At 44.5% G+C, this 144,179-nt stretch overlaps 2 protein-coding genes across 2 annotated transcripts; one reads left to right on the top strand and one right to left on the bottom strand.

Annotated features, from left to right (window-relative positions):
* The first annotated feature begins 41,357 nt into the window (after nucleotides 1–41,357).
* On the top strand, nucleotides 41,358–95,009 carry SCRG1 (stimulator of chondrogenesis 1). The gene is made up of 3 exons (XM_088448153.1): nucleotides 41,358–41,417; nucleotides 89,359–89,633; nucleotides 94,513–95,009. The coding sequence occupies exons 2-3, from the start codon at nucleotides 89,398–89,400 to the stop codon at nucleotides 94,565–94,567; spliced, it is 291 nt and encodes a 96-aa protein (XP_088304279.1). The 5' UTR covers nucleotides 41,358–41,417; nucleotides 89,359–89,397; the 3' UTR covers nucleotides 94,568–95,009.
* A 5,159-nt stretch (nucleotides 95,010–100,168) lies between these two features.
* On the bottom strand, nucleotides 100,169–116,710 carry SAP30 (Sin3A associated protein 30). Its single transcript, XM_088448466.1, has 4 exons — nucleotides 116,264–116,710; nucleotides 107,560–107,685; nucleotides 104,443–104,541; nucleotides 100,169–101,314 (listed from the first exon to the last, which is right to left on the bottom strand). Exons 1-4 carry the CDS (start codon nucleotides 116,516–116,518, stop codon nucleotides 101,192–101,194), a joined length of 603 nt encoding a protein of 200 aa, XP_088304592.1. The 5' UTR covers nucleotides 116,519–116,710; the 3' UTR covers nucleotides 100,169–101,191.
* Nucleotides 116,711–144,179: the final 27,469 nt, after the last annotated feature.

The raw sequence follows: 144,179 nt of genomic DNA, 5'->3' as shown, positions 1-144,179 counted from the left end.
TGTACATTGTCATTAAAATAATGCTCTGCAATTCTATAGATGCTTAGTGTATCAGATTGAATCATGAAAGAGATGTCAATAATTGTGGGCAATTCTTTTAAGCTTGACCAGATGTCAAATTGGTGTTTCACTTTGGTACAGTGAGTTGACTCATCATACACACCCCCAGTGGGTCTCTTGGAAAAGGTCAGTTTTTTCCTGGCAGCAGCATTTTCAGGAGAAATTGAAGCAGGAGACTTTGACGTGTCATGTGCCATTTGAGCTGACAACTTGCTGGCAAGTAGCTCTTTGCATCTCTTAAAATCTTTGTCAGTCAGATAGAAAGACATTACATGCAACTTATACCTAGAATCAAGCATGGTTGCCAAAATGTAGTGATCCAATTGCAAGATCTTGACAACCCTTTGGTCCCGGCTAAGCACATAAAGAAGTTGGTATATAAGTCCAAACAATTTAGTGGAATCACTTTGTTTAATCTCCTCCTTCAGTTTCTCTGCTTTTCCAGTAGTTTTATTAAGGGAATCACCTGACTCAAGCTGGCAGTGTCTGAACTCACTTCATAGGTTACTACTTCAAATGGTTTCAGTAGCTTGCATAAAACAGAGAATATTCTCCAGTATGCTGGAGAATATTCCCCCTCACATTCCCCCTCATCTCCCTATGTAATTGCTTGTGTAGGTTTGGATGTCTTATTACTGTTTCATCCATTTGTTCACTACCTCTTGGGCAGTATCTCCTGCATGCCCCTATAATTAAAAAAAAAAATCTAAACCACCAGGTTTATTGTTTGGGGAAAACATGGGACCTGTTCAAATTCACCCAGTTTTAATGCTCTCATAATGTTACTTGCATATTCAAAAATGACAAATCCTGAGGAGAGTCCTAGTGGGGTAAGCTAATTTGCTATGACATCCCTGAGTTTTTCTAACAGGTTGACACTTGTATCCCTCTTAGTGAAGCCATTGATACAGAGAGTAGCCTGCTTGTGAATGAGCTGGCTTTGTATGTTATTTAATACTACTGCTGCTGAAGGCGATACATCCATCCAGTGGGCTGTCGCAGTCATGTAATCTTTAGTTTGTGCTTGTCCACATATATGTGGTTAAATGGATATTGGGTACAATTGCATTTTCGAGGAGAAAAACTAGTTTTTTGTAACATCCTGGTACAAGTGGGATTCTGGTCTCTGGGTCTTGACAAAGGGTCATGTGGACCTGAAACGTCGACAAGCTTTCAATTGTTAATATGTGAGTCAATAAATCTTTAGCTTTTTTCATCTTTTCATGAAGAAGACTGGTGAGTGCTCTCTTTCTATATATGTTTCTATGTGGCTTGCTCTAAATTAGTTCAGCAGTTGTGCCTGAGACTACGAACCCCAGCAGCATGAACATTCATTATTTGTGAGTGCCACCTGTATGTCTGATATATATATATATATATATATATATATATATATATATATATATATATTATATACATAGATTATATATATTTATTTATGCTCTTGCAATTAATTACTGCAATATATAGGATTTCATTATTATCTTTATTGTTTTTCATATCCTGCAAACAATACATTCCTGTCAATAACTCAGAGGTCTGAAATTGAAATTTTCTTGAAAAATGTCCATATTCTTCCATAGATTTTTAGGTGCTGATTTCAATAAAAATACTAAAAAAAAAATGCCATCAAGTCCCATATTTCCACCAAATTAAATTGCATTTAATTAGCAAATAATTTGTCTATTCTTACATATAAACTTATTATTTTAATTTTAGCACCATTGTTTCCATAATATATTATAATTTTACAAATGTACAATAAAATACAAATATTTTTTGGTACAAAAGAAGTCATGAGGGTCGGTAAGTCTCATAAAGCTTAACTTCAAGGATCACTGATGGATCATATGTGGTGATCTTAAAGTACTTTCCATGTTCCTTGGACAGAAACAAGGATATACTAGGTACCCATGCTTTTTGTGCAATAGTACAGCCAAGCGAACAGTCAACACTGGATCAAAAAACAATGGACAAGCAAGGCTGATTTAAAACTTGGATACAAAAGTGTTATCTGAGAAAGTTTGGTTGATAACAAAAAATCCTTCCTAACCACTCTTCATCTCAAACTAGGACTTATGAAACAGTTTGTTAAAGCATTACTCCGGGAGTGTCAGATGTCAAACTGAAAAAAATGAATTTCTGTTGGATCAGACATTTGAATGCTCCTAACAGACAATAAGTTTAAAAATAAAGAAAACTCTTGAAAACTGTTGAAAAACAGGCTTTGTAAAGAAGCTCATTGGACGCTTCAAAGATACCAATTGCAAGCAAATAGTTAAAACTAAGCTAGAAAATCCTCCTGAAAATTTTAAAGTGGTTTGTGATGATCAAGGAGAAAGATTTCACCAACACATAAAGGACATGGAACAACGATACTAGGGAAGATGGAACATTAGCATGATGGGAGACTACTGTTGGATGCTGCACAGAGACCTGAAAGCAAGCAAAAAAAGGGGAAAAATGCAAATGCACACTCTAACAATGCTAAACCTAATAATAATTCTGCTAAATTGCATCAAAGAGGTTCTTAGCATAATAATGGCCATAATTATGGGCCTGCCCACCGCTTCCAGGTGACCTCTATCAGGCAGGTCCCTAACACTCCTATGGAACAAGTACTGGACACGGGACCCCCCAGGCCAACCCAGCACACACCCCCATGGCATCACACTAGTGTGAGATTACAAGTGATAGTTAGAGAAATATAAAGAAACTCCTATGTGTGAAGTCTTACATGAGTAAGAGGTTAAAATTAAAAGTGTAAGAAGTGCTACATACCTGTATTTAAAAGACAAACTAAAGAAGTGAAAAAAAAGTGTACATTATGATGCCACTAAACAGTCCAGCCACACCAGCCCAGAGAGCCCCGCACCCCAGACCCAGTCCCAAAACTAACACACAGCATATATTTAGTAGGTCTTACCCTCATTGTGCCTTATTAGATGTGCAAGGACTCCTTGCTAATTAAAAACACCCAGGAACAGGTGGGAGGGGTGCTAATCAGGGTAGAAGGAGTCTCGTCCTTCCAGTGTACATACATACACATAACACAGAATGCATAGGGGTAGGGCCAAGATTGCACACCCTAAGCACAATGTGAGGTGCTACCTGCCTAGACTTGTAGTGCTGCAAGCCAAAAAAGGGGAAAAAATGCAAGTGCACACAATGCTAAACCTAATATATATAATTATGGGCCTGCCCACCGCGTCATTATTATGTTAAGAACCTCTTTGATGAAATTTAGCAGAATTATTATTAGGTTTAGCATTGTTAGAGTGTGCACTTGCATTTTTTTTCCCCTTTTTTGGCTTGCAGCACTACAAGTCTCAGCAGGTAGCACCTCACATTGTGCTTAGGGTGTGCAATCTAGGGCCTCTCCGCTATGAAGTCCTGAAAGCAGTGTGTAGATGAAAAACTACCAAACAAAGTTTTGAAGGGAAAAGTAAACAACAGTAGAAAGGATTTCTATACTGTATGTAAGTAACATTTTTAAATGGAATCAGTATGATTTACCGCTTCAAATCCCAACAGCGGAAGCTTTTTAAATCAGCCACCAAATACCTTTGTAATCAGCCAGAGAGATTGTATTATCCAATAGTATTAACCAGTTTCAATTCCCTTTCTCTCCTCCGCCTCAGTTCTCACTTTCTTTCACAATTCTCAGCTACCCCTCCCATATCAGTATTTAACTAACCTTGGGGACAGTAAGCAATGTGGATTGTTGCAGCTCTTCTTCACCGACAGCGTAACATCATTACGTCACTTGGGCAATGTTTAAGGCGACCCAGAGGAGGTGACTCTGTAGTATGTTCCCTGGTTACAGCTGAGGAAATACGTAAGCTGTAAGTACAGAAAGATAGAGATTCCGCACAACCTATAGGAACTTAGACAAATGTGAATAGTGAACCAAATATACTATACATAGAGTAAGACAATTCTTATGTTTCATATATGTTTATGGTGCACCTGAGAGTCAGGAGAATCAGATTTATATACTACAAGAGGAAGAAAGAAGACTCTTTTGTAGTGTACTATTAAACATTTAATGAATAATTTAATATGTATACAAAATGTTTAATAAATATAGTTACAAATTTGTTTATTTACACATATGCATCTTGTGACAAAGGTTCAAATGTATTTACAATAGAAGAAAGAAAGGAAAGTGACAAGTGTTGTGGCTACTAGTAGTGCAATTATACGGTTGTACTGGTACAGTCAGGCTATATTGTAATCAGGGAACTGATCTCCAGGGCTGGGTAAGTGATGCTAGCGCTCAGAATCCTGGCATCCCAACAGGGTTAGGATACTGCCACCTGTCAGTAAGTATCTTAACCCTACCGCTGCCCCTAAACCTAACCCTCCTGCAGTTTACACCTAACCCTCCCCCTAGTGCCTAACCCTAACCATAACGTTAACCCTCCGCCTAACCCCACTACTTACCGCCGGGATGCGGCATCCCAACCACCAGGATTTCAACCACATCCCGATCTCCATGTAGGAACCTGTTGTAACAGTATTAATTCCAGTTGTACTCCGAAACATTATTGTCTAAATATGCAGTATCCTAAATTGAATGAAGTAGTGTCTTTAAATAGATATTCGATTAGGGTTACATATTATCCAGCAAAAGGTTCGGTATGATGTTACGATGTTAGTAGGAAACATTAGTGTATCATAGACAATGTAATAAGATTCTAATGCCGAAACAGTTGCTAATCTTTTACTATTTGTCAGCTTATTTTCATCAAAGACTTCAGACAGTATACAATTTCACGTGCTCTTATAAATAAAACAAAGTAACACAGCAGTTGCAGAGATAATTAAGCAGCTCAGATTTAAACAAGTAATATTGTTACTTAGATAAGTGACGTTTATATAGCAGATTGCTTCAGAGTATCATGTAAATATCAACAAAAATCATTGCAGATATCAGTTAGTTGAGTGAATTCTCAAATATAATAGACCACGCGTAAAAAATATGTATTACATAACTGGGTATTGAATATAAACAAAGTATCAGTCATACCAATATGTATATGGCTGAGTATTAGAATTGTTAGTTTTGCATATAAGTTGGGTGAGAGTGTGTAAATAGAATAGAGATCAGGGTTAGTGCAGGAGCCCCCTGTTTCTACTGCCCCCCTGTGTACCTGGGGCAGTGACAAGGTTGGCCAGAGCACGCAGTTGTGGATCTGCTTTTGGGAAATGCCTGAAACAGTATCCTGCTAGCATAGCTAGAGCAGGTTTTCTGCTCTTCAGGGTACCAATGAGAGTCCTCCCAGAAAACAAGAGACACAGTAGTCAACCGCACTATGTACCACGATGAGAGGTGAGATGTACCGTATCGCGGATGTGATGCTTAGTACATCCGCCCTATGTGTTGAAATACCGTATTTCCAAAAGTATAACCCAATTTCAGCACCTGTGGTCTGATACGTGCACAGACCGGAACCACTTGTAGTAAAGACAAGCGTTTCACCCCATGGTCAGCTTGATCACTTCAGACCCATAAAGAAGATTAATTGCCCCGTTCTTTATGCATGGCTGGAGAAACTAATCAGTGGCAGAGAGTGTGATTGACATTTCAGGAACCAATGAATGGTGTATTTTATGGTTCTTATGTAATTTATGGTTGAAAGCCAATCAATGTGGTCATTTCCGTGAATGGCAGGTATGTGCTTAAATTAGACTCCAGTGTGTAGTATAGATGGAAAGCATGATACTCTGCTTCAGATTGAAAGTGAGTGTTGGGGGTATGTTTATTAAAATGTGGGTTTATAGAAGTGGAGATGTTGCCCATAGCAACCAATCAGATTCTACTTAAGATTTAACTAGCACCTTCTAGAAGATAATAGCTAGAATCTGATAAGTTGCTATGGGCAAGATCTACACTTCTATAAACCTGCACTTTAGTAAATATATGCCTTGGTGTGTGGTTGCTATGCAGTCTTGCGTTGTAAGTCAGACATTGCAGTGAATGTTTTACTAAGTATTCTGAAGAGTGATACATATTTAACAAACAGTAGACCTGATTCAGACCCACTCGCAAGCGCTAGGCACTCATGAGCGGGTCGATGTTTGGCCACTGCGCATGTGCACGCCAGAGCCGGCTCCGACGTGCGCATGCGCGAGACCCGGCTAGCGACGGGTGCTCTATCGCTATGAGTCTCGCACCAAAGCGGGGCAGCTGTTGATTTTGATTGATAGCTTGCCCCGTTTTGGAGGCGGGCCGGGGGGGTGGCTGAGTGAGTGACAGGAGAAGCCGTTTGTAGTTGGTAACGGGCTGGCCATTAAAAACGGGGGAGTGGGGGTGCAAATGCAGGCGTGCCTGAGCATCTCAATGGTGTTTTAGAGGTGTGCATAATTATGAGACAGCATCATAGTACACATCACCTGGCTGGTTTTTACACTGAAGTGCTCGCAGTGCTTGTGGCAGGGTATGGTCAACCTCAAGCGCTGCAATAGCATCTGATGTACCGATGGTTGCACACATTTCCTGGATATGACATGCACAAGTGGGTGTCTTAAAACAGGCTGGTGGGTATTGGCATACACTATGTGATCGCTCTCTAAGGAATACTGGGCATGCTAATGAAATGCTGTGCGGGAGCATTGCCTACGCAATTTGCATACACATCATGCGAGCGGCTCTGAATCAGGCCCTCAGTTCTAAGGCTGAATTTAATGGCACCTGTCATATGAATCCAGGTAATGCTAAATGTTGCTGCCGTAACCCCAAACATAGGAGGAAGTGGTATCATATAGGGAGAGATCTGAAATGGGTAATTGGATAATTCATTCTGTAAATGGCACCCTTAGATATGCTGTATTATTAGGTTCCATTAGTATACAAAGTATAACTGGGAATAAATGTTCCAGTCAAGGGATAAAGTTAATTTAGTTCCAGAGCAGCATTTGAGGAGCCTTTGTAACCTATAGTTAGAAGCCAATCAATGTGGGCTTGCCCAGTGCTCCAGAAGCAGCTGGGCAGCCTCCAGGCTCCCCTAGCACAGTGTGGATGATGCTTGCATGTGCGAGTCATCCGTCACCGCAATGCAGCTCTGTTTGGTGACACCATACAAGGGAGTGACACCAAAATAGCAGAACAGCTCTGTGTGCCCGGTGTGGCCCGCATCCCCCTTAGTGATGTCACTGGTTAGAATCTTTGGCTATCCACTTCACCATTGTTGTCTGATCTATGTGTATAGTTCTCAGCACATCAGTGTATGGACATTGGTGGAATAAAAGTGGGCACTGAAGTACTTAATATCACAGATAATATTATTTTCATCCTGGCAAAGTCTTTAAAATATGACATCACCCAATCTCTGCAGTATACTGTACAATTTGCAGAATTATCAGGTTTTATCTCTGAAGCTCTCAAACTCCCCTTACCCAGGCACATGGAGAAACTGCTGTCATTGAGCTTCCAATTCAACTGGCAACCTAAGTACATCAATTATTTGTGCACTGGCATATTACAATTTCTGTCCAAGCTATACTAGGTCAATATCTATCTTCTTCTAAATAAACTCTGCACTGAAGTCCTGATTCAGCACGGATCGCTATTCTGCTTATACGCACGCAATGCAGTTGCTAATATCAGTGGTGATATGCAAATGTTTGCATTCACAATGCAATCTCAGCCTAGCATAAGGACGCCCAGGGCCATAGAGAGGCACGCCGGGCCCAGGTAAAGAGGGGGCATGGCCTAATCTCGGGAGGCATGGCCACGCCCCGTTGAGGGGAAAAAAACACTTTTGCATGCTGCATAGCGCTGTGAGCCCCTCAGACCGGCGCAAAGCCAGGGGGGTGCGATCAGTGTGATCGCTCCACCCCTCAGGCATAGTAGATTGCTGTGGCTGCTGCTTCGTAGCCGCGAGCAATCTCCCACTGCATCCCAGCATGGCTGCTGTGAGGGAAAGAGGAGGGAGGGGGGTGGCGCCGGCCCCTGCTGGGCCCTTCTGGAAGCCCGGGTAAAATGTACCCATTCCCCCTCCTTTCGGCACCCCTGAGTATGCCCACTACCCCTTACTCACATCCATACACTTGGGCAACATAGAGAAACAACTGGTAACATCGAGTAACAGCGGACCCATATGTACAGTTAAGGCAGGTCAGACCTCACTCAGGAATTGCTCATTTCAGTGTACGCTATGAGGCCTCAGGCTGCGTATGGTATTGCAGTGACTAACGCACGCCCCTGCAACGCCTTCCCAACCACTGACATGTCTGTGTTCACCTGACCACCACCCATCACCACCCCCAAATGGTACTTCCTGTCAATCACTCTGCAATGCGTCTGCATACACACTGCACTCTCATTCCCGATCGCAATGGCTAGTACGCGCACTGTGATGCATATGCATGAGCAGATTGGGAAAATCTAAGCACTTGCGATCCTTGCTGAATCAGGCCCTGAATTTCAACAATACAATCAAATCTGCTGTCTTGGTTATTGCAAATAATTGCAATAATACTGACCCTTCTAACACAACTATTCTTGACTCAAGCTCTACTCAACATAATTTTGACACAACCTGGATGTAATGGTTGAAAAGCTGCAGCATGATTGCTATAATAAAACTTTCAACTAGACATTCTAGTCATCTTGAGAGTGAGAGTACTGATATAGCAGGGCCGAAACTAGGATTTTTGTCACCCGGGGCAAGACATTAAATTGGTGCCCCCCTGGTGATTCCCCCATAGTAATGCCCCCTGCAGCAGTGCCCCTATAGTAATGCCCCCTGAGGTAATACCCATATAGTAATGCCCCTGGAGTAGTGCCCCTATAGTAATGCCCCTGTAGTAGTGCCCCTATAGTAATGAACCTATAGTAGTGCCCATATGGTAATGCCCTCATAGCAATGTCCTTGTAGTAGTGCCCATATAGTAATGTCCACAATGCAGAAGTCACATATAATAATACAGCATAGCAATTACTTATTTCTACAATGAGGCCGCCAGCTCCGAGGGGAAGAGCTCCCGCAGGAATCCCTCCAGCAACGTCCGGCTCTCCGCCCAATCCCACAGTTCCCCGACCAGCAGGACCCGCTGTGGACCTCCGAACTGCTCCAGCACCTCCCGGAAGCGGCTCTTCGTGCAATCCCAAGCCATAGCACTCACCGCGGGAACATGCCAGCAGCAGCGCTCCTATATAGCTGTCCAGCACAGGCTCACGCCGCCACATCCCATAAGACACCCGAGAACACACCCACACCTCAGTCACCGTTACACCCCCGGAGAACACACACCCATCTGTCACCTTCACCCAGGCAGCGCACATACCGCTCCCCGCATGTATTGCTATAGTAGGAGCATTGGTCCTCCATATCCTGATGTCACAGGCAGCTGGAGGACACTGGCGGTGGGTGCAACGGCGCACCCGGTGCATGTGCACCGCCAGCCCCCCCCTAGTTGCGGCTCTGGATATAGACTGCATAGCAGATATGCAACTACTATTAAAGACTCAGAAAATTCCACCAAATAAAAGCAAACTCATGCCAATATTTACCAATGCAGACTTACCCCAGGTCAGAGGCATCAGCGGGTCTGGTGACACCCGTTGTGCGCTCTGGATATCCCACGCACCGGAGACATGCCCAGCCAAAAAGGGGGGAATGGCCTCGCGGGGGATCCTGATAATCTCACGGTTAGTTCTAAAGTGAAGTGGTGTACAGGACCTCTGATGTCATAACAATGTGACTCACGACAACAGGGGGAGGAGCAAGGTTCAGAACAGGGGGCCAAAAGTGTACCTTCATGGGCTTGCTTCGTTCACCACGCTTCTACACGCAGTCACATGGTTGTGACGTCAGAGGTCCTTTCTCCAATTTGGATCTAGGAATGACCAGCAGAGGGGTTTCTGTATCTTAGGCCTGGATGTCCCTCATTCGCAAAGGACCGCTCTTACTGAGAGAGCGGTACTTTGCGCATTCCTTCATGCACACCAGCGCTACCAATGCTGGCATGCATGCGAAGAGCGGCGGGATGTATCGCATCCCGAATGCGATGCATCATACATATCGCCCAGGATCCGGGTGCTGCAGAAGAATGTCACACTGCAGCACTTGGCTCCTGTCCCTTCAGAAGAGGCGGCATTTTGGTGTCACCCCCTCCGTGTGGCCCGCACCCTCCTCATGATGCCACTCCCCAAATTAGAAATTTCACCTTTTCACTGGTAGATTTCTAACAACACCCTTAATGGAGGACAATTATTTGACCTTGTAACCATCTAAATAGTACAATACTTTCAAAAATCAATATATATGCTTCCAGCCGAATGATACAGATTTAATCAAATCTCTATTGTCATCTGCAACTTCCAGCAGCTGGATCTGTGCAATATATAAGTTTCATTATATATTCATTCATACTCTTATACAAATTCCTGAAGTCATCTGTGACAGTGTTGACATTTATAATGTTGACACCAGAAGATCGAAATTCATTATGTCGACCTGAAAATATTGACATTGACAGAATGTCAACTTTGCAAAAATGTAAACATTTGCATTATGCTTAGAGTTAGCGCTAGAGTTAGGGTTACTATTAGGGTTACCGTTATGGTTAGCATCAGGATTAGGATTATTAAAAATACATTGTCGACATTACACTCATATCGACACTGATTCATGGTTTTTGCTTTTAACACATGCTAGCAATAATGGTAGATAATAATGTCCTTTCTCTTATTTGTACACATAATTCAAAGATGTAAGAGGTTTTACTTTAATGTATTTTTATGTGAATCATTTATCAATTGCTGTGGTTCTTCACTGTGATATCCAGGGGGTAACAGAAACATTTTCTGTAATGGCTGGGTGGACATCTAATTAGATATATAGAGAAAGCAGTGTTCTAGGGAACTCCAGCCCTATATATCACAATAGGACTCTGATAACAAAGTGAAAAAGTATTTCCCTGTTAAAGAAAGCATATGTGGACTATTCATTTATTGTCAATTTCATTTTTTAATGTGATATGTTAGATATATATGTACAATTAATTCTATTCTTTAATAACTTTTTATTAAATCTTGTTTTTAGCACTTTTATTGCTTCTATATATAGCAGCGCCTAAACATTTTATGTAATAGCAATTATATTCATTACAAATGTTTTTCTTTGCGAATGTTGGTGGTACAAATAATGCAAATGGCCTGCCAGGGTGTACCCAGGTGTAAAATTATTGAGAACCACTGATCGATTGCATGATAACTGGAAAAGGTAATTTGGTGTAATAATGCTGGTCTGCACTAGGTGGAGACAAATCTTAACTTTCAAGGACTGAAAGTTTAGCTTTCGAGGACTGCTCCAGAAAGAGATCATGTGCTATAAGACATACAATTACAGTACATTAATAAAAAGTTCAACTAAATATTTTAAATGCTTCTTACAAATGAAGGGCTGCAAAACCTATTTTTCTTCTGCTGTGATGTGCTCTCAGCTGTGATGAGTCTCATATGCTCTCTGCTCCAGGGCTGGATTAAGGGCCACTTGGGCCTGGGGCTGAAAATGTTCAAGGGCCTATACTGAGAAAGGGAGGAGCTGTAACCAGTGATGTGTGGGTATGGCCATAAACACATGGTTGTGTACACCATCTATACGATCAGAACCACCGTCCCCCTAAATACATCAAAATGAAAAAAAAAAAACAATTTATTTAGTAAACTATAAAAACTATTTTAATATTTATGTGGTAAGGCAGGAATTGGTATGTAATGCCGGCGGCTGTTTAGCCGCCGGATCAAATACCGGCAGCAGCAGCCTGATGAGTCGGAGGTACTCTAACCCTCCCCTCCCCCTACTCTAACCCTCCCTTAGTGGTGCCTAACCCTAATCTCTCCCCGGAGACAGTGAGGCGGAGTAACAGTGCATGATCATTTGTATCTAAAGGGGCTCAGCTTGCAATATCCCCTGGAAACGGTCCATTTTGCTTCTATTTTGAGTCTCCCGTGAGGATTTAGATTAGCACGATGAACTTCGAATCTGGAGTCCCCAGTATGCTGTGTGAAGTATTTGTTGGACTGACTTGCGGTAGAACTACTGAGCCCAGCAACACCGGGTATCTGCTACCATTTCACTGCTGTGTCATTTGTGTTAGACTGTGCTGGAGGTGTTAGTTTGGAGTAGAATGTAACTAATCTTCTGTAACCATTAACTACAGCGTTTACCATCTGCTGCAAGTATTGTGCTGGAGGAAGTTGGCAAAGTAGAGCTTGTAACCGTTATGCTTACTGTGCTGGAGGATATGGAGGAGTCTAAATAAAGTTTTCAATGTTCCTGCATCATGAGATGGTTTGGCGCCCAACATTTCTTTATTGCACTGTACCAGTTGTCCATATGTGTTCCCTCCATCAGGTACTTTATGCTAAGCACCCGTGTATTCGGGGCCCTGCTGGTCATGGATGCCATACCCACGCCAGTGGCAAACGCAGGATTTCTAGAGGGGGGTTTCCAAATGCTTGATTTTAGAGCAAGTGTGGCCAGTCCATGAAGAGGGTATAATTAGCACTTATCCAGCTTTAATATGCATCATACAAAGTATATTGTGTTGCATAATTCCAGCATATACAGGATCAATGATCACAGTAAGCCATTAGATGCAGCAGTAGGGCCATCCTGTATGAGCAGAATGTTTTTTTCAGATGTGGGCACCGTTCCAGAGCATTGGAGCAAGTCTGGGAGTCTGGGGGAGCAGCAGAAGAACCTAGCACTGCCCTGGACATATATGTACATATCAGTCTCCTTATGTACTGGATAGTGTATTATTATACAGTATTAATAATTAACCCTATTGATGGTCTATAGCAGTGCACCCCTAACAGTGGATGTTTTCCACATCTCCTAGTTGATGCACAGGTATATGTATTACTGGCTGACACATTTGAAAAGATCCACAGGTGGTGCTTATCATTTCATTTGTGATACTGAGAAGAACATGCAGCACTAGTAATATTGTATTATATTACTATTTCTATTGTGGTCATGGTGTGTGCTGGGGAGAGGGGTTTCCAGGCAGACGGAAACCACCCCTGCGTTTACCTATGCACGCCATAGCCGGAACATAGGAGAGTCACCGCAAAGGTGTGAGAGACAGTACATTCAGGTACTCCGAGTAAGTGTACCACAGTACTAGTAGGGTTTCACAGTAGAAATATCAGAATCTTATATTGCTACTTGTGCAGATGTTTTTTTGTTACACTGATTCCACTTGTCAGTGCAAAAGTGAATCAGATCTGTTATGCCTAAAACCAGTTTATATGCTTATTAAAAGTCTAGATTTTATATTACTTACATGTAAAGTTGCAGTTCTCAACAATACAGTATATGTTTATGCAAAATGGGTATTGCAAAGAAATGTACGTTATGTTAAAATACTAATGGTTTCTTTTAATGGACATGCTTGCTTGCTTGCTTTGCTAATAAATTATTATAGCAAAAGACTTTGGCCCTCATTCAGAGCCGTACGCTCTGAGCAGAGCGCACGCTCTGAATGAGGGCCGCCCTCCATAAAAATGGAGCGTCCTCCTGGACGCTCGTATAGCTGTGGGTCACCACCCACAGCCTATATGAGCGTGCAGTTTGATGGCCACGATGGTCGTGACCATCGCGACCATCGAAACTGCAAGCCGGAGACTGCGGTTGAGGTTTTCAACCGCAAGCCCCGGAGTGATTTTGGCTCTATCAGAGCCAAAATCACTCCCACTGACATCACTAGTGATGTCAGTGGGCCGGCTTCTGACGGGAGGCGTTCCCGTGGGAACGCCCCCGTCAGGGAGGCACGCCCCCGGCACGCCCACCAAAGGGGGAGTGCTGTCAATCAACATCGACAGCACGCCCCCTTTGATCAGACACAACGAGCGAAGGACTTTCCTTCGCTCGTCGCGTCTGGCGCATGCGCACGATGGAGCTCCCTCCGTCGTGCGCATGCTCAGTGCAGACCATCGACCCACTTGCGAGCGGACAGCCGCTTGCGAGTGGGTCTGAATCAGGGCCTTTGTGCAATTCTTACTGGCTCCTTCAGTGCGGGACTGTGCTTAAAGCTAAAGCCATGAACTGTATGCTAATCTCTATTTTTCTTAAATGCTGGACTATGCTTAAGCTAAAGCCGACAAACTGCATGCTAATCCCTGTTCTTTTTCTCTATAAAAGCTGGACTGACTTTGGGCCTGATTCAGCAAGGAACTCACGCTAGCAGACGCACGCACCCAGCCGCAGCGAGAATATGCTAATCAATGCATACGCATGGAGACAGCAGCACAAGAAGCAGACACCCAGCAAAACATAAAGTCGGCCACCCATGCCGTGATTGACAGCATAAACATTGGGAACTTCGAGTGCCATCGAAGCTGCATGTAAGCTAAGGGTAGACCTGACCCTGCCGCAGGACTTGAGAGCTTACTGCACGCAGTGAGGCGCCCGAGTGTGTGCGGCACCGCTGAGATTAATTTAAGCACGCCCCTGTAACGGCACAGGCACACCTGCGTTCGGCCGACCACCCCCGTCGCCACCCACAAATGGCACTTCCTATCAATCAACATCGAAGGTCTCTGCGGGCTCCCTGCGTACTCTGACAGAGCCCTCACCAAACTCAGCAACCTGTTTGCGCACGCTCAGTGCGATGCATACGCATGTGCAGAGCAAAAACAATGGCCAGGTGCGTGCGTTCTCTCCTGTGTGTTCCTTGCTGAATCAGGCCCTTTGTGCAAAACTAAAGCCACATATCTGTATGAAAACCCATATTTTCACTGTAACACTGTACGGTGTGTTTCTTTTAATTATAGCCAGAAGTGTACTTGCTGTACTGAAACGAGGTGTTTTAAAAAAAAATGGTTGTTGTGTTGCAATGTACCAAAGTACAGTTGTTATGGGTCAGAGCTTTCCTTCTCATAATAAAATTGCATTGTACTCTAATAGAGATGTCTGTCATTGTGTCTGATAAATAGGGAAACACATGTCACCCAGCTTGCCTCTCTATTTGAACCTGGGAGCTGATTCAGACCCGGTCTCTAAGAAGCAGCGTTCGCTCGTAGTTGCCGATGGTTCGCATTGTGCACATGTGTTTACATCTTAGTGTGCATGCGCAAACGCCACGGCAAAAGATCGGGGAGCGTTCGCTCGCCAAGCAAAGACAGCCCACCAGAGTGAGTGACAGGAGAAGCCGTTTGTGGGTGGTAAAAGGGGCTGGCAACGAGAAATGGGGGAGTGTAGATGTGAACGCAGGCGTAACTGACCAAAATAAAACAGTTTCAGAGGCGTGCATAATTATCAGGCATCGTCATAGTACATGTCCTCTGGTTGTATTTCACACTGAAGTGATCGCAGTGCTTGCAGAAGGATATAGTCAACCTCAAGCGCTGCGATCGCATCCGATGGTGCTCGATGTACCAATGTTTTCATGCACTTCCAGGAGATGACGTGCACAAGTGGGCGTCTTAAGAATGGCTTGTGGGCGTCTGCATACACAAAGTGATCGCACGCCAAATCATAATGAGCGTGCTAATGCCTTGCCGTGCGATCGCCTGCCTTGCTGGGCGTGCGCTGGATTTACATATGCAGGGTACGAGTCAACGCTTCTTAGCGTCCGAGTCTGAATCAGCTCCCTGGTCCTTAGTAAAAATGGGACCTTACAAGTATCAAATGGATTTGTTCCACCAGCTAGGATTGACGCTACCCAGAAAAGTGGTGAACTAGTGGTGTTTGCCAAGGACCCCTGCAAGGGGTTTGGGCTTCACTGCTACCGGTATGCAAATCCCAGCGCTTTGTGTAAGGGCCTGATTCAGCAAGGATCGCCATTGCAAAACTGCACGCAGGCAGCTTTGCAATTGCGATCCTTGTAATAATGCAAATGCAGCAGGAGGTGTATGACACCCCGTTGCATTTGCGATCCCAGCAATGCAACTGAGGTAACAGGCTGGGATCACCATTGTGACCATTGGTAGACGATGGTCACGATTGTGAGCGGCGCCGGCGCCGGGCAGTTGATTAAGCCTCAGCTTACTCAGACCTTCTCAAAGGTAAGTAGCGTGGTTAGGGGGAGGGTTAGCATTAGGGGTTAGGCACTAAGGGGAGAGGGTTAGGTTTAGGGTGCGAGGAGGGGGAGGTTAGGTTCATGCACTAGGTGGGAGGTTAGAATCAGGCACTGGGGAAGGAGGGTTAGGGGAGGGTTAGGATACCTACCAAAAGGTGTTGGAATCCTAACCCTGTCGGGGTGCCAGTGTCGGGATTCTGACTGCCGGGATCCTGAGCACCGACATCCAGTATCCATCCCGACAAGAGCAGAGTTCAGGATTGTGGAAGGGTGTATAAAATAGTTAAGCGACCATGGATCAGAAACACAAGTCTTGGATGTGGTACCAAAGTAGCGGACCGAAGAATCGTGGGAACAAGCCAAAGGTCAAAACCAATCATTCTGCCAGAGGGCCTCGTAAGCGGCCGCTCGTTCGCTCCAAGCGATGTTCGCACAACTGCGCATGCATATGGGTCGTAATGCGCATGCGCCTACCAGTCAGTGCGATCGGAAATCGAGCGTTCGCCAAATAGCGAGTGCCTGCTAATTTGAGTGACAGGATGAGGCGTTTGTGGGTGGTAACGGGATGGTGCTTGAAAATGGGGAGTGGAGATCCGAACGCAGGCGTGCCAAACGGTCAAAATGGGCGTTTTAAGGGTGTGCATAATTAACAAAGCAGCGTCATCGGCCACGTCACTTGGTTGTCTCTTAGCCTGAACTGTTCGCATGATTGCGTTAGGAAAAATCTACCACAAGCACTGCGAGCAGTTCAGATGCCTTTCGATGTACTCGATTAATCAAATAAATAGCGGAGATGACGTATAATGCGAGCGGCCAGGGGGCGTCTTTACAGAATAGCGAGCGCATGTTTCGTTCGCTCGTTCAGACATAGAGGCGTCAACAGACTGCAAAGAGCCAGCGCTCAATTTATATAGGCGGCCCCTTTTTCTGAACGAGCGAGCGCAAATAGCGTCCGGCTCTGAATCAGGCCCAGAGTGTTTTAAATTGGCTGGGACATTTACATTTAAGGGGAAGTGAACGTCCTTATGTGGGGCTGCGTTCGCAATGTGAATGCAAACATTTAAATAGCACCGCTGATATTAGCAACTACGTTGCATGCGTATAAGAAGAATAACGATCCTTGCTGAATCAGGTCCAGTGACATGACCAAGAGATCTGCTTCCTGTCTGCCATACCACAGCGTTGAGATAGGCATGGTTGTTGGATGTTACTGGTTGATAAGGTTCATAGGTTAGAGAATCAGATTTATGTTTGCTAACCTCTGAAAAAGTGAGATGTGTCAGTTCTAGTCCTGTTTGGCTGGGCTGAACTGGTCACATAATAACTTTGGGTCGTGTTTATCTGTAGAAAAGTGCCACAGAGAACATGTCTGCTCCAAATCATAGGATTTGCTTCTATAAAGAGTTGCACAATAACTTGGCCATGTGTCTCATCTTCCTGTGTGACTTTAATGGGATGTGCACTCTTGTGCCTAGTACTGAGATGCCACTATTTACCAATGTGTCTGGGGCACTGGGTTTCAGTGCTTATTTGGTCGGGATTGGTGTGCTGAGCCTTGGTCTCATGAGTGGTGTAAGCAGGGTTTGTCAGCCAATTTGCTTCTGTTGGCATTGTATATGATAGTTACTGTTATTGAGTTGTGGTCCTCTTGATTCATGACCAGAATATTGATTTCTGGTGGGGGTCGTACAGGTCATCAACAACTATTTCTCTTATGGCATTGTTCTTAATGTGTCATCTGGTTTTGCATTGCCTGCATTCTCTGTAATATTGACTTTCAGATGCAGCATGTCTCTGACGTAGATATGGTATTAATGATGCTTTGTTACACTTCCAGTGGCCGCATTTTAGAGAACTGGTGCCTTCAGCTAGGCCAGTTGGCTCAATCATCCCTTCTAATATTTGGCAGATTAGCAGATTATCAGGCCGGCATTAAAGGATTGGCTCCATTAACCTTGGGATCCTATTCGACTGTTTGGTGAGACTGGAAGCTTTCCATTTCAGATTTGGATCACACAGTTGAGTCTCTTAAGCAGAGCATGTTGTTCTTTGTTTTGGGACTGCTGCTTGTAGTGCAAGTATAAGGATGCAATGTCCTCCTCATAATTTTCTTTTCCAAGTTATATGGCTGTCTAGGCCTGACAAAATCTTGTTTTTCTTCCCAGGGCTTTGAAGGCTGGGCCAGTGATTCAGTGACTCTTAAGAGCTTTGAACATGACACTTGACCAAGTTGCTTCTGATGCTTTAGAGGTGTCTTTGTTCAGCATTGCCTTTACCTTGGCCTTTCAGGTTGAGGTATTAATTACTACCAAAGGGGTCCACATCCACAGGCCTTCTTTTCTGAAGAAGAGTGGCTTGTGGGGTACTTGTTTATTTACTATTGAACCTCTTCTCTAATGGGGCAAGCCCATCCATTGGTTTGGGGTTTGCATTGGGTTTTGCTGTCTCATTTGTTTCTGCTGCTACTAGTTGGGGGCCACTGGGAGCTTAGTGGTGCATTTAGGGTAAATAACTTGTTGTAGAGATTTAATGCTGACTTCATTCTCACTACTAAGGCAGATCTGGCTGTTGTGTAGGGTTTGTAGATGTTTGGTCTGACATTGTTCTTCAGGTTACGGCGCCCCCATAGAGTGGCAGTGAATGATTGGTGGAAATAGCAGGTTAATTATGCTATTGGTACTTTCCAACTACATTTCTGCCTGAAGGTTGTTTTGTTTCAGCCTCACAGGGCCCATTTATCTGATGTAGGCTTGTGTTGTATTAGGGACAGTTATTTTAATTTCTATAATTGGTTAGTGTAGGAGACTTGGGTAACGGGCTGCAGTTTCAATTTAACCTGACTTTTGGTTGGAAAGTCAGTTTCTAATTTTGAAGTAAGGCAAGATGTCCGGCTCTTGAGAAAGAACCTGGGTGCGTCCTTGTGGACTGTCCAATCTGGACCTCAAGGGGGATTGGAGTGTCCCCACAGTCCGGGTTGCATCAGAGACATACAGTATATTCACGCCGTTTGTAGTATTTTCAGTGGACTGTCATATGAATCGGTTTACCCTAAGCAGGGTATACCTCAAATTACCACGCTTGGCAAATCTTCAAAAATCGGTACTAACGTTAAGCTGTACATATATGAAAATCTACATTTACATTCATGGGTCACAGCTAAAATACACTTATACCCACTTTAAATATTGTTGTGGTTCTTCAGTGCATCTTATACAGTATACACACTTCAGCCTTAACATTAAAATCTCTGAGAGGTTAAGTGAATAACATTTATTTTCTCATTACAATGGCACCTGTCAAGGGCTGGGATATATTAGGTAGCAAGTGAATACTCAGTTCTTGTAGTTGATGTGTTGGAAGCAGGAACAATGGGCAAGCATAAGGATCTGAGCGACTTTGACAAGGGCCAAATTATGATGGCTAGATGACTGGGTCGAGCATCTCCAAAATGGCAGGTCTTATGGGGTGTTTCCAGTATGCAATGGTTAGTATTTACCAAAAGTGGTCTATAGAAGAACAACCAATAAAACAGCAACAGGGTCATGGGTACCTAATCTCAGATGTGCGTGAGGAGTGAAGGCAAGCTCATCTGGTCCCATCTCACAAAATTACTACTGTCCCATAAATTTCTGAAGAAATTAATGCTCGCTATGACAGAAATGTGTCAGAACACACAGTGCATTGCAGCTTCCCATGTATGTCCATATGCTTCGTAACCCCAGATTGGTCTTACTCTGGCTCACTGCTGAAAGCACCTACAATAAGTATACAAGTGTCAAAACTGGACCATGGAGCAATGGATGCAGAATGCCTGATCTGATGAATCATGTTTTCTTTTACATCATGTGGCCGTCCAGGTGCATTCTCCTGAGGAAGAGATGGCACCAGGATGCACTATGGGAAGAAGGCAAGCCGGCGGAGACAGTGTGATGCACTGGGCAATGTGCTACTGTGAAACTTTGATTCTGGCATTCATGTGGATGTTATTTTGACACGTTCCACCTACCTAAACATTGTTGCAGGCCAAGTATATCCCTTCATAGTACCGGAATTCCTTGAAGGCAGAGGCCTCATTCAGCAGGATAATGCATCCTGCCACTGATAGGGTTTGTAGGGATATTTATCCAAAAACTCAGTCCAGCAACAGCCTAGAAAGCTGGGATGTAGCAAAGTAGTGGCCTGTGAGCTAAAAAACGAGATGCGGCCTTTGGGCTGAGTAGCAGTTTTTGGACTGAGTAGTAGTCTTGAGGGCTGGAACGCTTGGCTAGATGCGGCCTTTGGGCTGTGTAGCAGCCTTGAGGGCTAGTAAACTTGGCTAGATGTGGCCTTTGGGCCGAGTAGCAGCCTTTGGGCTGTGTAGCAGCCTTGAGGGCTGGTAAACTTGGCTTGATGCGGCCTGTGGACCGAACAACAGCCTTTGGGCTGTGTAGCAGTCTTGAGGGCTGATAGACTTCGCTAAATGCCGCCCAGATGACACTAGCGGCAGTACACATGTGTGCGTAATTAGGACGCTAAGTTGCGCTAAGTGCCGCCGGGATGACACTAGTGGCAGTACTCACAATCACGTATGCTGGAGTGCACCCTGATCAGCCAGGTTGACACAAGCCGCTGGACGCTGGGTTGCGCACTCTGGGCACTGGATGACACAAATGGCAGAGAACAGGAATGCGGACCATGCCACCTGGATTACACAAACGGCAGGAGCAATAAAGCTGACTAGATACTGGGAACTCGACTTGATTACAGGAGACAAATGCCAGAACCGGAAACACGTGACACGCTATCACCGGCATCGGGGAAGCGTTCAAACCAGAAGGATATAGATGCAGGAGCCAATCCGGATAACTACCAGAATGATGGACAGGAGGTAGGAGAAGTTTCAGCTAATGCTCGCCTGGCGTTCTTCTCGCCCTGCACCCTGCATTCGCAGTGCGGCAGCTTGTGACAGCCACACTGCAAACATTGTTCAGGAATGGTTTTAGGTACACGACAAAAACATCAAGGTGTTTACTTGGCCTCTAAATTCCCCATATCTCAATCCGATCGAGCATCTGTGGGATGTGCTGGGAAAACAAGTGTGACCCATGGAGGCTCCACCTTGCAACTTACAGAACTTAAATGATCTGCTGCGTCTTGGTGCCAGATACCAAAGGTCACCTTTAGAGTTCTTGTAGAGTCTATGCATCTACAGGCAGAGCTGTTTTGAAGAGGAGCTACACAATATTAGGCAGGTGGTTTTAATGTTATGGGTGATGGGTATACATTTGTTCACTGAGTTTGGAAAGTGGGTTTCTACAGTGCATGCTTTCTATCAGTGTATACCTCAAAATGAAATACAGCTACTATCACATTTGGCTCACTGGCTCTGCAGTAAGAATAAATAGTAGCAAGTCTTCACTGATAATGGTAGCACTGGTGACAACACATATGTTCTTTTAGCTAGGTGTCCAATGATTACATGCTCTATGTAGGAAGTGCCAGCAGCATTCACTTTATCAGCCCTAGAGTGACAAGAACTCAGTGTTTACACTTCAAAACAACCATGACAAAAAACAGACCACACCTATACAGACAGAACTGGCAAATATATCAACTCTTTCAGAACATTTTATTGTTAATTAATTCTTATTTGCTGTCAAATTACACCTCACTGTACAGATAATATTTATTATTCACATAATTCCCTGCCAAATTATAATTTACAGTCTATATTCTCTACAACAAATTTCTTCTCTGGCACAGACACTGTTTTGGATCTCAGAGAAGATTCACAACTGAATAATACCAGGAACATGAAGCTCAGGAGAGTATAGTGAATTGGTTGATCAAGAGTCAATTGATAATACAGTAGATACTTAAAGAGTTAAATTGATAAGAGTTGATTGATGTGAGGACAAAATGGCTCCTAGTTGAAATGTACTTGGCTAGTTGCATTCTTGAGGACTGGTATGCACTTGGCTAGTTGCAGCCTGAATAGCTGGTATGCATTTGGCTAGTTGCAGTCTTAAGGACTGGTATGCACTTCGCTAGTTGCAGCCTGAATAGCTGGTATGCACTTGGCTAGTTGCAGTCTTGAGGACTGGTATGCACTTGGCTAGTTGCAGCCTGAATTGCTGGTATGCACTGAGTGATATCAGGAATTTCTGTAAAAGTTACTGGTTGCTTGAATATACAGACAAGGAACTGCAACTGAAATTGAGGAGTTGTAAATAGGAGATAGTGCACATAGCACTGAATAGTAGTGCAGACAGCTGGGTGTTATTAGCTGATTGGCAACACAGACAAAGAGAGGCCGCCGAGAGTGCTGGAATGAATGAACAAAAGTTCACAATACTGAAATGCAGCTGATACTGCTTTAATGTACTTGCTAGAAATCCACACAGACACTGAGTTGTGTCAGGTACTGCTCTGCTGTTACTTACAGGTAAATCACACACATGCTGGGAAGCAGAAGCCACTGCTTAGATGTAACTTGCAGGGATATCACAGAAACTGAACACTAGGAGCTGGAACACACAAAAGAATAACTTCTCACTGGAACCAGAAGCTACAACAAACACTATAGCCGGCATGGAGTGAAGGTGTGGAAGCCGTGCTGGGATCAAATGTCTGATCCCAGCATCGGCACAGAAGCAGGGGCAGACAATAGAGATGCGTTCCCTGCGGGACACATTGGCGGCCGGCACTGGGATGCTGTTTCTGCTCTCATTGACGGGTAAGCACACGTGGTGATTACCTTGTGAAGGGACCGCCTGGTCCCTTCCACCAGCGCTGGTGGTAAAGTGGAGGTGGTGGAAACTGGGCTCTGGGCGCGGGCTAACCGGAGCTCGCTGCCCGGAAGCCTTGAAGCGGCATTGGGTCTGACGGGTGTTTGGCTCTGGCCATGAGCCAAACACGGCTTGCGGTCCAGCAGCCAATAGGAGGCAGACGCGATGAGCCAATTGTGGCTCGCCGAGTCATAGCCCCACCCACTCGCGGCATCTTGTATTAGATGCCGCTGAGCGGGAAAAGGCAGTTTGACGGTGGAGGGGAGGACTGAAGACCTCCCGAAGCAGGAGAGGTGCGTCTTGGCAACAATTCCAGCGGCCGCGGAAGAGGCCAGAAGGCGCCACGATCAAGAGAGAAGATTGACGGCGGTTGGATGAAGAGAGGAAGAGGTGGCGCCGCTGGCCAGGACGGGCCAGCGGCAGAAAAAAGAAGCTGGGAACCGGAGAAGTGCTGCAGTGGTGGGAAGCAAAAGAGCTAACGAAGCTACCTACTGCAGCCTCTCCCAACGTACTGGTAAGTGGCCTTGGGCCACTGGTATTTAACTCCTCCCTAAACCACCAGGACTGTCGGACACTAGGCCGTGGGACACAATCAGGCATTAGGCCTGTGGGCAAATAGGCGGGCACAAGGCCCGAGCGCAGTAGCTGGCATTAGGCCCTATAGGTCACTAATGGAGAAAGTAGGCAGACAGCCTGCCCAAGCCACCCAAATTATATAAGGTGGTCTGGGTATTAGCCCCATGCCACTAGGTGAGCTCCACAGTTAGGCACGCCCGTAGGTCTGACCCTCCAATAAAGTGGATCTGGGCACTAGGCCCAGATCACTGAAAGTATGCCCCACAGTCAGGCAGGCCCATAGGCCTGAGGCCTCAAAAGTAATAAAGGGATTCTGGGCATTAGGCCCAAGTCTCTCCTATGCCCTGTATTAGGCAAAAAAAAGCCTAAGCCACTGGTGAGTTGCTGTACAGCGCTCACCCTCAATGGAACCCCTGTGGAGAGCTGTCAGTCTCCCACTAAGAAAATAAGTATTTCCCAGTCACCAAGAAGAGGAGCTGGCCAGCTCTGGATAGGCAGGATTAAAAGTGACAGTACTCTGGTTATTAATCCGTGGTCACTTTTGTATGCTTTAACTGTCCTTGAATTGTATTGTGTGTTGCTGTGCAGAGTAGATTGGTGTAGCCCTATTACCAACTGTTGCATTTGCAGATTGTGTTACACCACACACATAGTTTGTTACAGAGCCGTAACTAGACTTTTTGGTGCCCTATGCCAGAAAGAGCATTGGCGCCCCCCTCATTTTTCAAAGGGACATAATGCACCCAAAAAAGGGCCATGACTTCATGGGGAAGGGCCTGGGAAGAGATAGGAGAAGCCAGGAGATGCTGGGGATGAAATAAGAGGAAGCTACAAGCAAGAATAGTAATAAACAGAAATTTGACAGGCCCCAAACATCGCACCCTGACCTGTGGTGCCCTGTGCGATGGCACCGGCCGCACTTCCCTAGCTACGGTCCTGGTTTGTTAGGCCCGTGAGTTAGGGCCAATAGTAATGTAGATAGGTGTATTAGTGTCTGACACACTGTTAGAGCAGGAAAGGGCTCTGCATGGCATATTAGTCTCTCCTCTACAGGGACCTGTGTGTGGGATCAAGCAGGACAAAGAACAAGAGTACCTCTGTTGAGAACCTGTGTGTCTGTCTGTATTTACTGTCTGTTCGTCTCTGCCTATCCTCCTTTCTTCTGGGTGGACAGTGGACCTTGCATCCCGGTGCAAGGTCGAGTTTTCACCTGGTGCGCAAGCACCTATAGAATGAAGGGTCCTAATATGATGAGGAGCACCCGGGCTGAAAGTTGAACCTACATCATTCAGACCGAGACCGGAACAAGCAGAATGTGAAGTCTCTCCAACCTTAAAAGGCTGGAATACTCTCCCAAAATTCCCTAGTCAAGGGTAGAAGTATTTTGTAACAGGACCCCAATCATAACCTTGAACTTTGTTTTAAGTTACCCCTTTTGCCCGCAGCTGAGGGAACTGAAGCTGCAGATGGCTGGGTACAGGAACTGAGGTCATGGGCATTAGAAGTCATACACTTGCTATCACCTCTCAGTTGGCGAATGAGACAGTCCTTAATAAAATGGTCAGCCACAATATAAACAGAGACGAAAGTCTCGGCGTCACTGACGTTCTGCCTCAGTAAGCTTAGGGCGTGGGTAACTATGATGCCTCACTTTATTTTGCATGAGAGTTGTTTTGGGTAAATCAGGGGCAACAGTGGAAAACTTGGAGGATATTTGAAAACATTTTGGGAGAAGACTTTGAAGTTGCTCTAAAAGTTGGTAGAGAACATTTAGTTGTACAGGGTTACACTCAGGAAGAAATTCTTTGATAAGAGTCGATGATACTCAAGACTGGAGCTCTGGAGAAATAGACACTAGAGGTTTTACTGGTGGAACTTGAGATGAGACTGGAGTCAAAGTAGCAAGAACAGAATTAATTAATTTTAGTTGAGTAGAAACTTCTTGCAACTGTTGTCCCATGAGTCACTAGGCTGCTTCTTGCACACCCATATGAAGGAGTAGGTCTTGAAAAACTGCTTCACCCTGACACCCGGTGGCTTGCATGTTTTGGGCTGTTCAAACTGTCATGATCCGGTATAAGGAATTCCTCAGTTGGATGACTAGGAGCCGTTGGGTTAGGGTGGCTAGGGAGCAACAGATGGGATGCTAGCAACAATGTCCTCCTGAAAGGTCAAACCCAGGTGTTGGTTAGACCTAACCAGAGGCGCGAGTCAAACCCACTTGGTGGTCTTCACAAGTGACCCCTCCTATTGGAATTTGGGTTTTGCTGCACCGAGTGAGCAGGTCGCGGCCCCCTGGTTAGGTACCTGGGAGTGATGAGGACCAGGAGCTGACACTATAAGTTAAATGACTAGGGGACTGCATATGCAGTGTAACGATATGGAATGTATACATGGAGAATGGTACTAGGAGTCAGTAGACAGATGTTGTACTGAGTACACACACTGGTGATCCAATGGAAGGATAGACACTGGAGAATGGCACTAGGAGTCAGTATACGGATGCTGTACTGAGCACACACGCTGGTGGTCCAGATGCAGGATAGACACAGGAGAATGGCACTAGGAGTCAGTATACAGATGCTGTACTGAGTACACTCACTGGTGATCCAGATGCAGGATAGACACAGGAGAATGACACTACGAGTCAGTAAACGGATGTTGCTTAATGCTGAAGTTGTTTCACTAAAGTTAACACTCAGACAAGTACTGAGGAAATCGCTAGAAAAGTCAGATGCTGATTAGTGCTGAAGTTGTTTCACTGGAGTTTAGCACAGAGACAGGTGCTAAAATATTCACAGGAGAACCAGACCCTGTATAGTGCTGAAGTTTAACTGGAGTTTCAGCACAGAGACAACTACAGAAAAAATCACTGGTGAAGTCACAGGGAATCCAGACAGGAAAGAACGTGGAACCTGGAAAGTTGCAACAGCTAGTAATTACAGTCACTGGAAAAGCGAAGTTGAACAGCCACTTCCTGTTCCTGGAGGCAGACTAAATACCCTAAGGTAGCGATCCATTGGCGGATAGTGTCAGATAACACCAAACAATGCTACCATTGGGTGGAGGGCCGATCAGGTGATGTAGACTGTCATGGCTGCATCCATGATGGTAACTGCAGGAACTGAATCACGGAGCAACACATGGATGTCCTAACAGACCCCAGGCATAATCCTCAGTGCATCACTCGCTGTAGCACCTGGTGTCTGACCACTGGAGAGGTCAGGGGAAGCCAACGCTGAGGTAAGTAATGGCCGATCCCTGGCCACATCCTAACAATCATATTGTTAGGACAGCAAAGAAATGGCTTTATATTGAGTGTGCCAAACACTCATTTTAATAATAGAAGATAATGCATAGTGAGATTGAGGTGTACACAGTTGCAAATTTAAGGCCCATTAAATAACTATAAATATGTCCTGGAAATGCTGTCAGCTCCGCTTCAATGAAGAGTTGAGAAGAGGGTCTCAATTTCTAGTTTGAAAAGCTCAAAACAGTGGGAACTGAGAAATGAATGGTTTGTGCAGCTTGGAACACACAGAGGGCCTGATTCAGCAAACAACACAAAGGAAAGAATGCACGCACGCACTTGGCCAATGTTTTTGTGCAGCGCATGCATATGCCTCGCACTGCGTCTGTGCAAACTAGCCAGTGCGATCGGGTAAGCATACGCAGACTACACACAGCGTGCACGCAGACCCCTTCCGATATTGGTTGACAGGAAGTGACGTTTGTGGGTGGTGACGGGGCTGATAGGGTGAACGCAGGCGTGCCTGTGCGTTGGGACACCGTTTTAGGGGCGTCCATAATTAAGCCAGTGTGGCAATGGATGCAGTGATGAGACTCCATGCACACAGGAAGTTGCCAAGATCCTGAGCGAGGTCTGGTCAACCACTATTATGCAAATGTGGTCGATGATTGTCGATGTTACTGATGTTTACGCTTTCTTGCGTACTGATCAGGCTATGAGTAAAGGGAGATGGGCAGCTTAATATAGGGCTGGGCGTCTGCATATTGTGCTGCTGTCTCTGTACATATGCATTGATTAGCATATCCTCGCAGCAGACGGGTGCGTGCGTTCTCTCCTTTGCGTTCCTTGCTGAATCAGGACTGGATACAGCTGGTCCAGCATGTGCCAGTATCAGTTGCCTTCTTGATAATCTGAAGGGATAACTTAATGGACTGTGCAAAGTACAGGTCATAGAAATATCTTTAGATTCAAAAAATATGGGATCCCTGTAATTGTCTGTGTACAATACAGCTGTCACCTATTTTCTGGAAAAGATTACTGCAAAACAGCACTTTTCTACTACTTAGAGAAGAGATCAGCAGGACTATTTAATGTAAGTACAGTCCAAAATACATTTAAAATGACACTGCGTGATACAAAGTAAGTTTTCAAGGTAAAAGAAAGCACGTGGTGCTGGTTCACAGTCTTTATCCTGGTAAAAGCCTGGATACTTTTCTGACAAATTCCCTGGCTCACTGCCACCAATAAATATACTTGTGCCTGAAAATAAGGATGGAGGCTGCTTGACATTACTGCCAAAATGTATTAGGGACAAACGTGTAATTAAACTTCAAGTAGGTTTTAATTTATAGCGGTGGTGAAAGAATCAAGTAGCAGCGTAAAATCATAGTCTGACATGTTGAACATTTCCTAATTATTGCAGCCCATTTTAAGCTAATACACGTTTACTTGTGTCTACATAATATACTGTAAATATATATTCTAAGACATTTAGGAACCTTTTTACATTCAGTAACTGCCAGTATAAATTTTGTATAAGTAGTCTTTTAATATTAAGTTATAATGTAATGAAGAAGAAAAAAAATAAAGGAAAGAATTGGCAGATTACCACAATAAATAATATGAAAGTACATTTTCTGTAATTAGCTGTTTCTTGGAAAGTGTCCTCATGCAATACTTGTTTTACGCATAATAACACTTTAATACTAGAATCATTTGTACAGTGGTGTCAGAGGGTTGCTTTTAACTGTAGCGTTTTTCTACCATTAGCTGAGCACCAGTAATCTGGCTCTATTAATAAGAGCACTTTTCCACGTGGAAACATTTTACTATTAAAAGTCCCTTTATTATACCACCAATGTTATTAAGAAGACAACAATTCAGGATATCATACATCTATTTCTGATTATTGCTTATTTCCGGAATCGGTATGTAATGCCGGCTGTCGGGATGCCTCCTGTCAATGTACCGACAGTGGCATCTCGATGCTGGTATCCGGACAAGGATCGGGTAAGTATACTTACCCTTCTCCCGCTAACCCTAACCCTTCCTTTTTGTAGCGTAACCATAACCCTCCCTGCTAGTGCCTAAATCTAACCCTCACCCCTTAGTGAATAACCCTAACCCTCCCCTTGGGGGTGCATAACCTTAACCTCCCCCCAAAAAACCTAACGCTAACCCCGCTATGCTACCTAAACCTAACACCCCCCCTCACACACAGCTAACACTAAGGGCGCCCCCCGACTTACCTCGTTCAGGCTGGTGTTCTTCTGTATTCCGGCGTCAGGATTAAGATAGGTGTCGGTATTTCGATGCCTATCTTAAGTCCCTTGTCGGGTTTCCTCCGTCGGGATTTAGACCAGCGGCATCGTAGCTATCGGTCTCATAATCCCCTTATTTCCACATAAGGCTATAAAAAGGCGCATTATACAAATTACAGCCAATGGGAAATGTTACTCCGCGTCACATGATAGAGCCTTATATTACAAAACACTGTATAATCTATTCTTGTGTGATATATTAACCACAGTTCCCACTGTCTTCTACGTGATAATATTCTGCTTCGAGAACAATATTGTTATCCAAGAAGCAAAAAGTTCATATATAAAGTTATTGGGATGTAGTCAGCATCCCGGCGTGAGGGATGCCGACAGCCAAAATGCCGGTGCCGAAATCTCGACAGCGTCGGGATCCCATCACCCGAATCCCGACCGCCGGCATCCTGAAAGTAAGTATCGGGGTTTAGGGGGAGGGTTAGGGTACAGGGTTAGGGTTAGGCATTAGGGGGAGGGTTAGATTAGGGTTGCAGGGAGGGGGAGGTTAGGTTTAGACACTCAGGGGAGAGGTTAGGTTTAGGCATCGGGTAGGGAGTGTTAAGTTTAAGGTGCGGGGAGGGTGAGGTTAGGTATAGGCACTAGGGGGGAAGGTTAGGGTTAGGCACCAGGGAGGGAAGGTTATGGGTAGGGGTAAGGGTTAGATTTATCTTGTTCCTTATGGGTGTCGGGATTCTGACCAGCGGCACCCCGAACCGCCGGGATCTTATACCCAATCCAAAGTTATTATATGTGTAACCCACGCCTATTTCAGGACTGGAGGAAAATGGGGGAGGATGGATACAGACTACCAGGGTAGGTTGGCTGTCCCTGGGTATTTTTACATCATTCCTCCAGCAGCTTGGCTGATGTTAGGACAGCTGGAGAGAAAAGTATGGTTAGATCCCCCCTCCTGGAGTACCAGATGATCCAGAATCCAGTAAGTGTATCCAGAGCCTGTGTGTTTACAGTGAATGTATCCTAATGTATGGAGGCGTGGAGGGCGGTGGCCACGCGGGGGGGTAATGAATAGACACTGGCAGCCTTGGAAGGGAATGGGGGCCAGAAAGGACACCGGCATCCGCAGAGGGAAGGGGGGCCGGGAACACACCGGTGGCAGCAGCAGGGGGAGGGGGGTGTCTGGATGAACTGCCACAGGTGGATGGGGGGCCAGACAACAGTGGTCGTGAGGGGGAAGGGGGGCTGGACACCAACGGCCGTGTGGTGGAAGGGGGGCCGAGCAGTGAGGTAAACCTTATAGATACCTCTGTGGTAATGGGGAAAATTATCACTTTTATGAAAAGCTGACTCCGCAAAAAGAACAGCTTTTTGGAAGTGATACTTTTGTTACTGAGACATGATGAATGCCTCCAACAGATTTTTTAAATTCGCAGAGTTTAAAACATAATTATGTCATGATGAATAGGCCCATTAAAGAGAACAAGGTAAAAAAAACTTATTGTGAGTTGTAATACTGAAATATCCAGATGTGCATCATTCACAAACTATGTAACTGGGTATTGAGAAAATAAAGAAGTCATGTAGATTCCATTTCACATGCCAGACAACATTTCAATCTTTCTTACCATACATCTCTTGTATCTTCTGGCTGCGGCTGTGCCCGGCTCCTCAGCCTGACATTGCATCAATGCCTGGCTCCTCAGTATGACAGCATAGTTATGATGTTACAGGTACTTTGTCTAAAAAAAACCCTTTATTCATTGTACTAGGCAGCTGCCGACAAGCGCCTGCGGCTGCCTGGCCCTGTGCATCTACACTGGGTAGAAGCCGGGGACATACGTCCGGGCAGTCCCATCCTGATTCTACCCCCTGGCTGTCTGATGTCACCCCCACCCCCCTGGGCTGGTGCCCATGGCGAGTGCCATCCTGGCCAAGGGGTAGATATTATTAACAGTTTTTAGTAACAGTTTCTTATATAGCGCAGCATATTCCTTTGCACTTTACAATTGACAACATTAATAGAACAAAACTGGGTAATAACAGACAGATATGTAGGTAGGAAGACCCTGCTCGCAAGTTTACAATATATAAATATGCCTCTGCTTGCTCTATCCTACTCTATTGCCAAATCTGAATTAGGCCCTATGTACAGCAACATCTTCACTGCCCTGCTGAGCAGCCCAGCAGTCCAATCTGAAGGGAGTATCCTTTAGAGAATTAACCAACTACCAACCTCAACACAACACCTGAAGTGTCAGTAGATTGAAGAGGCGGCTATACTGGCAAATACCTTTGTGACCCCACTTGGTCAACGACACTCTATGGCAGCAGGATACTCCAGCCAGTGAAGACCTGGGAAGCTCACACCACCAATCCCGAGCTGTAAGAAGCAGCAATGACTTCCTGGTAAGATCACTGAACTACTATGTACTGCTCAATTATCCAGTTCCATCGGGTCAGTTGCAATCAGCTCTCTCCAATTATCTACAGCCTGGAGTTACCCTTTGCAGAGACTGGATAAAGATCCTCTACAGCACATAGTGCCTCCTACCATCTGTGGACTTGGGACTCATTGTGATTCATCCTACCTAATGATGTATAACATCCATTTCACTAATATCTGTCTACTGCATTTTGATTTCAAAATGTATTTGTAATCCTACATTGTCACACACAACACTATGGGCTCTATTTACTACAATCCGCATATTGAATGCAGATTGTAGAGTGATATTATCGACTGAATTCACAATGTGAATTCAGGCAATATTACAGGGATTTACTACAAATCCCTTGCAGGGACAGAGCTTGCGATAAAGCTCTGTTCCTGCGAATCCCCTCCGCACACTAGTCACGGTATTTTTGCAAAAAATAACGTGACAAAGTGCCCGCTCACGCGCCGACCGGCCGCCGCTGCTACCCCCCGGTGCTAAGCCCGCCCCCCCCCCGTGATCGTGAACCTCCCTGCAACCCCCCTTCCCTTAATAGCACTTACCTGCATGATCCGGGCCTCCGGTGATGTCCTCCTTGCGTTCGGTCAGGTGATATCCCATACTGCACTGGGACCCGATCACCTGATGACCGGGCCACAGTGCACTATGGGAGACCAGCTGACCGGAGGGAGGACATCACCTGTAGCCCCGATCACTGATCCCTGGAGTCAGGTAAGTAAAAAAAAATGTTAACAATTTTTTTTCTTTTTTTTACAGTAATCAGCTTGCGGTCTGTTTAGACCACACAGCTGATTACTGGGACTGACTCTTGGCTCTGCTCTCCCCTTTAGAGCGCAGTAGGAGTACGGTAACCGAGGGAGACCCTGGATAACGCCACCTCCAGGTGGTGTTATTATCACAGGGCCTCCCTATGTATTTTTTTCACAATTTACTTTTAGTAACTTTGGTCGGATCACATTTCCCATTACAATTATGTGATACTTAGGGGTTGGAGTAGAATTTTATGAATTCTACTCCAATTGCCCTGTAATAACTATAGATGATACTAAAATAATGTGAAAAGGGTGTGAAAACACCCTTTTTCACGTTATTTTAGTAAAAATAATGTTAATAAATAGAGCCCTATCACACAGAGCCAATCCTAAGCAATTTGATGCCCTAGGCAAGATTTTTGTTGGTGCTCCCTAGCACAGTGTTTCCCAACCTCGGTCCTTAAGGCATACTAACAGTCCAGGTTTTAGTGATATCCATGATTGAGCACAGATGGTTAAATCAAAATAACTGAGGTACTAATTAAGACACTTGTGCTCAACTATGGCTATCCTTAAAACCTGGACTGTTAGTGTGCATTGAGGACCATATTTGGGAACCTCTGCCCTAGCAGATAATCCCACCACCAAATTTTGTGTTTATACACAGACACCAAAAATAACACATTGGTTTACGGCTTATTTTTTTATTGTTAAAGAAACACGGGCCAAACGCACAAAATATACAACTATCCAGACACCCCCCTTAGTTACGGCCTGCGGCACAGAGGTGAATGGCGTAAAATGAATCAGTCAGACTCATTATACTGCTGCCCTTCAGTACGGCAGGGCCCAGCTCGGTGCAACTGCTGCACCGTAGCTAGTTTAGTCTCTGACTCAACATCCCTCTCCATGTCTCATAGCACAGCACCCATCACCCAGCAGCACAAATCACAGATACAGCCAACAACACCTATCACCCCTCTCCCACACAGCAATTCTCATCCAGCACCACTCACCCAGCACAGCACCTCCCATACAGAACCCCTCTGCCCTCTCCCAGAACAACACCCCTCACCCAGCAACACAGATCGCAGCCACACCCAACACCCATCACCAATCAAACCCTCATCAGCCCAGCACCCCTAACAGTAGTCAGCTACTCCACATACTGAGCTGACTTTAATCAAAACATTTTTATAACACTGTCATTTACTTTTATAACTAGCTGGCTGCCTATGCGTCTGCACCTGCTGTTTTGCAGCTCCGGCTAAATCCTCCCCACTGTTGTTTGTGAGGGTGGCTTTGTGGGGGTGGTGCTGGCAGGCTGCAGGGAGTAGTGCAGGTTCAGCCTGCTAGACTCCACAAAGGCCCATGGAAGGAGAATCTGCTGCGGCTGGGAATTCACTCCATTTTTCTTCATGCCCAGTGCCCACTGCCCCCACTGTGCAGAGTCTGCTACTCTGCTCCAGCCTCCCTGGTCCTGCTTGCTTCTGCAGCGGTAGGCCACTGTTGCTGGCTGTGAGCTGTCTACTGCAGCTACTGGCCAATTGGAGCTGAAGAGCTCCGATTGTGGCCACCTAACCACTATCAGAGCTCTGCCTGTCCAGGTGCCCTGCCCCCGCAACCACCGCCAGTTGTTCCACCGCTACCTGTCTACTCACTGTTTGCTGCTGCCGGGTCCAGTTAGCGCTCAATTGATAGCTTTGATAGGGCCCGGCAGCAGCAAACAGTGGATGCTGCGCAGTGGCAGTAACAGCTGCCCCAACCAGCAACAGGTGCTCTGTGCCTCAGTGCCTGCCCTAAACCTCCGCCAGGCCCAGGTGGGCCCCCCTAGGCATTTGCTTAGTTTGCCTATGCCTGACTCTGCTATCACCACACACAACTACAGCACTATCCTTAACATCTATCCACCTATACATCCAATACCCATTGCAGACACCTGCATCTTACCAGCCCCCTATACTCCCACATACACCCAGTTACTTCCATCCAGACAGTCTTTAGTCCAACAAACCCCACGCAGTTCACATGACCCTGTGAGCCACACCACAATTTCCCACAGTACCCCTCCCCAACCTTCCTCACCCCTAATCACTACACGGTCATCTACTCAGACAACCAGATGCCCCACCCACTCAGGAACATATAAACCCCCCCCACCCACACACACACTCCAATGAAGATGCCCCAAACACACATCCCTACACATAATGAGCACTGGGCACACTTTTATACCCTCTACACCTAACTAGTACACTTACAAATATATGGCCTGATTCAGAGGTGAATGCAGGACCGGCAGCAGAAATCATGGAATCTGGTACACCCATGCAGGGCCGTAACTAGGGTAGTGTGGCCGGTGCCATCGCACAAGGCACCACAGGTCAGGGGGCGCTGTTTGGGTAAAATATCTGTTTATTATCATTCTTGCTTGTAGCTTCCTCTTATTTCATCCCCAGCATCTACTGGCCTCTCCTATCTCTTCCCTGGCCCTTCCCCATGAAGCCATGGCCCTTTTTGGGTGCATTATGTCCCTTTGAAAAATGAGGGGGGTACCAATGCTCTTTCTGGCACAGGGCACCAAAAAGTCTAGTTACGGCTCTGCACCCATGATTTTAGGCACCCCAATTCCCAAGTCCTCAGCAGGTACAGGTCAGTCGCTTGTGAGTCTTCCTTACCTATATGGCGTTTCTCTGCAACGGGGGAACTTCTGAAGAAATTGTTCCTCCCTGGGCAGATAGTGACTTCAGTCAGTATTCACTATTCACGTAGGAGATCACATGGTGTGGAAGATGCATGTTTGCATAGCAATGTAACCAATGTCATCATCATATAACAGACGTTCAATAAGATAATATATAGTAAGAGAAGTTTTGGTGCAAGCAAAATGTGAGTTTACCTGATCCAAAAAATTATTATTATTAAACTGTATTTCCAAATTTAGTACCATTTGTATCAGTAATGTTTCTTTAGATATAATTTGTGCCTTGATGAAGATTACTGTCCCTGAAATTTTTCCTTATAATCATCCTGCCAGTTGTGGATGATCTCCAGCCACTTCTTCTCAGTTCTATTCAGCCTCATTCAGCTTGTGTCTCTTCAGCTTCATTCCCCTGTGTTTCTGAGGCTTGGGCCACCCAGTATCTCTCCAGCTCCTTTGTGTCTCTCCAGCTCCAGCCCCAGTCCCTGTGTCTATCCAACCTCTCATTGTCTCTCCAGCTCCTGCCAGTCCCAATCTGTTTCTATAGCCCCCGTATTTCTCCAGTGCCCTTCTGTCTCACCTGCTTCTTTTGCTCCCTGCAGTGTTTCTCCAGCCCCACAGTGTCTCTCCAGCCATCCAGTGATTCTCCAGTTTCAGACAGTCCCCTTCTGTCTCTCCTACCCCCAGTGTCTCTCTAGCCCCCTTCTGTCTCTCCAGCCCATTCTGTCTCAACAGCTCCAGTCATTGCCCTTCTGTATCTTCAGCCCCCCATTGTCTCTCCAGCTCCATCCTCCTGTCTCTCCAGCTCCCTAATGTCTCCAGTCAGCCCCCTTCTGTCTCTCCTTCCTCCCAGTGACTCCCCAGCTATCTTCCATCTCTCCAGCTCCCTTCTGTCTCTTCAACACTCTTCTGTCTCTTCAGCACCCATTTGTCTCTCTAGCCTCCCAGTGTCTTTCCAGTTCCAGGCCCGCATCCATCTGGCTCCAGCCCACAGACACTTACACTACCTTCTTCTATGTCTTCTGGCTGCTCCTCTTCATGCCATGGCTCCTCTGCCTTTCAAAAGTTCAGCGCGGTGTGACATTGTGATGTCATGCGCACTGTGCAGGAATAAAGAAATAACTTTATTGTCCTAGCCGCCAGTGATGCCGGAAGATCAAGTGACAGCAACTTAGTCTTAGAACTTTTGTACACAAGGGAAGGACTTTGTAGTGGCATATGCAAAAAGTTGCAGGCGGGTGACCACCAATAGGTGCAGCTGTGGGCACTTCTTCATCCACCTCTGAATCAGTCCCATATTTTCTATTTCTTAGTCCACCACCTTCATTATCTGCATTCAACCCCTCCCCTCCACCCACCACACCCATGAGTAAAAAAAAATCAGTAACATGTCCTAGATTTTCTGAATGCATGAGACGCTGTACCATACATCACTACAAAGTATGTACATTGGAGGAAGTTGGCCACAGGTCCTCTTACATTCAGCTGCTCCCCTTTCATGGTCCAAATCTCTGGCAACTCTGCTCTCTGCACTGCAAGTTGTTGTTGGTGATGTTGAGAGGGCATCCAGGCTCCTCTCAATTTGGTAGCTCAGTCTCGGCTGTCATGTCCCAGATCTTCCTTTCCAGCTCGGACTTCCAGAAGTGGTTATTCAGCAGCCGTAAGTCCAGCTTCAAGGTGGTGTCAGTCTGGCTGTCACATGCAGGTCCTAACGTCTAACTGTATACATTTATGGTGACCTTGTCCGATCAGTATCAGTCAGTGGATACCTGGTACATGGATGTCATTTTCAAGCAACAGCTGCCAGGCTGGACATGTTGTAGTCTAGGAGCAGCAGGTGACAAACAGGTGGGCAATGATGGTTATGCCCTGCAGGCGCCTTCCACCCTAGGCAGTGGGCCCTCTCACACCATTTTTGTTACATCGCTGAACTACAACAGGCAACAGATATGCAAATATGTTACTATTGTACATGATCATTTGTTCACTGGACTGATTTATGTATAGAATTACCAATACAGGTTATTGGACAGCGTTTACACATAAAACTGAGAGTCCAAATAAATATTTTTAATCATTTAACTGGCTAATATTGTTTCCAAAAACCGCTCAGAAATTTTCACTTTTTCATGATTAAACTAGGTCAAAAATATATATTTATAACTTATCCAAGACAATTTTATTAAAAAAACATAATTAATTTTTTTTTTACACTTCATTAATATCGATTTTCAAATATCGGTCATTGATATATCAGACTATTGATATATCGGAACATCACAACGTCATGACTTTGCAGTTCCCAGAGGAGCAGAAGCTGGGTTTACACTGGGGACATAGGCAAAACTAGACATTTGGTAATGGGTGGCCTCAGTTCCAACCTCTCACCAGAACTTATGTCACATTCAGTGTTGCAAATAAAATGGAAGTGTATGTGTGTGCTGTAGGCGCGCGTCCAAAAAATAGGCGTGGTGTCACAATGGGTGTAGTCACTTGAAATGTGGGGTGTCATCATGACACTCCACCCACTCCACAATAGTGCCTCTAACTCACATTACACCACACAGTAGTACCCCTTATTCACATTATGCCACATAACTCCACACAGTAGTACCCTTATTGCACATTATGCCACACAGTAATGCCCCTTATTCACATTATGCCACACAGTAGTACCCTTATTTCACATTATGCCACACAGTAATGCCCCTTATTCACATTATGCCACACAGTAGTACCCTTATTTCACATTATGCCACACAGTAGTACACTTTATTCACATTATGCAATGCAGCAGTACCTTTATTGTACATTATGCCACACAGCAGTAGCCTTACTGCTCATTATGCCCACACAGTAGTACCTTATTGCGCATTATGCCACGCACTAGTACCATTATTGCACATTATGCCACACACTTGTTCCCCTTATTCACATTATGCCACACAGCAGTATCCTTATTGCACATTATGTCACACAGCAGTACCCTTATTGCACATTATGCCACCCAGCAGTACCCTTATTGCACATTATGCCACACAGCAGTACCCTTATTGCACATTATGCCACACAGTAGAACCCTTGATTCACATTATGCCACACAGCAGTACCCTTATTGCACATTATGCCACACAGTAGTACCCTTATTGCACATTACGCCACACAGTAGTTCCCCTTATTCACATCATGCCACACATTAGATCCCCTTATTCACTTTACGCCACACATTAGTTCTCCTTATTCACTTTATGCCACACATAGTTCACCTTATTCATTTTATGCCGCACATGGTTCACCTTATTCATTTTATCCCACACATTAGTATCCTTTATTCACTTTGTCACACAGTATTACCTCATCCACATTATGACACAGTAATGCCCCTTATTCACATTATGCCAGCCACAGTACAGCCTTACTCACGTATTAATCTTCTTTCCTCCGATAAGCCCCACCCCCTTTTTCCTCTCTCCAGCCCCTTTGGTTCCTGGGAAAAGAAACCCTGGCTCCCCATTGGTCGAAGATGGCCATCTTTAAATAGTCTTCTATGGGGAAGCCATTTTCTGTTAGCCCGTGCTACTCAGAAACAACTTTCCTGGCTGGCAGCCATGGGGTTACAGCAGCACAGAACGTCCAGGGAGCAGGTGAATGGGCAGCGGAAGCTAATCTGTGGTCCGGTGCACCCCCAGACCAACCTTTAGTTTCGCCTATGACTGGGGAGGCTGATGGCTGGTTCATTTACATTTCCCCTTGGGCTGCTTCTCTCTGCAGCCACCGTGTAGGGGCTCCTGCCCGATCAGCAGAGGTTGGCAGCACAGCATACTCTGGGGGAGGGTCCAGGGATGTAGTGGGGCTGGGAGGTCCCTCTGCCATTGGTGGCTGCTGGAAGATTATCTTCCAGCAGCCACCCAGTGTGCGTTTCTGAATGGTCACATCGTTTGTGACCAGGTCAGGTAACACAGCCTGGCGTGGTTGCAAATGATGCAAACATGCCATGCAAGTGGTTAAAACAGGGTTTTTTTCTAGGATATACTCAATAGTTGATTATTTAATTAGCAAAAACTCCATATGTATGGCACTTATATACATGTAGGGTATGTAGTTATGAGACCAGCGGACGCATGGCCACCAAGTCTCAATACCGATAGTGTAATCCCGGCAAGGGATCTAACATAGGTGTCGAAGTACCGATGCCTATGTTTATCGATAAAGCCAGAACTCCGACAAGACACCAGACCAATTGTCCAATGTCAGGATTAAGTATCCACATAGCCGGGGATGGGGGGGTTAGCTTTAGGGACCCCCCGGGGGGATTTAGGGTTAGGCACCCCCCTGGGGAGGGTTAGGCTAGGGGGGGTTAGGTTTAGGTACTAAGGGGGAGGCCAGGGTTAGCATCCCCTCAGGAGGTTAGGTTTAGTATGCGGGGAGGGGCGGTTAGGTCTAGGCACTAACAGGGGGAGGTTAGGGTTAGGCACCCCTAAAGGTGGGAGAGGGTTAGGAATAGTAAACGTACCTCCGCTGCCGGCATCGGGGTTTGAACTGTCGGGCTCACGTCCGGTGGTCAAACATACTGATTCCACATGTAGGGTCTCTCACCTGAAAGCATTTGCATTGAAATACTCATGCTTCTTCCTGAGAAGATTGTGTACACTGGTGGTGGTACAGTATACTTACGGGCAAACAGCGGGGCACTGCAGGCTTTTAGGTGGCGAGCCTCCTGGTCCGACCTGACTTCACTGTGGAGTAAAGACACGCAGAGATGCCGCATATGTGCAGAGGTCAGACCTCTGTTAGCTGAGCGCTGGTAGGTCCTAGCAAATGCCGACTCTGTAGTACCTCCAAAAGAATTCACCCTATACAACATATCTTTGGGTGCCCGCACAATATTAAAATACTTTCCTGTAATTGCTCACATCTGAGGTGATACAGACTTTTGCTACAACGCTAATATTGCTGCAATTACAACAGATCTCCATGCTGCATCTGTCTCCTCCACTAAATGTTACCATTACACAATCCATCCATATTGGCTCCTGTTGCACCAGGGTTCTTCCCTCACACATCTGTATGCTGTGACTAAGTATGCTAAGAAGAGGGCCTGACTGCTCGTCACATCATATGTCATGTGACTACCGGTGCAGTGCTGACTGCATAACACTTAGCAAACTGTAAATCACAAATAGTGTCTTGTAGAAAAAGATAATTCATAAATAGCACTACCATGTGTCTTCTCAGTAAATGAGTGAGATTTATGTTAACTTAAAACATTTTTTTTTTCATGAGATTGCAACTATAAGAAATTGAGAAAAAGACAGATTTGTGGCCCTCATTCAGATGCGGTCGCAAGAAGCGATCGCTCTCTCTGAATGAGGGCGGCCGCTAGTTTGTTCAAGTGCGGCCTGCTGGTCGCTAGCTAAGCTGTGGGTTACCACCCACAGCTTAGCGACCGACCAGGGTGATGGTCGGGATGGTCTAGACCATTGCGACCATCAGGGCTTGCGACGAGACCCTAAGGTTGGGTCTCGGCAGCTGCAAGCCCCAGGGAGCTTTCTGCTCTGATCGAGCAGGAAGCTCCCCACTGACATCACTGCTGATGTCAGTGGGGCCACCCATAAAACGGCAGGTGTTCGCTTGGGAACACCTCCGTTTATGTAGCCACCCCCCCCGCCCCAACTACAAAACGGGGCGAGCTGTCGATCACCATCGACAGCCGTCCCTTTTGTAGTGAGCTCCAGAGCAAGAGAGTTTCTCTCTCGCTCCGGGGCTTACGCACTTGCAGTGCGGCCGCTGCGCATGTGCAGGGAATAAACATCGACCCGGTTGCGAGCGCTCAGCGTTTGCAACCGGGTCTGAATGAGACCCTATATGCTTAGAAATAGATCATATAAATGGTAAGTTTTCAAAAGTGCTCTGCTATATTACTATTTTTATTTTCAACTGTACAGTACTGAGTAGGAAGAAGCTATATAAAGAACTGATTATTATTATTATTATTATTAATATTATTTCCATTTATAATACCCACAAGTGTGCATAAAAATGAAACCCTTCTTGAAATTAAACTATATTCCCATTTTTATACAATTAATTGCAATTGCAAATACTTTGTCCTTTGGCAAGAGAACAGCTATAATTTCACATCATATGATAATTTCAGTAATTGTTCCTATGTATGTTTAATCTAATAAAATATTCTAGTAGCACTTTATTCTGCCTGTGACTGAAATACTCTCACTGTATAAAGAAGGCCTGTGCTTAGTTCTGGAAATGAAATAATCATTGATGTCCTAAGGATTGGAGGTGGTTGAAGCAGGCTGTTATTCCCAGTTACCGCTGGCCAACACTGGCAGCAAAGAAGAAGTTGACACTGTTACAGAAACAAAGCTACATTTATGCTCCTCTCTTGCAGTCAGCCCACTCCCCCTGTCCCAGAGCTTCTCTCTGGCCCCTCTAGTAGTACTGTACCTCATTCTACACATACTGGAGCAAGCACAGATCTATTGAGCGCTCTGAAGGACGTATAGGAATTTTACAGAAGAAACAGGTAATTTTTCTATTCTTAAATGCTAACAATTCTTTATCCCATTAGATGTATAAGCACAATATAGCAGTTAAAGGGGAAAGTAATTGATATATTTATAGCACTGGAAAGCAGATGACAGTAGAGTGCTCACCTGTCTTACCTGTCATATGGGGGGAAATGTAATAGGATGCGATATTTCTGTGAGCTGAAAGGCCTGATTCTGAGTTGTATGCTATTCTCATCATTGCTGCATCAATGATGAGAATATATTCTAATTCTGCAGAAGGCATCTGAGGACAAAAGACGCCTACTGACAGCATTGCAGATCCGAGTGCTGGATCCAAAGATTCAGCATCGGATCACCATCGGGACCATCGGCCATCTGAGTACTCAGAATTACTGCCATAACTGCTAAGCCGGGGCAAGGAAATCTGCATCGGAAGGCACAGAACCTGGCCTAGGCACTCCCAGAATACAGGGGTGATACACCGCCATTTCCGGGAATGCTGGCTACTCCCACCCATTCTCCATCCCCAAACATGACACGCTGCGGCTTAGGGGCACTCCGAGCATACTCGCAGATAGAGACTCTAACAATTGGACTTGTATGCAAACCATGGTTTATGTATAAGTCTGAATCAGGCCCTAAATTCATTAGAACCTGTGGTGAGTTTTATCTTAAACCGAATGTAATATTCAGCAAGTTTGAGGCTGACCCACCAAGCTTCTGGCCAATGTGTGACTGGTTATGAAGCCAAGCATCGCCAGCATTCCAGTGTGTTTCCAGTATGTTCCCTGGAAATACGTTAATAATTAAAAGTAAAAAAAAGTATAGGGTCCCTCCTCTAACCATAACCAGCACTAATGCTCTTGCCTAGTCTGGTATTAGAAAAATTGAAGGATAAAGAGCCGAGGGTCCCTCCAATATTTTCATTGCCAGCAATAGGCTTGATCAGTCAGGGATAGAGTAATCATAGTCATGTCACATGCAATGCTGCTGGTATTATCTGGACTGAGAAGACTCAGGGCCTGATTCAGAGCCGGACGCTATTTGCGCTCGCTCGTTCAGAGAAAGGGGCCGGATATTTAAATAGAGCGCTCGCTCTTTGCGGTCTGTTGACGCCTCTATGTCTGAACGAGCGAACGAAACATGCGCTCGCTATTTTTTAAAATACGCCCCCTGGCCGCTCGCATCATATGTCATCTCCACTATTTATTAAATTAATCGAGTACATCGAAAGGCATATGAACTGCTCGCAGTGCTTGTGGTAGCATTTTCCTACCGCAATCATGCGAGCAGTTCAGGCTAAAAGACAACCAAGTGACGTGGTCGATGACGCTGCTTTGTTAATTATGCACACCCTTAAAACGCCCGTTTTGACCGTTTGGCACGCCTGCGTTCGGATCACCACTCCCCACAGGTGTTTTCAAGCACCTTCCCCTGTTACCACCCACAAACGCCTCATTCTGTCACTCAAATTAGCAGGCATTCACTATTTTGCGAGCACAGAATTTCCGACCGCAATGACTGGTTCGCACATGCGTATTACAACCCATACGCATGCGCAGTTGTGCGAACATCGCTCGGAGCGAACGAGCGGCCGCTTACGAGCGGCTCTGAATCAGGCCCTCAGTTCACACAAAGGGGTAAATTTACTAAGATTCGAGTTTGGTCGACTTAGCAATCTCTGGAGAGTGTGGGCATTTTTTTCCTCTCGCAAATTTACTAATGACAAACTCGAGAGAGAAATCTCCTTTGCTACGGGAAAATACTGGAGAGTTAGCAAACTCTCTTCACTACACCATCGACTAAACTCAAGTAACTTTTCACTAGTGAAGATAGAATTCGGGAATTTAACAAGAGGAGAGTTTATAAACTCTCATGAAAACAGACAACACTCCTGTAAAAATTTGTGGAATCAATTCACCTGCCTGTGAGCTTCAAGATTGGCAGATACATACACAGATCTGTGTGATCCATATATGTTTCTGCCTGTAAAGAGTAAAAAAAGGTTGCATTTTCTTTTTTTAAATGACGTAGGGTCCCCCCCTGCTCAGCCAGTCCCGGTTCCTAAAATTACAGGGTACAAAATGAGTAGGGCTCCCTTGTAATTTAGGAACCAGCACCTGGCTGCAGGGCCAGTGCTGGTTTTAAATATAGGGGGAGAAAATGCGTAGGGGTCCCCCTATATTTAAAACCAGCACCGGACCCAAGCCGACCTGGGTGTAATGCCACAGACAGGAGACTGTATCACCAGGGATCAATGGCCAAAGCATTCGCACCCCAAGCCGGTAAGCCGGGGATCTCAAGGGAGGTTGGGACCCCCCAAGAAGGGGTCCCCCCTCTCCCGAAACAACAGGCTTGTGCTGAAGCCCGGGGCTCTTCCCCGCATCCCTGGGCTGTGGGTACGGGGGTAATAATGTGTTAAATAGTTATAAACTATTGTATTTTACAGGGGAACTACAGGTGCCAGCATGCCTGCCCTTTTGAACTTGTGGAACTCAAAGTGCCAACAGGCGGCCAGCACCGGTACCCCCACTGTAAAATAAATAGTTAAAAAAAGAAAGAACACAAACATCGTCTAAAGTAAAACTTTATTACACACCTACCTACCTCGCTCACACATACTTACCTGTGCCAGCTGGTTGGTCTACTTCTCCCATGTAGAATCTGTTTGGAGTACCTGGAATTAAGATCCTATACTCACCTCCATCCTCTTACTGTTCTCCGTAGCATCCAGGGGACTTGGCAACATAACAAACTGAGTAACATACCAATACTTCATGAATGCCAGCTGATGGGCCTCCTCGGGAAATCCAATGGCCCGCCAGCCAATCAGAGGCCGCTTCACATGTAGCGGCCGCTCATTGGCTGGGATCCACGTGTAACCAGCCAATGAGCACCTGACTGCAAGTGTGATGTGTGGACTTGTCCCATTGTTAACATACATTAAATTTCCAATGGCACTTTGATAAGGAACTCCTCTCATTTCCTCCATATCTGCCTCTGAAGTTGGACATAGCTGTGGGTATTTTTGTACTTTTGTCAGTTGGTGCACTGATGCATCTGCCATTCCAAATTTATTGAGCATCACCTCAATGTTCCCTTGTTGGTCAATAGTAACAGTCCCAGCATTAAAATTTTCTCTTGATTCTCAGTTCTAATAGTTGGTATGCTGGTCCAAGATCTTTTAGTTTGAACTTGTTACCTAGCAACAATTTGACTTTGGCTAGTTGGCTTTCCTGCCCTGCAATCAAATCATCTATGTACACAATTATGATGAACTAGTCTTTTTTCTTCCACTTGTAGTATAGGCAGTGATCAGTTTGAGAATATACAAAGTCACTTTTCAATAATACACTGTCAAGTTTGAAGGACCAACAGCAGCCACATTATTTTAGCCCACACAATGATTTCTTTAGTAAGTATACTTTTCCCTTGGAAATGCAGTTACATTGTAATGTTCTGGTGGCTCCATGTAAATCTCTTTAGCTAGTTCACTGATTAAGAAGGTTGAATCAAAGTCAAGTTGGTACAGCAGAAAATCATACAGATATACAGTAGTAATGGCCATCAGTAATGTATCGTACCTTGCAACACGTGAGAAGATCTCCCTGTAGTCAACGCCAGATTTCTGGGTTTAAAACTTGGCAACAAGTCAGACTTTGTTGCAAGCAAGATATCCATCTGTGTTTAGGATCTTACAGAAGACCCACATATTTTTTACTGTTTTATGGTTCCTCGACCTGTCCACAATGGTAGACATATCATTGTCGTTTAAGGCTGTAAGCTCTTTGTCTATTGCTGATTTATACTTTTGCCAGTCGCTGCTTGACTTAGCTTCTTGTATGGCTTGAGGTTCACACAGGAACATAACTAGGTATTTAAATGTCCCATAGCAAAAGTTTGTATGTGCCCCTATGTCCCACAATCTGTATCCTTTGCTTTGTTGACAATACTCAAGCATAACACATGAGACAGAATTGGGATCTAACTTGTGTCTTTTTTCTTATGAGCATATGCTTTACATCCAAATACATAGAGATGATTGACATGTGGCTCTTTACTGGACCTCACTTCCAATGATGTTTTATTTTTGACTGCCACTGTAGGTGCTCGGTTCTTGAGATATAGCACAGTAAGGATTGTTTCTGCCCTGAATCTTTTATCCAAATCTGCATCACTTAACATAGTCCATGTTTTCTCAACAGTTGTTCTTTTTGCCCCATCATTTACGCCATTTTCCTCAGGTGTGTAGGCAACTGTTAATTGATGTTGGACACCATTTCTCTTTAGAAAAGTAGCAACATCTCTGTTTTCATATTCTCCATGGGTATCAGACCTTAGCACTTTTATTTTAGGTCTGTCTAGATTTCTACTAGACTCTTATATTCTGCAACTTTACTGGTAACTTCACTTTTACTTTTCAGGAAGTATATGTGCATCATCCTTGTAGCATCATCTATGAGTGTTATGGGGTAATGGTTCCCACTCACTTACTCTACCCCCAAAGATCCACACACATCCATGTGCACTAGTTTCAATGTTGCTTTAGCTATGGGCACTGACTTTGGTAAGGGGTAGCATGTTTGTGTACCCATCACGCAAGTTACACATTCTAGTCTTTTCGAGTTGTTCACTGACATCCCTTTCACCATGCTGTATAGAAGCTACTGTATATAGTCATATCCTAGGTGACCCTGGGCCTGATTCAGACCCCCTCGCGAGCGCAGGACGCTCGCAAGCGGGTCGATGGTGCCCTACTGCGCATGCGCACGACGGAGGGAGCTCCGTCGTGCGCATGCGCGAGACCCGGCTAGCGACGGGCCCTCCATCGCTCCGGGTCTTGCACCAAAGGGGGCGTGCTGTCAATGTTGATTGACAGCACGCCCCCTTTGGTGGGCGTGCCGGGGGCGTTGCTGCCAGACGGAGGCATTCCCATGGGAACGCCTACCGTCTGAAGCCGGCCCAACTGACATCAGTAGTGATGTCAGTGGGAGTGATTTTGGCTCTGATAGAGCCAAAATCACTGGAGGGCTTTCGGCAGCGAGACCCTACCGCAGGGTCTCCGTCGCAAGCCCGATGGTCGCGATGGTCTTGACCATCGCGACCATCATCATGGACGCTTGCTATAGCTGTGGGTGGTCACCCACAGCTATGCGAGCGTCCAAGAGGCCGCTCCATTTCATGTAGGAGGGCCCTGATTCAGAGCGAGCGCTCTGGTCAGAGCGTTCGGCTCTGAATCAGGCCCCCAGTCTGTTATGTCATAGTTCCATAGACTGATTGGAATCTGAAGCCACCATCACACAACACTTCTCAGTGTCTAGGACATACAGTTGTTGGCACGGGGTTGCCATTGCAATTAGAGTCCCTCTCTAATTGTATACAACACACTGACCCTCTGAAAATTAGACCTTGTATCGCTTTTTCTCAAGTACACTGATGGCAATCAGCTTGGTTCCTAGATCTGGCACATATAGTACATCTTCTATGCTTGTGACAACTGTTTCGAGTTTATTTCTCAAGCACACAGTAATTGTCCCAACTTTCATGGCATTTAGACTTGATCTCCGATCCCCTGACATTTACAGAATCACATGACCTTGGTGACTTGAACTAACTTTTATTGCAGCTGAAGTGTCTCGTAGCTCCTGAGTCCATGTATAGTACCAACAATCTGTGCTGTGATTGTCAGCTACATGCTTGTATGATAAAACACCACTTGGTTCACTCACTTTACACTTCTGAGGCCTTACATCCCATTTTGTGACCCTGAAATTGCTTGTAAATGGGCCTTTTAGTTTTAATGTCCTTTAACAATAGAATGGGAATCTCAGTATTGATCTCAACAGGTATGCATTCTTGAAACTGCAGTAGCTTAGCCCATATAAAGTCTGTTGATAGCTTGGTAGCGCATGACTCCAAAGCTTCTACTAAGAAATCATGCTCTGGTGTAAGGTTTTGAAGCATCACCATTGCAACCAACTCAATATCATCTTAGATGCCTGCTGATGTCAATTGCTGAGATATAGACAGTATCCTATCTATATATCCAGTCATATTATTGCATGCTGTTGTATAGACTATGCCTCAGGTTGATATATCTCATTAGACCTTTGTTTTCATAAGTAATTTGCAACACTATCCACATTTCATGTGCTGTCACCTATTTATGAATTATGGAATATACATGCTGTTCTACAGCTAGACCTATTGTTCCCATGGCTCTATCAACATCATCAGTATTGGGATTATCACAGGGATCACTAGTAACTTTTCATAATTTTTCCCATTTTAATTGCATGTATGAGGTGTGGCTATTAAATAACAAGACTGTACTTGTAAAAAATTAACCATACTGCGTGAATTTAAAGGAAGTGGGGGAACACTGACCTTGGACTATCCCAAAATGGATTTGCAAGTTTCACCTCTCTCACACAGATAGTTTGCTTTCACACAGCGTTCAAAGAAGTTTTGTTTTTCTTGTGTGTCATAAAAATGTTTAGTTCAAAACTAGAGCAAAGTGATAACAAAATTTTTAGCAAAATTGAACAAAACGCCCACCCCCAAATTTTTCCATATGCTAACTGGGGCTTATGGATCAGATTGTATGTCATGTGCATGTGTGTTTGAGTCGCATAAAACATTTAGTGAAAGTCATGAGGATGTCGAACATGATAAACATCCTGGGAAGGTTTTGCACATCAAAGACAAATGAAAATGTGTGGGAAAAAAAGGGAAAATTGTTTGAATCGATATTTTTTAACAATTTCAAGAGGATTCACATTTTTTAAGGTTATTACCTGTGATGAAACATGAATTTTCCAGTATGAGACAAAACACCAGTCCATGCACTGGAAAACACCATCATCACCAAGAATGAAGAAAGCATCTCAAAGCAAATTCAAAGCCATGTTAATATTAAGGGTGTTATTTGGAAGCCTGGGTAACAGAAGGCGCAACAGTGAATCAACATTACTAAAAAAACGTTCTAGCAACTTTGTGGGAAATAATCTGAAAAAATAGGAAAACGTTGTGGAAAAATGCTTTCATCCTCTGGGCGGCATGCAAGACACATTGCATTTTGAATGCGATGCATGCTGCCACTCATTGCAAGCATAATGGTGTTTTACTAATGCCGTATGCTTGAAGAAAAACACAAAGGACAGCTTTCCCGGTAAGAGCTGGTCTTTGCAATAGAAGGATTTCAGGGTTTAGGACCCTGGAGTCCTTCTGTGCATGTGTCGAGTGATGTATGCATCGCAGGGGGGGGTGCTGGGAGGGATCCGATTGGATCCTTCTCAGGGGAAAATTAGAATAGAACCCCATAGGCTTCTATTGGGTAATGCCATGTAAAGATGGCATTGGAATATATCACATTCCAGAGATTGGTGCATATGCTGTAAGCAGCCAAACCTCTGGAAACTTCATTTTCAGAGGTTTGTCCACAGAATATGCCTTGATGCATCCCACTCTCCATTAGGACAATGCAATAGCCCACACAGCTCTCTGGGAAGCAGTTTGTGGCCGAAAAACAGATTGCAGCGCTAGAACACCCTCCATACTCGCAAGAACTGTGTGACTTCTTTCTTTTCCCTAAAGTCAAATCAGTACTCAGCGGAACCCATTTTACTGAGGTAAAGAAGAAAACGATTGACTTGTTGAGATACAGAAAATGAGCTACAGCAAGGCTTTGACCAATAGAAAATAATAATACAGCGGTATGTGGAAACATATGATGAGTACATAGAAGGGAAATGGAGTTAAAATTTACTTAATATAATTAAACAAAAATTATAGCATCAGACTCGTTATTTAATTGCCACAAATCGTATATAGTGAATTTCCATGTAGCGTAAGTCTCTGATCCCACTAAATTGGCAAAGTTTATGCTTTCTTCTACACTGTACATTTACACCCTAACTTGTAAATAAAGTTTTTTTCTTATCTCACTCAGATCCTTTCATTTTGTGACTCTGTAGCTCAGTTTTTGGTATTCTTAATCAGCTCACACTGATGGCCTGAGAGCCTTGTGGCCTGGGCCCATAACCTATTGGCAGATCCTATAGTTGGTACAGGTGGCAGCGGTGTAAGATGTACGTTAATCCACATGGTAGATTTTCTCAACCAGGTTTTAAATATATTAACCAGGCAGAACAGGTTTACAGTATGACACAGGGTTAATGTAGCAGGTATGAGCACTGTATGTAATGTATATACCAGATCCAGCCAGGAATGTGTAGGGGAGAGCAGGTGGTGTGCGACAGGCAGGAGCACAAGCTTGTGTCTGTATATACGGTGATGGTAGTGAAGTATGCATGCTGGCTCTGTACATATATAGTGTTATAGTGGTGGTGGTGCTTTGGAACTATTTGGGTTCACTGGCCTCTGTAACGCAGTCTCAACTGAGGTATCACTGGAGACTCTCAGGGACACGTATTACTAGCATGGAGGATGGAGCTGAAGACGCGCAGACACGCCATGCATTCGTAGTAGCGGACAAGGTCATGTCTTCGACATTTCGGGGGTCCTAGTACTCGGACGTTAAGACAGCACAGGCCGCTCTCTCCTACCAGTACCACCAGAACTAAGGAATAACTTAGGATGCTCCAGGCGGCTCTATGGCAGCTTTCCGCTGGGATCAGGGAGAATTTGAACATCCTTAGTGTGCTCCAGGCTGCCCAGTGGACGGTGCTTCAGGGCCCAGGTATGAGCTCAGTGCTTGGAGCATCCTAAGGACCCCTCAATGGTGGGAGCCAAAAGGTTATTAAAGTTTACCCTGCGGCTCCCACCATTGACTACAATGGAGGGAGCCGTTCATTGGCTGAGAGACGGGAGATGACCTCTCTCAGCCAATGAACGCTTAGCAGCGGGGTTTCCATGGTGATACCCCGCCGCTAAGCTCTCATTCGGGAAGTACCGTTCTATAGAACGGTACTAAGTTCGTGGATCGCGTTTTCGTTTTGTTTTTTTGCCAAGTCCGGGGTTGCCTACTTTGGAACGAAGAGGACAGAACCTCGCATAGGAGATGGTGAGTATGTTTTTTTTTCACAGGTCCCCTATGGATACTTTACCGGACAAGTGGACCGATGCTACAGGTTACATAGGTGAGTATGTGTACATGTGTGTGTGTGTGTATGTATGTTTAATAAACTTATACTGTCACGGTGTGTGTGTCCTGTGTTTTTTTAAACATTTTTTTTTCAGGTGAACTACAGGTACTAGTGGGCCCTTAATGCCCTGCATGCTGGTACTTGTGTTCTCCAAGTACCAGCATACGGGGCAGGCTAGCTGGGACTTGCAGTTCTACTTGTAAAGACAATGATTGATATTCTTTATTTACACCAAACCACACAATCAACCCGCCACCCACCGCCACCAGGGGTGGAGGGGATAGCCCCGGGCTATCAGCCTGGGCCTGGGGTGCCCTGGAGAGGGTGACCCCTTTATTGGGGGGGTCCCCAGCTCTCCAGGGATCCCCGGCCTGGGCTGACTAGCGGTCAGGGCTGATGCTGCGGCTGGGGGGCCCGGTGAAAGGGCTCCCCTGGCTGTGGCATCAGCCCCCCGCTAGAAAAAGTCCAGTGCTGGTTCTGGAACATACAGGGGAACCCTACTAATTTTTTTCCCCTGCATTTCCAGAACCAGGACCGGATCAGAGCCCAGAGCTGGTTGCGCAGAATACGGGGGACCCCTACGTCGTTTGTCCCCCGTATTTCGGCAACCAGCGCTGGTTCTGACTAGCCCGGTGCTGGTTGTGCTTAAGTACAGGGGACCCCTACGTCGTTTGTCCCCTGTATTTAAGCACACCCAGCACTGGGTCACTAATGCCCGGGGCTGGTTGCTCTTTTTTGGGGGGGGCACGCCATTTTTTTCTTTTTTTACACGTTTTTTTTTTTTACCACAACAGCACAGATGGGTCTCACGGACCCGTCAGTGCTCTGTGTCAATGACACAGATGCAAGTAGCACGGATCTCCTGGTCCATGCGTGCATCTGTGTCATTGAAATACACAGCAGCACAGACGGGTCTCACTGACCCATCTGTGCTCTGTGTCACTGTCAGTCACACAGATGCATGTAGCACGGATCTCACGAGTCCGTGCTACATGCAAATGAGCACCATAATGCTGATTGGCTGAGAGCCGTGACAGACGGCTCTGTCAGCCAATCAGCACTTTGCCCATTAAAGGCAAAGGCATTTTTTTTAAAATGGCCGCTCGAGGCAAAACCTCGAGATCCGACAGCAGATCTCGAGGTTTTGCCTCGGGAGAGGGATTCGGGGCAGACAGGGAGATCCGAGCTTGGGCTCGGATCGCACCGGATCCCCGAAGTTCGGGTGGGTTCGGTTCTCAGGGAACCGAACCCGCTCATCCCTACTTATAACACACAGAAAATGAACCTCTTACAGCACCAGCAGAGAAATCACTCCCCATCTCTGCTGGTATAAACGTTGTTAGCTGTCACTTTGTGTGTCTGTGAGTGGCTGCTGCTGCTGGGCCAGGGCTGCACACTGATTGGCTCTCACAGTCTCAGAGAGACAATCAGAGCTAGCAGAGAGAGGATGGAGGGACAGGTCTGAGGCAGTCAGAGGCATTGAGAGACAGCCTCCAACGTTCCCAACAGCATGAGCCAGAAAGGTTATCAGAGACAGAGGCACAGCACACAGCAGCCATGGGAGGCATAGCTTATAGTATTTAAAGAAAAGAAGCCACCATCGAAAAACCATTGAATAATTACCATTCGAATGCAGCAAACATCAGAAAGCTGCCATTGAATGCTAAAAACACTAACATTGGAAGAAAAACATCGATGGACGGCAAACATCGACCATCAATGTCCATCCCTACTTCTGTCTTTCTATACAAATCCACAGTTTACAAGCCAAGATTGTAAAATTTTACATACGAGCGTATTAAAACACGGCCGAGGCAAATAAAAAAATGTGAAATTGAAATTAACTTCTGTTAATTTTTAATGAATTAAAAACCTCAATTTCTGCTGTACACTCATTGTGGGGCCTCACAGCATATGGATAGGGCCTCGGAGTGAGCCTTTTGTGTTGTCATGTTTTGTCATGATCTTAATGTTTATTATCAAAGAGAGCTTTAGCAGGCTTTTCCAGCATTCTCAGCTGTCTGACTATACCAAATTACACATTCACTTCTTTCTTCAAACTCTGTCAAAATGATGACTTTGCAAGGACCCTGCTGTACTGTGAGCTGCCAACATATTACACATGGAATGCTTCTCGAAAAGTTTTTAAGCGCAGAAAACAGGGAATCGCTGTAAATGGTATCAGAGCAACAGAAGCTGTTGGCCGTGTTTACACTGTACATACGACAAAGAAGGCTTCTACCTCCCAAGTTTGTTTTACACCATTACAGGTCCTACTTCCTTCGAAGTCCTTAGGACTGTTGATGGGGAAGTGTGTCATACTTTTCGTGAGGCCTGCCTAAAGAGAGCTTTGTTGGAGGATGATGTCTAAACAAACATTCTTAAAATCCCGGGCAACGCCAGGTACTCCAGCTAGTCATTAATAAATGGGGACCTATATCTCACTACCTCCCTCTCTCTCTCTCCCTTTCTCCCCCTCTCTATCTTTCTGTCTCCCTCCCTCCTTCTCTCTCTAACGCCCAACTCAAAATCCTGCGTTTGCCCCTGGCAGTGTAGTAGATCATGTCCGCTACGCTGCCGGCAGGTGGTTCCCAGCAGTGTTGCGGACATGAAGTAGTATGCTGCGACCTTGCCAGTCAGTGGAGAGACCAGAGACAAGGTAAGAGGCATAGGAGTCGAAGCGTGAGGCCGTGGTAATATTATTGATGAAGCCCCCACAACTTAGTTGCCCCGGGGCCCCCACAAGCCTTAATCCAGCCCTGCCAATCGGATACCTCCCAGCACCCCCTGCGCATACGCAGAAGGGCACCAGAGGGGCTTCTGGGTCATAGACCCAGAAGTCCCTCCATCGCAAAAGGCCACTCTTACCAAGAGAGCTGTCCTTTGTAGTGTTCATCATGCATTCCGGCGTTACCAACACCAGCATGCATGTGAAGAGCAGTGGGATGCATCCCGAATGCGTCATGCATCCCACCCAAAATGTGTTGACTCACGTGATGTATTGATAAATGAGCACACAGTCCTAAGACGTTGACTTATGGTACACTGAGTCTGTTGTGAATTTTGTGAGTCACTGAGTGTCGTCCATTATTACTTGGACTACATACCACCAGCAAAAGGCACCAGGGTAAGGTGCAAAGCTATTAGAAGTGCCGGTCAAAACAGGATTTTATATATATAACTCACCCTACCCCCGGGCCCCCTAGACATACAGTACCACCCAGCCCAGGGACATAGACTACCCACCACCAACACCCCCCACCCATCCCCGACCCCAGGGATGTACACTGCTCACCTTATATTTTTCTTGTGTAGGCCAAAGTGTTCTTATTTTTTTCCTGCAGGGGCCAATGTGTTTTATTGATTTCTGTAGTGGCCAATGTGTTGTTTTTTTCCAGTGGGGACCAATATATATATTTTTTCTGTAGTGGCCAATGTGTTTTTTTTTTCTTGTTTTTTTTTTTCCTAGTGTTTTTTTTTCCCTTGTTGTTTTTTTATTCTTGTTTGTTGGAGGATGATGTGTAAACAAACATTCTTAAAATCACTGGCAATGCCGGGTACTCCAGCTAGTCATTAATAAATGGGGACCTATATCTCACTACCTCCCTCTCTCTCTCCCTCCCTTTCTCCCCCCTCTCTATCTTTCTGTCTCCCTCCCTCCTTCTCTCTCTAACGCCCAACTCAAAATCCTGTGTTTGCCCCTGGCAGTGTAGTAGATCATGTCCGCTACGCTGCCGGCAGTTGGTTCCCAGCAGTGTTGCGGACCCTGAAGTAGTATGCTGCGACCTTGCCAGTCAGTGGAGAGACCAGAGACAAAGTAAGGGGCATAGTAGTTGAAGCGTGAGGCCGTGGTAATATTTTTGATGGAGCCCCCACAACTTAGTTGCCCCGGGGCTCCCACAAGCCTTAATCCAGCCCTGCCAATCAGATACCTCCCAGCACCCCCTGCGCATATGCAGAAGGGCACCAGAGGGGCTTCTGGGTCATAGACCCGGAAGTCCCTCCATCGCAAAGGGCCACTCTTGCCAAGAGAGCTGTCCTTTGCGGTGTTTATCATGCATTCCGGCGTTACCAACACCAGCATGCATGCGAAGAGCAGTGGGATGTGTCATGCATCCCACCCAAAATGTGTTGACTCATGTGATGTATTGATAAATGAGCACACAGCCCTAAGACATTGACTTATGATACACTGAGTCTGTTGTGAATTTTGTGAGTCACTGAGTGTCGTCCATTATTACTTGGACTACATACCACTAGCAAAAGGCACCAGGGCAAGGTGCAAAGCTATTAGGAGTGCCAGTCAACACAGGATTTTATATATATAACTCACCCTACCCCCGGGCCCCCTAGACATACAGTACCACCCAGCCCAGGGACGTAGACTACCCACCACCAACACCCCCCACCCGTCACCGACCCCAGGGATTTACACTGCTCACCCTATTTTTTTCTTGTGTAGGCCAAAGTGTTCTTATTTTTTTCCTGCAGAGGCCAATGTGTTTTATTGATTTCTGTAGTGGCCAATGTGTTGTTTTTTTTCCAGTGGGGACCAATATATTTTTTTTTTCTGTAGTGGCCAATGTGTTTTTTTTTCTTGCTGGGACTAATGGGTTTTATTGTTTTCTTTAGGAGCCAATGTGTTGTTTTTTTATGGGGGCCAATATGTTTTATTTTTCCTGTGGTGGCTAATGTGTTTTATTTTTTCCTATTGGGGATAATGTGTTTTTTTTTCAGTGAGAACCAATGTGTTTTATCTTTTTCTTGTGCACTGTTTCTCATCTGTGCATGTGTCTGAGTTACATTGTGCATACGTCCCGATGGTGTTCGTACAGAGGAGTTCATTCAGACCTGCTCGCTAAGATGCATACTCTCACTGCTGCTGGTGTGTGTATGCATTGTGCGCATGCGTATGCATCGCAGTGTGCATGCCCATACCTTAGCGAACGTTCACAATGCATTCGCTCGTTGCACATAGACAGCCCAGCAGAGTGAGTGACAGGAGAAGCCATTTGTAGGTGGTAACAGGGGCTGGCCATTAAAAACGGGGAAGTGGAGGTGCAAACGCAGGCGTGCCTGAGCATCTCAATGGTGTTTTAGAGGTGTGCATAATTATTAGACAGTATCATAGTTCACGTCACCTGGCTTGTTTTTACACTGAAGTGCTCGCAGTGCTTGCGGCAGGGTATGGTCAACCTCAAGTACTGTGATAGCATCTGATGTACCGATGGTTGCATACACATCCTGGACATGACGTGCACAAGTGGGTGTCTTAAACCAGGCTGGTGCGTGTCTGCATACACTATGTGAGCGCTCTGTAAGAAATACTGGGCGTGCTAATGCATTGCAGTGCCTACACAATTTGCATACACATCGTGTGAGCGATGGCATCTAGCGAGTGGCTTTGAATCAGGCCCAGAGTTGAGGTACGAATTCAGATGAATGCACCAAGAAGTGTACTAGAAATGTGTTGGGTGTTCCTGGGCGGTTACAGAGTGTTGGTCTTAGAGACACTGAATTGCTCACATTGGAGGCCATACTCAGATGGATGATCTGCACCTAGCATAGGGCTGGTGAAGTTCTAATGGTGTGACTGATGGTGGCGTCTAAAGACGCATAGAGCTCTCCTACCTCCTGTGCCTGGCATATTAATTATTCTAATAGGTCATTATTTACTGAAGCCATATGCTATTGTTCTAATGCCTTATTTATAATAGTAGTTATTTTGTTATAAGGATTATCCCCAGTCTATTGACTGAAGTGAAGGCATGATTTATATCTACTGCTAGATGTTTGGTATGTGCTGACTGTTTACTTAAGCCATTTATTACTAGCTTTCCCTTGGATGGCCAATGGGGGTTTTTCCCTAATTAGTGCACACACTTGCCTACGTCTTTGTATAAGTATCATAATATCATCTGGAAGCCTTGGCTGGAGGGTACAGTTTTTAAAGTGCAGGCTTTTTTAAATGCACAACTGTAGCGTTAGACTTGCGTTAAACCGAAGATAAGCAGTAGGAGGATAAATTCCATCAATCAACATACCACTGCTGCCTACATATTCAGGACTGTTACACCTTGACTCCCTGCGCAGTCACGTCAAGAAAACAACACTTCTACTGCTACTAATAATGCTGGCCTTCTGAGGGTTACATACATCTCAATGCATACTTTGCCCTTGTCAGTTTGCTTCTTTCCACTTGGAAATACTGTCTTTTATCTTAGCTCTCTTGCCTAGCCTCACATCCTCTATCTGCTTACAGTCTACATTATTATTCACATTAGATCCCCACTTTTAATCCACTCAATAACAAACTTGGTAATCTGCATACATACAGTATTTACCAACTCTGTTCTTTCACTTGTATTTCTGCAAATCTCTTGCATTCATATTTCATTTATATTTCCAATTTTCAACCCTTTAGTTTACTTAACAACACCATGGTTTTCTTCAACTCCCTCCTTCACTCAGTCTCTACCTAATCTTCTGTTCAGCCCCCTACTTCCATCTTTATCCTTTCCCCCTTATCTCTTTACCTCCTCCTCCCCTTCTCCCCCCTCCTCTGTATGCCTACTCTCCTCTCCTCTCCTCTCCCATTACTCCACTTTCATCCTGTTCTAGCACCCTTTTGTGCTAGAACCACTAATCCCTCCTCCTACTCACCTCACCCTGTCACTTCACCCCACTGCCATCCACATCTCTCTCCCTGCCAATCTCCTACAGGTTCCCTTTGTAGCTCAGGTGCCTGCACCATCACTAAACTCTATTCATATCGGTCCCCCAAATTAATCTCTCCTCCACGTTACAGCAACCCAGATAATCTAATGCGCATCTGCCCCACAATCACTATCTCTCTATCCTGTGCCCTCTGGAATGCCAGGTCAGTCTGTAATAAACTGGTCCCCACCCATGACCTATTCATCTCCAACTCCCTATATCTCCTAGCCATTACTGAAACAAGGATTTCACCCTCTGACACCACTTCTCCTGCTGCTCTCTCCTCTGGGGGCCTCATCTTCTCCCACACCCCCCGGCCTGGGGGTCACCATGGTGGTGGTGTTGGGGTCCTTCTATCTGCCAATTACTCCTACCAGCTAATACCCTCTGAACCATCCCTTACATTCCCCAAATTTGAGGTTCATGCTATACGCCTCTTCCAACCAGTAAACCTTAGAGTAGCTGTCATTTACTGTCCCCCTGGTCCTCCCCCCAAATTCCTTGACAACTTCGCTTCCTGGCTCCCTCACTTTCTCTCCTCAGATCTTCCCTCCATTATCCTAGGTGATTTTAATATTCCTATTGACAGTCCCACAGAATCCTCTGCCGCTAAACTCCTTACCCTCATCTCTTCCTTTGGTCATCACCTTCCCATGTGAGTGGGCACTCACTTGACCATTGTGATATCTCTGATTACTCCAATTCCCCATTCCCCTCTCTGCTGGACTCCCTTCTTTCTCCTATCCATTCTCTCTCCTGTCCTGAACAAGCCACTTCCCTGTACAATGTCTCCCTTACTTCTGCTCTTGACTCTGTTGCTCCGGCAATAACTACTCACCCTCGCAGATCCACACAACCCTGGCATTCCAAATGCACCAGATACCTGCAGAAGTGTTCAAGAATTCCTGAGCGCCAGTGGAGGAAATCGCGTTCTATGGCTGACTTCCTCCATTTCAAATTTATTCTCTCATCCTACAGTGCTGCTCTGTTCCTCTCCAAACAATCATATTTCAAGAACCTCATCTCCTCCCAGTCCGCAAACCCCCGGCATCTCTTTGCCACTTTCAACTCCCTCCTCTGCCCTTCTCCTCCTTGCCTCCCCTCCTTGCTCTCTACCCTTGACTTTGCCACCTACTTTACATCTAAAATTTACTCCATACATGAGGACATCTTATCCCATCAGACCCTCAGCACTCCTGCCCCTCCTTTCCCTGACCACCCCTCCCCTTCTGTCTCACCACCTCTGGCATCCTTCTCCCCTGTTTATGGAGAGGAAGTCAAGGCCCTCATCCGGTCCTCCTCTCCTTCCACCTCCCCCCTTGACCCTATCCCTTCCCATCTCCTGTTACCTGTCTCCCTCTGCCTGTTCCCATCTTGCCCACCTCCTCAATCTCGCCCTATCATCTGGCACTGTCCCTTCTGCATTCAAACATGCTCTTGTCTCCCCCATTCTTAAAAAACCTACCCTGGATCCTAACATACTCTCCAACTACCGACCCATCTCCCTTTTGCTTCCAAACTCCTTGAGTGTATTGTTTACAACCGCCTTACCACCTTTCTTTCTTCCCACTCCCTCCTTGACTTATTTCAATCTGGCTTCCATTCTCTCCAGACCACTGAAACTGCCCTCACAAAAGTCAGCAATGACCTCCTTGCTGCCAAATCCAAATGCCACTACTCTCTGCTAATTCTCCTTGACCTCTCTGCTGCATTTGACACTGTAGACCACCTTATCCTCCTGCAAATCCTTCACTCTCTTGGTTTCCATGGCACTGCCCTCTCCTGGCTGTCCTCCTACCTCTCTGATCATTCCTTCTCTTCTTCTCTCAGGACTCCTCTTCCCCCCCACTTCCACTAACAGTAGGAGTTCCCCAAGGTTCTCTTCTTGGACCTCTCCTTTTCTCCCTATATACGTCCTCACTAGGTGAACTCATTAACTCTTTTGACCTCCAATATCATCTCTATGCTGATGATACTCAAATTTACCTTTCCACCCCTGATCTCTCCCCCTTGCTTCTTACCCGTATCTCCAACTGTCTCTCTGCTATCTCTTCATGGATGTCCAGCGCTTTCTTAAACTTAACATGTATAAGACTGAGATGATCATATTCTCACCCTCTTCCATTACCTCACTTCTCACAATTTCTTTATCTATTGATGGCACAACAATCTCCTCTGTCCCCAAAGTGCGCTGTCTTGGACAGCGCACCTAGACTCTTCTCTCTCCTTTAAACCACACATTCAGCACCTCTCACAGTCCTGCCGCTTCCGCCTAAAAAATATTTCCAAGATTAGACCCTTCCTCACCCAGGATGCCACTAAAACCCTCATCCACTCACTGGTCATCTCCAGATTGGACTACTGTAACCTTCTCCTAGCTGGCCTCACAGTCTCCCACCTCTCTCCACTACAATCAGTCCTCAATGCTGCTGCTCGGCTCATCTTCCTCTCCAGATGTTCTACATCTACTTCCCTCTCCTTCATGCCCTACACTGGCTCCCATTCCCTTTCAGATGCCAATTCAAGGTTCTTACACTCGCCTACAAAGCCCTCACTAAATCCTCTCCCGCATACATTTCTGACCTTCTCTCCCTTCACACTCCCGCCCGTCCACTTCGCTCAACAAATGCATGCCGCCTCTCTTGCCAAATGATTACTTCCTCCCACTCCCGCCTCCAAGATTTTGCCCGTGCTGCTCCCTACCTTTGGAACTCTCTCTCTCACCCTATCAGACTCTCCACCGCACTGCATATCTTCAAACGGGCTCTCAAGACCCACTACTTCATCAAGGCCTTCCAGCTCTCATCCTAACCCACATAATATTCTCTCCTCCCTATCTTTCTCTTCTATGTCACGCCTGTCTGTCTGCCCCTCCCCTTTAGAATGTAAGCTCTCACGAGCAGGGACCTCTTCCTTCATGTGCTTCTCCTTACACTTTCTTCTACTCCTTACTCCTCATAAGGGCACCTAACAAGTCTCTGCCAACTCCCTGCTGTGAGTTGTGAGTGTATTGTGAGTGTTTTAATCACTATTGCAGCAATGTATATAATGTCCTTCACTGTACTGTAAGTTACTTGTTTTTTTTTGTTCACTTATTAGTTTTATGTACTATGTAAGGTGCTGCAGAACACTTGTGGTGCCATACAAAAAAAAGATAATAATAACAATAATAATATTAATAATAATAAAAGCGTGATTGCAGGTTCTGTAGACACTGTCAGTGGGCTTCTCAGTTCTTGCATGTTTGGAAACATATGTATACAAGAAAAGATCATTAGCCTAAAGACGCAACTGCAGCAAAATATGCAAGGAAGGCTGCAACTGTGTCCTACTCAGAATCAAGGCCCTATGAGGAGAGATCCCATCCCCTCAATAGTCCCCACCCCCATTAGGTTTGCGTCTATAAATTTTCCGGGCTGATTTTCCATCCCAATCCCCCCGTGACCACCGGCAATGCACTGGTCAAGCCAGTGCTTGGTCTCATCTCCCCACCACACCCGCAGGGTATTAGCGCTGATGTGTGCTTGTTTGCAAGAGGATCACCCCCGTGCACCAGTCCCCGGTCTGCTCTCTAGTTCCCATAGCTCCACCTCTTCCTTTCAGAGACGAAGAGCAGGGCTGTAAAGCTGAGAAGTCAGACTTCACTAGTAAGTAGTCCAGTAGAAGTAATAAAAACATTGTATATTGTGTGTGATCAGTTAGCAAACTTTGGGATGTGTAGTTTTCTACAATTGCACAACAAGAGTACTACAGCAGCATAGGGGTCTGCTGCAGTGCAGAACATAAAATACAGTAATAATAATAATAATAATAATAAAAAAATCTATTTAGCTGCCAGCTTTGCTGAGGAGGTGGGGGAATACTGAGTCTGCCCATCAATTAAGGATGTCTATGGGATAGACATCCTTGTTGTACTCAATTGAGGCAGGTGGATGGAAAACTTATAAGATGTTGCACTCTCACCTAGCTGGTAGGGAAGAGGGTAATGGGAGGGGGGGACTGAAGTTTTGCCTAGGGTGCCAGGAAACCTTGCAGCGGCCCTGTATACAGTATATATACACTGTATATACAGTCAGGTCCATAAACATTGGGACATTGACAGAATTTTCAGATTTTGGCCTCTATTCACCACCACAATGGTTTTGAGATGAAACAAACAAGATGTGCTTTAACTGCAGACTTTCAGATTTAATTTGAGGGTAATTACATCCAAATCGGGTGAACGGTGTAGGAATTACAACAGTTTCAATATGTGCCTCCCACTTTTTAAGGGGCCAAAAGTAATGGGACTATCAACTCAAAAGCTATTTCATGGACAGGTGTGGGCTATTCCCTCGTTATTTCAGTATCAATTAAGCAGGTAAAAGGTCTGGAGTTGATTCTAGGTGTGACAATTGCATTTGGAATCAGTTGCTGTCGACTCTCAATATGAGATCCAAAGAGCTGTCACTATCAGTGAAGCAAGTCATCATCAGGGCCGCAACTAGGGGGGGGGCTGAGGGGTCATGTGCACTGGGCGCCTCACTGATGTCCACTCTGGTGCCACAAGTATCAGTAGCGGTAGGCCCGGCTCTTCCTCTGCTGTGCACACCGCTACCATAACACATGGCAGCAGGCAGCTTGCTGCTGCTGTTCCCCCTCCCCTGTCTCCTGCAGTCTCTCTTGGGACTCAGGGTTCGCAAAATACGCGCTACAGGAAGTAGGGGTCCCAGTTTCTAAAACTCAGCGGGTCCTAGAGGACCCGCTATGTGTGCAATGTGCAGTGCCACAGCAGCCAATCATCACCGCCGGCGGCGTCTCCTAAACCAATCGCCGCCGGCAGATTCTCATCAGCCTATTGCTGCTGGAAGTGTCTCCTCCTCCGCTGGACACAGACCGGCTGGCTGGAGACATGAGAACTACAGCTCCCAGAATCCCCGTGTCCTCCGGCGCCTTCTGCCGCTATCACTCCCCGCTACCTCGGACTCTCCCTGTGCCTATTCTCTACTAAACCTCCCACCCCTGCTCCGTGGCTCCCCCCCTCCCCGCGGAATTCCACCTCCTGCAGACTGGCAGCACATCCTGTAGGGGCAGGTGAGTCATGATGCATACACACTGTTACATTAGTAACAGCGTGTATGCTTATAGTTAAGTTCTGCTGCACATGTGAGGAGAGCCGGGGGACAGGACACGTACATACTGCGCAGGCACTGATCACAAGAGCTGGCAATCTATCTCCCTGTGCCAGCTCTTGTGGTCAGTGCCTGCACAGTATGTACGTGTCCTGTGTATATGTGTGCAGGAAGTGGCTCTGTACATTACGGGGGATCATGCCCTGGTGCCCCCGAGGGTATGGAAGAGGGGTGATAGTGGCTCCAGGCAGGGTGGGTAAATTGGAAGGGGTGCACCCCGTGTTTTACTTCCCCCCCCCTCCCACGTGTGTATGTAGGGGACAGCGCTCAGTGATTGCTGAGTATGTGCAGTGCTGACCCCTGGGGGTTCTTTCTGTTTACTGCAGTAGGGGGCATTAGTCCCATGCCCTTGGCACTTATTCTGGTCTGAGGATTAAAGATTATATGGAATATATTTATCGCAGGGAAATAATCCCACCATAGGGCATCTGGATTATTCATATAAAGCATTTTCTTCAGAGCAATAAATATGATGCTGTCATTCCTCTGAGACACCTATACCTGCTGTGAGCTACAGAGCTAGCACTCCATTCTCCAGCTGCCTCTGTATTTAGTGTCCTTAGTCAGTGCTCAATACAAAGGTGTCCTGGTCCATAGTGACCATCTAATACTAATCAAAACCCCAGACAATCTTTGAAATCGCTCCACAGGCCATAGGTTATCCCCATACTGTATTTATTTCCATAATAAATACACATCACTATAGGCAGGGATACTGGATTTTCCTTACTGTAAACTACCTTAGTGGTAGTGTGCAGCTGTCAGGATGGATACTGAAAAACACTTTGCAGTTCCACAGCATAAACACCTTACCCCCAGCACTGCCTGTCCCTAATCTCCCCTTTGCCCCAACGCTATCCCAGCTATCTACCCTTGTCCCCCCTCTCTACCCTTAGTACTGCCTGCCCCTAACCTCTTCTTTGCCCCCAGTACTGCCACAGCTGCTATCCACCCTTTACCCCTTCCTACCTCCAGCACTACCTGACCTTAGCCCCCTCCTTGCCCCCATCACTGTCGCAACTGCTGGTTGTACTTATCCCTCCCTACCCCCAGCTCTGCCTGCCCTAACTCCCCTCTTGCCCCAGCTCTATCCCAACTGCTGCTTGTCCTTAACCCACTGTACCCCCAACTGCTATCTGCCCCAGCACTGTCCCAACTGCTTCCTGCCCTCAACCCCCATAATATGTGATGGGACCCAAAAATAGTGGATTAGGACCCCAATTTTTCAAAGTGAGGGGTCCCTGGGACCCACAATTTTTTTCGCGCAGCGCGATCACTGGGACTGGGAGAGATGTCATGACATCTCTCCCAGTCCATACTCACAGTGCCCTGCGCTGAGGATGGCTGTGGCGTTAGGCCCATCCATCACGATTAAAGCGCCTCCAGTCCACACGGCGCTGCCGCCGCCTCCAGTCCGCTGCTGTGCAAGAGCCAGCAGGTAAGTATGCTGTTGCTGGTGGGGAAATGAGAGGAGCTTTTCAGTGAGGGGGCTGTTTGGTGAGGGGGCCTGTTCAGTGAGGGAGGTCTGTGCAGTGAAGGAGCGCTGTGCAGTGAGGGAGGGCTGTGTGTAGTGAGGCAGCGCTGTGTAGTGAGGGGCTGTGTGTAGTGAGGCAGCGCTGTGTAGTGAGGGGCTGTGTGTAGTGAGGCAGCACTGTGTAGTGAGGGGCTGTGTGTAGTGAGGCAGCACTGTGTAGTGAGGGGCTGTGGTGTGAGGGACCCTTGATAAGGAGGGCTGTGATGAGGGCTTTGCAGGGAGGGCTGTGTATAGTGAGGGGCTGTGTTTAGTGAGGCCTTTGTGTAGTGAGGCAAGGCTGTGTAGTGAGGGGCTGTGTGTAGTGAGGCAGCGCTGTGTAGTGAGGGGCTGTAGTGTGAGGGACCCTTGATAAGTAGGGCTGTGAAGAGGGCTTTGCAGTGAGGGGCTGTGATGAGCCCTTTGCAGTGAGGGGCTGTGATGAGGGCTTTGCAGTGAGGGGCTGTGATGAGGGCTTTGCAGTGTGAGGCTGTGATGAGGAGGGCTGTGAGGTGAGAGGCTTTTTCTGTGCTTTTATGGGTAAGTAAAATTATTGTAAGGAGAGGGTGTTTGGGAGGTGCAGTAAAACAATCAGTAATATCAATAAATGGAGGGGGGGGCGCCAAATTACTGCCTTGCCCCGGGTGACTAAAATCCTAATTTCGGCCCTGCCATCATTAGGCTGAAAAGTCAAAACAAACCCATCAGACAATAGCAAAAACATTAGGTGTGGCCAAATCAACTGTTTGGAACATTCTTAAAAAGAAAGAACGCACCGGAGAGCTCAGCAACACCAAAAGACCCGGAAGACCACGGAAAACAACTGTGGTGGATGACAAAAGAATTATTTCCCTGGTGAAGAAAAACCCCTTCACAACAGTTGGCCAAATCAAGAACACTCTCCAGGAGGTAGATGTATATGTGTCAAAGTCAACAATCAAGAGAAGACTTCACAAGAGTGAATATAGAGGGTTCACCACAAGATGCAAACCATTGGTGAGCCACAAAAACAGAAAGACCAGATTAGAGCTTGCCAAACAACATCTAAAAAAACCATTACAGTTCTGGAACAACATCCTATGGACAAAGGAGACAAAGATCAACTTGTACCAGAGTGATGGGAAGAGAAGAGAAGGAAAGGAACTGCTCATGATCCAAAACATACCACCTCATCAGTGAAGCATGGTGGTGGTAGTGTCATGGCGTGGGCATGTATGGCTGCCAATGGAACTGGTTCCCTTGTATTTATTGATGATGTCACTGCTGACAAAAGCAGCAGAATGAATTCTGAAGTGTTTCGGGCAATATTATATGCTCATATTATATGCTCATATTCAGTCAAATGCTTCAGAACTCATTGGATGGCGCTTCACAGTGCAGATGGACAATGACCCGAAGCATACTGCAAAAGCAACCAAAGAGTTTTTTAAGGCTAAAAAGTGGAATGTTATGCAATGGGCGTCAATCCCCTGGCCTGAATCCGATTGAGCCTGCATTTCACTTGATGAAGACAAAACTGAAGGGAAAATGCCCCAAGAACAAGCAGGAACTGAAGACATTTGCAGTAGAGGCCTGGCAGAGCATCACCAGGGATGAAACCAAGCGTCTGGTGATGTCTATGCGTTCCAAACTTCAGGCTGTAATTGCCGTTTTCACCTAAAAAATATCTCCAGGATTAGACCCTTCCTCACCCAGGATGCCACTAAAACCCTCATCCACTCACTGGTCATATCCAGATTGGACTACTGTAACCTTCTCCTAGCTGGCCTCCCAGTCTCTCACCTCTCTCCACTACAATCGGTTCTTAATGCTGCTGCTCGGCTCATCTTCCTCTCCAGACATTCTACATCTGCTTCCCCTCTCCTTCAAGCCCTACACTGGCTCCCGTTCCCCTTCAGATGCCAATTCAAGGTTCTTACATTCGCCTACAAAGCCCTCATCAAATCCTCTCCCGCATACATTTCTGACCTTCTCTCCCTTCACACTCCCGCCCGCCCACTTCGCTCAACTAATGCATGCCGCCTCTCTTGCCAACTGATTACTTCCTCCCACTCCCGCATCCGAGATTTTGCCCGTGCTGCTCCCTACCTTTGGAATGCTCTCCCTCTCCCCATCAGACTCTCCACCTCTCTACAAATCTTCAAACGGGCTCTCAAGACCCACTATTTCATCAAGGCCTTCCAGCACTCATCCTAACCCACCTCATGCTCTTTCCTTCCCATCTTCCCCTTCTGTGTCATGCCTGTCTGTCAGCCCCTCCCCTTAGAATGTAAGCTCTCACGAGCAGGGACCTCTTCCCTCATGTGCTTCTCTTTACATTTTCTTCTACTCTCTACTCCCCATTAGGGCACCTAACACGGGACCGCCAATTCCCGGCAGCTTATTGTGAGTGCTTTAATCACTATTTCAGCAATGTATATAAGTTGTGTCCTTGTCCTGTACTGTAATGTACTGTATGTTACTTGTTTCTTGTTCACCTATTAGTTCTATGTACTATGTAAGGCGCTGCGGAACACTTGTGGCGCCATATAAATAAAGGATAATAATAATAATAATAATACTGTATAAAGCATACCTCCCAATCATCCTGATTTCTGCAGGACTGTCCTGTTTTTCAGGCATTGTCCCTCTGTCCAACCAGCATGCCACAGGGTCCCATGGGCGGGGGGTAGGACGGTCTCCGCTGCTCTGCATAGCAGCAGAGACAGCACAGCAGCAGTGAATGGATTATCAGCACTGTACCAGGAAAGGTTGCAGTCACGCCCCCAACATTTGTGCATTAGTGACGTAGCCTCACACACCATGAAGCCAGGGGCATATTTATAATGGGTGCAGGGTGTGCGCTGCACATGGGGGGGCCGCACCGCACACCTTGCTCCCAATTATACTTACCTCTCCGGAGTCCCACGTTGGCGCCGATGTCAGCGCTGTAAAAATGCCTGGAAAATGGCTGCCGCAGGCATTTTCCCATCGTTTTGCACATGCACAGTACAGGGAAAATGGCCACTGCAGCTATTTTCCCGGTGACCTGCACATGCGCTATAGACTCTGGCACACTCTAGTACCCAGAGTCTATCAGTACATCGTAGCACTCAGTATGCTGCCGGCCGCCGGACTGAGAGGAGGGGGCCGGTGATGGAGACCGCACATGGACCCCCTCCTCTCATGAAATGCCCCTGCATAAAGCAATGCCCATTTTGCACAAGAGTCCAGACCCCATCCTCCACAGTTTTAGCAGGTAAGTACAAAGATAGTCCCACCATCATCAACCTTTCCATGTCACAATCTGCCTCAACCACACTGGGGAACAACAAATCAAATCTCCTTGTGAAATAGATCTGTTTCCCTAAAAATGGAACTCTTGAAAACTATGTATAGTCTGTTAAAATATGTATTCAGGCTTTTGCGTGAGGCTGGAAGTATGAAGAATGAAATCTACACAGAAAAGTATTTCATTGTGAGCAGTCCTAAGCCCTTTCCTTTACAAATCTCAGCATGTTCTTTTTTTTTATTAAGCAGAAGATTTTTCCCTGAGCTTGTATCATTGTTAGTACTTACAACTGTTTTCACTTTCCCGAGTTGCTTTTATTGGCACATTTTCCAGTTTCTTTTTTCCGCTGATAACTCAGTGGTCAAATCATACCAAAAACAAAAAGAGTAACAACAACAAAAAGTTTCTGGCGCCTAGTAACCTATACACTATTAGCTACTGGCTCCTGCTGGACTCATATGAAAACAGAGGCCTGTATTGCCACTAGTCCCAATGCTACATTTTAATGTTATTTTTTGGAGGTTTTAAGCAAATGTGAAATTTAAGTAATCAGTCTCAACAGGCTCTTATGTGTCAGTATATTTACAAAATAAATACAGCGCTTTTTCAGAAGCTCCACAAGGTACAGAAAGAGGTCTAAAATATCTTATGGTTAAAGGGAGTGTTTCACCATGAAAAAGAAACCAGGGTACTCATAGGACTTCAGCTCAAGGCTGAATTGCAGGCAGCTTATTGATAAAAACACATGAAGCAGCAGCTGAAAGACACTCATGCACAACAGCTTCAGATTTAACTATGTCCTCAGGCACAAACAATGTGAACACATGGAAGCTGATCTGTAAGGTTCTGCGACCGCTTTTCCCTATTGCCGCAGTATTCTACTTACTTTCATATGCTAGTGCTTCAATCAGCCAAACTAAGTCGCAAATCTGTACATACACAAGTGCAAGCCTGTCATGGCCACTTTTGTACCATTCGCAGATGCAAGCTCATTATTAATATCCATACTTGCCTACTTTTGAAAAAGCATTTTCTCTGACTGCATATGTTGTTAACTTTGCTGTGTTTGCCACTAATGCCACAACCAATACATCAAACTCAGGTGACACCTGAGTTTGACGTCTTGGTTCTGCGGCATTGCTGTAGCAATCTCTTCATCGTCCACTTGCACTCCAACAAACTTTAGTAGCTGAAAGATAGACATCATTGTGTCTATGTAATCACTTATACTGCTGCATTTATTCAATTTGTTGTTATACAATACACATCCTAAATTTATCCTCCTCATGAGACCTCCCTCTTGAAACATTGCTTGCAGTGCTGTCCACATGTCTTTTGCTGACTACTCCCATGTATTACAGAGTACACATGTTGCTGTAAACTTAAGCCCATGGTCTCCATGACTCTATATCATCTGAACTTGAAATTACATATGGTTTTACAGTGACTTTTCACAACCTTTCACATTTTAATGGCATTTCCACAACAATCTTTCAGGTTGTATAATTTTCTGCCCCTATTAGCTAAATAAACCTCATTATGGGTGTAGCTCCTGTATTTATGCTTCTTACAGTCATGACTGTGCAGCTCCTGTACTCTAATCAGCTTCACTGTTGCTATCCTGCACTGGAAACAATGTGTTGTCTTCACTGTGGGCTTAGTACAATTAGGTGCATGTTTGCAAATGAAAATTTGTTTCATGAAACTCGCACATTTCGCACCAATGCACGCTCCAAAGAAACATGATCCAATTAGAAATGTCAATTTGCACTACACACGGCATGGTTGCACAATTTTTGTTACAAACAACTAACTGGGAGAATATCATAAAAAAGTGGGGAAAACATCCTTGGCCCCCAAAATTAGTAACTGGAAAGCAGGACCATATATAAGGCTGTTATTGGCTGAAAGTTAAGTACTGAAGGTTCTTAAAAATTGTTAAATATAATTTTTTTTGCACTTTTTATTAATGATTGAAATATGATAGGAAGCAAGTGTTTTTCATCAAATTAAAGTCTTTCCAGCATTTTGGAGTACAGGAAAATGTTTGTACGGTGATTTTGCAGTGTTTTTATATAAGTTTGCAAAAAGTTGGATAAAAACTATTTTAGCTCCCATCTGCAAGTTCAAAAACCCCTCTCCTATACGGGTCCACCAAGAGCCGCGGCGGGCCCGAGTAACAGTATTGCGGGAGGCGTGGCCATGCCCCCTTCCCGGAAAAAACAAAAAAGATTTGCAGTGCCGCACGCTGGGGTGGGGTGGCGCCCTGAGCAACCTCAGTCTGGCGCAAAGCCGGGGGGGCACGATCAGTGTGATCGCTCCCCCGCACAGGCATAGGAGACTGCTGTGGCTGCTGCTCGGCAGCCACGAGCAGTCTCCCACTGCAGCTCAGCACACGCTGTGTGCTGGGCTGCTGTGAGGGAGGGGGTAATCTGTACCCGCTCCCCCCCCCTCTCGGTGCTCCTGCTCCTATCAACCTTCATATACCTGTCCCCAGGGCCAGATTATAGGGGTGGCAGAAGGGAGTGTCGCTCCGGGACCCCCACACATAGGGGGCCCCACACAGGAGGGCAGAACAGCAGATCGATGCCTGCACTCTGGTTCTCCTCGGCGGCTCAGCTGTTGTGTACTCAGCAGCCACCGCGGAGCTCACTGCCCTGCTGTCTAACAAGAAAATAACATCTCTCGAGACTGTGTATGTCTCCGAGGCAGTCCCATAGAGATGCTGGCTGTGCTGTTTATAAACACACACACACATACACACAGAGCACCTGTGCTGCCGCTTAGCTGAATCCCACGGCCAGTCAGGAGCCGCTCAGTCAGTCAGTCAGTCAGGAAGGTACAGTATATCCATAAAAGTTTATGGCCCCCTCTTACTTCCTTGTATTTATGTGTATGTATGTGTGTGTGTATATATATATATATATATATATATATATATATATATATACTCAGGTTGAATCTCCCATATCCAAATATTCCGAAATACGGAATAATTTTGGCATGACTGAGATAATGAAACCTTTGATTTTTCATGGTTCAATGTACACAAGCTTTGTCTAAGGCACACATTATTAAACATATTGTATAGAATAACCTTCAGGCTGCATGTATAAGCTGTATATGAAACATAAATGAATTTCATTTCTGTACACAAACTTTGCTTGAGCAACAAAATTATTGAAAATATTGTATAAAATGACCTGCAGGCTGTGTGTATAAGGTGTATATAACACATAAATGTATTCTGTGTGTATATTGAGGTCCAATTACCAAGATATTTCATTATGGTATGCAAATATTCCAAAATACGGAATATTCCGTTATCCAAAATACCCCTGGTCCCAAGCATTTTGGATACAGGAGACTCAACCTGTATATGTATATATATGTATGTATATATATATATATATATATATATATATATACTGATACACAGTAAATAAAAGATCCCAGAACTGCAGTTTTCTCCCCACACGCTATATTTCTCAGCGCAGCGACACTTATTGGCCACATCATAATGTAACTCACTGCTCAGAACCACCCCCACCAGCAAAAGGATGCCAGCCACCCCCTCCACCTCAACCACGGCCCACTGTGCACTGGAAGCCCACCCCTCTCCCTATATTAATAGGGGCCCCAACAAGATTGTTGCCCAGGGGCCACACAAACCTTAATCCGGCCCTTTCTGTCCCACATCATTTAACCCTTTATTGAGCTTTTTAGAGGAATTCACCTGAAAACTGACATGTTTTATTGTATTTACCTTAAATAAAAGATTATCCATACCTTTTCACTTACACAGAGGGTGCGCACGAAAAATACAAATTTCCACTGAAAATGCAATATGAGTCTGGAATTGGATTGCAGCTGAAATTTGTGGTGCTAGCTCACTGTGAGGATGACTCACAGGACCCAAATCACACCTAATTGGTTTGCCCTTCTCTGCTCTTCTGCAGCTCCTGTGCACTGACTAGCTCCTGTGCTGACACATAGCGCCCGTGTCATTCTGATCACTTCTCTGCATAACATGAATAGTTATTGATTTGACAGATATTATACCCTCATACATCTCTCCCTCTGGGTACATACAGATTCAGTGTAGTGGATTACATTGTTACATTTCATTCCAAAACACATAATGGAGTCATGAGACAGACTACAGATCAGTAAATCTCTTGTTGCAAAGCTTCTATTTGCTGTTCAGGCAGATAACATTATAAAATGCAACAATAACATTTGATTGTGCTGTAGTCAGCACCTAGTCACGGCCCATAATGTTTGTGTGCTCATTCAGTTATTTCTGGGGTTCTTTTGCAAAGAATGTATTGTTAGTGCACATAGAAATTTAACGGCAACAGGAAAGACACAACCAACATTTAAAAAAGTAAATAACCAAAAACATACAAGCAAGCACTTTATGTATGACATATACTGTAGGTGATTGGTGCAGCCTAATCACTATCTTCCTCTGCATTATCTGCCATTCCTCACTCCGGTTATGCTGATATAATGTAATTAAATGTTGAATGTTTTCTTTATGTTGCAGCAGAGAGGTACTTTGGGTCCTATTAGAAGAGAAATATATTGTTAACATTATCATTGTGATTCTTATTATACTCCTCTATTGTTGCACAGCAGCCTACTCAAGGATTTAAGCAGACACCCCAGAGAAGAAGATATAATATGTAGGCCGTGTATCTCGCTATCTACCATGACTGATGATAATCCTATTCTGTTAAATTTCTTTCTCTTTGTCATTACATGTAGTCAGCCAGTTTCCTCTGCTATTGTGTAGAAGAGCTAAATGCAATTATGTTCAGTGGATGTGGAGTAATATGAGGTACCAATAAGCAATCTAAATGTAGTGTAAATTATACTTTGAAAACAAGTCTGATTTAATAAAAAGAAATAAGAAGCAGTCTGAATGACTGGCTTGTAGTAACAGTATGTAAGGCCATAGCACAGAATGATTGCTACAATATTGCAAGTTGTTAAGTTGCTCTTTCTGATTGAAACAAGGTTCAATTGTAGGGGGAGACAACACTTCATACTTATGCATAAATATTGAAACATTTATGTTATTAAGCAGCACATTGGTACAGTGATTTGCATTGCTGCCTTATAGCACTTTGACAATGGGTTAAATTCCAACCAGGCCCTATATGTGTGGAGTTTGAATGACACCCCTGCACCCTGTAACTGTCCACTTCTGCACTCTCTACCTTCCACCTCTGCACCCTGTACCTTCCACCTCTGCACCCTGTAACTGCCCACTCCTGCAATATGCTCCTTCCACCTCTGCACCCTGTACCTTCCGCCCCTACACCCTGTAACTGCCACCTCTGCACCTCACACAACTGCACCTTGTAACTACCACTCCTGGACTCTTTAACTACTGACCCTGCACCTCCCACTACTGCAGAGTGTAACTGTCCCCCTTTGACTGAAATCCCCACTCCCTGTAACTACCCTCTTACAACTGCCCTCCCCCTCCTGCTACCTCTCCTCTGTGTGTGTGTCCCATGCTATCCTGTCTCTGGGAGGAATTGCCGATACCCCCTCCCTGCAGCCACTGACAATTGAGGATGCCCCATCTGCCCCCTGGGATATATATGGTGGGAGCCAATAGCTCTCAGTAACTCTCTGCCTGGCCTGCCATGTTATTGTACTAGTACAATGTGGTCTTTATTCTATTAAATCACTTGGTAAAATACTTTATTGCATGATTAAAATATTTAACCCAGGTAAATGTCAAGCATTTTAACTCTGCAGGGGTTTTATGGTCAGCTTTTATACTTCTCTATTGGCCGAGGGGAAAGTCACAAACTGTTCCCTATTTTTGGCCTTTAAGGTGCATTTCTGTTGTAGTACTTATGGTTTATGCCAGTTCCCTCTCACCCATAGCAGCCAATTAAATATTTACTTTTTCATTGTAACATCTGCCCGCATAGTGATGCTCTGGATTTTGTTCAATGGATGGAACAGCTATAAAAAATGGGGATCAACAAGTCACTGGTTTTTTTTGCATTTTTGGTCCATCACATATGTGTTAAATCTCCAGTAGTATTGTGACAGTGTTTCCCAGAGTGCTCCATGCATGATAGGGCGCAGACTAGAGTAGCAATGCATTTTGCTGTTTACACCAGTTTAGCAAATATTGGGCCTGATTCAGAGCCGTTCGCTATTTGTGGTCGTTCGTTCAAAAACAAGGGGTGGCTATTCAAATGATCCGTTCGCAAATTGCAGTCTGTTCCCACCTCTAAGTCTGAACGAGCGAGCAAAACATACGCTCGTTTTTTTGATAAAAACGCCCCCTGGCCGCACGCACCATACGTCATGTCCGCTATTTATTAGATTAATCGAGTACATCGTACAGCGTATGAACTGCTCGCTATTCTTGTGGTTGGTGTTTTCAACCGCTATTTTGCGAGCAGTTCTGAGTTAAAAAAAACCAAGTGACGTGGTCAATGACGCTGCTGTATTAATTATGCACTCCCTTAAAATGCCCGTTTTGACCTTTAAGCACGCCTGCGTTCGGATCTCCACTCCCCGTTTTCAAGCACCTTCCCCTGTTACCACCCACATATGCCTCATTCTGTCACTCAAAATAGCAGGCCCTCGCTATATTGCGTACCAACGATTTTCGGCCGCACTGACTGGTTCGCGCATGCGTACTAAAAACCGTACGCATGCGCAGATGTGCGAACATCGCTCGGAACGAGCGTACTGCCGCTAGCGAGTGGCTCTGAATGAGGGCCATTGTTGGCAATACATATGGTTTTGGAATGAGTTTTATAGCCTGTATATTTGGGAGAGTGTATATGGTGCAGGTGTGCATGTTTTAACCATAAATAAAGTGAGATATGCAGGAAAAGTGGATATCTTGAATATTAGTTAAAAGTAATGTGAATCTACTGGGAGAACCTGAGCCTTGACCACAATGATCTTCACCCCAAACATCGGCTTAATTAACAACATTTTACATTTTAACATTTTTTTGGAGGGCTATACTTTGTTGCACATGTGTGATATCATAACATGTCGTGCACTATTTTTTAAAATTTGACTTACTCTTGATATATATATATATATATATATATATTTATATGATATTGATGTACTAATCCCACCTACTTTAGTGTTGGGTATGCCTATAGTTGATTAGGTGCCGCTTCTGCAAATTTTTCCAGGGCCGCTTTTATTTCTGCCACGCTACTGTACATTTAGAGCTGGCTAGTTAAGTTATATTGCATAATTATTGTATTATCACTACAGCCATTGGATTCACACTGTTTAGCAGTGACACCTGGATACCAGTGGTACAATGGAATTGGTGTCCCCTTCATTATCATGCGGGACAAATCAGATTTGTCATGCACCTTCCCCATGAGGTCACACCCCACGGGTGAGCATCTTACTTTCCTATTTAAAAAATGGGGGGGTGACAATGCTCTTTCTGGCCCAGGGCACCAAACAGTCTAGTTATTGCTCTGATATCAATATTTGTTTTGGGCTATATATAACTAAGGAACACCCGTTAAGTGTATTCTCTGTACCTCTTACATTTCACTCAAAAATCTTATTTTTGCATGTGGGTGTAACATCTGTTCCAAACTTAGGCAAGGAATCTGTTACAGGGTAGCAGGTTACTTCTGTTCCTTATTGGTGGCTGCTTGAGGTTTCTTTGGGTCCCTTGTTGCGCCTTAAAGGATGACAAAGGTAAGGTTAATAGCACTCGACCAAGGGTCTCTGGAGGAAACAACAGACCTAGCGAAGAAGAAAGCAAGACGGGAGGGTAGGGTGGGAGCTGTTGCTAGGTGTCAATCCTGTACCCTAGAACAAATCCAGTTTGCAGGTCATAGATTTCTGCAAACTAGTGTTTTGTTTTTCGGGAGGCTTGCCACCTAGCAACAGCAGGTGGGCAGACTACCACATACCTGGTGGTTGCTCTGAGAAACTCAATCTTTTGTAGATCGGTTGGTCTCCAATAGTGTTTTCCAAAGGTCCAGGCCGAGGCCCACCTTGCTGCTAGCATGATCAACTGTAGGGGTATGCCTTTAGCTGCTGCTCTTGTTGCTGCTGCTGCCTGTAAGGAATGGCTTTTGAAGTGGTCAGTATCTATCCCAGCTTCTCTCATGGATGTCTTGAGCCATCCTCTAATAGTAGAGGATATTGCTGGGTGAAGGTTTTCTGCAAGTGAGGAATAGCTGTGTGATACTGTTTCTTATTGGTGCTGTCAGGGCCAAGTAAGACGATAAGCATGAAGCCACGCACAAGTTAAGTTCTGAAGTATTGTAGATTAAGTCAAAATCTACTATTGGGCTATTGAACGAGGACGTTTTTGCATGATCTCTGGGTCTGAGGTGTGTATGAGGGTTAGTTCAGCCCCTCTGGCTGCTATAGCTAGAGCTAGCAAGGATGCCAACTTGCGGGATAAAAGAGTAATGTTTTTCTGTCTCCCAAGAGGCTAGGATAGAGAGGAAGGGTTCGATGTCCCAGCTATGGGAGTACTTAGGTTGTATAGGCCTAGAAAGGTAAATACCCCTTAACAGACAAAGGTAAAGTTTCTGTTAGGTGTGGGATCATTATGGATAAAGCAGAACCATATGACTTTATGGTGGCCGATGCTAGGCCTGATTGATATTTAGAGGCTTAGAAATCTAAGGCTAAATGTAGTAGAGAGGATTGGTCGGATAAGGACCCTTGGGACCGCCAGAGGTTACATTATTTTATTATCACTGCATACCTGGCTCTAGTTCGGGGTCTTAAGGAAGCATTGATTAGGGCTTTTGTGGGGCATGCTAGGGCTGGATCTGTTAGCAACCTAGTAATGTTGCCACCCACGTGCACTGGGGGAGTGTTTCCAGAATGTCTGGAGTTCCCTGGAAACAGTCCTTGGATAACCCCAGGGGAATCTTGGGTCCTATGCATAATTGGCTGATCAGAGGAAACCATACCCTGGATGGCCATACAGGATATACTACCACAATACTGGGTACTCGTTCCTCCCTGATTTCTGTTGGTCTTTCAAGAGGAGGGCAGGAGGGGCAGGGAAGGCATAGGAGCAAGACAGATCTGTCCAAGGGAAGGACATTGTATCCATTCTCCATACCTCTTTCATCCATATTCTGGACATGAAACGTGGAACCTGAGCATTCCTGGGGCTGGCAAAGAGGTCTTTCTCTAGGTTCCCAAAGGTTTGGAGTTTTTATTTAGGAAGGCCTGGTTTCTCAATGCTGCAGATCCTAGGGTGATTATATTTTGGGCAGGGAGTCTGCGAGTACGTTGAGCTCTCCTGGATGTAGCCTGCAATTAACATTATGTGCATTTGGACTGACCAATCCCAGACCTCTAATGCTTCTTTGCATAGTGATATTGACCAGGTGCCCCTTACTGCTTTCTTTTGAGAGAAATACTCATAAAAGGTGTTGGGTCTAGAAGTGGGCAAGGAGGAGGTACAGGGAGACTGTTCTACTTGGACAGTTCTGTTTTTACTGTTTTGGAGAGAAAAATAGTGTCTGTCCAGGAATAGTGGGCATGAAGCAGAGATCTTAGGAGACCTTGCAGCTCTCTGCATGACAGCGGCAGGTGTCAGAAACCAGGGGACATAGCCATTTTTCTAGTGGGACTGCCAAGGGAGAAAGAATGGGTATCTAGATCGAAAACCAGAAATGTTATGGTTCAGGTTGGGGTTAGAATTGACTTTTGAGTGTTTATTATGGATCCCAGGTCTGTTAGCATGGAAAGGGTTGAGTCTCTGTGTCTCAGAAGGGTGTTGTGCTCTGAGTATACCAGTAATATGTCATCTAGGAAAACAATGCATTGGACACTCTGCTGGCACAAATGGAACACTATGGCTTTCATGACCCATGTAAAGGTGTAGGGAGTGGAAGTGAGGCCAAACATAACTGTCCATTGAAACAAGGTGTCTCTCAAAAAAAAAATCAGAGGAGATGCCTGAGATTAGGATGAACTGATATGGAATGGAAAGCTTCTTTCAGATCTATCTTTACACAGAACCAGTCCCTGTGAGGAGGTAAGGAATATCTGGGATACCTTCCATGCGAAAGTGTTTTGGTTTCAAATATCGGTTCAAAGCTTTTATGTCTAATAACGGTCTTATGGAGCCATCTTGCTTTATTATGGGAATTAAGTGGCTGATCCAGCCTTTTGCGGTCGGGTCTGTCAATTATGTATTTCCCTGTTGGAGGGCTGTAGTAAGTACCTCGCCTAGCTGAGAGCTGCAATTCCTTAAACAAGGAATATGATCTGCTTGGAGTGGAAAATGAACTAAGGGGAGGTTTAACCCTGATTGGATCGTTTTCAGCAATCACCTGTCTGTGGTAATCTTTCGCTATTCTAAATGGGATTGTTTGAGAGTTTTGTGGGGGGAAGAGAAAGTGGGTGAACTTACCGTAGTTGTGGCCTCTTTTGGCACTGTTCCAAGTGTTAGCGGATGATCCTCTCAGGGCGTCATTGGATCTGTGCATGAAGTCTCCTCTCTGGGTTGCTCTTGTGCCTTGGAAGTCTCGGGTCAGACCTGTGGCTCGCAAAGTCCGACCCCTTTAAAGAAAGGGTCTCTTGAAGGGCTTGTTTACTTTTTTGAGATCTGAAAAGGACTTCCTTGCCTTATGTCTTGTTTTGACCTCCTCTATGAACTGAGGGCTGAAGAGGTAAGTATCAGTAAGGTTAGGGAATTCTAAGGATTTGGGGCGCTAGATCTGCGAGTCCTGAGCCAGTAAGACATCTGGACCTGTGGGTGTTGGTGATATAGTTGAAAGTCTGGCCTGTTATGAGTGTTGCTCTGCTAATGGCCTTGAGGAAAAAAAGCTTGGATGCCACAAGAGAATCCAGAAAGATGCTGGACCCCCCTTCCCTCTCAGCTTTATCTAACACAAACAGCATGGGGCCAGCTGTGTCCGTAATTTTATATTGAATTTTTCTCAAAGTACGGTCTGTGGAATCATTGTGCCTCTTTTCTCCCACTACTGAGGCGAGGGCAGGGTCAATGTTAGGGACGAATAGTGCGAGTACATCCAGGCTCCCCATGTAGGATAGTAACACTAACTCGTCTTCTTTGACAAGGGTTGCTCTAAATGCCAACTGGGCAAATTTCTGGACTTCAGAGTTACGTTTTAAGGCCCAGTGAGTGGGATATAATTTAGTTGGCTGTGTTTTTCCTGCTAAAACCACCCTGGCCCTCTGAATCTCACTATATTCCCCACGTTGGGATGAGGTGGAGGTTCTGGTAATTTCCTCTAATTCCCAATCGACAGAGGAAGAGTGGCCATTGTCCCTATTGGAAATGTGTGGCTGTCTGTCAGGTGACCCTACATACTGGGAGCAGGTACCTTTGTGCTGCCGGCTACGGGCAGAGGTGTTGTGCTTGCTCCGAGCACTATCGTGTTGTCTGCTGCAGACAAACCCAGGGAATGGGGGAATGACACCTGAGTAGGTGTCCCTGGGGCTAAACCTAATTTTATTTTTCTTTGAACTTGTGTTGGTGGGTTCCATGAACAGGGAGATGACTTGTCACAGTGCTGAGGAGCATTTGTACCTCAGAGTCAGAAGAATCAGACGTGTCAAAACTTCAGACAGGAAAAGGTTTTTTTTTTTAATGTGAAAATCCTCTGAAGAGTAGGAATTAGAGGGGGAAGGGAAGAGCCGGCCCTAGGCATAGACAAACTAAGCAAATGCCAAGGGCATTTGGAATGCCTAGGGGCACCCAAGCCCGTCTAAGGCCGGCAGAGCCGGTTTGGGGCAGACACTGCCGGTGCACCTGCTGCTGGCTGGACAGAGACTATGGCAGCTGCTACTGTCACTGTGCAGTGTCCATAATCAGAGCTCAGCTGACAGCTCCGATCGGGCCTGGCAGAAGAAAACTATGAGTGGGCAGCGGCGGTTTGCAGGGACGGGGCACCTGGACGACAGCTAGTGGTTAGTTCAGGTGCAGTGCTGGGAGAGGGGTGATGGTTGCTGTGCTGGGAGAGGGGTGCGGTGTTGGGTGAGGGGTAATGTGCTGGGACAGGTGTGCAGGGTGAGGGATACTGTGCTAGTAGAAGTGTGCTGTGCTGGGTGATGTGTGCTGTGCTGTGATCTATGCTGGGTGAGGGGTGCTGGGAGCAGAACAATGGGGAAGGGGCCACAGCATAGTGAGACCACACTCTTTCTGTGAGGCTACATGCTTTTTCAAGATCCTATGGGGGGCACCTCCCAAAATCTCGCCTAGGGCACGAATTTGGGTAGGGCCGGCTATTCCCTTGAAAACTGCCAGCCATCGAGGACATTCCCAGTGAGTGTGTAACAGAGACAGATAATGTGTCCTCCATGTCAGCGCTGACAGAAAAATGTAAAGTCAGCAGCTCAGGAGCGCACCCTCGAGCCGCGCCGTATACAGGCAGAGGAGGTGAAAATTCTTTCCTTCTCCTCTATCTCAGCATTTTCAGGGGGCTTGCTGTCTAACCCCCCTGCTGTTGCTAGGTGACAAGCCTCCCGCAGAACAAACCTACAAGTGCAATACATTTGTGCGAACTTCTGCAACAGTGTTGGGAAGAACTTCCCAAACAATATATGATTTCCATTGCAGAAAGAATGCCATAAGTGTGTTTGCCGGTTATTTCTGCAAAAGGTGGCTACTTTGACGAGTCAAAAATTTAGATGAAATTTTGTTAAGCAAAATGTTCTATGATTTCTTTTTTTTATCTCCAATTCTTTATTGTTGCTTTCATTTCAGAGTACATTGAGATATTAAACTGTACATTTCAATAAAAACTGCTAAACCTAGGGGTGTTTTTAAACTTCTGTCTGGTAGTGTATATTCACACTTTCAGGTGAGCTATTTTTTCAGATGAGTTTATATACAGTGCAGTAATGCTCCCTGTATTATACTGGGAACATGAATGTTACACTGAGCATCCTTGCAGTCTTCACGATAATGATAGATGGGACTGTAAACATTTAAACATGCAGACAGGCATAATCGCTCAGAAATAGTTCAATGCTGTTACAGAAGGGGCTGAAGCCATTTACCTTCTGCATTCTGCTGTCTTTAAGCTTTGTTAATGACCCTTTTAGTATTTGTGAATTTTTGACCAAAGGTGTCTTATTCAGAACGAGTCAATGCATGGACTGAGCATGGTGACTGTCAGGGGCTGGCTGGCAACTTTTAGCCTGGGGGTAAGTCCAAGGCACTGGCCCATAAGTAACGGCGCATCCTTAAATGGAGGTGTTTGGTATAATAAATCTTTATTAATAAAATAAGTAGGCATAGTGATAATTATCCCAAAGATACTTTATTATTATAAATTTTACATTGCAAATAATAAAAATAAATAATGCCAAAAATATGTGTAAGGACAGTTATGGCTCTGGTGCTGGCACGGACACTGCCACTGCACAGTGTATATGCCAGCAGGTAAGCCTGCTAATATATGAAAAACGATAAGCCACAAAAGTGCACATATTGTTTTCTAGCAACATATACAGTATGGTGACAGCAAAATCAGTAGAAGTTTGTAGATATACAGTAGAGAAAAATGATTTTCTGTACGTTATCTACTAACATTCAGCACTACTAATATACACAACATACGTATGTGTACATGTAAAATAGCGCTGGTGACATACATAAGTGTATGTGTAAAATAGCGCTGCTAACATACATAAGTACGTGTAAAATAACACTGGTGACATACATAAGGTACGTGTAAAATAGCGCTGCTAACATACATAAGTGTATGTGTAAAATAGCGCTGCTAACATAGATAAGGTACGTGTAAAATAGCACTGGTGACATACATAAGTACGTGTAAAATAACACTGGTGACATACATAAGGTACGTGTAAAATAGTGCTGCTAACATACATAAGTGTATGTGTAAAATAGCGCTGCTAACATACATAAGTACGTGTAAAATAACACTGGTGACATACATAAGGTACGTGTAAAATAGCACTGGAGACATACATAAGTGTATATGTAAAATAGGACTGGAGACATACATAAGTGTGTGTGTAAAATAGCGCTGCTAACATACATAAGTACGTGTAAAATAGCACTGGAGACATACATAAGTGTATATGTAAAATAGGACTGGAGACATACATAAGTGTGTGTGTAAAATAGCGCTGGTGACATACATAAGTGTACGTGTAAAATAACACTGGTGACATACATAAGGTACGTATAAAATAGCGCTGCTAACATACATAAGGTACGTGTAAAATAGCACTGGTGACATACATAAGGTACGTGTAAAATAGCACTGGTGACATACATAAGGTACGTATAAAATAGTGCTGCTAACATACATAAGGTACGTGTAAAATAGCGCTACTAACATACATAAGGTACGTGTAAAATAGCGCTGCTAGCATACATAAGGTACGTGTAAAATAGCGCTGCTAAAATACATAAGGTACGTGTAAAATAGCGCTGCTAGCATACATAAGGTACATGTAAAATAGCGCTGGTGACATACATAAGTGTACGTGTAAAATAGCACTGGTGACATACATAAGGTACGTGTAAAATAGCGCTGCTAACATACATAAGGTACGTGTAAAATAGCGCTGCTAACATACATAAGGTACGTGTAAAATAGAGCTGCTAGCATACATAAGGTACGTGTAAAATAGCGCTGCTAACATACATAAGGTACGTCTAAAATAGCGCTACTAACATACATAAGGTACGTGTAAAATAGCGCTGCTAACATACATAAGGTACGTGTAAAATAGCGCTACTAACATACATAAGGTACGTGTAAAATAGCGCTGCTAGCATACATAAGGTACGTGTAAAATAGCGCTGCTAACATACATAAGGTACGTGTAAAATAGCGCTGCTAACATACATAAGGTACATGTAAAATAGCGCTGGTGACATACATAAGTGTACGTGTAAAATAGCACTGGTGACATACATAAGGTACGTGTAAAATAGCGCTGCTAACATACATAAGGTACGTGTAAAATAGCGCTGCTAACATACATAAGGTACGTGTAAAATAGCGCTGCTAGCATACATAAGGTACGTGTAAAATAGCGCTGCTAACATACATAAGTGTACGTGTAAAACAGCGCTGCTAACATACATAAGTGTACGTGTAAAATAGCGCTGCTGACATACATAAGTGTACGTGTAAAATAGCGCTGCTAACATACATAAGTGTACGTGTAAAATAGCGCTGCTGACATACATAAGTGTACGTGTAAAATAGCGCTGCTAACATACATAAGGTACGTGTAAAATAGCGCTGCTAACATACATAAGTGTACGTGTAAAATAGCGCTGCTAACATACATAAGTATACGTGTAAAATAGCGCTGCTGACATACATAAGTGTACGTGTAAAATAGCGCTGCTAACATACATAAGTGTACGTGTAAAATAGCACTGGTGACATACATAAGGTACGTATAAAATAGCGCTGCTAACATACATAAGGTACGTGTAAAATAGCACTGGTGACATACATAAGGTACGTGTAAAATAGCACTGGTGACATACATAAGGTACGTATAAAATAGTGCTGCTAACATACATAAGGTACGTGTAAAATAGCGCTACTAACATTCATAAGGTACGTGTAAAATAGCGCTGCAAGCATACATAAGGTACGTGTAAAATAGCGCTGCTAAAATACATAAGGTACGTGTAAAATAGCGCTGCTAACATACATAAGGTACATGTAAAATAGCGCTGGTGACATACATAAGTGTACGTGTAAAATAGCACTGGTGACATACATAAGGTACGTGTAAAATAGCGCTGCTAACATACATAAGGTACGTGTAAAATAGCGCTGCTAACATACATAAGGTACGTGTAAAATAGCGCTGCTAGCATACATAAGGTACGTGTAAAATAGCGCTGCTAACATACATAAGGTACGTCTAAAATAGCGCTACTAACATACATAAGGTACGTGTAAAATAGCGCTGCTAACATACATAAGGTACGTGTAAAATAGCGCTGCTAACATACATAAGGTACGTGTAAAATAGCGCTGCTAGCATACATAAGGTACGTGTAAAATAGCGCTGCTAACATACATAAGGTACGTGTAAAATAGCGCTGCTAACATACATAAGGTACGTGTAAAATAGCGCTGGTGACATACATAAGTGTACGTGTAAAATAGCACTGGTGACATACATAAGGTACGTGTAAAATAGCGCTGCTAACATACATAAGGTACGTGTAAAATAGCGCTGCTAACATACATAAGGTACGTGTAAAATAGCGCTGCTAGCATACATAAGGTACGTGTAAAATAGCGCTGCTAACATACATAAGTGTACGTGTAAAATAGCGCTGCTGACATACATAAGTGTACGTGTAAAATAGCGCTGCTGACATACATAAGTGTGTGTGTAAAATAGCGCTGCTGACATACATAAGTGTACGTGTAAAATAGCGCTGCTAACATACATAAGGTACGTGTAAAACAGCGCTGCTAACATACATAAGTGTACGTGTAAAATAGCGTTGCTAACATACATAAGTGTACGTGTAAAATAGCGCTGCTGACATACATAAGTGTACGTGTAAAATAGCGCTGCTCACATACATAAGTGTACGTGTAAAATAGCGCTGCTAACATACATAAGTGTACGTGTAAAATAGCGCTGCTGACATACATAAGTGTACGTGTAAAATAGCGCTGCTAACATACATAAGTGTACGTGTAAAATAGCGCTGCTAACATACATAAGTGTACGTGTAAAATAGCGCTGCTAACTTACATAAGTGTACGTGTAAAATAGCACTGGTGACATACATAAGTGTACGTGTAAAATAGCGCTGCTAACATACATAAGTGTACGTGTAAAATAGCGCTGCTAACATACATAAGTGTACGTGTAAAATAGCGCTGCTAACATACATAAGTGTACGTGTAAAATAGCGCTGCTAACATACATAAGTGTACGTGTAAAATAGCGCTGCTAACATACATAAGTGTACGTGTAAAATAGCGCTGCTGACATACATAAGTGTACGTGTAAAATAGCGCTGCTAACATACATAAGTGTACGTGTAAAATAGCGCTGCTAACATACATAAGTGTACGTGTAAAATAGCGCTGCTAACATACATAAGTGTACGTGTAAAATAGCGCTGCTAACATACATAAGTGTACGTGTAAAATAGCGCTGCTAACATACATAAGTGTACGTGTAAAATAGCGCTGCTAACATACATAAGTGTACGTGTAAAATAGCGCTGCTGACATACATAAGTGTACGTGTAAAATAGCGCTGCTGACATACATAAGTGTACGTGTAAAATAGCGCTGCTAACATACATAAGTGTACGTGTAAAATAGCGCTGCTAACATACATAAGTGTACGTGTAAAATAGCGCTGCTGACATACATAAGTGTGTGTGTAAAATAGCGCTGCTGACATACATAAGTGTACGTGTAAAATAGCGCTGCTAACATACATAAGTGTGTGTGTAAAATAGCGCTGCTGACATACATAAGTGTACGTGTAAAATAGCGCTGGTTAAAGCACATTTGTTACTTAGCAGCACCTTGTACATATTCCCCAAAGGTCAGTGTAGAGAAATATTACATACAGGAACTCAATCCCACCATATTTTATAAAATCCATACTAAACATACACTTACCTTTATTTCTTCTTTGTTTTTCTCTCTCTCCAGTTTCTTTTCTTTTAATTGGGTTCTTATCCTTCTTTCCTACAGCTCTTCCCTTGCTTATTTTTCCCTCCACTTCCTTTCATACTCAGGGTGCAGCCAAGGGTGGCCTTTGAATGGCCCTGCCTTTTTGGCAGTCCCATGTCCTACCAGGGGTGGGCTATAATAAGATGCGCTTTAGCTGCTGGTAAACTACACATCCCAGCATACCTTTGGGCATGTTGGGATGTGTAGTCCCAAAGCTGAATGGCCGCTCATTTATTTATTTTTAAATCACTAATCATGGGAGCCTCTTATGAAGAATAAGGCTCCCATTTGTGCAACACAACTTTTATTTTTATTTGGGCACCAAATAAATCTGTGGGGGCGGGGGAAGGGGTCCTGGGTGACACGCAGCAGAATGGCCGTGTCACTCATATATTGAATAATTAACTGGTGCTGCTGATTCCCTGCGACCCCATAGCTAAGCTGCTGTCCCGCGACCCCATAAACCCCCCTCTTGCCGCCGCTCGTTATGTACGGCCGCCTATGCACGACGCCGATGGGACAGCCGGGGTTGGTGCTTTGATGTTGATTATGTACCTACAGGGCTTCCATAGCCCTGTCGTACAAACAAGTTCAGCACATGACCGCTGCTGCCCCTGACAGTCAAAGTCAGCACGCAGCCGCGGCGGAAGCAGCTGAGCTGCACACTGGTCCACCTCCACGGCCCTCTGCAAGGAGGAGATGGGCGGCCCATGATGATTGATAATAGAGAGGCCCGCCACTGGTGACTGTTAACTGATTACTTTCTGTACACTTATGTATTTTACAGTATAAGGCAGAGGTTCCCAAACGCAGACCTCAAGGCTCCCCAACAGTACATGTTTAAGAGATATCCATGTTTGAGCACAGGTGGTTAAATCAAATTGACTGAGGTACTAATTAAGTCACCTGTGCTCAACCATGGATATCTCTAAAACCTGAACTGTTGGAGAGCCTTGAGGACCGCGTTTGGGAACCTCTGGTATAATGCATTCTTCCTACCATCTAGGCCAGTGGTTCCCAAACTCAGTCCTCAGGACCCCACACAGTTCACATCTTCCAAGTCACCCAGCAGTAGCACAGGTGTATTCATTACTCAATGACACATTTTAAAAGATCCACAGGTTGAGGTAATTATCTCACTTGTGATTCTGTGAGGAGTCCTGGAAAACATGCACTGTTTGAGAACTAGTGATTTAGCTCACAGGTTCTCAAACTCAGTCCTCAGGACCCCAAACAGTGCATGTTTTCCAGGTCTCCTCAAAGAATCACAAGTGACATAATTAGCTCCACTTGTGGATCTTTCAAAATGTGTCCGTCAGTAATGACTACACCTGTGCTCTTGCCATGTGATCTGGAAAATGTGAACTGTGTGGAGTCCTGAGGACCAAGTTTGAGAACAACCGATCTAGGCTGATTGACAGTACAAACAGTGTCATCAGGGCCGGCGCTAGGCTGTGCTGCGCCCAGCGCCATCCTGTGTTGCCGCCCCTTCCCTCCTCCGCTCCCTCCCCCCTGAGCTTAAATATGTCCTATAGCGCTGGGGGGGAGGTGAGCGTTTCCTGCGCCCTCCGGAAACAGTAGCGCTCCGGGCGACGAACCGGCTTGCCTGTGCCTGGAGCCGCTACTGGCTGTCATGTATATGAAAGCTGGTTTTAAAATGAATTCCTAGGTCTATTGTTTCACATTTTATCGAAGTATAGAATCATGTTAGTGTTTATTTCTATCTTGATCATGCTGTGACTAGCATTTAATTCTTTAAAGTCTGTATTGAAAAAGCATGTGCTAGTATAATTGTCACATAAATGATTCACCCTACAGTAGTTCTCTATAGTAATTAAGCACTGGTTACAAAGCAGTTTAGGATTAATTTAGCTTTACTAAAATCAAGTATTGTGTCTGGTAAGAAACAAATATAATTAGCATAGTACAGAAAAGTGTTGTAGAGCCTCATGTAAAACTGCATATGCAGTATGCTGTATTGTGTGATGTTGTGTCAGTGTAAATGGGAAGATGGCAATGTCTGTGGGCATGTTTCCATCTATTGATGGGAAAGTGGTCTCAGTTAGTTGGAGACCTTGGGTCTCCTTTGAGGATATGGAGACCAGGTGTCAATTAGGGATGTGCAGGCTCGAATTAGTTTGGATTTTCCCGCCAAATTCAGATTTTTCCCTCCAAAAATGGGGCCTCAGAAAGAGGCAAAACGCCATCTTTCATGTCCAGGAATGATGATGTTTGTCCATGAAAGATGACGTTTTGCCACTTTCTGAGACCCGATTTTTGACGGGGAAAATTCTAATTTGGCGGGAAAAGCCGAACTAATCTTAGCCTGCATATCCCTAGTGTCAATCTGTACTTTCAGTGAGATGCATTTTGCAACTTCAAGGTGCACTTTATGTAAGAAGCATATAAATACTGAGGCAAGTAAACTATTAAAACTAAGGAATTATAATTTTCATGACTTACTAAACACATAAATTAAGCTGAAATTAGCAGAATTTTAGAAAGAAATAACTAAAAGGTTTAAGGACATGTAAAGGCGGCAGTATTAGGAATGACTGTAAATTGATTTTGCCATTTCATTTGAGCTCCTCAGTAATTTGGGCAGTATCCTTCCTAGAAATAATGATTTGAGCTCCTCGGTGATTTGGGCAGTATCCTTCCTAGAAATAATGATTTGAGCTCCTCAGTGATTTGGGCAGTATCCTTCCTAGAAATAATGATAGAGTCTTCGGGGCTGATTCTGAATAACATGCAGGCGTGGTGACGTCTTTATTCTAATGCTGCAGCTGATTTTGTGAATACTGAGACGCCCACTTGCGGAGGTGCAAATACATCCCGGTGCGTGTTTTGAGCACACCATCGAAACTTGTACCATCACTATGGCAGGTGCAGCTTCTCTGTCTGAACATGGCCCTCCTGTGTGAGAAGTTGTGTGTGTCTTGATGCAGCCGCTTACAGCAATGCACCTGGGACATGCCTGCATCTGCTTAGCCACCCCCTGTTACCACCTAGGAATGCCCTCAGAATTGCACAGACCATGTGTCCGATTCTGCTCTGTGTCTACACATGCTAACAATCGGGACGCATTCACATGTGCAACTCAGACACATGTGCAGACTTAAACCATCAGTCAGGCCCACTGAGAGGTTGAACAGCTCCAACCAATATTAGTCCCGTTGTGTATATTTTTGCATGACTATGGTAGGCTGCACTAGGGAAACAAAATGGTAAGCTACTTTGGGGTAGGGACTGCAGGATTTAAACTCTCTGATTGTACAGTACTGGTGAATAAGTTGGCACTATAGGGTATATTTATCAAAGGCAAGAAGCCCTAACTACTGTGTAAAATGGTAAATTGACACAAGTTTTAGGGCTTTCGCCTTTTCCTATGATGATTAGCGCCAGCTATAGCAAGCAACAGTCTTCACTGGGGGCATTCTGTGATGTTTCCCCATGGGGAATCTTAATTATCATAACTTTATAGAATCTGGAACTGGAAGCCTGAGTCGTGGGGCTCCTAATTCCAGTGCATATGTGGGAGCAGAATTACGTTTGCTCACTGATACGGCCGTAACTAGGGTAGTGCGACCAGTGTCATGGCACAGGGCACTGCAGGGCAGGGGGCGCTGTTTGAGCCTGTCAATTTTCCTGTTTATTACCATTCTCACTTGTAGCTTCCTAATCTTTTATTCCCATCATATCCTGGCCTCCCCTATCTCTTCCCTGGCCCTTCCGCAGGAGCCGTGGCCCTTTTTAAGGTCCAGTATCTTATGCACCTATTTAAAAAATGAGGGGGGGGGGATGCCACTGCTCTCTCTGGTACAGGGCACAGGGCACCAAAAAGTCTAGTTATGGCTCTGCTCACTGACACCTAAGTGGCCTGGCAAGTGGGAAGACTGTTACTTAGCTGCATTGCATATGATAAAACTTGTTGATAAAAAGGCCCCTTAATGGTAAGCTTCGGAATAAAATTCAAATCATATTGTTGACAATGTTTACAGTTCTTGGCCAGGCCGTCTGTAAACTGCAGAATCAACGCATATAACAGAAACAATTCTGCATTATCCTCTTTAAACAGCAGGTGGCGCTGCAATGCCCTTTAATAATGCTGTTTGTTTTAAAGGTATTGACATAATAGTTCCAACTAAAAACCACACATCTATGCACACACACTAAAAGGGAATCTAAGAAACTAAGAATTCCAGGATAAAGGATTTCCTTGGCAGTATCCTGGCGTGTCCTGGGAGTAACTGTGACACAGGCACTAAGCATAGAATATGTATTAGCATTAAGTGTAACTTATGTTTATTATGTAAATCTTTACAGAATCTTTACAGAATTGCCACAGTAATATATGCCTGCACATACATATATTCAGAGCTCCATTTGACACAGCATATAACTATTATATTCCTATATTTATATAGATAACAAAACCAACATACTTCATCATTCACAGACCACTTACCATGTATTTATCTTTCAGGTGGAAAAACTGCTCAATTGTATTTTCATTTGGTTAAAAATGAAGCTTGCCCAAGTTGCTGTGCTGTTATTTGCTGTGTGGGAAATAGGGGCTACTCCAGCTGGCCGGCTCTCCTGTTACAAAAAGATTTTAAAAGATCGGAACTGTCACAACATCCCAGAGGGAGTGGAGAATCTTTGGCGCATGAACAGAAGCCTGCAGGACCACTTTTGGGAAGGAACAGGATGTGAGATGGTCTGTTACTGCAATTTTAATGAACTGCTCTGCTGCCCAAAGTAAGCATTGTATATTTGTGCATTGGTTTATTGTTTATCTCTGTTTTTTTTCTTTCACATATACAACTTATATGTTTTAATAAATGTTTTGTGACTCATGCACTGGTTTCCCTAGGAACATTTCTGTTACCGTAACATGCCAGGCTTGAAGTAGAGATGTGCGGTTCGGGTCTCCAGAATTCCGAATCCACTCAAATTTTGTGAATCCTAAACGAGTCGCAGTTATTTTTTTTTAAATGTTAAAAACAGCTAAAACATATCCAAATCCAAAACCAAAACACGGAGATACAGCGCACATCTCTAACTTGAAGCAAAATCTGCTTTACTACAGTTCTTCTTTAACGACCCTGTTCTATTGTGCAGTGTTATGTATAATATAATGCAGAAATAAATGTCATATGACAAAGACATTCTCATGGCAATATTAGTAGCCCATATTCTTTTCCCATTATTACATATATAGAGGAAATGTATACGTAAAACAAAAAAAGGCCAGTCAATAAAATGATGAGTTTTGTTTGTGAACTTAAAAATAATATATACAATGAAACCTGTAACTAACAGACAGTAATCATTATCTATCAGTTTGGTGAAAGTAGGGTCGTGACTGGGGGTGTGTGAGCAATGACGTTGCCTGTCGCCCATGGCTCAGAGCCATGGGGACGTCATGACATCATGTGCTCAGGGGCCCAGCACAGGGTGCTGCGCTGACACTGACAATGAATCACTTAGGGGCTCATTTAGAGTTTGACATAAACACATTATGCTGGGTTTTATCCCCACGTTTTTATACATACTGCTTTTGTGCAGATAAAAGTGAGAAGTATCTTCCCATTGTGCAGCTCTACGCTTATAGAGGCAGTATAGGGTAGAGAAGGGTCAGGCTGACGTAGCTCGAGTGCAGTAATGTGGTCTGCTGGGAAGAATCTTCTTATAAGGAGTATCTGTTATGGCTGCCTCCCATCTGGTGCAAGACGTGTGCTGATAATGATCATCATCAGCAGGGAGTTTTGCAGTAGCTGTTGAAAAAGTCCCTTAAAGGGATAACAACATTAGTGCTAATAGCCTAGTGCTGGCAGCACCAAAACTGGAAGGAAGGAAAGCATGTCCCCCCAAATTTGCATTGGTGCCTGCAGAATTTGGAGCACTTCTGTTTAGATACTCCTTCCACCAGCAATGATCCGGTAGTGCGACGCGCATTCTATGAATGCCGAGGCATTTCCTTAGACGTAACAGAAAGTGTAGTTTATTTCCATCCCTCTCTGTTCCAGCCAGGCTCTTGAGCTTAACGAGAACCAACCTTTCTCGGGGTAGAGTGGATGATTGTGCCTGGCACACTTGTCCTCAGATCCCAAGTGTCACCTATAGGTGTTCGTACACTAGGATATACTACAGCCCTACACTGAAGTGTAAGGACTACTGGTGCCAGGAAGGAAGAGAAAAAGGAAGAAACACACAACACAGAATACACTCACCGCTCCTATTCATGCCACTGGGAACAGCAGTAGCAGCCAATTAAGATAGACAGAACACACCTGCCACACAACTGCCTACATCTCTCTGGCTCTAACGGAGTGCCCACCCAACTATAATCTATATCTACACACAGACCCTAACTTAACCAGGCCTAGTGTGATAGCAATGCAAGCTCTCTATAGGTGTGGTGCACTAACTGGCCTTTACCTTATATCTATGATAAACTTACCAACAATAAAGAAAGCAATATCACGATAGCTTAACCAATACACCAATAAATCACAGTGGTGCAGGAAATTTAATTCTTTACCTTAATAAACAGACCTGCTAACCATACTTCAATTTGTACCCGCTGTCGGGTTGCACTTCCTTTGGGAGTTCCTTCTTTTGGGAATCCAGCACACATGGGGGCTAGGCAGCCCTGCATGCAAGCAGAGGGGATGTGAATATGAAAGTGCAGTGGCCTGACAACTCCTCCACATGCAGCCCTAATGCCCGTAGTAGTGGGGCTTTCTTTGTGGGTAAAAGGCCTAATAACCAGTGCCCACCTAACAGAGTTGAGTGACCCCAGGAGTCACTTTATTGAGTTCAGGTCTTTGGTTAGCCTATTGAAGATGCAAGAGTGACGGGTGCCTAATGCCCAGGGTCACTTCCAAGGGTAAAGGGCTACTGCCTGCCTATTGACAGCTTAGAGACCTGGGTCTAATCCCCAGTCACTCATAAAAGGGCTCAGGTCTAGTGCCTGCCTATCTTATACTCAGAGTAGTCACCTGGGTCTACTGCCCAGAGTCACTTTATTTAAAGGGGCTTTGGTGTATTGTCTGCCTATCTGCAGCACAGAGGAGTGACCTGGGCCTAATGCCCAAGTTATTAATATGGGGGGGGACAATAGGTAGCCTGGGCCTAATGCCCAGACTTACTTAAAGTGTGGGCACGTGCCTTCAGCCCACTTACAATTCGGCACAGGCCTAAGGCCTGTGTCCACGTGCCTAGTGCCCGACAACCCTGGGGTCTAGGGCGACTTATACATAAGTTGAGGGGGCCAAAGCCATCTCCTGGAACAGAGGAAGAGGCTGCAGTGGAGAGCTTTGTGCAGCTCTTTTGCTTCCCACCACTGCAGGCCTCTCTGGTCTTCTGCTTCTGCCTTGACTCCTGTCAACTGCTGCCATAGTGTAGGCTCTGCTGCCACCTCCAAATCTCCAATGGCCGTGCCCGCCATCTTCTGGCTTGATTGCGCCATCTTTTGGCCTCTTCCGTGGCTGCCGGGGGTCTTCACTGCATTTCCTCTTACGTCTCTGACAAACTGGCTCACTCCGCTCTGCGGCATGTAATATAAGACGCCACGAGTGGGTGAAGGTATGATTGGCCTGATCTTTGAAGTTTCAAGCTTGTTTGTATCAGCTCCATCTTTTTATCTCAGGGCCGTTTTAGGGAGGAAGATGGTACCCCAACAGGCTGTCTGGTTACAGAAACAGATGAAAGCCCCTAACTCTGTCCCCAGAACAGGGTACTCCCTCACACCAACACTAAGCAGGGCCAGATTAAGGGCCATGTGGGCCTGAAAATGTTCAAGGACCTATTGTGAGAAGCAAAGAAACCCCTACACTATCAGCCCCAATGTCTTTCTAAATACATAAAAGTAGAAAAATTGCATCATTTTGTGAGGAAAATTGGAATACTTATGTTTTATGAGCAACCGTATGGCCAGCTGGTTGCTGGCCAGGACTGGTGTCACTAACTAACCCCAATATGAAATCAATAGCACCTTCATGTAATTATTAAGCCTCCCTATCTTCAAACAACCGCAACATTAAATTAATAACATTCACATTGTCCAATTTCCACATTTATAGATTTGATGTGCTGACATGCAATGTACAGTATTCACATTTAATAAATAGACCTATTTCCCTATTACACTGTAATCTCAACCATTAAATAATCCCACCCATCAAATGTTTATCCCCTACCCTCATTATATCTTCTGTCTGCCTACCTTGCTGTTTGCACACTTTTGATTTGCTGTTAGACCATCCCTCACCGCATCATTTAACTCACTGTGAAGGCCTCACCTCCGCACACTCCCATATCCCGGGGAATTGTGCTAATGGTTAGCATATGATTGAGCTGTGCTCCCGTTCTGGTTAGACTAAATACTATGGTACACAGGTATCTCCTAATGGTGGTCCAGGGGATTGTAGTGTACAAAAGTCCACCAAGATATTATGTGCTCCCAATAAATGTTGGCAACTGTGGCTTTCCAGGTTATTATGCTAGCTACATGTTCTATGAGTTATTATACTATATTGTACAGGTTGAGTCTCCCATATCCAAATATTCCGAAATACGGAATATTCCGAAATACGGAATAATTTTGGCATGACTGAGATAATGAAACCTTTGATTTTTCATGGTTCAATGTACACAAACTTTGTCTAAGGCACAAATTATTATTAATATTGTATAAAATAACCTTCAGGCTCTGTGTATAGGGTGTATATGAAACATAAATGAAATTCATGTATGCACACACACTTTTTTTGAGCCTCAAAATTATTGAAAATATTGTATAAAATGACCTGCAGGCTGTGTGTATAAGGTGTATATAACACATAAATGCATTCTGTGTGTAAATTGGGGTCCCATTCCCAAGATATCTCATTATGATATGCAAAATATTCCAAAATACGGAATAATCCATTATCCAAAATACCCCTGGTCCCAAGCATTTTGGATATGGGAGACTCAACCTGTATTACACAAAAGTCATGCAGTTAACTACTACGAAGGAAATTTAGCTATGGAGTGTGTCAGTTGGGTTGTGAACTGAACCAAAAATGACCTAATGCGTAATAATTAATATCCAAAGATTTTAACTATTGATAGTAAGTACAGTTTTCAGAAGCATATTTAAATAATTCCGTTTTATATCCATAATTACACTTGCGTTCTCTTTTAAATATATTGGTAATTTAGTATACTGTAGTCTACATTTCTTATAGGGTAAAGTATATGAACAGCCTGCAGAAATGTATCTGCAGGACGCTTCATGGAGCTGGCAAAGAGGCTTAGCAGAGGTTCCATCTTTCCTACACACCAGCAGTAACAGTGAGGCTATTTGGCTGTGAGAGCACAACTGAAGTGCTATTATGCTGTCACAATGATGCTTCTGTTCCTTTCCCTAAAACATCAGCCTGTGAACACGTTCGAATAGCAGCCAGCCTGTATTAGTGTGCCGTCTACTGTGTCCTCAAGTGGAAGAATGCTGCATTCACAAGCATCAACTTCAATAGACTACCTATAATAAATCACATCCATAATGCATTACAGCAGTAATACTAACAACCACAACATTTTTGCTAAAAGATAACTTACTGTGTGCTGTTCTGTTTTTGTTTTGTAGGGATATTTTCTTTGGCCCGAAGATTTCATTTGTGATTCCTTGTAATGCCCATTGATAATCAAAGCTACATTGTACCCCATGAAGACAATGGCTGACACAGAAAATGTGATGTTTTCTAAGATAAATAACTTTACCTTTATTCCTTTTGTCTCCATCCACATCCCCTTTTCCAGTGGAACGATCCCTCTGTCTGCTCTGCCCCATATTCATTTTATACCACGCTATTATGGCTATAATGAGATTGGCCATAGGTGACGGGAGTGCATTGTCTGCAGGCCACATACTCTAGCAAGAGATTTCCACTTGTAGTTGGATCTCCTGCACCAGGAATAGGGCTGGTGCAAATGCACGCTGCTAAGGATGACTGCTTTCACCGGCATATGGATTGTGGCATTTTTATATCTGTGTACAGCCGTATTTATTGTGTATAGTTGAACAGAGGTTTGAGATTCACAGAGAGCTGGACGAGCTATTGATGGATACACTTTATATTAATGTTTTGGTATCATGTGTGTCTAATATATATATATATATATATATATATATATATATAAATATATATATTTCTGTACAATAAACCTTCATGCAGCAGGAGACACTGTATGGTCCATTCAATAGCAGACTGAAATGTCAATGGTTTAAGTTTCATTTTGGGTACCATTGACCTCTGCTGGTAATACAATACATGTAAATCTGTTTAGCCTCTATGTGGACATGAGATTGGTGATCAAAATGAGCATAAACAGATTGTGTTCAGAATCGACCAATCACACAGATAATTGGGTGTGGTGTAAAGAACGTAATTTCTACCAATCACTAAGCATTATCACCGATCCAATTGCTCACCAACAGCTGGCCAAAATGTACCACTATGACTTTTCAGTGTTCTGAATAGCTACATTATTCATACAGTATGTTATTATTTTTGTCACCTACGGCCTGATCCAGAGTTGTATGCAAACCCGATGGTTTGCGTACAACTCTGATGATGGGTGGAGTGCGCATGTGCCGGAGCCGCAGTTGGCATTTGCTGTGATTTAGTAGTGTCGGAGAAGCTACAGCCTGATTGACAGGCTGCAGCCATATAGGGACAGGGAGGGTGGCTGTTTTAGAAAACGGGGGCGTGCTGAGGCCTTTGTCTACATCATCTGACACAGATGTACTGGTCTCAGCTGAAGACTACGGGGTCTTTGTACTAAGCCTGTCACTTTACAGGCTGTTAATGACAGTTAGGAGCCGATTGGTTGGTACTTTATCTCCATCCACACCAGTGACGTGCAGTGAGGTAAATGGCTGAGGAGGCACTGGCTAGTATCACAACCAGATTCACAAATACATATATGAACCAGAGGGTTCATGTGGGCATTATACAAAGGTGCAGCAGTATATAGTGCTGGAAATTCAGTGAGTTTTGATCAGGGATGTGCAGAAAAGATATATAGGGGAGGCAGTGCCTCACCTGCCATACACTAAACTCCAGAGTTTTGATTATAAAAATGATTAGTATAATACATATAAGCTATTTATAATATTTTATTTAATTTTTTTCTTATTACTTTTATAGTTAAAACTCTGGAGTATACCTTGGTATGACAGGAAAGGCTCTGCTAACCTGCCTCACCTGACCACACATCACTGATCCACATATATTTCACAGTTCTATCAGATGGGTTACAGGCACGGCTGGATTATAGGCAGGGTGACAGGGGCGGGGGTCCCGGGGCCCCCACATACTTGACAACACTTCCGCATTGGACGCTCCTGTTTCACCAACAAGTCTCCTGCTGCCCCGCAGAGCCTCTCAATCCCCCGGAATCCCCAAGCCCCGTCTGAAATAAGGGCCGTGCATGTGCGAATCTGGCTGCGTCGAGGTGGAGCTTGGCGCCATCATTCAAAATAGGCCAGCCATGCACCGTGCGTCCGTGGGCAGCATTGGCCTGTGTGCGGCCAGCCACCAGTGCAGGCATGGAGACTATGCACTACAGTCTCTTTCTCCAGTGGCCGTAGCAGCAGTGGCAGATCCCTTCCCTTTCTCCCCCCTGCATGTAGGGAGCAACGGGGAGTGTGACATCTGGGAGGAAGAGAGTGATGGGGCAGCTGGCCCGGCACAGAGAGCAGCTGTAGTCTGGCAGGGACAGCTTGGTGGTGGCTGGGTCTGAGAGCTTGAAGGGGAGCCTGGAGAACGAGGAGTGCCCGGGCCCAAGGTGAGCGTCTATGGTTCTACCTCAGTGGCTGCTAGGCTGACACTGACCTCTGTGTGTGTGTGTGTAATTTTAGACATATACTGTATGTGTGTGTATATATATATATATATTACACTTTGATCCCTAATAGGGGCCGCAACAAGTTTGTTGCCCAGGGGCCCCACGGACCTTGATCCGGCCCTGGTTACAGGATAAATCTCAATAATTGAACCTTCCTGGGGTCCTCTTTTAACATATCATAGGCAAAGAGTGTGTGCCATGTCTGCAGTTATAGGGGTATATTTACTAAAGTGTGGGTTTTAAGAAGTGGAGATGTTGCCCATAGCAACCAATCAAATTCTACTTAACTTTAATATAGCACCTTCTAGATAGATAAGTTAGAATCCGATTGGTTGCTATGGGCAACATCTCCACTTCTAAAAACTGCACTTTAGAAAATATACCCCCTAGACTCCAAAAGGTCAACTCTGTACTTCAACAAGTTCACTGGCAGGAAGCCAGGCTTACATTGGAAAACTACCAACATTAAACCCTTATCTCAAAAATGTTTAACTCTGAAAAGCATCTGAACTGTTTCTTAGTTTCACAAGTAAATCATTTAAATAAACTTAACTTTCATTTAGGCTTGGTGGTTCTTTCACCATAACTTCAAATTGAGATTGTCAAACAGTACGAGATTGATTCATTCTGTATTGTATTTATGAAACACTAATGCACAGGAACAGATTTTATCTGTCATTTCTATAGTACAGTATAGAAAACTAAAGCAAATGGCTGATTGATTGTGTAGGAAATGTCACTTATATAATGGGTTTCCCTAAATGTCCCCTTCATTGTTTAATTCTCCTAAAACAAAATAATCTAAGAATTACACCAGTCACCTACACACAGTACAGAAAGAAATGATCTTATAAAGCCCTTATAGTGGAAAATAAGCCTTATAGTGGAACAATCACATTATATTTTTTTAATAGCATAAAATTTTATTGAAAAAAAACAAAAACAGCCAAAATACCCAGAGCTGAACACTCATACAAGTATATACTTACTGTATAAGTATATAATGAGCGGGATGCACCAATCGGATCCCTTACAGCGTGTGCCTCACTCAACGCCATGTGCAGAAGGACTTCTGGGTCATAAACTCGGAAGTCAGTCTATCGCAAAGGACAGCTCTTACCGGGAGAGATGTCCTCTGTGAGTTTATTTATGTCGGCATGCATGCGATGATTGGCTGGATGCACCACATGCAAAATGTGATGAGTCATGCATCCGCCTATAGAGGTAATTACTTGAAGCGCTGTCACCCGTAACAAGCACATTCACAGTACAATTGGCTAATTTGTTGCTAACACTTGTTATCTGCATTTCTTTAAGAACATATTCGCGGATACTAATTCCACCCTTAAATAGTAATCTGCAGTGCAATTTTCAAGCAGATTTCTTAAACAGTTATAATCGGGGAATACTCAAATGAATAAAAAATAAAGTTTATCAAAATTACCTTTGGCTCATTATGCAGATTTTCCCTCACAAAAGGAGAGTCTACACCCCATCTATATGAACAGCCTTGTCCACAAAAGCTATAGTGAAAGTGGCAGGGTAGATAATTCAGGGTAGATTTACAAATATTTCTGAAAAACATAAGGTGGAGGTATTGCCCATAGCAACCAATCAGAATGTAATTAGCAGTTATCTAAAATAATCTAGAAAAAGATAGCTAGAATCTGATTTGTTGCTAGGTAACACCCAGGGCCGGTTCTACGCATACGCACGGTATGCAGCTGAGTAGAGTGCCACATAGTGGAGGGCGCCTCAGCTGCGACCATGCAGGCCGCGGGCAGACTGTGAATCTGTGACACAGCTGCACCGTGCATGTAGTGCTGGCCAGTAGCTGTGTGTTTGTTTTAATTAGCAGCCAATGAGTCTGTCAGACTCTCATTGGCTGCTGCGCCCACTGCCGAAGCCGGGCTGGAGCTAACTCATGAGCTCCATCTTCTGGCTCCCACAGTGGGTAATGGGAGAGACATCATGACATCTCTCCATAAGGCAAAGCGGCCCGGAGGAGCGTATGGCGGCGGCGGCAGCAGGAGATTCAGGTAACTGTTTTTTTTATTTTTATTACGTGTGTGTTTCCTGGGGGGGGGGGGCACTACAAGGGGGGACTACTACTAGGGGCACTACAAGGGGGGGAGGGAACCACTACTGGGGGCACTATGTAAAGGGCAATACTGGGGGTACTGCATAGGGGGGGGGGGGACTACAACTGGGGCCACTGTTTAAAAGGCACTGCGTAAGGGGTACCACTATTGGGGGCACAAGGGGCAATGCATAGGAGGAACCACTACAGGGGGCACTGCATAGGGGCAACTATATAAGAGGCACTACTGGGGGACTGCATAAGGGGGACCAGTCCTGGGGCACAAGGGGTACTGCACAGGGGGGACAACTACTGGGGGCACTGTATAAGGAGCGCTGCATAGGAGGCCTGCATAAGGGTGACCACTACTGGGGGCAATGTATAAGAGGCACTACTTGGGGCCTGCATAAGAGGGACCACTACTGGGGGGCGTTGAATACTGGGGGTACTGTATAAGGGGTACTACTGGGGGGACTGCATTAAGGTGCATATGGAATGGAAAGGACTGTTCCCAGAATGACGAGAAAGGGGTGTGTGTCATGGTTATGGCTTTTCCATGAGACCACGGCCCCTTAATTTGTTTGGGCACGCGCAAGAATATGCCTGGGGGCGGCAAAAACTATACTCGCTTACCAAAAAATTTGGGCTAGGGACGGCCCTGCTAACACCTCCAACTGCCCTTTGTATTTTGAAAGTTTAAAGACCACTAATGCAGCAACAAGTTAACCTTTGGTAATCTTCAGTCACCCATTTGGACTGGAGCGGGCGGGGAACTTTGCTGTGTAGAACATAAAACCTTTTAATAATGATAAAGTGGTTTAATATACCAGTACAGTGGTTCTCAAACTCGGTCCTCAGGACCCCACACGGTTCACATTTTCCAGATCATCCAGCAGGTGCACAGGCGAATTCGTTATTCACTGACATTTTAAAAATTCCACAAGTGGAGATTTCACTTGTGTTTCTGTGAGGAAACCTGGAATACATGTACTGTTTGGGGTCGTGAGGACCAAGTTTGAGAATATGTATACTAGTATAATTATATAGACAATAGGGACAGATCAGGAAATTCCTGATAGACCCAGTGGGTTCAAATCGGTTGAGGTTAATTTTGGTTCACTCATCTGTTTTTTGAAGTCAAAATCCAGAATGTTTTATGAGAACAATTATCCAAAGTGCTTGAAAAAAAAAAAAAAAAAAAAAAAAAAACAGCTAGTGTTTTCTATAGAATATTTGTGGGTGTTATTGATGCAAGAAACAATACTAAATAATAGTAATAATTTCCAATTGCTAGCACAAAACACACAGCACAAGCATTTTGTTTTTTTTATTAAAGCCATCACAATATTATACATTCAGGGTGATCCAGGGATTTAAGTCACTAACATTAACCAGTACATGCTGACAATATATAAAGAGACAAAAATCCCCAGAAAAAGGAAAGTGCAACTGCTAAAGGCCATCATATAAGGGATCTGTGCAATCTATAGCATCAATACATGCTATACAAACGTAATTCTAAACTATTGAAAGCATATTTATTTAGTCAAGCTTAAGTTGTTGGAATGAGTCACGGGATACCATTAATAACACGATATGCGCTACATGTGAAATTAAAGCTTCAATAGCAACAACCTAAACCTTATATGTCTTCTCAGTATCAACTAAAACACTTCATGCTGGGTATGAGATGGTGAAGATATTTCCCCCAACCATATGTTTATAGAGATAAAATTAATGTACATGTATACAAAAATGAATTTTTAATAAATTGATTTGAAGTTGCATCTGAAAAGTGCAATGTAGGGCAGCCCCATTCTACACTGAAACACAAAATGTATTCTCAACAACCATCTGCTCACTGTGTATTTTGTCCGTCATAAAATAATGCACTATAATTCTACACCGAGCAGTGTTCGCTGTAGGCCAACACACTGATTTTGTGCAATATATAATGCACACCACCCCTGTTCCTTTGCAGGACAATTACACAGTATACTGCTTATGTGTATATATTTATTAGGCCACAATATCCCTACTTTACCAGATATAACTTATTTGTTATTAGTTTCACATCTACAAGAATAATGAGTTATTGCTTGACGTTTCTGATGAGCACATTCTTGTCAGGTCATAGTAGTCAATGCCATGCACACAAATAATATCCCTCTAAATTAGGTTTAGGAAACAAAAAGTTAAACCTCTCATGTTACATTAATTACCATTTCCACAGAAATCACTAAAATAACATTTACTTAGGGGTGTCCATTCTTTCCAAAGCTTGTGGAGACCTCCAGCAGATGTAAAATGTCCATAAAACATCAATGGATTTGCTCTAATGAAGAATTCCATCTGTCTTGTGATCTGCTTTATTTTTCTCGTTCTTCACTGAGCAGATGAAATATGTGAGTGTGTCCTTCTCATTCACGGGGAGTGTCCGGAAATGACCGCCAATTATCTAAATGAGACAAAATATGTTCATAAATATATAAACTGTAAGAGGCTATTGTTAAAATTTATTTTTTTGTCTCCAGAGTCTTCATCTCTCTGTGATAGAGATTATATATATATATATATATATATATATAGCTACAGGTTATATGATGACCTGTATAGTAGGTTTCGGAGATTAGTAAAAAGAGGTTATTCCAGTAGGATATAATTTGTGAACAGGACCCTTACAGTTACTTAGAGGCACCAATATGACCACACTGTTTCTAGGATCGAGGTTGTGGGGGACATACAGTGTCCATCTTGAATCATTTTTTTTTTAGTAGTACACTTTTACCCACATTTCTTAATCCAGAGGGTTCCCCGAAAACCATCTTGAGCGTTTCAACCACTGGTATTTGTGGGGTCGGAAATGTATGCTATAGAAGCAAACCTGTGCCTTTTTGTTTTGCCCTATATGCACAAGTTAAGTCCTGTTTATGATTTTCCATGTTGTATCTGGAAGTACTGACAGAACTTGGTGTTGAGGAGGGAGTGTTTCTTTTGTACTTCCACAATGTCAATGAAGGAAAGTCCCTGTAGTAAGGTGAAAGATGATCCTGATGTAATGCATTTTGAGATCTGTGGTGGAGGTTTATGGTACAATGCTTTGATTAGCTGGAGAAAATTTAATTTGAAGCTGTAGTGGGTTAAGACTTGGATTATAAAATAACCAGGTATGGAGATTTATTTAATTATCATTCAAACAAACAATGAAACATACATATATGTATATTTGTATGGGCACTTCATTTTATATTGATGACCTGGAGTAGCCCTGTCAATACTCAGACCTCAATTCCATTAAGATTTGTGGAATGTTGTAGACTATTAACTATTACCTAATGGTCCACATCCAACAGCACAAAAGAATGGGGGGAAAGGGGGGGGGGGGGGGGACTTTAATTGTCCAAATGTGCAAGGATGGTGTATTCTCAGATATAAAGCTGGGTACACACTAGCATACTAGATGATGTCTAGTGTGCCCGACATCACCGGCGACAGGACCCAGCACTGGTAAGTGCATACACACTTGTCGATGCGGGCAGCAACGGAGCGGGCCATGTTGCATTCAGCAGCATGGCCCTCGCTAACGACATCACCCGTCGGTCCTGCATGAAGGTCCAACAGGGGATGTCGCCAACAACGTGCAGGAGTGCGCATAGTCAGTGACATAGCAGGTACACACTAGACGATGTGCCCAATAGGTCGATCCGATCAGCTGGATCGGACGACATATCGTCTGGTGTGTACCCAGCATAACAGTAATTAAAGCTGCTTCTATCAGTGTTAAACCAAGGTGGATGGTAGAGAAAATAGAATTATTTAAAACAATCGTTGTTTTTTGTATGTGTAATCAAGCTAACAAATTAGTTCTACTTTACACTGTAAATGTAACAAATGCCAAAGGGAAGATCAGATTATACCTTGCTCCGTTTTGAATGTAAACTCAAAGTAAATTTCCTCCTATTCTGTACCTAGAGGCTGCGCAAAGCTGACAAAAAATGTCCATGAGTGTGAGCACTAGGTTCCATTTTGCTGGTGTCTCCATCTTCACTGTCAGCTATGCTGCACTGAGGGCATATTTACAGAACACATAGGGCTGTAACTAGGGGTGTTCGACATGTGCCGTTGCTTCCCAACAGCCCTTGCTAATGGCTAGCAGGGTGCCTGGAATGGCACCCTGCTGCCAGTGGCGCCCAGATCGTCCTTTGAACACTCCAGGTTGGCATCCTGCAGTCTGTGCAGCCACTTGGAGTGTCCTCAGAATGCTCCAGGCAGTGCTGAACTTCCAGTTGCTGACAGCCCCGTGCAACGTCATGATGTTATGCACTTAGGGGGCAGGGCCAGCACAGGGTGCCCAGCCAGCTAGTTACGGTGCTGGGCACTTCCATACAATTAATTGTGGCCACCACAAAGGGGCACTTTGTACTGTCTACTGATAACCTAAACAAGCCTGTGCTCGATCAATTTTGGGCTAGAATGGAGAACTGTGAGGAGACTGTACACTGGCATGTATTGTACTTTACTAAAAAAAAAATAAATACAAAAATATCATTTTAGTAATGCCAACAGCAGGGCCGCAACTAGGGGGGGGCTGGAGGTGCACGTGCACCGGGTGAGCTGCTGTACCTGGTGCCAGTGACCTCCAGCCCGGCGCTGCAGAGAGGCTCCAAGCCGGACATCCGCTGGTAATATTTATTACCAGCGGGCGCCCGGCTCCTTCTCTGCAGCGACGCGGTGTAGCCGGAGCCGGAGGCTGGAGTTCTCTCCCGAACTCCAGCTTCCGGCTCTCCCCACGGGCACTATGGGGGAGACGTCATGACATCTCCCCTATAGTTCCAAGGAGCAGCCGGCGGACCGGACGCGACGCTGGATGCAGGAGCGGGGTTCAAGGTAAGTATTTATTTTTTTAATAAACTGCACTACAGGGGCATTATTATGGGGGCAAGGGCATTACCACAGGGGCATTACTATGGGGGCATAGGCAATAAGGGGCATTACTAATGGGGCATGAGCACTACAGGGGCATTACTATTGGGGCATGGGCACTACAGGGGCATTACCACAGGGGCATTACTGTGGGGGCATGAGCACTACAGGGATATTACTATGGGGCATGGGCAATACAGGGGCATTACTATGAGAGCATGGGCACTACAGGGGCATTACTATGAAAGCATGGGCACTACAGGGAAATTAATATGGGAGCATGGGCACTACAGGGGCATTACTGTATGGTGGGCACTACAGGGGCATTACTATGGGGGTATTAACATATGGGCACTACTATGGGGCATTACAATATGGGCACTACTGCAGGGGGAATTACATGCGGGGCGCCAAATTACTGTCTTGCCCCTGGTGACAAAAATCCTAGTTTCGGCCCTGCCAACAGTATCAATACAAATGGCAGTACTTATTTAGAAAGTTCACTACTCTAGAAACATCAGTACTACAAAATAGTAACTCTAACATACCGAATCAAAATAAAACATTTTATGAAACATTGACACAACTGTGATATATTACAAATAAATTGTGTAGCTACCGCTCAATCGTTCAACATCACCAATCACATACATGGTTACTTACTTCAACAAGCTGTGCTTTATTCAGACCAGGCCTTGCTTGGAGTTTGAAATGGCGCTTATATCTTCTTAGTGTGTTTACTTGCAACTGGAAAAGGTCTACCTGGAAAATGGAAAAGGGTTTTCAGCATATAGATAGTCATTGCCTCAAACAATAGCACCACTAAGAGGTTACAGCAAGGATTGTTTTTATGGGTTCTGACTTTATGATACCATTGAAAATTTCTTTATTACTTATAGTGTCCGCCAGAACCCTTACCACAAAAAAAAACACATTAAATTAGTTGCAGCATATAAGCTTTAAGGTTTGTTTTTTTAACTACCACTTTATATGTTTGTAAAAAGCTATTTGGACATACAATTCTGGAGCTAGAAGCTTTTCCAATCTCATTCTGGCAAGAATGAAAAGTAGTTTATTTAATAACAGGGGGCTAATTCAGGGATGTATGTTAAACCAATGCTTACACACGTCTCCAAAGTTTTTAGATTTGTGCATGCACAGAAGCCGCACTGTACATGTGCAAATCTGGGGCTCACTCGCAGTGACCCAAATGCTGCAGCGTGATTGACATGCTGCAGGAGTTTGGGGGCGGTGTCAGGAAGAGTTACAGAAAACGGGGGCGTCGGCCCGGTTTTCTGGGTATGCTGAAGCCAGTGGCCAAATCCTTGGACGCAGCTTTACTGACCCTGGCTGCATAATTTAACCATACATCCTGAGTAACCGGAGGGCTACTCAGATGTCCGATGGTCAGAGTTGATCCGTCACTGCAATTGCAATTTAAAAAGAACTTGTCACCAGGGAGAATATATGTTTTATCCACCATGTAGTGCACTATGCGTTTACCCTGTCCCAGAAGAAAGTCAGTGATTTAATGTGCTCTAAAGCGAAACTGTTCATATTCGGTTTCTGAGTACAACTTCACACTCTTCCCAAGGCTGGCAAGTAGCAGGTAATCTTTTCACTGTAATGGTCTAATATTACATAAACAATTTACACACAACTACTCTCCCAGAATGTCGGGGAGACTCTCCCGCACTCCTGGATGCCGTACTCTTCCCCAGGGTAGTGGGTAGTCAGGGGTCTTGGTTCAATTTAAAACATTGTGCCCCCTCTCCTCCCACACCCACCTTCACCACCAATTGAAAAGCTTAAGTATTAAATAATTAGGCAGACATCTGGGTTTCATTTACAGTTATGTCTATTTATGGGGCTAAAAGACACATATTTCAGTATTGCTCATGCAGACATACAAGAATATATTTGTTTCTAGTTTGGAGCATATCTTAAGCTGGGTAGACGCTATATGATCTATTGTCCAATATATCGTTCCGACATATATATTGTACACATCGTATAGTATGTATGCCCGATCCATCATTCATCCCATTGTCCTATCTGCTGCATTGCACGTCAGATGGGAAAGGCAATGAGCGAGGTGGTGCACATCATGTAGTGTGTATGCACAACTGTGACTTTTTCATGTTTTATTCAACAAGTCTATGGTACATGCAGATTTATTTAACAAAATGATGCAAAAAGCAGGAATGTAGATACATCTAGCAACCACAAAGATATTAGGTGAAATGATTGTATAGCTAGTTTAATTGCAGCTGTAGTATATTCACAACATCATTAAATAAACCTGTTGTTTTTAACTGATGTTGTATCATAATGTCCCTTAAAAATATATACATTAGTATAGTGCCTTTTTGAAGCACTGTAGCCATGCTAAGTTTACCCACATTGATTTCTTTTGTACTTACAAAACAGTAATAAGTAATGGGTAAGTTCAACAGAAAGATAATCAATAGACAAATCAAGCTGGAAAGTTATACACTGTTATAAAAATCACATTTTATATTTCCGACCTCAACATTTCTTTGTTTTTTTAGTGGATGCAGCTATTTTATTTATTTTGTAGGTGAAACCCTCTCCTCTCAGCTGAACTGTAGGTGTTCTACATTGAAAACCATGACTCTTCCATAAAATTCACCCATGCCAACGCTAATAATAGTAACTTCTCCAGATCCAGCAACTTGGAGAGATTTTGATTAAATACACAGTTCAGTGCATAAAGCTTATTAGGCAGCTTCCACAAGGCCTGGCAGCCATCTAATCAGCTTTACAGATCTGCAGGTAGTAGCGGATTCTTTCAGACTTCTTAGTCACAATAAGTAATCATTCTTGGTGCCAGCAGGAATAAATCTTGCTACAACTTTGAGATTCTATCACCGGGGTTATGTCAATTGGAGGTCAATAAAAAAAAAAAAAAAAAGTTAGAGACATTGGGGCAGATGTATGAAACTCTGGAAAGAGATAAAGTGCAGAGTGATAAACGACCAACCAATCAGCTCCCAACTGTCATGTTACAGGCTGTGTTTGAAAATGACAGTTGGGAGCTGATTGTTTGGTCATTTATCACTCTGCACTTTATCACTTTCCAGAGCTTCATACATCTGCCCTAATGTCCTATGATACCTAAAATATATACATTTTATATACGGTCTTTATGCTAAACTAAATGGCTCTGCAGTTGAAGTACAAAATCTACATCTTAAATACATGTAATTTGCCTGCGTAGCATTTGTGAGAGTACATATGGAAGGAAAATCATCTGAGAAAACTGGTTGTTCATTGCTGTGTGATCAATGCAATGGGCAGCATTACAGCGACTGTGCTATAGGCCCGGAGACAAAGGAGGCTCAGAAATACTCTGCTTTTTTTGAGAGCAGGGGAAAGGGAGACTAAAGAGGCATCGCTGGGCCCATATGCTAATTTATCTATGGTGCTCAGGAATGGACTGTTCCGCTCCTGATCACAGGCTGGAGGTTACATGAAAGTCTACCAATATCTTTTTGGAGTGTGGTAGTAAACATGGGTAGAACATATAAACTCCAGACAGATGGATCACTGCTGTGAATTAAACCCATGATTCACTCCACTCCTCTTTGTCCTGTCACAGGATGCTGCTCTGTACCACCTTCATTCAGGGTAACATAGTGTACAGACATTTGTAAACAGTCTAGTATACTGAAAGTTAGTAAACAGCAATTGGAAATGGTAGACTGTGTGTATGGTTTAATATAAAAAAAATAAATAAAAGTGATCAGAAAGGTGTACCTCTGGGGTATCTGCATCATGTACCGGGGAGTCACCTTCATCATCATCACTACCCTTCCTTTTTCGTCTGTTTCTTACACTCTGAATTAAGTTCTTGTGGAAATCGCAAATATAAAGATGTCTCGCCTAAGTAAATATAAACACAAACAGAATGACAATCACACATAGGCAATTAGATATAACCAAACTGTTCTAAAGACAATAAACCAAGAAGGACATTATAATGTATGAAAGCGTTGAGCTGCACTGAAGTTATTGTAATATTACCTTCTTATGCTTGTAAATTGAAATATAATAATACAGTACATTTAAATGGATATTAGAAGTTACCTAGTAGTTCCATGAGAACATACAGCGTTTCTTTACACAGGATAAAGAAACAAACAGGTTTTTAGTCTATTTAAATCAGTGTATCCCAAACTTTTCCAGCTGCCGCCTACTTGGTGCAGGGAAAAAGTCCTGTCACTTGGCACTCTTGTGCCCCTCTAATATTTATCTGCTCTTCTTACACCCCTCTATTCTATCCATTTACTTCCCCCTTTGATAAACATAATTATTCCTCCACACACACACCCACCCCTATTCTATCAGATAAACTCTCCTTTCTACAGCAATTCACTCAAACGTATTTATTTTATATTCATACTCAAGAAACAATCCAACATTACTGTGTACCTGGTTCATATACCACTAAGCACAATTCCCACTGTATTCTGACTGGACAAGTATGCAATATATGTACCCTTATGTATCAAATTCCTATTTCATATTTTGCAACTTGCCAGCTCTTTGCTGGAAATTCAACTAGGCGACAGGTTCTGTAGGAGACTGTAAAGCTGTACTTCTGCTCGTATCGCTGGATATTATAGTACCGGAACCATCGCCTACTTTTGCTCACATCTCAGAGGTGCACTGGTGTATTAATTCCATTACGTACGTCCTTGCTCTAAACTGAATCTGCCCCATTTGTCTGTTAATAACCATTCTCCTTTTATTACTGTATGACCCAATTGTAAAATGCTGCAGAATATGCATACGCTGTTAATCAGTTAATATAAGACATATAGTTGATAAATCAACTTGACAACATAATTAGATTATCTCATAAAACCTTGACACACATATAATAGATATAAGGAGGATATTTACGGGTATGTAATAATGACAGACACCAAGCTGCCTTCTTATTGACTCACAAGCCACCCCTTTGCCTGAGTCCCCATTATTCCTGATAAGGATATAATGGTGCGGCAGTGCACCCTGTGTCAACTCCACCCCTAACACTGTGACATCATGATGTAACGCCTAGGGGGCAGAGTCGCTATCTCCAAGAATTGGAGAGTGTCTGTCCGAAGCATCCCTTGGACCTTTTGGGCGTCTCTGCAGTAGCAATTATTTCACACCTGCCAGCACGTCCAGTACCCTATCACACCTTTACCGCTCAGCAACAACCTAAGGCAATATGCCGCCCACAGGGGACAGTAGCTCCTACTTTGGGAATCAGTGATTTAAATCTATAGCAATAGCGCAGTAACCGCTGCTTGCCATCCATCAAATTGTACATTTATAAAGAAGTGAGCAGCATATTCCATTGGTTTTAGTAACATTTATTTTAGGCATATTTCCCATTGCTAAGTGTCGCACACATAGGTGTTTTGATCATATGGTCCTGAGATAACACCTAATTGTGGCAAGCCTTATGATTCCACGAGAATTTTTCAGACAAGCATATAAAAAAATGGAAAGAAAAAACAACATACAATAGTGTAATACTGTTTAACATAAGTATCAAATAACGAAAGACAATTGCTGGTCCTAATCTATGTTGTTAGCATTATCGGGGATACCCTCCACTCATTAAACTCACAGCCACAAACTTGCGTATAGATCTCTTAAGGGTATCTTTCTCTCATCCCCCTTTAGATATGTAATAGATAATAATTCAGGGTTACCCCCTATACATCACACTCACGATTTCCTCCTTAGGACATTCGGCGTATCTCAAATTCTTGAAGGATTTCTCCGACACTTTGTTTAATTTATTCTCACTTTATTGACTCCAATGCAAAAAAAGTTGAAGATTCTTTTATTCAACAGCATAAAGTTCCAAAAGAAATTTTGAAAACTAAGTGTGTCCCCACCGGGTAGAGATTAAATCATACTGGACCATCAGATGTTAGGGATCCAAAATTGTAGTCCAAAGTACGACAATTCTCTTTCCTTAGTGAGTAAAAATTCCAAAACTAACGGCCAGTATTCCCCACCAACGCGTTTCGACCCACCAGAAGGGTTTTTTTTCAAGGTTTAGGGGATATCTGGCTTTCTCCCTATATATACCCTGCTAATTACCTCCATAAACTAATCATCCTATCTCTGTCAACCAAAAAGCCTTGCAACATGGCTACACATGGTCTAGTGTTAACAAACAGTCAAAAAAGTCAATACATGTTAACTGGTCCCACTATTTCCCGCCTTTCTCTGGCAGTAAAACCGGAAGTGACGTCATCTCCGAAGGTCCCATGCGGACGCGTGTTTACTATGCACCTCCGGGTCATGACATCTCACCGGAAGTGACGCATCGTTCTTTGTTGTATTCACACTCTGACCAAAACTGGATCTCACACGGCAGCCGTAGGAGTCCAATGTCCTTAGCTTTAAGCAGCCATATTGCTGTGGGCTTTATATATATCCAAGTGTATAACTAATAAAACACTTGGAGATATACAAAGCCCACAGCAATATGGCTGCTTAAAGCTAAGGCCATTGGACTCCTACAAAATGGACGCCATGTGACATCCGGTTTTGGTCAGAGTGTGAATACAACAAAGAACGAGGCGTCACTTCCGGTGTGACGGCATAGCCCGGAAGTGCATGGTAAACCCTCTCCTCTTGGGGTGGAGCAGGATCATGGATGAATTTGGTTGCTTAATTTGTTTCTATGGAAACTACATCAAGTTTAGCCCTTATGCCAATCAAAGTAGGTGGTCCTGACTCAATCCTTTTATAAAGGGGTCCAGTTCTTTGTATATCTTCTCTAATGGTTGGCCAAGTCCATCTGTTGTGACTGACCACACCCCTTAAGTTTGGGCTCTTACCCCTACATTCCCTGGTGGACCCTTCTTGTCCCAGTCCAACACTGTGTAGACACTCAAACAAGCTGCAGTGATCCAAGTCATATTAAGCCACAGTGCCCCCAGTTCACATTTATGCCGTACAGTGCCACCAGTTCAACTTATTCCACAGTATCACTGGTGCCACTCAAAACCTTCTTGTTCCTCCCATTCAGCTCCTCCAACCCGCACTGACAATGTTGCCTGTCACAGCTTCATTTGTTGAAGCCTGTACCCTCATGGGTCAGTCTGATGCTGGTGATGTAGCAGTGTGTGGAGAGCCCAGGGTAACCGTCCTAACTGCCCAGTGAATGAGAACCTCACTATAATAATGATTGAACATTGCTGTTATTAACCTCTTCACAGCTGAGAAGTGGGACTCGTCATCTGCATTTACTTTGCAACTGAAGATGACAAGTCTCACTCATTGCATGCAGCAAAGGGCCCCATTTATATGCACAAATCATGGACAGACAGTGAGGTAGGTTCTGGGTACTAAAGCAGACACACAAGGGTGCTGACAGCAGTTTTGTGAGAAAGAGCAAGCTTTAGGATAGGGTAAGGACTATAAATCCTACCAAAACAGTGATCATCAGATCTTGAGTCAAGTAACAAGAAAAAGAAGTGGTCCCCTCATTTAATGTGGTAGGTTTTCTAGTTAGAAAAAATGGTAGCATTTGTTGGACTACCAAATTACTCCTACAAATTGCTTCCATTTGCAGCTTTGAATAGTTGGATGAATGCCATAACAACCACAACATATTTCTTTCTGGCATTTACCAAAAAAAAAAAAAAAAAGAAATAAGTCATATTTGCTTTCTTTGTACTCTATTGCTATTTCAATAATAAAAATATATAGTCAATATGGTTACATTTATTTAACATGTTAGATGGAGCAAAGAGACTCATGGGGCGGGATGTACTAAGCATTGCCACTTATTGGCATTAACGCCGGTATGTACCTAGAAATGCGCAAAGGACAGCTGTCTATAAGAGCTGTCCTTTGTGATAGAGGAACTTCTGGGTTTATGGTCCAGAAGTCTCTCTGGCATCCCTCTGCGCATGCGCAGAATGACACGCGCTGCAGGGAACACTGGGTGGGATCCGACTGGATTCACTAAGTGCAAAATGCAAAAAAGTCCATAGGCTTCTATCGGGCAGTACCCACCAGCAAAGCTCCGGAATTTATTGCATTCTGGAGCTTAGTACATATGGAAAATGCGACCACATTCCGAGAATGGCAATTTTTGGCCACATTTTCCTTTTTGCACATCCCGCCCATGGTATTTTATAGATGAACAAGGTCTTCTGAAAAAAAAAAAAAAAAGAGAGGTATAATTTGTGTGGGTTCGGCTTAAAACGTAAAAAGAACTTGTGAAATTGATTTTGAAATGTGACAAACGCAAAATGTCGAAAAATGGGTTCAACGCAGGAATGAGAAAACCCTCAGCCACTAAGGACTATGAGGGATGCAATGCTTTAATTATGGTGTTATACTCATGGAAGGTAGTTTTGGTGAAATATTATATTTTTCTATTTCATACCAACCAATCTGGTTCATTTTATATACATATACTAGTGAGATCATTCTAATCTAAATTAATGCCTCAAAAGAATTGTAAAAGATATCTCAACTATCCCCATGTGACTAAAGGTGCATACACACGGATGGTTGGACAGAAAATATTTACAACTAGTTGATTGGTTGGAATGAAAATCTGGTAAGGGATGCATGATAATGACAATCAGCAACTTGTTCCCAAATGCCGGAAAATGGACAAAAACTGTTGTTTGAACAAATTGTTTATATCAAACATTTAACAAACTTGTCTGACGGCCATTTTCATCTGCTTTCTGGCATTTAGGAGTAAATTGCAGATCATCAGGTACTCCCATACCTTACCAGATTTTCATCTGGGTTGCCATGTTTAGTTTGTAGTAAACAACCCACACACTATATATGACCATACGTTGTTTTATATACATTCCAAAAGTTCTACTCATAACATGTATGTTATGTTAATGCAGCTATCTAAAGTAATAACAATTAAACAAAGAACTGGGACTTGCCCACCTGCTTCAGACAAGATGTGGGCTTGATATGCATTTTCCTATATAGCATGCTATGTTGCGGTCTAGAGGTAGTTTTCAGTCAAACATAAACAGTGACTTCTGCAGGAATGACAAATGTAGCTGCAAACACTACACATGATGATGAGGAACAGTCAAAGCAAATAAACAATGCGTCTGTCTGATTAAATTGTAGGGATCACTGTCATACATTGTTAAAATCTTATTTGTACACAACAGATCGCTGTCACTGTCTAAACATCACAATATAAATGTAGTAAGGAGCATGGGGCCTATAATAAGTACTGATCATACAATAAACCTACTGTATGAGAACCTATTTGTATTGGAGATGAGAGGACTGGCTACAGTTAAGGGAGAGTATTTGTTTAGTAGCTACAAGGCAAAAATAACATTTGAATCAATATTAGCAAAACACATTTAGCATTGATCTTTAAGTAGTAACATTGCTTTAGTACTGTAGCTCCACTTATTATAAATGTTAAAGTAGCTAAAGAAAATATTTTTGTTACAAATCAAAAGTAAAAGGTTCCAGAAAAGATCCAAATGATGTACAAGATTACCTATTTTGTTATGGAGGAAAAACACATGACCAGGAAAACAATGTATGAGACATCAGACAGGACTGAGACAAAGACAGCAGCAGCAGCAGGCAATGAGGAGGATCATTACACAATCTGTGGGAAGTTCTGGAGCTATACAAAGACGTAATATAATATTCCACAGCAGATTTCCATCAATTTAAACTACAAATCCCAGCAGTGTGTCGTAGGGACTAACATATACAGTCCTGGAGTTTGTAACAAGCAAAAACAAAGCCCGTGGCAGTCAGTATGGGTTTCCCCACGTGTCACCAAACATGGCAGTCAGTGCACATAAAACATACTACAACACTACGGCTATGGTAAGGACCTGCTCGGTGTATGTGTGATGAGGAAGCTCAGTCACAAGGCTTAGCGTGTTGCATGCACTCACTGCACATACACAGGGTCTGACTGCAGCATACACGCCGGTGTAACATGACACTGACTACAGGAACTACACAGACACACAACAAACGTGTGCAGAGCAGATCAGACCGCGTGTGCATGTGCCCGCTCCCTGTGTGCAGAGCAGATCAGACCCCGTGTGCATGTGCCAGCTCCCTGTGTGCAGAGCAGGTCAGACCGCGTGTGCATGTGCCAGCTCCCTGTGTGCAGAGCAGGTCAGACCCCGTGTGCATGTGCCCGCTCCCTGTGTGCAGAGCAGATCAGACCCCGTGTGCATGTGCCAGCTCCCTGTGTGCAGAGCAGGTCAGACCGCGTGTGCATGTGCCAGCTCTCTGTGTGCAGAGCAGGTCAGACCCCGTGTGCATGTGCCAGCTCCCTGTGTGCAGAGCAGGTCAGACCGCGTGTGCATGTGCCAGCTCCCTGTGTGCAGAGCAGGTCAGACCCCGTGTGCATGTGCCAGCTCCCTGTGTGCAGAGCAGGTCAGACCCCGTGTGCATGTGTCAGCTCCCTGTGTGCAGGGCAGGTCAGACCCCGTGTGCATGTGCCAGCTCCCTCTGTGCATGTGCCGACTCCCTGTGTGCAGAGCAAGTCAGACCGCGTGTGCAGGTGCCAACTCCCTGTGTGCAGAGCAGGTCAGACCCCGTGTGCATGTGCCAGCTCCCTCTGTGCATGTGCCAACTCCCTGTAGGTAGAGCAGGTCAGACCGCGTGTGCATGTGCCAACTCCCTGTGTGCAGAGCAGGTCAGACCCCGTGTGCATGTGCCAGCACCCTGTGTGCAGGGTAGGTCAGACCCCGTGTGCATGTGCCAACTCCCTGTATGTAGAGCAGGTCAGACCCCGTGTGCATGTGCCATCTCCCTGTGTGCACTAGTATGTTGAGCTAATGAGCGTGCACTAAGTAGTACGCTGCGGACAGTGTGCACAGCTACTTGTTCATTCCAGGCAATGTTCTTATTAATCCCCCTTTTATTCAGCTGAGCTCTCACTTCCTCCCTGCAGCAACAAGCACGCTAGCGGCATCCAGCAGGGTAATGAGCGACTGCAGAACCGAGAGAAGGAACAAAAGCAGAGTCCGTCCCCGGCTGCACAGTGCCATACCCCTCCCCTCACTCCACGGCAATATGAAACACACACATTACACTGGGGGCCACCACGTAATAACACGGACACACAAAGTGCAGGACTGGTGTGACATGCAGTCACCATGTTAGTGTCTGTCTCAGAGAGGCTCACAAAGGAGAGACAGCCTGCGTACAGTACACTAGTCTAATTACCATACTACACAGACTGCCAGTCACAGACAGGGGACAGGAGGGGGAGGAGTGTTCCTGTGAGCACAGAGCAACAACAATTACACGCAGCCAGCAGCAGAGAAGTTGGAAAGCAGCTGTGTGACAAAGTAGCGAGTACATGTTATTATTATACTGTATAACCACATACAGCACAGCCCGGCCAGGGAGCATGTTATTATACTGTATAACCTCATACAGCACAGCCCCGGCCAGGGAGCATGTTATTATACTGTATAACCACATACAGCACAGCCCCGGCCGGGGAGCATGTTATTATACTGTATAACCACATACAGCATAGCCCCGGCCAGGGAGCATGTTATTATACTGTATAACCACATACAGCACAGCCCCGGCCGGGGAGCATGTTATTATACTATATAACCACATACAGCATAGCCCCGGCCAGGGAGCATGTTATTATACTGTATATCCACATACAGCACAGCCCCGGCCGGGGAGCATGTTATTATACTATATAACCACATACAGCATAGCCCCGGCCAGGGAGCATGTTATTATACTGTATATCCACATACAGCACAGCCCCGGCCGGGGAGCATGTTATTATACTATATAACCACATACAGCATAGCCCCGGCCAGGGAGCATGTTATTATACTGTATAACCACATACAGCACAGCCCCGGCTGGAGAGCATGTTATTATACTGTATAACCACATACAGCACAGCCCCGGCCAGGGAGCATGTTATTATACTGTATATCCACATACAGCACAGCCCCGGCCAGGGAGCATGTTATTATACTGTATATCCACATACAGCACAGCCCCGGCTGGAGAGCCTGTTATTATTATACTGTATAACCACATATCACGGCGACGGTAGGAGTGCATGTTCTTACACCATATAGCCAGAGCACAGCCCCGACCGGAATGCATGTTGTTACTGTCTGACCTGACCACACGCAGGCTGCCAGTATCATTCACCATCACTCATACTAAGCAGGCGCCCGGGCTAGTTTGTTGTTTTCCCCCGATTGCCGGCCTCTGTCCCCACTGCAGCCCTAATTCCACACTGCTACACCATAACACACTGAGCTGGCCCCAGCTCCCCCAACGCCCGGAGCGCTGCATAAAGTGGCAACAATGCATCAGTGACTCTGGGGGAGTGCAGGGCACCGGTTGGCACACACCTGTATTATGCACCGGGCAGAATGAGGGAGGGAGAGTGCCTGGGTAACACACGGGGGGTACTTACTGTTTTGTCCAGGTCTATCTTCACCTTCTTCTGGGAAATGCTTTTCTGGATCCTTTTGCTGAAGCTGGCATTGCCCGCAGGCCGGGGGCACCTCTCCCCCTCGTCCCGCAGGCAGCACAGCTGCCCATTCAGAGGACCAAGAGTGACTGCAGGGACCGGGGTGGTGGCGGCTGCTGCTGCTGCGGCAGCTATAGGGGAGGTGACCTCTCCGCCACTGTCCCGGTGTAACTCCTCGGGAGGGAATCCGTTCATCATGATGTGTGTGTGAGGGTGTGAAAACTGGCTTTGTGTCCTTCCTTGCTGATCCTGTACGTGGCTAGTATGTGTGTACACTGCGGCTATATGTGTACACGTGATAGAGCAACAACAAAGTCTGCAACAGCAAATGGAGAGTGTGTAGTAGCTACTACCTGCTGGCAATGTGTGTACAGTGTTTCTGTGTCCCAGTGCATTACATTCATTGCAAGGTTACACTGCTCGCTGCTCCCGCCCCTTTCCCAGCAAACCACGCCCACTTTCACTCTCCATATAAACTCTGCAACGTACACAGCACACACAGGGCTGCTGATGATGATCAACAAACTTGTTTATGCCGCGCCATATACCATTGGCATTGTGAATACTTAAATATAATTGAGTAATTCTACATCCCACATGCTATTTACACCCATCAGCAGAGAGTATATAGCACTTTATTCTTCTTCCCTATATTCAGTGAAACATACCAATACTAGTGATTACTGTATGCAATGTGAACCTTTTGAGTTGCCTTGTGCCAAGTAACAAAGTGATATAAATTGCTAAATATACTGAAGAACACTAATTACCTTTGGTAAAAGAAAAGAGGTGTTTTTCGTTTCTATATAAAGGAGTGGCCAGTCCTCTGTAATAAATAAAAAATGTGGCAAGGTCATGTTTTTCTATTGCACAACCATTAGTATTAAGGTGAGCATAGGCAGATCCAGCTGTTCAATCAAAGTGCTGTATGGAGCCAAACTAGAACAGAACTAGGGCCGTATTCAATTGCAGCGAAAAGCCGTTTTCAGCTCAAAAGTATCTCCGGTGATGTCATTTCGACAGGCGAGAACTTATCCCTGTAATCAATTCCAAAGACTTTTCGCCAGTGCGAAAAGTCTGCGCCTTGTAACCAGTGGAAAAGATTCACCTATGAATAAGTGCAGATTTGCGGTTTTGGGGTGCACATTCTGAAAACTCCCCAGCACCCTTTGGATAGTCCCCAAAAGGTAAACTGTGTCAAAAAAATTGAAAAAAAACTTTGGAACACCCCTAAAAAGTACTTTTGTCCCCCAAGTATGTCCCAGGTGTTTTTTTGATTGCAGGTGATTGCTGAAGGTGCGGTTTTTTACGTCTTTTTAAAACATCACTTTAGCGATTTTTAACCATGCTTGCACCCATTTTCATGTACACCAAATTTGCTGGGACTACTGATTTTTGCCCAAAAAAACCTTGCTATATACTTTTCTTCACCACTTGTGCAAAGACACTAATTAGCAGCTATTGAGAGCATTTAAGCACCATAAGGTCTTCAGCAGGCCTATTCGGGGGTATCCATAGTGATCCCCAATGTCAGTGCATGTTTTGGGGGATATCAGGCTGATTCCCCAAGTCTGACAGGACTTTTAGTTAGGTCCGAATTCGCCAGGTTGCGTTTTTGCCGATTTGGAATTGAATACGGGGATAAGCGGGGATGAGCGTGATACTTTTCCACATGCAAAACCAGTGATGACGGGAAAAACCTTGGCAGCCGGACTTTTTGCACCAAATTGAATACGGGCTTTAGGGCCGTATTGAATTGCTGGCGAAAAGCCGTTTTCGGCGAAAAAGTATCGCCAGTGACGTCATTTCGCCAGGCGAGAACTTCTCCCTGTATTCAATTCCAAAGACTTTTCGCCGGTGCAAAAAGTCTGCGCATTGTAACCAGCGGAAAAGATTCGCCTATGAATAGGGGTCAGAAAAAAGTGCAAAATTGTGGTTTTGGGGTGCACACTTCTGAAAACCCCCCAGCACCCTATGGACTGTCCCCCAAAGGTAAACGGCGTAAAAAAAATAAAAAATACTTTAGAACACCCCAAAAAAGTACTTTCGTTTTGGGGGAGAAAAAAACAAAGTTGGGGGACAAAGTTAAAAACTAGTGAAATAGACTCCAGGGGGTCCCCCAAGTGTTTTTTTGATTGCAGGTGATTGCTGAAGGTGCGTTTTTTAAAACATCTCTTTTGCGATTTTTGATCATGCTTGCACCCATTTTCATGTACCCCAGATTTGCTGGGACCACTTATTTTTAGAAAAAAAACTGCTAAATGCTATTCTTCACCACCTGGGCAAAGATGCTAAATAGCAGCTATTGAGACCATTCAAGTACCCCAAATACCTTCAGCAGGGCTATTTGGGGGTATCCATAGTGATCCGCCATGTCAGTGCATCTTTTGGGGGGTGTCAGGCTGATTTCCCCAAATCTGACAGCACTTTTTGCCTATTTGAGTTTCGGCGGGACGCGTTTTCGCGTCCTTTGCAATTGAATAGGGCGAAAAGCGAGGATGAGCGTGATACTTTTCCGGAGGCAAAACCACCGTTGACGGCGGAAAGTGCATCATGCGAAAAGTCCGGAACTTTTCGCCGGCAATTGAATACGGGCCTAAGGCTCAAAAACTACCAAGTGCAGTCAGATGATACCAAGCATATGGGTAAATGACTGATTTTTGGTTGTCTGTATTAACATCTGAAAGACTGCAATCAGATCAATCAGGATCGGTTGTTTTTCTGGGCCTGTACATGTTACAATTTGCAAAAAATTTCAGTTCAGTTGGCGTGTTATGGGAGTGTCTCAGCAGGGGCGTTTCTAGAGAGGACGGGGCCCGTGTGCAGTCTCCGTCAAGGGCCCCCTCCTCATCGTCGGGCAGGTGGCAGCGCAGTGAGCGGTGTGTGGCCAGCGCCACACTTATAGACTCTGGGCACTAGAGTGTGCCCAGAGACTATAGCGCATGCACAGGCCGGGCCGGTTCTAGGGTGTTCGACCAGTGCGGTCGCACAGGGGCGCCACCCGTAGAGGGGCGGCACCCCTCCCCAGCATCCCGATTTCAGCGTGACAGTACTGTCCCGCTGTTCCACCCACGGCCCGAAGTGGCCCGCGGGTGGTCAAATCGGGAGGCTGGTTGACCCCCACCGCCGCATCTGTGCGGCGGTGCCGAACCCCCAGAGTGGGAATGGATGCCGCGCACATGCGTGCGGCAACCATTCACTGACGGGAGAGGGCTGGGGGAAGCCCAGCCAGTGACGGAATGCTAGGCTTTACCCCCAGCCTGACGTTATTTGGAGGCGTGCCATGCGGGCCAAATAACGTCACATAGGGGGCGTGGCCTATGGTAATTAGGACACACACCCAAATTCGAAGCCGCGCGCGATGTTAGGGCGCCTTCTCGAGGGCTGACACAGGGTGCTCCGAACCCTGGAACCGGCCCTGTGCACAGGTCACTGGGAAAATGGCCGCGGCTGCCATTTTCCCTGTACTGCACATGTGCAAACAACAGCGCGGTGGGCCCTCCCTGGACTCAGGGTCTGCATCCATTATAAATATGCCCCTGTGTCTCAGGCATGTCCAGGGCCATAACTAGGGTGGTGCGACCAGTGCCATGGCACAGGGCACCGCAGGGCAGGGGGCGCTGTTTGAGCCTGTCAATTTTCCTGTTTATTATCATTCTCACTTGTAACTTCCTCTTCTTTTATCCCCACCATCTCCTGAACTCCCCTATCTCTTCCCTGGCCCTTCCCTATTAGGCCATGGCCCTTTTTCAGATGCAGTATCTTATGTCCCTAAGTAAAAAATGGGGGGGGGGAGGTGCCAATGCTCTCTCTGGTACAGGGCACCAAAAAGTCTAGTTACAGCTCTGAGCGTGTCAATGCAAGTGGTTGCTTTCACAGACGCACAGCTGGAAAAATAGGAGTCCATGTCAGATGGAGAAACTGCACCTGCCATAGGCTGGAGCAAGTTTTGACGTGTGGCCAATGGTGGTGTATAAGGACGCACCAATCGTGTTACAGTATGCACGGGTGCTAGAAGTGGGAGTCTCTATCCTTGCACAGTAGGACCCATGGATGTACGGATGAAGGGAAAGAGTTTGTATTGGCATTTTCATAAACCTGCAGACGGTTGACCTCTATTAGACTCTGCTGTGTGCATTTTTGCATACAACTCAAAATCAGGCCCTCTCTGTTACAGGGACTACAATGTTTCAGTAAACTGTTAGACTGTGATAACTATAGTCCCGTCCGGCGTTCAAATTCTCTTGGAGATTTTTCTGCACATGTGCAATGTTTTTGGTGTTGATATGTGTACAGAGCTCGATTAAGACACTGGGGTGGCCAGGGGCACTAAATACATGAGAGGGCCTATATGGTATAAAATTAGGAGCACTTTTTCTCAAAACTCATTGCATACCGATAGCCTGCCAGTCCGCCTTCTTGTGTTCCGCATAAGCACCAGCCCCATGGGAGGTTTTGCTAAGAGTTAGCATGCACAGCCATACAGTGCCTTGCAAAAGTATTCACCCCCTTGGCTTTTTACCTTTTTTCTTACATTACAACCTGTAATTTATTTATTTTTTTAATGTGAATTTTATGTGATGGATCTGCACAAAATAGTCTAATTTGGTGAAGTGAAATGAGAAAAATATATATAAAAGTTCTGAAAATTGGCATGTTCATATGTAATCACCACCTTTGCTATGGAGCCCCACAAAAGTTCTGGTGCAACCAATTACCTTCAGAAGTCACATAATTAGTGAAATGAAGTCCAGCTGTGTGAAATCTAAGTGTCACATGATCTGTCAGTATAAACACACCTTTTCTGAAAGTCCACAGAGGCTGCAACACCATTAAGCAAGAGGCATCACACCATGAAGACCAAGGAGTTCTCCAAACAAGTCAGGGACAAAGTTGTTGAGAAGTACAATTCTGGGTTCGGTTATAAAAAAATATCCAAATCTTTGATGATCCCCTGAAGCACCATCAAATCCATCATCATGGAAAGAACACAGTACCACAACAGCAGAGAGCCGCCCACCAAAACTCACAGACCGGGCAAGGAGGGCATTAATCAGAGAGGCAGCACAGAGACCAAAGGTAACCATGAAGGAGCTGCAGAGTTCCACAGCAGAGACTTGTGTATCTGTGCATGTGACCACAATAAGCCATACACTCCATAGAGACGGGCTGTATGGAAGAGTGGCCAGAATAAAGCCATTACTTAGTGATAAATATAAGAAGACATGATTTGAGTTTGCCAAAAGGCATGTGGGCAACTCCCCAAATGTATGGAGGAAGGTGCTTTGGTCAGATTAGACTAAAATTGAACTCTTCGGCCACTAAGGAAAACGCTATGCCTGGCGCAACCCAACACATCCCATCACCCCAAGAACACCATCCCCACAGTGAAACATGGTGGTGGCAGCATGTTTTTCAGCAGTAGGCACTGGGAAACTGATTCCAGTCGAGGGAAAGCTGGATGGTGCTAAATACAGGGATATTCTTGAGCAAAACCTGTTTCAGTCTGCCTGTGATTTGAGGTTCACCTTCCAGCAGGACAATGACCCGAATCATACTGCTAAAGCAACACTCGAGTGGTTTAAGGGGAATCATTTAACCACTTGCCTGGCACGGTCGTATCAGATACGACCACACCAGGCTGGGCTTTCCCTGACATGGTCGTATCTGATACGACCAGTCAGAAGTGCCTACTAGGCGGCTGCGGGAAGCTAATCTTCCCACAGCCGCCTATGTCAGAGGGACCTGCTGGTCCCTCTGCTCCCTCAGATTCCCCGCCAGTGTATCCCGATCACTGCCGGCCACAGTGATCAGGCACCCAGCGGAAACCCCTCCCGGCAGCCTGTCTTGAATAGAAGAAAATAGCAGCTGCGGCTCCCGATAGCCACAGCAGCTGCCGGTGTGAACTCCCTCAGGGCGAAGCTTCCCTACCTGACAGCCGCTCCCACCCCTTACATCACGGGGCGGCTGCTGCGCTATGTCCCCGGCCGCTCCCACCCTTTCCTTCCTGGAGCGGCATACAAGTACTGTAGAGAAACAGCAGCTACGCCGGGATGGGAGCGGTCAGGGACAGAGTGCGGCTGCTGCTTCTCTATAGTACTTGTATGCCACGCTGGGATGTAAGGGGTGGGAGCGCCGGGAACACAGCGCAGCAGCCGCTCCGGCATGTAAGGGGTGGGAACGGCCGGGGACTTAGAGCAACAGCCACTCTGGCATGTAAGGGGTGGGAGCGCCGGGAACACAGCACAGCAGCTGCTCCGGCATGTAAGGGGTGGGAGCGGCCGGGGACTTAGAGCAACAGCCGCTCTGGGTTGGAAGCGGTGAGAGAGCGGCCATGGACACTTGTTCCCCTGCGCGGCTGCCAGTGTTCTGTCCCCAGCCCCTCCTTCTGGCTACAACTCCGCCCCTGCCCGACCCCCATGTCCTGATCACAGTGATCGGACATTGTGTTTTGTATAAAATAAAGAGAATCACACTAACTATATATATATATATATATATATATATATATACACACATATATATATACATATATAATTATATATGTATATGTGTGTATATATATACAGTATATATATAATGTATGTGTGTGTATATATGTGTGTGTGTATATATATATATATATATATATATGTATGTATATATGTGTGTGTGTGTATATATATATATATATATATATATATATATATATATTACACATACAGGTAGAGAATTTCCCATATCCTAAATGCTCGGAACCAGGAGCATGTCGGATATGGAATGTTTTCAGCATTTAGAATAACTCGGAGTACGGCGGAGTAGGTGGGTGTCCGGTGTCCAGCTTGCGTTGTGGGGGTTCAGCTGCATCCATGGAAGGGTGCGGAGGTCCAGCGGTGTTCGCGACTGAGTACAAGGGGGTTCGGCAGGGGTGTGGGAGGGTCCAGTGGCGTCAACAGCTGTCAATGGCCATCATTACAGTATACCATAAAAATTGCTATTTTTATGGTATATGGTATTTAAAATAAAAAAATTGCTTTGGAATAGTTTTAAAAAGTTGTTGTTGACCTAATTCAATCACAAAAAAACCCGACAATTTTGGAGCGTTTTTTGGGAAAAAAAATCGTTAAGTGGTTAAATGTGTTGGAATGGCCTAGTCAAAGCCCAGATCTCAATCCAATTGAGAATCTGTAGTCAGACTTAAAGATTGCTGTTCACAAGCGGAAACCATCCAACATGAAGGAGCTGGAACAGTTTTGCCTTGAGGAATGAGCAAAAATCCCAGGGGCAAAATGTTTCAAGCTCAAAGAGACTTATCCAAAGCGACTTGCAGCTGTAATTGCCGCAAAAGGAGGATCGACAAAGTACTGACTTTAGGGGGGTGAATAGTTATGGACGCTGAAGTTTTCTGTTATGTTGTCGTAAATGTTGTTTGATTCACAATATAAAAAAAACACAACTTCACAGTTGTAAGCATGTTCTGTGAATGAAATGATGCACACCTTCAAACAATCCATTTTAATTCCAGGTTGTGAGACAACAAAACATGAAAAATGCAAAGGGGGGTGAATACTTTTGCAAGGCACTGTATATACACTATATACATATATATACAACTCCAATGGAAAATACAGGCACTCGGAGGCATGATTCATGATGCAAAAATATAAGTGTATTAGGACTTCAACGTTTCAGGGCATCCGCCATTTCATTAGGACACACATTAATATAAACAACATTACATGTACACTTACCCACAATAAATACCCAAGGGGTATGTAACCGTCGACAGCCACCTCCAGCCACGTGTAGCGGACATCCCTGGGAGACACACTTCCGGGTCCCACCTGCATGCATTGCTAAGCAACAGTTTAGCTTGCAGTCCAACAGGAGGAGGCTGCTCCGTCCGACTCCACAGTGGCTGGTCAGGAATGTCAGCCAGAAAACATGCACCTGCACAACAAAAAAAAAATGTGATTAGACACAAACATCATGAAAATACATAGCAGAATACATACTCATAGATCACATAATAAAATAAAAAATAATAAGAGCCAAAGATCAAATCATTACCAATGCTGTCAATTAAATAAAATATAGTAATCCCCCAGTATTATCATAACTAGCCAAATGCATCAATAAGGAAATTACAGCAAACTGTTCCAGTTCATTATTTCGTAAAGACCTCTAGGAGATACACAATCGAACCTAAAGATCCACTGTGCTTCTAACAAGACTTTCACACGGTTTCCACCTCTAGGGGACTTATGGATGTGATCTATCATCATGTATTTGAATGAAGAGAGGGGATGTCCAGTACTTATAAAGTGCTTGGCTACTGGCTGATCGATATCTCTACCCCTATAGCGAGATTAATAGCCGACCTATGTAGTGCCATCACAAAATGTTCGTGTAGTCTGGCCTACATAGTATAACCCACACGGACACCATATGATATACACTACAAATGCTGAAGTACAAGTTATTATATGACAAATCGCAATGCTCCTATCTGAATGAGGATGCTTAGGTACCAATATCTGCAAATGGTACAGTTGTGACAACTATAACACCTGGTGTTTTCACATATACTTTGGGTGGTTTTGGGATACCTCTTCCCGTAATGTCAGTAATCATAAGTCGATCTTTTAAGTTGCAACCTCTACGAAATGCAGCCATAGTTCTCACATTTTTAAAGGCTGGTAGCTCCGAATCAGATGTTACAATGGGCCACAATGACTGAGAGGCATGTCTAATTTACAGGACTGGCCACAGTAAAATTACTAGTCCAGGAATTATCTTATCCTGATCCTTGATTTTAGGTTGTAACAACTGGGACCTAGGCATGGACAGCAGCTTGGCATCCCGACGCCCGGCCTACCAGACGTAGGTAAGCCGGGCGTCGGGAGCTCATAGCCGTGGGGGGAGGAGGGTTAGGTTTAGGGACTCCCGGGGGGACTTAGTGTTAGGTACGGCTTAGGTTAAGGTTAGGCTGGGGGAAGGAGGTTTAGGGTCAGGCACCACCGGGGGGAGGTTAGAGTTAGGCACCCCCACTGGGAGGGTTAGGTTTAGGGTGCGTGGAAGGGGGGTTAGGTTTAGGCACCCTTGCTGGGAGTTAAGGGTTAGGCACCCCTAGAGAGGGGAGGGTTAGAGTACTTACTTACCTTAGTCAGGATCTTCATCTGCCAGCCTTCCGGTGTCTGGATTTCATCCATCAGGCTTAGGTCCGGCGGTAATACATAACTATTCTCATTAACCACATACTACATGTATATGTGAACTTAATTGTGGAATCAAACTCATTAATTTCTTTCATGAGTAGCGCGAAATATTCCAAACCAGCAATCCACAAAAGGAACACGTTGTCTTGTCTATATATCTAGTGTAAGCGCTTAACAGAGCGATTCTAAAACATCATCTCCCATTGTTCGAACATGTAAATGTTCGCATATGACGGTGCCACCGTTAACCCCAAGGCACAACTGCGGAGATGTAGGAAGTACTGCCCGTCATGCACAAAATAGTTCCTAGTCAATGTCAGTTCAATTAGAGTCATAAACAGATCTATATCAAACACCAACGGATCCAGATGTTGTCTCAAGATTTTCTCATTTTTGCCCCCAACCCACCAGAAAGGGGAATTGTAGTATAAAGGCTGAAGACAGCAAGGCAACAAAAAAAGTCCCAGCAGGCACTTCCTTTATCTCAAGCAACAATTTAAAAAAATAGTAGTATCCTTTAAAAAGGAATTAGTGGAACTAGGGTCAAAAGTTGACTTAGAACCCTTTTTCAAGAATTGATCCACCACAGATAGTTCTGATGCTGCAGGTTTCTGCTGAAAATTCTCTTTAATACCCTTTTCAGACATATGACCTGGGAAATTTCCTGCTCAGACCTGGGAATTTCTCCAGTGCAAAATTCTGGATATTTGGTCAAGACCCCCCATTCACATTACAGCGTCTACCTGGGAAATTCCCAGGTAGACCCCTTTCAGACACAAACCTGGTTTTTCAGATTACCTGCTTCTCCTCTGCCGTCTGCCCCTTCTAGCCTATATCCTCTCCGGCTGCCGCTGTCATCAAAATGCAGCCATTTTATTTTATTATTAAATTATTTGTTTTATTCCCTATTTGCCCTGGTGGTCCAGCAGGAGTGCGAGTGGCCCGCTGTGGCAGAGATCCTTCGGCGGTCTCCAGCGCCGGCGGGTGTGTCCCCGGCGTCCGGCTGGGGTTCTCTGTGCCTGAGGACCCGGCCAAGGTCGCTGACTCGATCTACAGTGACACAGCCACCAGCGCGGCTGGTCCACGTGGGTCTCAAGTAATGAGCAGCCACTAATGTAAAGCCAACGCTCATTGGCTCGCGGGATGGGTGTAATGACAGCTCATTCCCATGAGCTATCATTCGCATACTGTAACTTCATGTTGAAGCGCGTAGTTACAGTGTGTCCGTGGTCCTTAATGGATTTCTGTGGAGAACATAGTGGGACAAAAGGTGAGTATTGGTGCTTTATTACAGGTACAGTACATCCATGGATATTTTACGGTGACAAGGGGACGTGAACATCGGGCAGGAGGTAAGTATGTGAGTGTGGTAGGTGTGCAATAAATTTGTACTTTCACGATGTGTGTTGTGTTTTTTTACACATTACTTTACAGGTGAACTACAGGTACCAGCGGGCCCATAATGTCTCACATGCTGGTACTTGTGATTCTACAAGTACCAGCATGTGGGGGAGGCTTGCTGGGACCTGTAGTTCCACTGTGAAAACAATGGTGTCTCCGTCCCCAACAGACCCCCCTTCTGTGTCTCCGACCCCCTTTTGTCCTCAGCAGCCCCTTTCTGTGCCCCCAGCAGCCCCACTTCTTTGTCACCAGCAGCACCCCTTGTGTCCCCAGCAGCCCCCTTTACTGTATCTCCATCCTCAGCAGCCCCCTTGTGACCCCCGCAGCCCTCCTTCTGTGTCTCCTTCCTTAGCTGCCCCGTTACGCATCCTCAGCAGCCCCCTTTTGTCCCCCACAGCCCTCCATCTGTTATTCCGTCCTTAGCTGCCCCCTTATGCATCCTCAGCAGCCCCTTGTGTCCCTAGCAGCCTCCACACTTACCTTCGCAAGTCCACATTGCTGTTCCGGCCTCTCGGGAACCGGCTCCAGCGCTCCTCTCTTTCAGCGGCGCGCGTGGCGGCATGATGGCATGACGTCACGCGCGTCGGGTCTTTAACAAAATGTAAAAAATAAAATTATTGGCTGTGGTGCCAGCAGACGTCTAGTAGGCTGCTGGGCCAGTGCAGCTACAGTAAAAAAAAAAAAATCTCCTAAATGACAGGGGGTGCCCCCCCTGAATCCGCCACTGAGCCTGCTTGTTCGGGAGACAAATTCAGCCGTTTAAATCGGGACTTGAAATCGGACAGGATCCACCAAATACACCATCAATCAAAACGATCCTGTCAAAACCGGGAGCTTGGTAAATTCACGATTTTTTAAGTGAAAAAACTGCCATTTTTGATCGATCCTATCAGAGTTGAAAAACGGGACAAATTGGAACCAAATCGAATATTAGCAAACTTACCCCTAGATGTTGTTTCAGGTGTCATCTGTGTTTACACACACACACACACACACACACACACACACACACACACACACACACACACACACACACACACACACACACACACACACACACACACACACACACACACACACACTCACACACACACACACTCCCCCCCCCCTCCTCTCTCAGCCCCTTCTAGGTAAATGTTACAAACTGTAGCTCATAGGCTACAATGTTTAACACCATCTGAAGATGTAGCCTATGGGCTACAGTTCATAACATCTACCAGGAGAGGTATCTGTAGATCCCTCCCCAATAGGAGATACAGAAAACCTATTGCACTGGTTTCTGTCACTGCCAATTATTTAATATTTTGTAACCACTTTTCAAATAATATTTATTAGAATAATCAGAAAATTAATTTTCAAATGGGGTGCTACCTTTTATTAATAAATTATAATTATAATACAAAATCCAAAAAATATATCAAAGCAGAATAATATTAAATTGTAGATGAAGATTGTAATGTGAACAAATAAATGAAGACTGTGGGCTTCCTTATTTTACGAGTTATAAATAACAATCAGCAATTATTTGCTATGCTTGATATCATACTAAAGTGATGGGACAAGTTTTCTTATGTAAGAGTATTTATTTTCATGATTCTTAATCCAAGTTACTATATTGATTGCATATGATAAATAAGATTATTCAGAAGGTTTATTGGGTACTACTATCAGTAAAAAATACAGTAACTATCAAACCGAGGTGGGTATGTCACATGCACTCGGTATGATTTACAAATCCCGGCAGCAGCAGCCCGACAGAGGAGGAACTCCTGATCGTCCTAAAGGTAAGTATAAACTAACCTAATTCTACCCCCTAACCCTATCCCTCCTTTAGGGTGCCTAACCCTAACCTCCCCCCCCCCCGTGCCTAACCCTAATCCCCCCTCTAAGTGTCTAAACCTAACCCCCCCTTCCCCGCTGCCTAACCCTAACCCCCTCAGCTCCTAGCCTGACCCTAACCTCCCGGGGGGGGGGTGCCTAAACCCTAAATCCCCCACGGGAGCCAAAACCTAACCCTCCCCCCCCCGCAGCTGTCCGCGCTCGGCATCCCTTCGATCGGGATGCCGGGCGCCAGTCTCCCAGCATCAGTAAAATGACAGGCGTCTACATTTAGATGCCTGTCATTTAACCCTCGCCTGGATTAAGAAGTCGGGAAGCCGGCGGTCGGAATTGCGTCCGCCGGCTTCCTGAACGTATACCTGTCACACTGATATTACATTTCTCCATATACATTTTAGGTAGTGTCATTTATTAATGTGTTTGGATTTTTACCATAATAATGTATTGGAGTTACCCTCTAAAACCTCAGTATTAGCAGCTATTTAGACATTAATTAGGTAGTGTTATAGCTCCACAGTAATCACTATACCTGCACAGATTCACTCATAATGGCATCTATAGAATAAGCAGTGATATACAGTATCAACATTGTGCTAGGTGCTATTAGCTATATTATTAGTAGTATTGTACTGCGATGAATATTATATATATATATATATATATATATTATATATATAATAATATGTGCAAACAGAATTAGAGATCAATGGTTCAACTTGAGAATAAATGCGTCTACTATAATGCAGATCAAGTAAGGGTAGTTTTTTTTTATGGAATGTATTCAAAAGGTCGACAGCAACAATGTCAACATTCTGAATGTGGACACCACAATGTAGACAGTTATTATGTCAACATTGTTAAGATGTCAACATGCAAATGGTCAACATTCTCAGAATGTCGACAGATGAAATGTTAGACTGTTGACATTAGGGCTAGGCTGCAGGCAGGAACGTTATGCGTGTGGGGGGTAGGATTAGTATGAGGGGGATAGGGTTAGGCTGTGTGTGGGGGTAGGGTTAGGCTGTGTGGGGTTTAGGCTGTGTGGGGGGTAGGGTTAGGATGTGTGGGGGGTTTAGGCTGGGTGAGGGTTAGTGCTAGGCTGCGGGTGAATAGAGTTAGGCTATGTGGGGGGTAGAGATAGACTGTGTGGGAGGGTAGGGTTAGGCTGTGTGGGGGGTAGGGATAGACTGCAGGGGGGTAGTGTTAGGCTACGTGGGGGTAGGTTTAGGCTGTATGGGAGAGTAGGGTTAGGCTGCGTAGGGGGCTATGGTTAGGTTGTGGGGGTAGAGTTAGGCTGCGTGTGGAGGGGTAGGGCTAGGCTGTGGAGGGGTTAGGACTAGGCTGCATGGGGGGTAGGGATAGGCACTAGGGGGAGGGTTAAGGGTAGAGACTAGGGTTAGGGATAGCAGAGAAATACTCACCAGAACACAGGAGGATTTGATCTCTGACTCAGAAGATGCCACTAGAGCCACTGCAGTCACCAGGAGAAGGTAAGTCACCGCTGGGACACCAGGACATGTCAACATTCTAACATGTCCACATTTCATATTTGTCTACATGATGAAATTTGATATAGTCAACATCAACATTAGGACCATGTCTACATTCTCATAACCGATGAATTTCGACATTATGACTTTCGACATTTTGTTCCCAACCTGTTTTTTATATATATTCTCAGAGTCATTTCTCATAATTTGTACTATACAGATTTTAATATCCCATCTCATATAGTTGTATTAGACTTTAGTACAATGTAGCTGTGTTGGTTGCAGTTGGTTGCAACTTATTTGCAGTGAGTTGTCTAGTTCTAATCAATCAGTTATAACAAGCTTGTGTAGATTGCTATTTATAAAATACCAATCTAATTATGTCGAGATTAAAAAATCCCACGCATATTTTTAATTGTGGATTTTTTGTATCCTAAAATCCGATTAGGCAGTTAAACCACATGCATTATTTTCACTCTCATAATGAACCAAGATAGTTAGTACAAATTGCAGTTTTATTTTTTAGATTGTACTAAAAAGCATCTACTGTTGCTAGCGATCACTTTACTTTTACACATCGCAGGGATGGGATCCTATAAGAGTCCATATCCTTGGATATGATTTTTGTTAAATTCTTTCGATCCCTAATATCTTATTACTGCAATAAGTGGAAGTAACAAAGCCCCAATAATTAATAAATATGCCCCTAAGGGGGCTATCCAATGAGATGCGATATTTCCGCTATTCTCCCAATAATTTAGTTTTCGTGGCTATTGCAAGAAAACTACTACTTTTGGCTTCATAGTTTTCGTGGTATCCAATTGCAAGCAAATTTCCGTAAAGATCTCTCGAATATAGACCAATCATGTGATTGGGGAGTGGGAAGTTATTGCACTATTTAAGGTCTACTGTGGCTTAGTCCTTGCACCATTTCGACCAGAGTGTTTCCATTGTTTGCTTACACTGTCCGGTCTCTAAGTAGCCTTATGTAGTACACCCTACACATCATACAGTCTCTAAGTAGCCTCATGTAGTACACCCTACACATTATACAGTCTCTAAGTCAGTGATTCCCAACCACGGTCCTCAAGGCACACTAACAGTCCTGGTTTTAGTGATATCCATGCTTAAGCACAGATGGTTAAATCAAAATAACTGAGGTACTAATTAAATCACCTGTGCCCAGCTATGGTTAGCCTTAAAACCTGGACTGTTAGTGTGCCTTGAGGACCGTGGTTGGGAACCCCTGCTCTAAGTAGCCTCATGTAGTACACCCTACACATCATACAGTCTCCAGGTATTACATGTACTACATGCTACACATCACCCAGTCTCCAGGTATCTACATGTAGTACACCCTACACATCATACAGTCTCTAAGTAGCCTCATGTAGTACACCCTACACATTATACAGTCTCTAAGTAGCCTCATGTAGTACACCCTACACATTATACAGTCTCTAAGTAGCCTCATGTAGATGCTACACATCATCTAGTTTCCAGGTAACTACATGTAGAACACACTACAAAATGGTAGTGTGCACTACATGTATTAATAAGTGGCCACAGTTTTTTCTCCAATTTTATAATTAGAGAACTGGATGATGTGTAGTAGTAAACCCAAAGGAATCTATGGCCCTCATTCAGAGCCGTACGCTCTGAGCAGAGCGCACACTCTGAATGAGGGCCGTCCTCCATAACTATGGAGCGTCCCCCTGGACGCTTGTATAGCTGTGGGTCACCACCCACAGCCTATACGAGCGTGCAGTTTGATGGCCGCGATGGTCGTGACCATCGCAACCATCGAAACTGCGAGCCGGAGCCTGCGGTTGAGGTTTTCAACCGCAAGGCCCGGAGTGATTTTGGCTCTATCAGAGCCAAAATCACTCCCACTGACATCACTAGTGATGTCAGTGGGCCGGCTTCTGATGGGAGGCGTTCCCCTGGGAACGCCCCCGTCAGAGAGGCACGCCCCCGGCATGCCCACCAAAGGGGGCGTGCTGTCAATCAACATCGACAGCACGCCCCCTTTGATCAGACACAACGAGCGAAGGACTTTCCTTCGCTCGTCGCGTCTGGCGCATGCGCACGACGGAGCTCCCTCCGTCGTGCGCATGCTCAGTGCAGACCATCGACCCACTTGTGAGCGGACAGCCGCTTGCGAGTGGGTCTGAATCAGGGCCTATATCTGTTGGCTTTTGCAGATGATGTTTTAATGTATTGGCTCTTGGGATTGCCAATGCCAGCATTGATTGGCAACACTTAGATATAAAATTATTGATGGAATTGCCCCATACATGAGAGATAGAGATAAAGCTGTATTACAATTAGAGAGAAATGTAGCTTTCAATTAACTACTGTCCATCCCTTGGGTATAAATGAAGTGTTGTCTTACAATAGTTTCCATCATTTATTAATTTATTAACAGTTATTTATATAGTGCACACATATTCTGCAGCACTTTACAGAGAATATTTGGCCATTCAGATCAGTTCATGCCCCAGAGGAGCTTGCAAACTATGGCCCTGATTCAGAGCCGGACGCTCTGACCAGAGCGCTAGCTCTGAATCAGGGCCCTCCTCCATTAATATGGAGCGTCCTCCTGGACGCTCGTATAGCTGTGGGTCACCACCCACAGCATATACGAGCGTGCAAAAAGATGGTCGCGATGGTCTTGACCATCACGACCATCGGACTTGCGAGGGAAACCCTGCGGTCGGGTTTCCCAGCCGCAAGGCCAGGAGTGATTTTGGCTCTATCAGAGCCAAAATCACTCCCACTGACATCACTAGTGATGTCAGTGGGGCCGGCTTCAGACGGTAGGCGTTCCCATGGGAACGCCTCCATCTGGCAGGCACGCCCCCGGCACGCCCACCAAAGGGGGCGTGCTGTCAATCAACATCAACAGCACGCCCCCTTTGGTGCGAGACCCGGAGCGATGGTAAGACCTTCGCTCGCCGGGTCTCGCGCATGCGCACGACGGAGCTCCCTCCATCGTGCGCATGCGCAGTGGGGACCATCGACCCACTTGCGAGCGTACTGCCGCTCGCGAGTGGGTCTGAATGACCCCCTATATTCCCTACAACATATACAGACTATGGTTACTTTTTTCTTAGAATATTATTAACCTACCAGTATGTTTTTTTGGATGGTAGCAAGAAACCTACAGAAATACAGGAGAACATACAAACTCCACAGTTAGGGCTTTGGTGGGAATCAAACCGAAGATATCAATGCTAACCATTACACCAACTGTGCTGACCTTTAGATAATAGATTCTTGATTATACTCGTTCTGAGTCAATTTCTGATATAATTGCTTAGTCTTCTGTATTCATGATTTAGGTGGCTGTCCCTTCAGCTCTGTAAGTATACTCCTGATATGAGTGATATTATTCTGTATCTACAAGTCCCTGAGTGTGATCCATCTTGCCTACACTATTATACTAGAAAGGGCACCTGGGCACCACATGAAGTATTTAACTCGTGAGTGTTTCTCCACACTCCATGAACTGGGGATTTTAGTTTAAATCATCAACTTACCTGCCCCCACACTCATCGCTACCACTTATTAGAGGCCATATTAAATAATACACATTCCTTTTAAACCTGTCCAACCATGCCCAACCTGTTAAGTGTGTAATATCTTGACAATTGAATGCGGCCAAAATGACTCAGTCTAGTCTTTAAGTGGCGTGGCAGGAGTGCTGAAAAAGCGTCCCCTGATGAAGAAAAGCTGGAGCAGAATGGGCCGAGAAATAGCAGGAGGGGCAGGGACAAATGCTTGGCTGCATTATAAGATAGCCACGTAGCCGTGCAACATGACAGACAGTCTAAGTGACGAAGCTCGGCATGGGGAGAATTCCTCTTTCCTCTATGGATAATACCTCTTCCATATTTTTTATAACATGTGCTGATGCTTACCTTTACTATGGTCACATGGGGAGTTCTGTCTATGTGAAATGATACTGATGAAATGGCGTCCCTTATTGCAAGGATACAGATAATGTTGTCCAATGACGTTGTCCCGTACATGTGCATGATCTGTGAGCTAATAAGGCACATGTAGCAGATACAGCGTTGTAGGCAACAGTAAATAAATATAAATATGTTTAGCATAAAACCAGCTCAATCCTGAGAATAAACCATGTGTAAGTGGACAGTGAAGGACCTCTTGTTTTCTTTCATTGATCTTTTATTCAGTTTATAATCTCTACTGTCTCCTTTATGTTTTCTTGGCATAATAAAATTATCCAATTATTTTTCTTAGTATCATTTCAACGGAAATAGTGATATCATTGTATCACTTGATGAAGACAAAACTGGAGGGAAAATTCCGCAAGAACAAGCAGGAACTGAAGACATTTGCAGTAGAGGCCTGGCAGAGCATCACCAGGGATGAAACCCAGCATCTGGTGATGTCTATGCATTCCAGACTTCAGGCCGTAATTGCCTGCAAAGGATTTGCAACAAAGTATTAAAAAGTGAAAGTTAGATTTAGGATTGTTTAGTTTGTCCCATTACTTTTGGCCCCTTAAAAAGTGGGAGGCACATATAGAAACAGTTGTAATTCCTACACTGTTCACCTGATTTGGATGTAATTACCCTCAAATTAAATCTGAAAGTCTGCAGTTAAAGCACATCTTGTTTGTTTCATTTCAAAGCCATTATGGTGGTGAATAGAGGCCAAAATATAAAAATTCTGTCAATGTCCCAATATTTATGCACCTGACTGTACATTTTTGTTAAAATTAAAACAGAATTTCAAACAATATGTAACAAAGTGTGAGCTGACATCAATTATGTAGATATCTAGGTAACACTGAGTCACCGTGGAGTAAAACATTAAGGATTCTGGATTTCAACCTCTATACGCACCTACCTATACCTTCTAAACCCTGCCTATAAACCTCTAAAATAGACGCTATTTGCGTACGCAGTCATACAGTAAAATAAAGACTTTAGACCTTGAACATGTGTTTGCAAAGCACAAAGTATTATTCAAGTAAAGTACAGTCAGTTACACGCTGTGATCTAAGTACAATTTAGCGCAAAGAATTGTACAGACCCAAGATACAGTAATACATTACGCATGTGCTCTGGACCAGATACCGGCATCAGCAAGAAACCTCCGTCAATCAGCAATCACCAAGAAGACTCCAGACTGGGGTCACAACACACACATTTATACTCTCACAGAAACAGACAACACAAAAGAGGGGTTTGTTGCTAATCCCATTGGTTCCCAGTGCGGGTGCATCTGTTACAGGGCATTTAACAGGTTGGTTCAAATGTACACAGAACAGCCTCGAACAGCTTGTTGCCTCCTCTATTTCCCCTACATGCAAATCTAGGCTGTTGGTTTTACAATGTACATTCTGATGCTTTAAGTCTCTATGGTCCATAAGTTGCGAATGCATGTTGCGATCTTCTCAAGGATGGTACCGGAAAGCTATTGAGGAAATGCAGATCAGTACAATACCAAACACGGCTTACTTATCACGTATTAAACCTTAGATACCAAAATAGTCTTTATTTCACAGCATTTGTAATAAATGTATAAAACTTGGATCTTATACTTTAAAGCTATGGAACCTTTTATGTGAATGTGCATTATGTAAGTATTAGGGGTTTGGGAAAAGACGCTAGTAAGGTTTATCTGATTTGGGGCAGATGTGCATGCATGCAGCTAAGAAACAGCGTTCGCATGCAGGATATTGTGCATTCGCTAATGTGCGTCATGTTAGCAGCGCAACTGTGCGTAATGTGCGGTGTTTATGCAGGAGATTCTATTTATGATGGATTTAATATATATATATATATATATACATATATATCAATCATTTTTAAATTGCAATGCAATGTTTCATTAGTAATGAGATTCACTCTCAAACTGGGTGGAGACCCCCAGCTCTGTGCTGTTGCCAAACTGTCTGATAGTGAGTTTAGAAGAGCAGATTTCTTACCATTGTTCATTCAGTCAAATTCAAGTGTCTGGGCCATATTACAATTGCCACAGCTACACCTGTCCACATGTGAGGTCTCTCCCTTTACATGCAAAAACACACACAGTTCCTGGTGTATTGTCTCTTCTATTTACTTTTCTCAAGAGGCTGTTTTTCTAGTTGTTTTGGTATTTCTCTATGCAAGGTTGTCCTCAGAATGGGCCTGTCATGGCTTCTAAAAAGATTATCAAAAACATTGCCATCTGTACTTAGCTCGTGAGTTGTAACTTAAAATGGCGCTGGTCGCAAAATGGCATCTTGCAGATTCTTATTTTAAGATGGAGTCTGGTTGCCATTTGCAAGATGGCGTCGCTCCAAGCTAATTTTACATTGATTCTGTCTCAGCCACTAAACCAGCTTTGACAGTCCACCCTTTGATAGCAAACAACATGCTATCACACTCTGATTTAAAATTAATTTAGGCATACATTTATATATTACTTACTGTTATTAGGGGATGGCACAAGGTGGTTCTTAATCCATCAATAATGTGTCTCTAGGAGGGGACATAAAACTACCATTATACGCACACCGCGGACCTTGGGACATCATGTGAAAGATGTGGGGATGCACCAGTCCTATAAAGGAAGTTTTGATGGTGAATTAGGGACTGACATTATTTGAGGTGTTTTTAAAATAACATTTTGATAATACTTTTTATGCACATCTAAATATAATACATTATATGATGATATTTCTAGTTCAGGGTTGTAATGCAGTTCTACATTTACCTCAGTATTCATATGTGTACTACTAACCACCATCATAATTTTGCTCTTCCGATTTACCTTATTTTTACATTTTCCACACTTCAACACATTAGGAACACACTTGACACATATGCCAATTACTATGATGACAACCAATATAAGGATCAGTAGTTTACCTATACTTGCGATCATTTCCTGGACCCACTCCCCTAGACCTGAGAACCACTTCACGGGGTTCAACCATGACACCCATTCCTCTACCTTTTCCACTACTTCATCCACTGAAGCGTTATGGTTCTTCCGAAATTCCCATTGTAGCTGCAGAATTTCATTCATCTTCCGGACTATCACCTCCTTGGGGTCACTGGTGTTATTAGTAATATATGTGCAGCACTTTACTCCAAACTGGGTGGCCAAAGTTACGCAATAGCCTCCAGTGACAGCTGTTAAATAATTTAGCACTAGTCTGTGTTGCACCAGTTCTTTCTTGTATGCTTGCAATTGCCTACCTGTATAACTGAAGGTGTCATCATACATCTCGGTGATATTATCTATCAAGTTAGCAAGATCTTGGATATATCTAAAATTTAGCGTACCCCGAGCGATCCTGGTGGGATCCAATGCAACTAAAACTTGAAAGCCAGTTGTCTCACTAATTAACTGAGTGGCTTTATAAACATCACCAGGTATCATATTTCTTTGGTCTCTGTGTTCATACTGTGTGTGAAGATATGGTGATGGTGTGTTTTTATGAATACCAAGCATTTCACCATGTGTAAGGGTCATAATTTCTGGAAGTAGTCTTCCCAAATAACATAACAATTACGGTACTAAGACTGGTCAGACACTCCCCTAATTTGGCATAGCACTCCTCCTCCTGACTCAACTCCATCAGCACTGCCATCAGCTCCCATCTCCTCTATCGGTCCTCCATCACAGAAACTGGGTATCCCCAAACAGATCATCATGACAGAAACCCTGGAAGAAAGAACTAGGATGACCACAGCAGACCACTCCATTGCTGGAAGCACTGATCTACACATTTCTTTAGCTCAGGTATCTCACTGCACCTTTTAACCCTCCCGGAACAGGCTCACAATCGACAGGTTCACGTTATCTGCCTTGACTCTGCCCCATAGCTCCACCGGTTGGTAGACCTTTCTACAGTGAGTGGAATGGACCCAGGTATCTCTCTCAGCCACCTTCAGCAACACCTGATTTGGACATTCCCAACGATCAGTCAAACAACCTGAGCTAAAAAAAATTTGGATCATAACAAATTTCCCAGGTTTGACATCATGACAGTTTGCATCAGACATGTTAGAAAATAACATTCACAATTTCAGTTGTTCTTACTCATCTTCGTGAGACCCTGCACAGTAACCTCATTATCATATTTTCACATGAGGCTGCCTGTTAAACAGTATCTCAAAGGGGGACAGATAAAAAGACAGTCTGGGATGATCTTGATATTAATACCCATCACCTTACACATGTTCTGGAAGACGTCACCTGTGAAATGAGTACCCCTATCACTTTTAATAATTCTAGGGATATCGTATCTGCATACAAATTCCTGCAATTAAATCCTGTTATCAATAGCTACTGCTCTAAATATTGCCTGGGCCCCTGGGTTGGACAGTATTCCGAGTATTTGACCTTAGCCTGGCATGGCTGCCGTTTGTCCTTAGCGACCTTGTGTCCTGTGTGTGAGAGATGAAGTACAACAGTTTAATATCATTTAAACATGACCTAAATACAACAATAAATCGTCCACATTTCACATTAGAACAGATCCATTGGCAGGTTGAAAAGATTGTAAACAGTAATAATAAGGCCTGGGAGAAGATACTGGGGTTGTCTATGAACCCATGGGACACTTGTGTCCATGTGTAGTGTACACCTCCCCCTAGGTGGGAAAAGAAAAATACTGACAGTCAGGGTGTTAGGGCACAGGGAAGAAAGCAGAACAGAGATTGGGTATCAGTTACATCAATTACCATTACCAGTTTTTCCCTAGTACTTCCCGCCAACCTGTCTATCTGCAGACTACAAGTATGACCCGACTCCTAGCGTTGGCTCCCACTCTCCAATAAAGCATTAACGGCCACAATTGGAGCTGGTGCATGTTGTACTTTTGCTGGTCTCTGTGCATATCCCTTATGGGGATATCCAGGTACTCCCTGGTTTGGGGGTCCTACCCTCTTTGCAGTCCAGCTGTTACTTATGTGTCCTGGCTGGTTGCAATTAAAACACTTTTGTGGAAAGGATTGTTGTGTGGGTTGAGCAGGAGAGAAAGGTATGGGTAAGGATATTGAGGAAAAGGATATTGTGGGAGGTATGGAGCTTGTAGGTAGTATGGGACTTGTGGTTGTGTAGGATAAGTGGGATAAGGCTGTGTTTGCTGTGGTGTAGGATTAGTGAGGGCATATAACTGTACAGGTGCAGGTGTGGGTGTGGGTGCAGGTGTGTCTGCTGGCTGTGATGTTACCGTCATTCCTTCCAGAGCTTGAATACTGACAGCCATTAGTTTCTCGCTCTGGGTCTCTCTCTTCTTTGAGATGTTTTTGTCATGTTCTATGGCGGATTCTATGAGGGTATCTATTGTGACTCTTCTCCAGCCAGGCTGTGAGGTCTGAACCCGGGTCTTTAGGTCTTCTTTAAGGCCATCCATGAGTATAGTGACAATCATTCCCCTGTGGTGAGTGCTATTTTAATATCTTCTAACCCAGTGTACTGGGTGATAGCCTGCAGAGCCCGGTCGCAATAGTCTTCTGCAGATTCACTCTCTTTTTGTTTTATAGTGAAAATTTTGTTCCAGTTAACTACTACTGGAAAATATACACCCAATTGAGTTATAATACGGGAAATGTTACCTTGGTTCACTTAATCTGTTAAGGGAACGTCACCATCCAATACACAATCCGTGATAAATTTTGTCACGTCGATATTGCGTGGTAGACAGGCCCTTAACACCACACGCCAATCTTTGTTAGTTGGCTCGTGAGAACTACCCAAATTTCTCAAAAATCTTTGACATTTGGCTAATTCCTTCTTGGGATCGGGGAAATCATTTATGATGGAATTTAGCTCTGCTCTTGTCCAAGGACAATGCATTACCACATCCCTTGTAGGTACAACTCCGTTCGCATCCACATTCCCATTCGGAATAGTTATTGTCCGGATGGGATGCAGACCGGCCGCATTGCTACCTTTGACCTTATTACCTGGCTGGGGGTTTAGTCTGTTGCTGCAACGTATAGTATTAACAACTTCCTCCACGGGCACAGAGGAGTTTAACACTTCCCGTGCTGTTACTGATGGAGATGGTGGCACCACTTGGGCTTGTCGTGGTGCCGCATCTAACATGTGTACAGCATGGGAAATGGCAGACATGACAATAGGCTCATCATCCACATCATAAACATTTTCTTTATGGTTACTTAAGAGAGGCTACAAATTGCTTGTTACATTTTTATGAGTTTTTTTCAATAACTGTACCTGCATCCCCATCCACATAAGGTGGCGGTGGTGCGCGTGAACTACTGGCAATACCTTCTGCAATGCTACCTTGCCGCACGTGCGCGCCATTTTGCGGCTCGCACGCATTGCAATTTAGCGCCACGGGTGTATTTTCTGGCAATGCGTTCGCAACGCTAGGTTGTGTCGCTTGCACATTTTTAAGCCACGCATCCCCTTCATGCTGCCACAATTTTAAACATTCGTTATGTTTTACCTTTTTCACTCAAGAACGCATCAGGCTGATGTGATCTCGGACATTGTTCAATACATCTTTATCAGAACTACCAATTCTGGGAAACGGTCTAACACTCTTTATCGTTATTTTAAACCATACATCACAATACCTTATTGCATAAGTACCGTATTTAGTATGAATAATACGATGGGCCGAACCAATCGGCGCTTCCATTAGCAGCACATCATTGTCTAACATTTCTATTGTTTGCGTGGCTCCCATCTTGGGACAACGCCTACGTTTTTCAATAAAAATTTAAACTGGTGAAAGACAATTAAGATACTTTCACTTACCTGCGGACGCCTTTGAAAAAGGGTGTATCCGCAAACCCTATGGAGGACTTCTAGACGCTTCCACTCACCTACGGAAGTAAAGGCCGCTTCCGCTCAGCAATCCCTCTTTGACTACCTTTCAACTGCTAGGGGGCACCAAAGTACCCTTTGTGTTCCAGTAGATTTCGTCCACCCTCTCACCAGCTAACAATCACAATTTAACCAAAATTATGCGGTTCAATTATAGTGTTCAAATAAGCCTAACAGATCACACACATTGATTACTGAACGCTATAATCATGCTGGGAGCCGAACCCTAACAAAAATAACAAACCATACACCTGCTTTGTGTAAAGTAAACGGTAAGCTGCTACCGAGTCACTAGGCCAACTCCTGCGCCTAGCACTTAAGGATCCTACGATACCCTTAACATTTAGGTCCCATGTTACACCCAAAACAAGTACTCACAGTTACACACTCTTTTCCTTGCAGAAAAATACACGTTAACCCAGTTATTAGCAACAATTGACAATGTGACCTTATCGGCTATGTTTAAACACGTGGTAGCACTACCGGAAATACGTATACGCTATTGTGCGACTAGTCACATACACAATAATGCGACCACCACACAACCATGTGACTCTTACCCTTAGCTGCGTACGCAAAAGTGCATCTCTATTACGCGCGAAAAAATGTGGCTCAGCCGCGTGCGCAATACTACAGTACCTTTTTAGCGTAAAATACTATCAACAAAGGAAAACAAACTTTTTCCTTTCTTGTCCCTGGATTCTAGTCAGCCTACCTTGACTCACACGATAACGGATAACGATCTCTCAGCATAGAGTGGTTGCAGGGAAAACTGCGTGTGGCCACTATCTACCCTTTGGTGAGATATCGATAACCGTATTTTATCGTGTGAACAGGTAAGTGACCTCACACTATGAGCCCCCATCTAAGGATACTGGATTTCAACCTCTATACGCACCTACCTATACCTTCTAAACCCTGCCTATAAACCTCTAAAATTGACACTATTTGCGTACGCAGTCATACAGTAAAATAAAGACTTTAGACCTTGAACATGTGTTTCCAAAGCACAAAGTATTATTCAAGTAAAGTACAGTCAGTTACACGCTGTGATCTAAGTACAATTTAGCACAAAGAATTATACAAACCCAAGATACAGTTATACATTACGCACATGCTCTGGACCAGATACCGGCATCAGCAAGAAACCTCCGTCAATCAGCAATCAGCAAGAAGACTCCAGACTGGGGTCACAACACACACATTTATACCCTCACAGAAACAGACAACACAAAAGAGGGGTTTGCTGCTAATCCCATTGGTTCCCAGTGCGGGTGCATCTGTTACAGGGCATTTAACAGGTTGGTTCAAATGGACACAGAACAGCCTCTAACAGTTTGTTGCCTCCTCTATTTCCCCTACATGCAAATCTAGGCTGTTGGTTTTACAATGTACATTCTGGTGCTTTAAGTCTCTACGGTCCATAAGTTGCGATCTTCTCACCGACGGTACCGGAAAGCTGATGAGGAGATGCAGATCAGTACAATACCAAACACGGCTTACTTATCACGTATTAAACCTTAGATACCAAAATAGTCTTTATTTCACAGCATTTGTAATAAATGTATAAAACTTGGATCTTATACTTTAAAGCTATGGAACCTTTTATGTGAGTGTGCATTATATAAGTATTAGTGGTTTGGGAAAAGACGCTAGTTAGGTTTATCTGATTTGGGGCAGATGTGCACGCATGCAGCTAATAAACAGCGTTCGCATGCAGGATATTGTGCATTCGCTAATGTGCGTCATGTTAGCAGCGCAACTGTGCGGTGTTTATGCATGAGATTCTATTTATGATGGATTTAATATATATATATATATATATATATATATATATATATATACATATATACACATATATATCAATCATTTTTAAATTGCAAACTGGGTGGAGACCCCAGGCTCTGTGCTGGTGCCAAACTATCTGATAGTGAGTTTAGAAGAGCAGATTTCTTACCATTGTTCATTCAGTCAAATTCAAGTGTCTGGGCCATATTACAATTGCCACAGCTACACCTGTCCACATGTGAGGTCTCTCCCTTTACATGCAAAAACACACACAGTTCCTGGTGTATTGTCTCTTCTATTTACTTTTCTCAAGAGGCTGTTTTTCTAGTTGTTTTGGTATTTCTCTATGCAAGGTTGTCCCCAGAATGGGCCTGTCATGGCTTCTAAAAAGATTATCAAAAACATTGCCATCTGTACTTAGCTCGTGAGTTGTAACTTAAAATGGCACTGGTCGCAAAATGGCATCTTGCAGATTCTTATTTTTATGATGGAGTCTGGTTGCCATTCGCAATATGGCGTCGCTCCAAGCTAATTTTACATTGATTCTGTCTCAGCCACTAAACCAGCTTCGACAACATATATCGCAGTAAGATAGTTTCTCAGGGAATGCAGAACTGAGCAAAGTGATATTATTACCCTCAATGTGGGACTATTTAATGTAAGGGATGTTTGCAGGTAGGTAGGCCTAATATTTTAAACATGGGTGCTAATGCCTATCCCTTTTTCTAAAAAGCAGGGCCGCAACATTCCAGGATTTAGACAAGCAACAGCAGATAGTGAACCTAATTGAACAGATATGAGATTAGTGGGCAGTCCAAATATTTGGTGACTGCCCTGCTCAGTCAGGACTTTATCCTCACTGCAAGGACAGTCGTGTGGGATGCACAGGGGTCCCGAGGAAGCGGGTACTAGTTAACTTGGCCCAAGCTGGTTGGAGGGGATTGGTGGGGGCCCAGGTGAGTGATCGCCTCCACTGTTCTGCCCACTACCGCTGGCTGTACCTTTATAGCAGTGCCGCCATAGCGGTACATTGGACAGTGAGAGAGTGGAGACTGCTGCTGCTGCAGTCTCCTCTTAGTGCTTGATGTGCCATTGCGGCTGCACTGCTATACAGGCATGGCCAGTGTTAGAGGGCAGAGAGGAAATGTATTGTAGGTGGGGGTCATTGTACTGCTTCCCTGGAGCAACCCCCTTGTGCAGAGTAGTTTTTTAAGGTTTTTTGGAGAGAGGGCATGGCCACTCCGCCAGTACCGATGCCCATAAGAGCCCTCGATGGCTCTAGGTATGCCCCACATGACACTGCTCTAATTA

Source organism: Taudactylus pleione, unplaced genomic scaffold (assembly GCF_031769625.1).
Source record: "Taudactylus pleione unplaced genomic scaffold, aTauple2 ptg000021l, whole genome shotgun sequence".
Taxonomy (NCBI): domain Eukaryota; kingdom Metazoa; phylum Chordata; class Amphibia; order Anura; family Myobatrachidae; genus Taudactylus; species Taudactylus pleione.
Note: the sequence above shows the minus strand (reverse complement) of the source record. Positions and strands in the feature narration are given on the sequence as shown.

Coding starts and splice junctions, on each gene's coding strand:
- SCRG1 (XM_088448153.1), top strand. CDS start 89,398: ATGAAGCTTGCCCAAGTTGCTGTGCTGTTATTTGCTGTGTGGGAAATA. Junction 89,634..94,512: donor GAACTGCTCTGCTGCCCAAA/GTAAGCATTGTA, acceptor TTTGTTTTGTAG/GGATATTTTCTTTGGCCCGA.
- SAP30 (XM_088448466.1), bottom strand. CDS start 116,518: ATGATGAACGGATTCCCTCCCGAGGAGTTACACCGGGACAGTGGCGGA. Junction 104,542..107,559: donor ATGATGCAGATACCCCAGAG/GTACACCTTTCT, acceptor TCCATTTTCCAG/GTAGACCTTTTCCAGTTGCA. Junction 101,315..104,442: donor ATAAAGCACAGCTTGTTGAA/GTAAGTAACCAT, acceptor TGTCTCATTTAG/ATAATTGGCGGTCATTTCCG.